The sequence below is a fragment of the Paramacrobiotus metropolitanus genome, unplaced genomic scaffold (assembly GCF_019649055.1).
Source record: "Paramacrobiotus metropolitanus isolate TYO unplaced genomic scaffold, Prichtersi_v1.0 Parri_scaffold0000123, whole genome shotgun sequence".
NCBI lineage: Eukaryota > Metazoa > Tardigrada > Eutardigrada > Parachela > Macrobiotidae > Paramacrobiotus > Paramacrobiotus metropolitanus.
The window spans coordinates 241264-383945 of NW_026570343.1; the positions used below are offsets into that span (position 1 = coordinate 241264).

At 44.1% G+C, this 142682-nt stretch overlaps 10 protein-coding genes and 1 long non-coding RNA gene across 16 annotated transcripts; 4 read left to right on the top strand and 7 right to left on the bottom strand.

The window, feature by feature from the left end:
* Positions 1-17141: 17141 nt before the first annotated feature.
* LOC129598486 (uncharacterized) lies at positions 17142-18081 on the bottom strand. Its single transcript, XM_055496408.1, has 2 exons — positions 17588-18081; positions 17142-17433 (listed from the first exon to the last, which is right to left on the bottom strand). Exons 1-2 carry the CDS (start codon positions 18060-18062, stop codon positions 17351-17353), a joined length of 558 nt encoding a protein of 185 aa, XP_055352383.1. The 5' UTR covers positions 18063-18081; the 3' UTR covers positions 17142-17350.
* An 11472-nt stretch (positions 18082-29553) lies between these two features.
* Positions 29554-32870, top strand: LOC129598464 (uncharacterized). The gene is made up of 10 exons (XM_055496379.1): positions 29554-29851; positions 30138-30229; positions 30327-30391; positions 30500-30767; positions 30827-30919; positions 31243-31533; positions 31909-31974; positions 32062-32115; positions 32209-32415; positions 32481-32870. The coding sequence occupies exons 1-10, from the start codon at positions 29745-29747 to the stop codon at positions 32696-32698; spliced, it is 1461 nt and encodes a 486-aa protein (XP_055352354.1). The 5' UTR covers positions 29554-29744; the 3' UTR covers positions 32699-32870.
* Positions 32871-41804: 8934 nt separating this feature from the next.
* On the bottom strand, positions 41805-43056 carry LOC129598483 (uncharacterized). The gene is made up of 2 exons (XM_055496405.1): positions 42491-43056; positions 41805-42144 (listed from the first exon to the last, which is right to left on the bottom strand). Exons 1-2 carry the CDS (start codon positions 42969-42971, stop codon positions 42035-42037), a joined length of 591 nt encoding a protein of 196 aa, XP_055352380.1. The 5' UTR covers positions 42972-43056; the 3' UTR covers positions 41805-42034.
* A 9733-nt stretch (positions 43057-52789) lies between these two features.
* On the bottom strand, positions 52790-53879 carry LOC129598471 (uncharacterized). The gene is made up of 3 exons (XM_055496388.1): positions 53712-53879; positions 53259-53539; positions 52790-53137 (listed from the first exon to the last, which is right to left on the bottom strand). The coding sequence occupies exons 1-3, from the start codon at positions 53779-53781 to the stop codon at positions 53048-53050; spliced, it is 441 nt and encodes a 146-aa protein (XP_055352363.1). The 5' UTR covers positions 53782-53879; the 3' UTR covers positions 52790-53047.
* A 5185-nt stretch (positions 53880-59064) lies between these two features.
* Positions 59065-65917, bottom strand: LOC129598462 (uncharacterized). The gene is made up of 4 exons (XM_055496377.1): positions 64150-65917; positions 62398-62597; positions 62098-62325; positions 59065-60442 (listed from the first exon to the last, which is right to left on the bottom strand). Exons 1-4 carry the CDS (start codon positions 65315-65317, stop codon positions 59927-59929), a joined length of 2112 nt encoding a protein of 703 aa, XP_055352352.1. The 5' UTR covers positions 65318-65917; the 3' UTR covers positions 59065-59926.
* Positions 65918-70814: 4897 nt separating this feature from the next.
* On the top strand, positions 70815-72134 carry LOC129598484 (uncharacterized). Its single transcript, XM_055496406.1, has 2 exons — positions 70815-71413; positions 71808-72134. The coding sequence occupies exons 1-2, from the start codon at positions 70924-70926 to the stop codon at positions 71915-71917; spliced, it is 600 nt and encodes a 199-aa protein (XP_055352381.1). The 5' UTR covers positions 70815-70923; the 3' UTR covers positions 71918-72134.
* Positions 72135-80311: 8177 nt separating this feature from the next.
* LOC129598481 (uncharacterized) lies at positions 80312-81576 on the bottom strand. Its single transcript, XM_055496403.1, has 2 exons — positions 81118-81576; positions 80312-80628 (listed from the first exon to the last, which is right to left on the bottom strand). Exons 1-2 carry the CDS (start codon positions 81574-81576, stop codon positions 80386-80388), a joined length of 702 nt encoding a protein of 233 aa, XP_055352378.1. The 3' UTR covers positions 80312-80385.
* Positions 81577-90000: 8424 nt separating this feature from the next.
* On the bottom strand, positions 90001-92176 carry LOC129598457 (uncharacterized). 2 transcript variants are annotated; one of them, XM_055496374.1, is made up of 3 exons: positions 91975-92176; positions 90562-90984; positions 90001-90267 (listed from the first exon to the last, which is right to left on the bottom strand). In XM_055496374.1, exons 2-3 carry the CDS (start codon positions 90833-90835, stop codon positions 90158-90160), a joined length of 384 nt encoding a protein of 127 aa, XP_055352349.1. In that variant the 5' UTR covers positions 90836-90984; positions 91975-92176; the 3' UTR covers positions 90001-90157. The 2 variants fall into 2 exon arrangements, with proteins under 2 accessions (XP_055352349.1, XP_055352348.1); XM_055496373.1 differs by lacking the exon at positions 91975-92176 and having other exon boundaries at positions 90562-91258.
* Positions 92177-92364: 188 nt separating this feature from the next.
* LOC129598456 (uncharacterized) lies at positions 92365-105960 on the top strand. 5 transcript variants are annotated; one of them, XR_008691702.1, is made up of 4 exons: positions 92365-92894; positions 93154-93228; positions 96249-98458; positions 98529-99145. XR_008691702.1 is itself a non-coding variant. In XM_055496369.1 (4 exons), the coding sequence occupies exons 1-4, from the start codon at positions 92694-92696 to the stop codon at positions 99012-99014; spliced, it is 909 nt and encodes a 302-aa protein (XP_055352344.1). In that variant the 5' UTR covers positions 92373-92693; the 3' UTR covers positions 99015-99142. The 5 variants fall into 5 exon arrangements, 4 of the variants coding, with proteins under 4 accessions (XP_055352344.1, XP_055352347.1, XP_055352345.1 ...); XM_055496369.1 differs by having other exon boundaries at positions 92373-92890; positions 96249-96399; positions 98529-99142; XM_055496372.1 differs by having other exon boundaries at positions 92378-92894; positions 96249-96399; positions 98529-99140.
* A 2301-nt stretch (positions 105961-108261) lies between these two features.
* LOC129598458 (uncharacterized) lies at positions 108262-109033 on the bottom strand. Its single transcript, XR_008691703.1, has 4 exons — positions 108998-109033; positions 108753-108844; positions 108515-108683; positions 108262-108332 (listed from the first exon to the last, which is right to left on the bottom strand). It is a non-coding gene; the product is annotated as an uncharacterized LOC129598458 (long non-coding RNA).
* Positions 109034-138932: 29899 nt separating this feature from the next.
* On the top strand, positions 138933-142463 carry LOC129598482 (metal cation symporter ZIP14-like). Its single transcript, XM_055496404.1, has 4 exons — positions 138933-139291; positions 139813-140130; positions 140196-140346; positions 140552-142463. Exons 1-4 carry the CDS (start codon positions 139072-139074, stop codon positions 140994-140996), a joined length of 1134 nt encoding a protein of 377 aa, XP_055352379.1. The 5' UTR covers positions 138933-139071; the 3' UTR covers positions 140997-142463.
* Positions 142464-142682: the final 219 nt, after the last annotated feature.

Consider the following 142682-nt stretch of genomic DNA (forward strand, 5'->3'; position numbering starts at 1 on the left):
TCTTTCCTCTTTCCCACGGGACCAACGTCACTCCCTCGGGACGCATACCATTGGTTAGGCAGATACCGGGTGGTTCCAGTTCCGTTTCAATACCTGCTGAAGCGAAGGCGCGCTTTAAGGTGGCATTAAGGCAGCTGTGTCTGGACATCCGGCCCCGGCTTTTTTTGCAACTTAGGCCATCATATCCTCGTGAGTCTACCCATTCACCGCAGATGCAACGGTGTGGTGTGGTGATCGGTACTCCGAGGCGCAGGCCGACTGCGATTCTGAGTGTGGTATCGTTCAGGAAATTTCCCAGTGATGCTGCTGGGAGCGCTTCCAGCCATGCCCCGTTTTCTTTGCTGCTCACGCCTCGGAGACGGGCTTCACTGGACATGTCTGACTGTGCGGCCGCCAACAAAGCTTCCGTTGAACCCTGGATGACTGGTTCGTCCCATGTTTTCTGGTGCTTTCGGGTTTCGAGAGTCGGGAGATCAGCCCCGCTCATTCGCTGCCACTCTTCTACGGCGCCACGACAGTACCTTTCCGGGTCGAAATCAACTATCTCGCAGGTAAGTTGAGCCACTGAGTAAGCCGAGGCCAAAAAGGCCGGCAGAGCTAGCTTCTCAATGCTCCGAATTCCGAGACCACCCTGTGCGACCGGCAAGGACGCTTGCATCCATATGGCGTCGGTAATTTCCACATTGGTAACTGCGCACAGGCAGCCGATTATCATTCTGTCGAACTGTCGCAACAAATCTGGTTGAAGATAACAACGTGCAGTGCGTAATCTGTAAATCATTCTTACAGGTCCCATACTACATTTCAGAAGGTACAAAGCATGGTGAGCAGGCAAGAGAGTCAAACGCTGAGTCATCCTCGCGATCTTTTCAGTTTCGGCGACGAGAGTGCCCGCAACTGCGTCGCTGTGTAATGGTGCACCAAGGTAGGTCAACTCATCCAGGTGTGGGAACTGCAAATCAGGAAAGGACTGGACAAAGGCGTCAGTTACTCGTTGGCGTTCTGTTTCTGACCCTCCGATCACCACTAGTTCGCATTTCGCAATGTTTAAATGCAAACCAGACTTTTTCAGCTCTTCTTGTAGTGTGTACAGGTCATCGTACACGTCTTCAGGGTCACCTCCCAGTGCATCGTCATCCAAAAAGCTCTCACTGAATTTGGATTTCAGGTGACGGTGTGGTTTTATGGTCGCTAGGCAATACAGCAGTGGACCAAGGGGATCACCCTGTTGTATCCCAGCTTGTGAAGAGACGCGGTAGGTACCGTGTAGTAGAACTGATGGTGAACCATAACACTGCCACACGTACCGGTAGTACTGTGGCAAAAATTCTTCAGCTGCTTCCAAGATCTTATTCCGATCGAGAGAATTGAAGGCATTTCGGACATCCAATTTCAGGAATGCTTGAACTTTGTCGCTTTCAGCAGCGTTCTCGATAAAGCAGCGTGCACCATGAACTGCTGCTTCCACGCCGCCTTTTGTGGCAAAACCTAGTTGGAGAGGCTGCAGTTCACTTTTCAAATGACGCAATCTGTAGGATACAATACGGGATACAAGCCGGCGTATAGTTAAACCAACTGCAATGGGCCGTACTCCATTGTCCTTCTTCTTGAAGGCAAATAAATTGGCACCGTATAATATGGCGGTGATTTCGGGGTGCACTTCCCCCCGTAGCATAATGTTTGCTACGTCTGCCAAGGCGATGCACAGATTCTTCGCCACTTCACGATTTTTCCAAAATGCTGACTGGTCGTATAAACTCGAGCGGCGTGTAAGATGTGGTGTACCCTGTTCACCATCTCTCTCTCTAAAGTGTCCAGAGGCGTGGTAGCCGTATGAAAACCCTGTGGTGCCTATTTGCGTTACGGGTACGCTCAGCGACAGCATTTTGGATACCGATGAGCTGCAGAACACTTCGAGCTCTCAGCTGCACAAATTTTTTCTAAAGCGAATTACAGAGAGACTCGGTTAATTAAGCACATTCCACAGATGCGTTCATCTAATTATCAGGCAAGCATTACTTTGTTGCCGTGCATTTTGCCCGGTTAGAGTGGGTATACAGAATACACGTTTTTTCCTTACACCAACTCTGTTGCTCAAGATGTGCCAGGCAATACAGTAACCGATACGACGATGCCCTTCTACCGTTGCACTATTTGTTGCTAAAATCAATATTTTTAAATACTGTAACCCGCTCCATGAAACTGGAACACAAAGCCTGGAAGTCCGGAAATAGTCATACCTTCTTGGTATGACCAGCGCGCTCCCGGCATGCCAGAGCTGCGTCCTGATCTGACCGTAGGTAGTGCAGTTTCGTGGAGGGCAACAGTAGTTAACGTGAAAATATTCGCAAACCGCATTTAACAGTCAGCTCATGTGGAATATATTTTGGTATTTCGCTGGGAAAGTTACCGCCATTTACTCGAATCGCGATTGAGTAAAACAAACAAGACTTGACGTTACCTGATTCTTCCAAAAAAATTGGGAACTGCAATACTGTCGAAAAACACGTCTATAGACGGTAAAACCATGCATCCGGCAGCCAGGCAGGTCATCCACCGTAACTGAGACCGTAAATACATGTCCCTCCGAGAAGACTTTAGTTTTACACAATGTTTTTCAATATGACCGGCAAAAATGTCCGATTCAAAACTTTTGCTATACGTATTCCGAGAACAGCGGAATATTGATCTACCTGGGAGGGGATCTGCTCCACTATCCAGTAGCTCAAAGCACTGGCCTCCACCCCCTTACGCGTCACCGGTTACATGGCTGTACTCTACAGACACTGTACATACTTCAACATAGTCACAATAATTCTACAAATTTTTGCTAATAAGTTGATGAAAAATATTTAGGAATTTACTGCTACGCTTCGGTCATACAGTGCCCGCCAGAAGCGAGTGCACTTTCCTAGTTATACAATATCTCAACTTCGTGTGGTCGCTTTATGTTGGTTGTGGAATCGGTTCAGAACGACGCAGTGTCGAAACCACTGTATCATACTGTTCTACTGTTTTATCATACTGTACTAGCAATCACGAAACAACATATCGAAGAAAAATCGAGGTAAAATTAAAACTAGATAGAACACGACTGATTATTAAGAACGTCCAGTGGATATCACAGTGCCCTTACAGTTTTTGCACTTTTGAAAGTTAGCGCATGGAATTAATCCTGCTAGAGAAGAAGATGCGAAAATAACACGCTTTCAACAGAATACGGCACAACGTTTGTTTTTATTTGGTTTTTTGTTCCAGGCTTAAAGTGATATACGAACCAATAGTAATGGACATGACGGATATTAGTCCGTCGCTGGCTCCCCGTACATGGATTCGCTAAGAAATGCAAAGTCCAGTTAACAACAGTACACCGACTAACGCTTATGCTACTTGGTAAACGGATATTTATTTGAACGGGCAAAGGTTTTCAAGCAAAACGGCCATTTATAAAATAATTGGTTGGCCTAGGTACTATGCCATACGCCACCGGGCCCGCCGTTCCAGCTGTAATTCGGCTGTGTACTGGGTCAACGGCCACGGGGTCTAAATGGAAACGGTAAGGGAGGATATCGCGAAGGGTGCGGTTATTCTTCCAGGCCCAGTGATGTGAAAAGCAGCACTGCGTCATCACTAAATAGTCGTCCGGCTTCCCCGGGCTGCAGTCGCGGCAATGTGGATTACCATCCTTGGGGCACAGCGGCAGTTCGTAATTGACCCGCACGTTGTACTCAGTGACTTGTTGCATTTGCTATACCAGCGCAAACGCCAAGAATATGTGTGAAGGTGAATGCACGTTGTGTGAAGGTGGATGCACGGAAGACAACCATTTAAAGAAGCGGACAGTAGCAAATCAAAATTAACTAACCCGGACCTGGAAGGTAGGATAAGTAAGGTAACATTAGTAAGGTAGGTGCATTTCTTCACAGTAGTCTACGTATTCCTACGTATTCCCCCTGTACTCTTGCTGTATTCGCCCCGTATTCCTCCCTATGCCGACCGTATGATTTCTGTATTCGCTAAGTGGGCTACCGTATTCCTACGTATTCCGCCTGTATTCTGCCCAAATTCAAGGCGTATTCTAAATTTTCTAATTCGGAAACCAAAGAATACATGGGGAATACAGGCAAAATACGGTAGAATACGGGGACACACTAAAGAAGACAGCAGTCATGTTAAATTAAAGATATATAATGGAAAATCCCTCGCGAATACAGTAGGAATACAGGCAGAATACGGATGGAATATGTGGGAATACAGCTAAAGAGTAAAGGTAAGAGTATCTTGATCATAGTGGCAAGATTAATATATCTGTGGAGTGTGTCCGTATTCCGACGTATTCTACCTGTATTCTGCTGTATACCGTAATTATCGAATTAGAGCCCCAGGGTTACAAATATTTCAAACGCCTCACGGGGTGGGCTCCAATTACGGGCATGGGCTTGTATTTCGGTGGGGGCTTCAATTTTTCTAACTAAGTTTTTTGACATTCGCTAACATGGGCTATATAGCATTTAATTAAGCCCATGGGCTTATATTTCGGGGGGAGCTTATAATTTTCAAATGACCTTGAGGGTGGGCTCTAATTACGGGGGGAGCTTCTGTTTCGGGGGGAGCTTTTAATTCGATAATTACGGTACCTAAAGTATTCCCTAACTGGCTTATCTAACCTCTGTGGCTACTGTCTACTTGCAGCATAGCAGCGCATTCCCACGTATTCAGTCCGTATTCACCACGTATTCCCTGCTGTTCTAGTTAAAAACCTAAGAAACCTAAGAAACCGAAGAATACATTGTCAACACGGACAGCATACGGGTAGAATACGTGGGAATACGGTAGTATCCAGCAGAGGAAACGTAGTCAGACGTACTTGCATAAGCTAAATAATAGAGAACATAACGTGAATACAGACAGAATACGTGTGGGATACATAGGAATACGTGGAATACAATCAACAAAAAAAGGGGCCGATTTTATAGAGTGGTACGAAATGGGCCATAGGTGAGGTAGGACCCGGAATGAGGACTATCCCCAGAATATCGCAGTTGCCGACACCGCCTTCCCACGGCTCCTCGATCAGGACTTATGGAGGGCGATCGGTAGGCTGACCTTCTGGGGTGCTGACGCGGCCATAATCTCCGTTCGCAGTACAAAATACTACGAAGCCGGTCCCGAACAGCAACAGAGTATTGAACATCTTCCTTAAAAAGGCTACAGTTTCTTGCTAAACGGAATATTAAACTGTATTCGGTTGTGCCTGCTGGTGAAACGCATTTACCTAATACTGCCGAAGTAGGCTCAGCAGAAGCCCCGTCAGCACATGTCCCGAGCTAGCCGCACCATTTCCCGGCGCCAGGTAGCAAGTGTCGCGTAAAACTCCGAGAATGTTTGTATCAAACACTCACCATTCTCGGAATTTGCTGGCGTTGTTTGCCACGAGAACCAAGTACATATCACGACTGGAATTTGGTAACTGTCTGAGGTTTTAGGGGAAATCATGCGACCGATTTCAAGTGGACGAATGGGAAAAGTGAAATTTTCTAACCGATAAAGCTTTTCCGCTAACGAAGAAGAACTCAAGTGCTCCGTGACAATCGGCATGGAAATTTGCTGTATGCAGTTCCTGCAGACGGGGATTCAGTACAGAGAAAAAGCGCTGTGCGTAAAGTTAACTCAAAACAGGCCAATCAAGGGGGTGGTGGAATGTCATGACTCGTGGATCAACGAACTCTCTTTCTTAGTAAATCAAACGTGTCGGAACCTTCCTGTTCTCTAATTTGTCTACTCGATCAAGTTTTTAAGCGTGAATTTACCGAAGACAAAATAAAACCTCCGAGTACAATAATTATAAAAGCTGGGGTTATGCGTCCATTTAGTCCTAGACTGAACATTTATCTATAATAGTATTGTAAAACGTATCACAGAAAATGACTAGTAGTTTTCAAAATCCGATTCAGTATATAGTCGCCGGTCTTCTTGGATTTTCACCCTAGCAAAAATATGTTCGCGACAATGTTGATTTTTGTCAACGACAACACATCTTTACGTACAGATACATAAACCCAGCGACATACAAGCCCGTTTTCAAACCTGTAGACCGCTGTAAGTGGGATATTTGAAAAACGTGGGCTTGAGCCATTCAAGGCAAGGTGCTTCGGCACGTCACGGCGTATTGGTCATTAACGCCACTGCGGTGTGAGGGGTGTGTGAGAGAGACAAGTATGAGATAGACTGAGTGCTCTACGCCAATGCATCCAGTGTAGAGTAGATAAAATCTAGCCTTTAACTGTGCGCTTATTCACTGCGTCGCGCTTACAGCGGTCTACAGGTTTGAAAACGGGCTTGTACATACAATGTCATACAGGTACAGATACATACTGTAGCGGCTCGATCAAGTGGCACCACAGAGTCTGTGTACGGGAAATCAGCACTTGCAAAGTGTGCATTACTCGTGCTTGCAAAGCGCATGAGCATGCACACGCTGCGTGTGTGCGGTTTCCCCGTACACCAACTCTGTGGTGCCACTTGATCGAACCGCTACAGTACATGATACATGTACCCAGAAAACCAAAAAAAGTGATTAAAACACCGGCATAGCATTTACAACTTGATACATTTCGTGCTAAAATTTGAGAAGCCTTACAAAAGTTCCTAAATAGATGAAAAATTTTAGAACGACCTTAACAACCTGACTTCGTTTTCGTTAAACCTCATTCCGTGTAGACGTCTGAAGTTGCGGCGTCGGTTCGAAACGGCCCAAATCGGAATGCGAATTTTATTATTTTGTGGTCACGCTGATAAACTCGTACGAAATCACTCAGCCACAAGGTGAAAAAAAACTGAGATATTACAAAACGTCAAAAATTACACAAGACAAGGGTGAATTTCAAGAACAGCCATTGGACATAGCAGTGCCCTTGCAGTACTGCGATTTTTAAAGTGATTATGACGGATAAACCCCATGACGGTAGAAAATGGGGAAGAGCACTCTGAGAGTGTTGACAGAATATGCCACCTCCATGTTCGTATTTACTGGGTGTTCTGTCGCAGGCTTAAGGGAGTATATGCACCATTGGTAATGTCGGCCGCTGGCTCACCCGTACACGGATCCGCTAAAAACAGACCACACTCCCGTTAACAACAGTAAACCAAGTGACGCTTATGCTGCATGAAAAACGGATGTCTATTTAAACTGGCAAATTTTCAAACAGAACTATTTTTTACATTTAATTGATTTGCTTACTTAGCCATGTGCCAACTGCCCCGCTTCTTTCCTTGTCGTACTTTGCTGAGTTCTCTCTGCTGATGTCATCGGTAACAGGGTCCAGATGGAAACGGTACGGGAGCACATCGCGGAGGGAGCGGTTATTCTTCCAGGCCCAGTGATGCGAGAAGCAGCACTGCGTCATCACTAAATAGTCGCTATACTCTCCCGGTTCGCAGTCGCGACAATGGGGATTACCATCCTTGGGACACAACGGCAGACCGTAACGGAAACGCATATTATAGTCATCGATTATTTTCCACTGGTCCGCAGTCGGAGTGTGATCCGAATAGCCCTGCAGCCAGAGGATTTCCCAGTTGCTGATACCACCTGGCCACGGCTCTTCGATCTGGACATAGGAAGGCCGATCGGTAGGCTGGCCTTCTGGGGTGCTGAAACAGACGTAATCGCCGCCAGCGGTCCACAACGCTACAATGCCGCTCCCAAATAGCAGTAGAGTTTTAAACATCTTCCTTAAAGATGCTACAGTCTCTTTTTTCCGGTTATGAGATTGTATTCGGTTGTTTATGCCGGTGAAGCGTATCTTATGCCGCCCGTGGTCGGCCGAAAAAATGCCTCGTCAGAACTTGTCCAGAACTGGCCGCACCATTTCCGGGTCTTGAGTACCACTGCCGCGCATGATCTAGGGAATACTTGGAGAAAACACTTAACATTCTGGTGAATTTGCTGGCGGTGTTTTTCACGAGAACTGAGTACGTATCACGATGGAATGTGGTAAGTGTCTGCATGTATTTATGTGAAACAACGCGGCCGGTCTCAAGTGGACGGTTCGAAAAAACTAAAGCTTTCTAAGTAATTAAGCTGTTCCGCTAGCGAAGAAGAACTCAAGTGCTTGGTAATTATGGACATGGAAATGCACAATGTACAGCTTTAGCAAACGGGAATTCATTACAACAAAGAATACTTCGCTTTGACCATTACTTCGAACGGTTGCACTGTGCGAGTCAATATTTCTAACACCCAACACACATTTTGTTTTTACATTCTGTAGCCACCACCGCCGTGTGAGCAGGAACGCTCCGCGGAAATCCGCATCCACATTCCTGCAGACGGTATATTCCAATCCCATCACCGATCGCCGGTTCCGGCTGGATAAGGACCAACTGGATAAACTATGGGAATGTTTGGCCGTGTAATTGAAGTTAATTGATGAGTTGTCGTTGTGGCTCGGACAGGTAATTATCTTGATTAATTTAGAGTTTCAGTAACCGTTAGAACATCGAGCTAATGAAATAGGTAATTTTGAAAACTGGAAAACAATTGTGGACTTACTGCTTATGCAGCGAACTAATCGCATTAATTAAATTATTCAAATGAAAAATGAATGTGCGTTTGTTCTTAACAAAACACACATTTATTTTTCATGTGAATCAATTATAGTAAGTAATACTAGTGTAGTAATACTTTAATGATAATTTAGTTTTTGAAATAATGATATTTTAGTTTCATCTTGCTTTTTTGCGATAATAAATTTAACGTTTTATTTTATTTTTCAAGGTGAAATCTTTTAGTTTTGACTGATTTTTTCGCGTTATGTGGTATGTACTGATTTCGGCTGGACATTCTGCTATAATATAGTTAATATTTTAAAATTTTCTGTGCAACAAACATAATATTGTGCTGAAACGTTTAAATTTTTATTTCCAGAATTGTGGGCTAATGAATTGTGGGCAGATTGCCGAGAGGTCTGCTGTGCGCCGATGGGGGAATCGATAATATGTACATTACTCTGAACAAGGAAGAAGAGTTGTTTCGGCGCAGCAGGGAGTATTCAAGGGGCGGCGTGGATAAACTGGAAACCGATGGGGCGGCCTACTCCACGATTATCCGCAGTATTACGCTGATGCGCAAACAGATTGAAAGCTACCGGCAGCGCTATGGATTTCATTTGAAATTGTGGAATTGCGTGGGTAACACGGTGCTAAGGTAAGCCTTCTGCACGATGTTGTAGTGCGATGGCAGTGCTGAAAGGCCGATTTCATTGGTGTACCGATGTTGCTCTTGTAAACTGACCTTTAATGGGTATCACATGTAAGTACAAAATGAGTACTAAAACAAACGAATTTTAAAGCAAAAACACTTCTTCAATGCTATCCTGCTCGGGGATTGTACCCATAACACATATCGCGTTTCCCCGTTGCATTTGGATAGATAACCGCTGTCTAAAAAACTCTTTCGCCCGTTTCTGGCCTGTAGCAGTGGCGATACCGTTTCCGACCTTTTGCACTAGAAGTTTGGTCCCGTCACTCCATGGGCCATAAATTTCGAACGCAGTGGTGAAATTATATCTCGATTGCATCCAGGCATGTTTTGCCAGTTTCCTTCGTTCCGCTTGCTCGCCCAACGCCAAAACCAAATTTGAAAAACGATGGTGATGACCATCGTAAGACAGTATTCCACGGTATTACGATAGTGGTTTTACACTTTTCCCTGCGACTGTGGTCGAAATACAACCGTAAACCGACTGATAGGAAATTCCCGACGGTAGAACGATCGTTCGGGCATTCATCGGCTTTAACTACCGTAGTGAATTACGGCACCGGGACCACAGCTGAGTCAGCAACCGTAGTATTAATCGAGGGTAAAACGACCGTTGCCGGAGGATAGGGTGCACAGTTTGTCTGTGCCGAGCCGGCAGCTACCTGGGCAATCTTGTTGGCGGTAAAGACGTAGTTATCACCTAGTGGAGGTAGACGGGTACATCTTTCTTCTCTCGGTCACTTTACCGATGATATGGCACATACATCGCCGATCGGCCTGGCCGATCGGCGATGTAGCTAATGACAGTCGAGCTGCACGGGCTGTACTGCTGATGTACAAACCTAAATCCACTTTTTTTCGAAACATATTACCTTCAATTCTAATACAACTGTAACTTTTCTATTTCACGTGTTTCCTAAAAAAGGCTTGAAATGACTCGTAATGCCAGAATATCCATACAACGCGTCCCAGCGGAAGTGGTGGCCAAGAATATTCTTGCGGACTGCAGTCTGCGGAGAAGGTAAGCTCTAAGAACTACTCGTATAAGTGTAAAATACTAAAATTACCTATTTGAACTTGCTAGTGCTCCTACATTATATTATTAAAAACATCTTAAATAGTTTAGATTACAGGAGAATATAATACACGTTTCTAACTTTCTACTGTACTGTATGAATGAATGTTATCGCGCTACTGTAATAACTGTAGAACATAATAAAAATTTCAAAGCTTTCTAGGAACTACATGGACTGCAGCAACCGGGCGCAAGGTTTTCGAAGTGATTTGCAGTTTAAAGGGAAACTGGAAAGTTTTGTATCTTCGACAATCCGCGGCCTGAAACAGGGGAGATTAAGCCAAGTAAGATTCATTTTAGTAATCTCTTATGGTTATGAATAAATAACGGTGCCGGCGGAACATGTTACGCTTAATATTTTCAACATCAAGTGAAGAACTCTAACCTTTTCTTTAAACTTAAGGGTGCATGTATTACTAAGGGGGATCCAATATTTTCGTCTAGGCAAAAAATTATTGTTGCTAGCACTTTCCCGGCATTCTACGGCCAGAGGTGCCGTGCTTAAAACCACGGTTGGAGTCAATATCCTGAATGCATCCCAGCTACTGTGAGCCAGGGGCCGCCACCATACATTGCCACCGTTTGTTGGTAGCCACGTCCTGCATCGCACTAGGCTGTGGCTTATCTGCTCATGTTTTCGATGCAGTTTTAACTTCGAATTAGATTTTTTTATGATTTTATCTGTACTAACTTTAAGTTTCTCTGTTGCTGCAGTCACTCTTCCATCTTGCTGGCGGTTTAAAGTTGTTTAGTACATCGACAGTGAGGGGTCCTATATCTAATTATTTGCAGTATGTGAATTGCTGTCAATTTGGAAAGGGTAATCAGTTGCAAGAGAATTTTTTGGGCAGAGCACAAAAAATATGCGCTGCGCATCGGCTTTTCTTAAAGCAACACGCCCAATACTTGCTTTTCTATATATAACGAGGGAGATACCCGAACACGTCCGCGTCAGATCAGCATACACTTGGTACCATCAGAATCCTTAGAATTTCAGCTATTTTCTTCGAGAATCAAAACACCCCCAGATAAAGAACTCGAGTTTAGGGATCTCTGAGAAGCTAACACAGATATGATGGCTGACTTCCATCGAAACGTCAGCAGACGCCATACGCAGTGTCCAGCCTAGATACGCCATGCGCTACGGATAGTCTGGCTGCAATCTGTAGTTTCTGTACTGGTATCTTTGACAGTTGTCTCACCTATTTTACCCTGTCGCGCGCACCAGCATCCGCGGTTGCATTGATCTCTACGGAGCCAGTCGATGCTGATGCGCTTACAGAGTCAAAAAACTGCGATAGCTATCGATAAAGCGCTGTTGAACTTCTCGCTGAAAGACGGTTGCGCAATCTCGCATCCGTACCAAGGCGCCGTGTAGCTCTGTATGGCGTCTGCTGACGTTTCGATGGAAATCAGCCATCTTATCTGTGTTGGCTTCTCAGGGATCCCTGAACTCGAGTTCTTTATCTGGGGGTATTTTGATTATCAAAGAAAATAGCTGAAATTCTAAGGATTCTAATGGTACCAAGTGTATGCTGATCTGACGCGGACGTGTTCGGGTATCTCCCTCGTAAATAGGAGAACAAGCATTGACATTACCGCTGGCACTACGTTATTTCGGTCATTACAGTAATCGGATACTGGCATCCGGTAAATTACTTTACCCTCATTGTATTACCCAGTGTAATTTTCACGTGTGCAGTGTGAATGGTTATTAAATTTTTTTAATTGTTTTACAGAAATGCGCAACGCTGAAATCTCGGATCAAGCGTGGGAACCTGTTAATCTATTTTCTCGGAAAAACATTCCGCTGCTCCGGAGCAGTGAACTAGTTTAAGCAGCCTATAGAACATTATTCCTGTTTTTGTTTGCTTCGCAGAGCTCGTGTTTGTTTTTTTTACTTACGTAATGTTTTACAGAGCTAAGCCGAAAGCTAGTGTATGGAATTTTATTTAATTTGAATCAATAATTATCACTGTTGATTCACCAATAATTTTCTGAAAGAGGTTAATAAATTAAAAGTTCCAGTTCGAATGGAGATCCTACCGTGTTACGACGGTTTTACCCGCCGAAATGCAGAAATAAATATGTACGACTGTTTTCCCACCGTAGAATGTCTGATTCTCCACCGTATTTCTACGGTAGTTGCGTAGCACAGTGCGCTGCGCTACCGTTTTTAATTACGACGGTCTTACTACGGTTCCCTTTAACTATGTTACTAGGGTATTAACGAAGAGTCCCCGAGTGTCCCTACAATGAAGCAAACCATGGTCGTATTTTCATCGTATTACCATCGTCTGCCAACACTCGTAACACCGTGGTAACATAGTTCAGTTTTGGCGTTGGGCGGCTGCGGCCCCAACTTTAGCGAAGGTTGCTCTTGTTAGAAATTTGCCGAATAGAGTGTATATGGAAGAACGATAGAATTTTTGAATGAAAGCAGTTACACGTTTTGTGCTTGAAGTTGTTAGATAATACAGATGCGAGATTTTTTATAAATCTATAAATTTATGAAGTTATTTTGCAAAGGAAGGGCTTTTCCAGTCACAACGCGCAGTCGCTGCCGATGAATGGTCCACCGAATCGTCCATACTTTTTCTTCCACGCCACGATCCATCTGCCCGATGAGCGTCTGTAGCCGGCAGAAAGGTTTACGGGTTAATGGTTTACGGTCAAAGGCACCGCGTAAACCTTTCCGCCGAAATCCGGCAGAAAGGTTTACGCTCCGTAAACCTTCCTGCCGAACTGCATTAACCTTTCTGCCGGATCCGTAAACCTTTCTGCCGGCGGCTTCCATTGATCAGACAATGCCCACACAATGGCCCACAGGCTTATTGTGCTGCAAGCACAGATTACAGTCGACACTAGACAGCTCTTGGTCTTTGACGTTTTTTCGTATTCCGGGCACGTTCACAATAAGTGTTCGCGCAATGGACTTCAAATCTACTCGAGTAAGATATTTTCTGAATTGTTCCACACAGGTTTTTATCGAATGAACGAATTTCTGTACCTTTGGTAAAATTTGCGAGTCCGTTATAATAAACTTAGGTATAACTGAAGGTTTATTAGTGCAATTCATTGAACTTAAACGGCAGTTGCTCCATAGCAGGAGAATGACAAAAACTTTTTTCAAAGAATGGATTACGTGATAATTCTTGTTTTCATGCAAATTCGTGCACGTATGAATAAAAACTATAAGGTTTGGGGTGATATAACGGGGAGCATACCGTGGCTTTGAAGTCCAACACGCGAATTCTGATAGTGAAGGTGTCCAGAATGCGAATAAACCTCAAGAATAAGAACTATTTACTGTAGCCTGCAGCACAATGAGAATGTAGGACATCGCATGGGCATTGTCTGATCAATGGATGCCGCCGGCAGAAAGGTTAACAGATCCGGCAGAAAGGTTTAAGCTTCAAAGGTGCCGCCGGCAGAAAGGTTTACGCAGTCCGGCAGGATGGTTTACGCATCGTAAACCATTGGGTTTTTAAAGCAAAGTCTTAAACTCATGATCAGTGTCAGCACAATGCTTTAGACCGTGACGACCGGCATGACATAAATTTCTGGAATTTGTCTAGAGAGAGTATTCCGCTTACTGTACTGCGTGTACTCTGTAAATTCTGTTAAATATTTTTGAACGTACTCAAGCTTTCCCGCTTGAGCTTGTGAATCAACCAGCTCACAACGGCCTATAATGGCAATTCCCAGCAGACGCCAAACTTGAATCTTCATTGTACGCCTCAGGCCGAGTCGTATGTGCTGCCGGCAGAAAGGTTTACGAACCTCGCAGGAAGGTTTAAGCTTCAAAGGTACCGCCGGCAGAAAGGTTTACGGATCCGGCAGAAAGATTAATGCAGTTCGGCAGAAAGGTTTACGGAGCGTAAACCTTTCTGCCGGATTTCAGCAAAAAGGTTTACGCGACGCCTTTGATCGTAAACCATTAACCTGTAAACCTTTCTGCCGGCTACAAGCGTCCGCACGAAACCACGTTGACTATGTTTTCGGGGTACTCTCTCGTTGAGTTGCGAGCGGAACTGGTGTACTATGTGTGGCGGCATTATGACAAGAATCCATCGGTGGAGAGGGATATCGAGGTTTTTTCTGGCTGATATTTATACCTTCCTACGAAGTACGAACGAAAGATGAGGCAGCGGCAGATGCTAGAATTTATTGATGATCTGATTATTCTGATATGATATATTGCGATATCAAGTGCAGTACCATTAGTCTGTTACTTCGGCATGACGTGTAGTGTCGTGGCTGTCATGAAAGCGTTTCTTGCAACCAAATGGATAGAGCGTGTTAATAATCGTTGTATGTAAATCGTTGTTACATATGTAATGTTTTTGTGAGTTAATTTTTATAAATCGTTACAAACTTTACCAGTAAGTTGCAGAAATGTCTTCTGTTTTTTATAGGACCCTTCAGTATTTATTTCCGGAACGAAGAACTGATCCCGGAGAAGGACGACCAGACTTGTGCCCAGTTGTGCGATCTCAGTTTCCGGCGGGAGAACGCCAACCGTGTGGAGATCGGTCAAAACCAAAGGAAAGTGCCGAAATTCAAGGTCAAACACCCCAACGAGTACCCACCCGCGCCGTGCCGCGACACCGTCCCCATGCTGCTGGTCTCTTTGCCGGCCAACTTCGAGATCCTTTTCCAACTGCAGGACATGCTAAATCTACTGGCCCATGCCACCCAGGGCGATCAGGAACGCGAGACACTGGGGAAACAAGTAACGAAGAATCTTTGGGATTCCTTCATGCTGATTCCTACCTCGTTGACCGTGTCCGATCAGATCAGCATGGAACCGCCGCATCATCAGTCCACCCCGGAGAGTTAGAGGAGAATCTTGCCCAGTGATGATGCGCATCGCTTGCTGTATTCCCTGCATGGCGCTGGATAACTTTTACCGCGATCCCAACGCGCACCGCTCTCCGGTGGTGCGGGCGGATATTACGCACGTGTGGGCGGATAAGTTCATCCGGATGGGCGGGTTCGCTCGGCTGTATGAGTTGCTGTTGTCACCGGAAGTGCACGAGAGCGGCGGGAGTAGTGATAATGTGGATCAGCACCGCGAGTGCCTGAGAAATCTCATCCGGGTACTGCCTACGCGGATCTAACGACGTAGCCGGAGTTCGATTCCCCCTTCGGTGCATTTTTCGGCCGTTTCTCGGTTTCCCACGGATGTCGCCCTGCTGAGAGTGACTTGCTAAATGGCAGGGTATCGTAGTGCAGTGACAACATTTGAAGATGAAGGATCGGGCTTTCGTTAGTAATTGCTGCTGATAGATTAAGGGATTTGGCCCGGTACATAGCACCAAATTCGTGTACATACACGGGAATATTCGCTTTCGCGCACTTCCAATCACTTTTTTGGGTTGCTTTTTGACAATGTGTAGACAAATGATTTGTATACATAGGCGTGAAATCCGTATTCGCACGCAACATCCGGTTGCGGAGTTATGAGGGTAACAAAATTCCAAAAAGTTTAAATGCATTCAGGTGTACCAAAAGTCTCATTATGGACCTCCAAAAGTCTCAATTTGGTGCTTTGTACCGGGCCAAATCCCTTAATGCGCATTAATTGAAGTTTATGACCCTTTTTCCGCCTATTTTGTCACCTTTTTTATTGAGATTTTTTTTTCTTGTCCTAGATACCGCCCTAAGATTTGCATCGTAGAATTTAAATGGCTTTTCATTTGGTCAATATTGTTTTATATTATTTAAAAAAGGTAAATTTGTGAAGACAAAGCAGCAACGTTCGGCAGTTTCATTTTCAGCTGATTTAGATATTTACAAATTTCTCGCTGATAAATATGATGATCGCGTTGCAGTTTTCCTGGGCGCAGCTAAACGCTCCCGACAGGAAGGGGTGCACGAAAGACTGCGTTTCAAACAGAGCATCCTGGAAATTCTGGACATCGAAAAAGTCCTGGACGCCCTCCTACGCATCCAGTACAACACCGTCCTTCCCAAATAGCAGGCGGAGCCGTTGCCGGTGCGCGTGGCCCGCCACGCCCGGCAGCCGGTGGTCCGGCTGGCGTTCTACCCCTCACCGGCTAGGCGTCCGGTAATCCGGATGTCTTGGAGCACTGGGACGTCGACCGTTTCTAACGAATTGGTTACTGGCGCTGGAGGCGGCGGATTCCGCGGTCACCGTGGAGACGGCCGTGTTCATCGATAAAATGTGCCGGCACGAGCCGGAGTATCAGTTAAGAACAGTGGATCGGTGTGAAAACGTTCTTCGTGGTTATGCGCATTTCCGTGCAAAATCTGAAAAAGATCAGTCAAGATCACTTTCGGAAAAGATCACTTTTGTAACACCTAAATGCTTTTAAACTGTTTTAAATTTTCTAACAGCCATAGCTCCCAAACCGGATGTTGCGCGCACAAACGGTTTTCACGCCCGTGTATACAAATTATCTGTCTACAGAATATCATACAACAAGAGAAAGAAGGGTTTGGGAGTGCGCGAAAGTGAAAGATTTCTTGCACGTTTCTTCTCGACTTTGGTACCATGCGTTCACATCAACAATTTATATTTCATTACTTTATAGCAAACTGATGTTTGTCACATCTATCTGTAGATATGTTTTGCAGCAGCAAAACGTCCGCCTCGATCCTACTTTTTGTGAGGTTAGTTCTTAATCCGATAGGAAATTTTAGAAAACCTCATGAATTTGGCTTCTGTTTATTGAATTTGCAAGTTGCGTGGTCCCCTTATGATATGGCACCGGATCAGAAAGACACAAAACCAGAACTGATTTTTTTATATTTTGTACTATATTTTAATTAATTTTGAATACTGTACTCGCAATCATGCAACAGCATAGCGAGAAAATATCGCGATGATAATAAAACCACACAGAGCACAAACGAATCTTAAGAAGGACTGGTAGACATAATGCGCGATGCCCTTGCAGTCCTGCGACTTTTCAAAGTTTCAGGAAAGAACCGCATTACGGCAGAAAACACGGCACTTTTAACACGCTATGCCGCCATATTTGTGTTTACTTGCTTTTCTGCCGCAGGCTTAAGGGAATATATGAACCATTGGTGATGTCCGTCGCTGGCTCGCCCGTACATGGATCCGCTAAAAAAATATCAAACCCCAATTAACAACAGTAAACCGACTATCGCTTGTACGGCATAACAAAACGGATTTGTATTTGAATGGGCAAAGTTTTTCCAGCATAATGGCTACAATATTTATTAATAATAATTAAATAATTAACTGATTCGCTTACTATGCCATACGCCACCGGGCCCGCCGTTCCAGCTGTAATACGGCTCTTTAGTGGGGTCATCGGCCACGGGGTCCAAATGGAAACGGTAAGGGAGGATATCGCGAAGGGTGCGGTTATTCTTCCAGGCCCAGTGGTGCGAGAAGCAGCACTGCGTCATCACTAAATAGTCGTCCGGCTTCCCAGGCCTGCAGTCGCGGCAATGAGGATTACCATCCTTGGGGCAGAGCGGCAGGTCGTAATTGACCCGCGCGTTGTAGTCAGTAACTTGTTTCATTTCCTGTAAGGTCAGACCTGGAATGAGGACCATCCCCAAGATGTTCCAGTTGCCAACACCGCCTTCCCACGGCTCCTCGATCAGGACATATGGAGGGCGATCGGAAGGCTGACCTTCTGGAGTGCTGACACGAACATAATCGCCGTAAGCGGTCCACAAGGCTACAAAGCCGGTCGCAAACAATAGCAGAGTATTGAACATCTTCCTTAAAGAAGCTACGGTAACTCGATAAACGGGATATAAGACTGTATGCAGACTATACGCATTTTATACTGCCGTCTGCCGAAGTAGGCCAATTAGAAGCCTCGTCAGCACGTGTCCCGAACTAGCCGCACCCTTTCCAAGCGTCAAGTACCATGTGGCGCCAATAATCCAGAGCATGTTTGGAGAAAGCACTCAATAAACTAGTGATTTTGCTTTTGTAGTTTTCGAGAACTTTGTATCACGACCACAATTTATGCAACTGCATGCAAATTTTTTGGTGGAGTCATACGACTGTTTTCAAGTGGTCGATTCGGAAAAATTAAAGCTTTCTAACCGATAAAGCTATTCTGCTAACGGAAAGGAACTCAAGTGCTCCGTGACGACCAACGTGCAAATCTCCGAAGTGCGTTTCCAGCAATTAGCAATATACATTGGAGAATTGCTGAGTTTGAAACGTTCTTGCAAACAGGCAGTCAAATGGGTGGTGGAATAGCGCGAATCCAGGAATTAATTTATCACCTCCTTAGTAACTACTGTATGCGGCTTTACGTGTCCGAACTTTCCTGGCCCCCATTTTGTACATTCTGCACATTCTGAACAGGTGTTGAATGCAGATTTCTCGTCGAGAATATAAAGCTGCTTAATGGCAATTGCACTGCACACCGGTTGCGCTAAAATACTGACCGCGAAGCATCAGTACAGACATAGATTACATAGGTACTTCTAAATCAGATTCCAGACCAGAGTGCTTTTAAAACACTGACACACATTTAGTGGCGGCCCATGCTGACAGCCTATGTGTGTGTAAAATTGTTGTGAACAGTAAAAGTATAATGTTAATTTTTTTCTTATGCGCTGCAGTTCCGAAATGTAAGATTAAAATTTTCAGTTGCATATTGGCATATTAAGCAAAGATGCATGGTGCGGTATTGATACCCATGTCCGGTATGATTAAGGTGGAAATTACTACTCAGAGTATTTGTTATTATGTAGTCAAAAATAAAGATTCACTGAAAGCGTCCTTATTTTTGAGCAAGAAAGCTCAAAAATTATTATACAGTTAAACAATAAACTTCTCTAGTGTCAACCCATGCGAGGCCTGCTTTGCGCGACAGAGAGAGCGTACACCGAGTTTCGTGATTCCATGGATATACAACAGACGGCAACAATTTTCTCAAAAACCACAACATCGTGATGTAAACACAAAATCTGCCAACAGAACAGCTTCGTTTTATTTGACGGGTTTTACATGCCCAAGGAAAACAAGGAAAAAACGAAAGGAAACCAAAGCGGCGGGAGGGATAGGGGAAGCCGAACAGGCAAACGTTTTGAACTGAGTGGAAACAGTTTGGTACGTGTTCGCTGCTATATATAGGGTTGAGTGCAGGCAGGTTTGGTTCCGCTTCAGGTCCGGAATCCTCTTTCGATCCATTCATAACGGCAAAGAGTCAACCGTTTTGACCTCGTGTAGTGGTTTGCCCCGGGACTACACTTATCCCATACGAAGGGGGCTTATAATTATGATCATAATTATGTTTCTATTTAGAATCTTACAAAAATAATCGAGAACTGAGTCACCTTTTCCACTTTTATCATCAAAATAACATCAAAATCAGAATTAATAAAAGTAGTCCAAATCATCACAAGGCAACTGATTAGTGAGCATTCCTTCTAATATAGAATTCTATGAAGAAGTACAGAAATACCATCAGCAGCGCTACACGACCCCTTTTTCCGGGATAAAAACAGTAGAATAGTGGTTAATAAAATGCATAAAAATATGAGCAACAATTTCAGAGATTAATATTCCATCACAATGTTAGTAAGATCAACAAAAATAATACCATTCCATCGGTAAATCGCCCATCCATCGGCACTCTCATTCCGCATCCTTTTCCATAGGATCATACAGATGCTCCGTTCCAAAGTCGTCTTCTTCCTCTTCTTCCCCTTCGAGACCAGGAACTGGCAGGTCCGCAAGTGGATCGGGCGCGTTATCCTGTACAGGAGCATTAGCAGCCGCTTCTTCCTGAATAGGATTTTCCTGTTCACGAGGATCGACACGTGCCGCTTCGCGAGCGTCCATCTCGTCCAGCATGGCTTCAGCATCGCGAACGATATCACGAGGAACTTTGTACATGTACTCCAGCTGATAGATATGTCGGCGGAAGTACTCAATGCTGACAGGTTAGCCTGCCCAGGCGCGGCGGAGTTTCTCGCGGATCTTTAGCTGCCCGGGTTTCTTTTCCTTTGGCTGGCGCAGAAACGCAGTAGGATGGCGCGGTCCAGCAGGGGGTTGAGGGAAACGGCAAACAGAAGCCGCATTCAACGAAACACTGACAGGTGGTGCTGGCGGTCCACTAATAGGCAGCTGATGAGCAAACTGGTGAATCCAGTTACCTGAGACAGGAGCCGCAGCCCGATATCCTGAATTAGGAGCAACCGCAGACGATCCTGGAATAGGAGGCAGGGGAAATCCTGGTGGTGTAGGATCGTTAACCACTCCAGGTGGTGGAGCGCTGACACGAATTTGCCCACCACGATTGGCACCCGGTCGAGTCTGCGCAGGTACGACGGTGTAGCGGACTCCTGGCGGTGGACGCTCGGTTTCAATATGGTAACCGGGAATGTAGTCACCGTCAGAATCCGGCTCATTCTCGACAACATATTCCACCAGAGGTTCCTGAGTAGGAGGAGGCAAACGCTGCGGAGTGCCAGACGCAGAAGTCCATCCAGGCTGATCCACAGCAACAGGTCCACGCGAAGTACTCGCGCCAACATTCACAGTCAATCCTAAAGAGGAAACACCAACAGCTGAGACCGATCCTAAAGAGGAATTACTATTTCCTGAATAGGAAGATCGGCCATAATGGCGGTAACGAGCCGGCAGACGGGGTATAACCGATCGCATGCCTGGAGACATGGCGTCGAAGTGACGATCATCCATCAGCTGCACATACGCATCAGCAAACCCGAAGCAGGCATTGCGAAACACACGGCGTGTTTCCACATTAACCCGTGCAATATCCTCCGCAGGAAATTGAAAATGATCGGGATCATAACAGCCGAGATCCTCCGCCATTTTTAATGGATGAAATAACCAAAATAAAAAAAAATATTCAAAGTTCTCGACTTGTAGAATTTTGAAATATGGCGTACTCAATTTAGCGAAGTCACGCCGGCATGTTATACCATGCAACAAGTGGCGCCTCCTATTACAGGAAAACTGGCCAATCATCACTGACTGGCAAATTCCACTCACGGGACTGTGATAATGGGCGGCTGACGATCAAAATGCCATTTTGATATCTGACTCATCACAGTAAGAAATTTTCACGTTTCTGTTCAAGAACAAACAAATGCAAAACGCAAAACATTTACCCCTTTTTCCGTAATAATAATAATAATAAAAGATGAATAATTATTTTCTGAATAGAACAACCTTCTGAAATTAGAAATACGAACCACTTGACGGATGACAGAAATATCGCTGTACCTGGCTATTCAGATACGGAATTCCATACGTGGAAAAATTCTGCCAATAAATATGCCACTCTTCCATATTAATCTGATTGAGCGACATTCCTACTTGTAGGATATAACGAAACATGTATGAATCGAAAAAATTCAACTGTTCTACAGTAAGATTTTGAGGAAACCGTAATCCCTGTAAACCATAACAGAGATAAAATTCAATAATTTCATTTCTAGAACTTAGAAAATATTCAACTGGCGCATCTCGAAAAGGGCGCACATTACCAGTACGTTCTGCATAGAAGAAAATCACCGAGCGAATAAATCGTATTGCTTCTAAAAACAGAAATCGACGGTCATTATCCCACAAATATCGGGAAATTAAATCAATTAAGCGATAACCAGCAATAATCCACGTATTCAAGTAAACATTAGGCAGCATAATGTACGAGATAAATCCTCAATAGGAATGTACGACGAATTTTCATAAATTAATTTTAACAACACACTGATACCGCTTTGGCGCTTTGGTGATGCGGCCTGAACGACTGGTAAATGGCACAATGTCGACAGTCTTTTTCCGGTACAGACGCTTCGCCGCTGGCTTCGCTGGCAAGGCGAGATTATCTGACGGCAGATCTAAGGCTGGAATGTCAAGGGCAGTGACTTCTACCGGCTCCGTATCTTTTGGCACATCAGCAATCGGCGGCACATTTTCTAATTCAGAATTATCATTCCTAATAATTTCAGGAACTTCACCAGATGGTCTGGGATAAAAAGGCTCAATTCTACTGATGTTATAATTATCCACTTTCTGACGGAAAGAATGCAACAATTGTAATTTATAGACATTTTCATTAATACGTTCTAAGACCTTATAAGGTCCAGAATACTTCTGTCGCAATTTGTCGGCCTTCTTGACAAGATGTGCAAATTCTCGCACCTTCACAAGGTCGCCTATAGAAAACTCAAGTTTTCGGCGATTTACATCGGTCGCGGCGGCATTCCTATCCTGCCGAATGCCAATACGCGCGCGCGCAACTTCATACGCTTCTTGAAAGAAATCCGTTAGTTTCTGAGAATAATCAGATAAATTCAGATACGTACTGTCTTCCACCGATTTAATAATCGTATCTACTGGAAGTTCATTCTCACGACCAAACATCAACTTAAACGGCGACATCTTCGTGACGTCGTGTTCCGTAGAATTATGCGCTGAGGCGATAAATGGGAGATATTGATCCCAATCACGCTGGTCATCTGACACATACATGGCCATTCCTTCTGCTAAAGGAGACATCTGTCTTTCTACTTGAGAATTACCTTGCGGATGATACGCTGTTGTACGAAGCTGACTAACACCGATTAACTTATTAACTTCGTACAGCAAATTATTTCTAAAATGCTTTCCTCGGTCAGTAAGCAACCGCTTAGGAGTACCAAACATTAAAATAACATTCTGCACGTAGAATCTGGCTACTTCTGCAGCCGACTGGTCTTTTAACGGTCCAGCCCATATATACTTCGTCAGAGCGTCGGTCACAACACAGGCGTATTTATTACCTAATCCTGATACAGGAAAAGGACCTAATAAATCCATATACACAGTACTCATCGGTCCTTCAACAGGAAGATGCTGCAAATAACCTGACATAGGTTTACGAGTAACTTTCCTCATCTGACATTGCGGACACGTCTTTATGTACCGTTTAACGTAATTCACCATATCGTTAAACCAGAAACGACGCTTAATCAGACTTACGGTCTTATCCACGGCCTGATGTCCTGCTAGAGGAATATCATGTACAGTCCGCATTACATCATCCCGTAAATGTTTGGGAACCATGAGACACTTTACGTCAACACCGTTCTCTCTCCTTTTGTAATATAGGACCGAATTACGTAGTTTATACTGACGGTGATACGAGGCAAACTGAGGATCGGCAGGATTTTCCATCGCATCCACGATTTTCTTAATAGAAGGATCCAATAGCTGTTCTATCTCTAGAAGCGCTCTGTGATCGGTTTTAACGATGAAATGATTAAATTCCAAGTAATGACGGAATTTCTCGTAAGAAAATATTATCGCTAATAATTCGAGATGCGTAGCCGGATAATTACGCTCAGCTGTGGTCAGCGACCGGTTACAAGTTGCCACAATTTTACCTTCCTGGCTCAGGATACCGGCAACACCAATACCACACGCATCACATTCCACTACAATTTCTTTCGTAGAATCAAAACGAGTTAAAACAGGCGCATTACTCAACGTTTCTTTCAGATCATTAAACGCCTGTAAATGTACTTCACTCCACTCCTTTTTAAAATTCACATTTTTTCTTACTAAAGGAGAAAGTACATACGTCATATGACTCATATTCACTCAAAATTTCCTATAAAAATTCGCAAGTCCTAGGAAACTCTGTAACGCAGTAACACTATCAGGAACGGGAAATTTCCTAATCGCATCCAAATACTGCGGATCAGCCTTAATTCCTGACTTATTAATAATATGTCCTAGGAACTTAACCTCATGTACAGCAAGTACACACTTCTTCGGCTGAATTTTTAAACCAGCGTTTTCTATTAAAGAAAGAACAATATCCATCCGATCACACCACTGATCGAAATTTTCAGCAAAAATAATAATATCGTCTAAATAGACTAACGCCATTGTCCACTTTACTTCTGATAGAATACCGTCCATTACACGCTGGAAGGTAGCGGGACCGTTGCAAACGCCAAACGGCATCCGCTTAAACTCAAACAACCCATCTTGGGTACAGAATGCGGTTTTAGACTGATCCTCAGGTGCAATAGGAATCGCCCAATAACCGGACTTACAATCTAGCGTTGTATACCAGTCACAATCTCCTATCGCATGAAGGATATCCTCAATAATCGGCATAGGATAAGAGTCTCTAACAGTTAATTTATTTAACTGCCGAAAATCTAAGCAAAAGCGGACTCCAGCGTCTTTCTTTTCTACTAACAGAATTCTATTAGACCAATCAGATTTAGAACGCTGGATGACTCCTGCGCTAACATCTTATCAACTTCATCCATAATTAACTTTCTACCGGTCCAGTCATACCGGCGAGGCGTCTGCTTAAACGGCTTCGCATCACCCGTCCTAATATAATGAAATTCATTAGGAACATTACCAAACGGTTCCTTCTCTGTAGGAAATAATCGTACATGCTTCCGCATTAATTCTTTAACTCGCTGATGCTGCTCCTCATTTAAATTAGGATTTAATTTGCACTCAGCGAAACTTGTCTCAAATTCTTCATCTGTCATGTACACATTCTCCTGACCTACACTGCCAACCGACGCAGGAACATCAGGATTTCCCTTAAAATTCTCTAAACTACCGATCATAACACCTTTCTTAATAATAATATTATTAGTAGTACGATTTTCTAACCAGAATAAAATCGTATCATTTTCACAATTAACCACCGCATTAGCCAGCTGTAGTCCTATGCCTACATTCTTGGCCCGGTTTGGCAAAAACATATATTCACCATCTCTTATTTTCTTACGCCCGGGGCTTAATTCAATGACTACCTGAGTCCTAGGAGGAACCTGAACATGTCGGGCAGAATAGACTGTTACCGGCCGGGCCAATCCACTCTCCGCAACACGTCCCACTCGGCGTTTCGGCGGCACTACCTTAGCTGTCTGCGGTTGCGGTGACTTCTCCAATCCAGAACGAGGCTGCGCATTCCCCACTCCGGAAACTGGTTTTGCCACGCCCGCAGGCACCGGTCGCACAACAGGAACATCCGAGGTCCTCTGCTTCACACTGGAACTTACACTCACACACGAATCATCACACTTCAGCCTTTCCAGGCGTTCACGCATTTCTACTGAGAAGTCATCAAGTACTCGTGCATCAAGATTGGCGTTCAAACCATCATCATTAATAAATGAATTACCCAAACTCAACAATTCACGGGTCAACCTTTCACATTGCACTTTCTCCTCTTCTTCAAAAGAATTAATCAAAGAAGGCACTTGTACTTTAATTGTCGGAAAATAATCTCGATAATCAAAAGTTATCGTTTTAATTTTCTTAAAGAAATCCGTTCCTAAAATTAAAGGATAAGGCGTACTTTCTTCTCTCACAAAGAGACTGTGCTGAAACACAATATCGCACATCTCTAAATTGGCTTGCAAACAGAAACGAAACTTCGGTAATGATACACCATTAATACCAATCACATTCCAATGCTGGTAATTTGGATCAATTTCCTGATAAAGGATTTTATGATTATCACAAAATTCTTTCGAAATCATAGAAATTGCAGCACCAGTATCAAATAAACAGCTGATTTCACGATTATTTAATTTAATTCCCATTAGCGTATCTGGACCATAAACTGGGCATTCTGCCTTAGAAAGCTGCTTCTTGTACAAAGAATTAACGTAAACCGTACTCATATACAATTTATCCGGAGGCTTTCTCACACGCGGCACAGACTCACCTCCCTGAGCTGCGCCTAGGCGTTTTTTGCTGGATTAAACGGCGGACGATTACCCGCCGCCGACGCTGCACGCCTTTCGTCCAAGAACTTGCGCCGGCGCTCTGCCATCATCTGATTCCCGGTACGGATGTTGTCCGGCCATTCAGACTGCGGCACCGACGGCCAACGGCATTCACTGCTGATATGGCCATGTTCTGCACAGAAATAGCACTGCGGGACAAAACGACGCGGTGGCGGAGTTTGCATGGGCGGTCGCGGGCGAAATTCCATCGGCATTCCAGGCTGGAAATTCATGCCACCATCGGGCACCGGCGCGACTGCCGCATCCGCATAGGACTGCTTCGGTGGCGTTTCCAAGGCACTGCTGGACGGCGCCACATCCGCTGACGACTGCATCCGTGGTCCGGAATTCCGATATCCGCCCCAGCGGCCGCTACCATAACCACTGTAACGACCAAAACCACGACCACGTCCTGTATAAGGAGTCTGATAATACGGTACTTTCGGAACCGCCGGCACGCCATTCTGACCTTGCATAGGTTTCAAGGCATGCACAACCGACGTTAAATCTCCTATTGACTTAGGATTCCGTGCAATGATAAAATTCTGCATTACCGGAAAATTTCTAAAAGAATTCACCAGATACTGTACTTGTCTGGACGGAGACATTTCCGGGTCAACATCATCCATCGGGTCCGCCATCTGCTGAATGAACACATCAGCATCCATCAATCCGTCATACACGGCGGAAAATAACTGCTGTTCTGCGGAGAATTCCCGTCCTTCCGTCCCGAAACGCTGGAGAAGTCTGTCTCTCCAATCCTTAAATGTCCAGGATGCCGTGTCATACCGAGCCATCAGTTGGCCGTGAAACTTCTCGGCAGCGCCTTGTAAGGCATAACTAAGCTGCACTGTCTTCATCTGGTCGTCCCACTGATTCAGTTTGGACACAGCGTCAAATTTCCCAAGGAAACTTTCGATGCGTTCATCCTTACGTCCTGCAAAATGAGGAGTTTTCATCCGCATAGCTGGGCCACGTTCTTCAATAAACTCCACAGATGAGTCAGACATGACAGATTCCTTTGAAGGAGTGTGCATCACCGAAAGGCCACGAATATCCTCTGTACGCGCACGCGGCATAATTTGATGCGACTTTTCCATTGGAGCCGAAGATTTCTGCCGCTTCATCTTGTCAAAATCCTGTGCTAAGGAATCCACTTTCGCTGCCATCGTGGCTTTCCATTCATCCATTTCTTGCATCTTAGAAGTGAACGACGATTCGTGCTTCAACAGCTGCTGTGTCACCAGGCCAAAAGCCGAGTTAACGTCCTGCTGATGATGCTTCCACCGATCATCATTCTTTTTCTCCATCGACAAAATATCCTGTTTCAAGAAGTTATTCATCGTATTCATCGTACCAAGTATAATCCTCTCAAAGGATGTCAGCACATCTTTCAACGCGTCAGCAACACTATCCGACATGTCAGCAGGCTGAACTGGTGCACTGACATTCTGTACAGAAATGGGAACGGTACTGGAAATGGGATGCATCTGTGCACTCACTGTATACGTCGAGGAAAGTGATCCTGATGAAGGAACTGATGTACTGTACGTTGTAGTGACAGTAGGCAAAGAAACTGCAGAGACCGTCACTGGGTTGCCGAAACTGGAAGTCACAATCGTCCGTAATGGAGATGATGGCACCGCTGGGGAAGTTCCAATTCCACTCGAACTGACTGGGGCCTGAAGAGAGGCTGGCAATGTCAAGCTATTGAGCACAAACTGATTCATCACCGGAAGTGTTCGGAGTGGAGATCCCATTCCAAATGGAATGGAACTCGGAAATGAAAAATTTCCAATCCGGTTCTTCGACGCCGAAAATAGCTGATACGGGTTCTCTCCAAATCCTACGTCCGACTCCAAGAATCCCGTATTCTGTAATTCATTGCCATCGACTTCATCTTCTGCATCAGAAAGTCCATCGGAAATAATACTGGGATCCGCTGCTCGTTTCTTCTGAAAGAGAGAATCCACTTCTGAATCGATACGAGTATTTCGTTCCTCTGCTGTCTCAGCAGGAGCGGCAGGGGCAAGAGGTTCGTCGGGCAACGTTTCAATTTCTTCCTGAACAGGAGTCACAGCTTTCTTTGGCGGACTGCGGAACATCTTACTGCTTCTGGAGAAGATATTTACAGATGGCTGAATAGAGTTTGCAGGTGAAAACACAGGCACAGGAGCTGAGACTGCACTCGTAGTCACAGTCGCAGGGATACTGAGCTTCTTCACGTTTCCTGTCTTAGGAACTCTGGGTTTCCGGACTTTTTTCACAGGAGTTACTCTGAGAAGTCCACTACGAGTACGAGGACGATCGCTCGCTTCCATCCAGGAAATACCACAAAACTAACTACTGTTCTATCCGAAAGGCGATAAATTCGTACTTGCCAGGAGCGCCAAGTGTAGTGGTTTGCCCCGGGACTACACTTATCCCATACGAAGGGGGCTTATAATTATGATCATAATTATGTTTCTATTTAGAATCTTACAAAAATAATCGAGAACTGAGTCACCTTTTCCACTTTTATCATCAAAATAACATCAAAATCAGAATTAATAAAAGTAGTCCAAATCATCACAAGGCAACTGATTAGTGAGCATTCCTTCTAATATAGAATTCTATGAAGAAGTACAGAAATACCATCAGCAGCGCTACACTCGTTATATTCAGATTCTCCAGTGAGAATCTTTCTCATAAAATGTTTGGTGCGCTCATAAAATGCTTGGATCGGTTTGGCGCGTTCGACCAAAAATAGCGGACGCCATGTTCATCGGCACGATGTGGGAGACGTGAAAACAAACAAACAGCACCCGGACACTCTACGCCCCGCCGTTGCTGCTGATCGCGGGATGGGCAGCGGTAAAAGCGTTTCTTTGGGCTTTCCATCGCCGCTCCACCAGGACACTGAAGATCACAGTGAACACGATCGTCAGCACGCACTGATAGACCCCTCAGTCTCATTTAAATCTTTTTTCATTTATTTGTATTTGAGCAAAATTACCAGTAAGTGCTATGATCATATACTTGCTCAAAACGGCACCCTGGCAAACGCCAACTTGTTTGTGGTTTTAGATGTTTGTATGAAATTTTCCATTATCATCGGCAATCTGTAGCACGAGCGTCCTTCGAGTCCTAACTAACTATGCATTTTACATGCCGCCATATTAAATAAAGAGTGCCCTGAAGGTCAAAACCGAATAGCAATATGTCACTATGTGAATAAGAGGTTTGTAAGTCTTTTGTTACTGTCCATAGAAGAAAGACGTTTCCCAGCCGCCAGAACATCACTGGATCAAGCTAAGCAACCGGTTCCTGTGAAAGGAAAAGTTGTTCAAGGAAAGCATTGGATACATGCTTATTAAACGGTTCAATCTTTCACTTTCAAGAAAGACCGCTGGAAGCATTGTATTCTCGGTAAAGCGTGACAAGAAACCGATGCTTTGCCTATGTTAAGTCGATATGGTTGACGCGCTTTCCCATAGTCGTCGCCGATTACCTGGAATTCTGCTCATAACTAGGGGCCTTTCATGCAGCTACAGATAGATACTTACGTTTCCGCTGGACTTTGACTGCAGTTTTTATGCAAAATCAGTTTATGGTAGTCGCAAAATATATGTGTTTCTTTATGCTGTCTGCATAGTTACCCTGCAACTTGCAAGTATGGATCGAAAATTCCAGATTGAAAAACTATCCGTAAGGATATCAGGTTTACGGCTGCTCGGACTATTGATGGTATTGGTTGTCTCGGAAGTGGCATCTCACATCAGGTACATGGCAGTACATCTCTTGCAGAGTTGCTTAAAAAATTATAACAATGGACATACGTATCTGATGATGCGTACTTGAATTTTAACGTCTACTTAATTAAATTTCTTATTTTCGTGCACCTGTAAGTCTGTGCAACAGAGCAAATTAATACTTTCCAGAATGCTATCAAATTTTTGTAAATAAATTGATTTTTTCTGCTGTTCTGTATAAACGTTGCTCAAAGACTGGTCAGGACACAAAACTGGTTATCTGAATTTTAACTGTTTGCTTTTTTTTCTTTTCCAGTTTAGTTTATCCCCGAGCTAGGCAGTATCCCATAAACGCCTTGAATAATAGGGTTGCTCCGGTTGGACAGTGCGGAATGCCAAAGGGAAATGGTAAAAGCGTTTTTCGGTTGATTTTCGACATGCTCCGGGGATAGACGTAATTTTACGTATTTCAAAATAAAGACGCCTAGATACCTGATAATTTCAGACATAACGGAGCTACTGATGGGAAGCTCGTTTAATGTTACCTGGACAGTCGGCGAGATGCATAACGTACGGTTGTAGCAACTGTAAAATTCGGTGTATTGTCTTTTTATAATATTGTGCAGTCAGATTAATTACATGGTTAGGTTTTCGTTTTCGTTAGTTTCTGTTTTTTAGGGTGGATTTAGAATTGAGCTACTGGATAAGGAATACAATCTGATTTCCACACTGGCTCCACCTAATGGAAAATCCAACGAATTCGTGGGAGATAACTGGGCAGCAAACATTGGCTACGTCAGCCTACCGACTGAAGTAACCTGTGGTCGTTGTGTTATTCGAGTCATACATCAGGGCGTCGGCCCGGCTTGGGCCAACCCACCCGGTGTGACGGTTCCGCCGGGATTCCGGACATGTGCCGATGTTAGCATCGTGGAGCAAGCGACAAGTAAACTTTGATAATTATTATGCTTGCCAAATCAATTGTTTTATAGATTTGATTTTTAGACGATAGATCTCGTTGTACGAATCATGGAACGTGGAAAGACGGAGTCTGCCAGTGCGACAGACCGTTTGTCGGCACCTTCTGCGAATTTGAAGGTGCGCTTCTGATGCTGCTTTAATACAGTATTTACTGATTTAAGTAAGAATACGCGTATTACTATTATCAAGAAATTAAGTAATAGAAACATTTATGGGCTAATTAATTATTTCGAAGATCACAAAAGCGTCCAAAAATGCCGAATGTACAGGGTACTCGTAGTAACGATTCTGATTTTTTTGTTTAAATTATTTTAAGTAATGTAATTGTATTAATTATATTTGTTATTGCGCGCTAACAGGTGAATGGACTAATGGTCATTTAGGTGTCTAATTTTGTAAACATTTTCTTTGTCTTCATCGTTTCCGTTTCGGAATCACAGAAGAGTGCTGGGACGACACAGACTGTGAAAACGGCGGACAGTGCATCAACACCCATGCCCAGTTTTATCCCAAACGCCAGTGTTATTGTCCGGTTGGGTCGTTTGGTCCGAAGTGCGCCAGCCAGTCAGCAGTCAAGGACTTCAGTTTCCAAAAAGAACTGTATAGAAAACGCTCATCACCATATGGTAACTTCACGTTCTACTGGAGAATTCTATCGGAAATTAAGGAAATCGAAGTGATCCTTGAAGCCGGTACAACCAATTGGGTTGGTTTCGGATGGCGACCAGAAGGTAATCCTAATTGATAAATCCAATCAATAAGAGGTTAGATCCCTTTTAAATTCTGAACTCCGAAAACATATCAAATAAAAAACCAAACAAATACAAATTTAAATGACTCAGCTTCAAGAATTTACGCTGTTGGGGAAAATAATAAATAATGAACAATAATAACCTTTAAGCAGTGGTATTTGGTTGTAACATTTTCCTTTTAGTGTCAGCAAAAATGTTCTGTATAAACAGAAATCGTATTTAGTGCAACTATAAAATTATGCCATAAAAATTGCATTGTATTGCAAAAAGTGTCAGGCATATTTAGATTCGTCTCATCCATCAAGGAAGTGGAATCCTGTTTAAAAGTATTCACTAAGCGTTTCTGCGTTTTAGGACTCAACACCTCCTGCAAAACATTTCCGGTCATTCCGAAAGAAACGGTCTCATCCGTCTCAAAAGGTAGAGAGATCGTTCGCTGTCGTTATTTTGGCTACAGCATAAAAATTCTCACTGTGTGCATTAACCTGGTTGTCTTTTTTTTTACAGACGGGGAAGTTATCCAAACAGTTGTGGACTTTCAGGATCAAAGATTTTTAGCTGGTACCCGGTGCAAATCGCTCTTTGCAATATTTACAATTTCTTTGCACAACATTTTCGAAGATTCGTAACGGTTGGTGTACGATGGAATTGCAGGGCCGTTGCACCCGATGTCGTGCAATGATATTACCTACGCCGCTGCCCACGGACAGTACTGCCGCGTTCGTGACCTTTATACTCGGGATATCTCTACACCGCTGCCGGATGAAATCTTTGGTGGGGAACAAAGTCTTACAGCTGGCAGTTGTTATGAGGATCCCGTCACCGGAATTCTGCATGTTATATTTCGAAAAAAGCTTCAGGGTACGTTGCAGTACAATGCCTTAATTTTTCTAGACGTACTCAACTGTTTGTTATTATATATACAGCATCCCATCCCACCGACCACTCGATTAACAACGGCGTCATGCATGTGATTTGGGCAGTGGGAGAAGTGCCGTTCATTCCAACAACTGATAACAACGAGGTGTACCAAGAAGCCGTCAAACCAAGCTTCCATCGAAAGGGCGAACTGAACAATCATCCGCATTCACTCCAAACCAGGGGCTTTTTCAAAATTAATTTAATAACTGGCGGGTCGTACTAGCGTTTCTCTTAAATGAAACTTCAATACGTTTGCTCTGAATACGAAATATCTGCGAAACAGATCTGAAAAATCAAGCTTTGTTCTGCTAATAATTATTCGGTTGCCAAACATCCTGAACGAATCAGCGATTCTGTACTGTATTTACACGCCTACGATATCAAGAATCAGTAAAACAAACCATTGGACAATGTGTGGAGAAACTAGACAGTTGCATTTTCGAGTAAAGCGCTTTCGTGCATTTTGTAGCCTTATTATTGACATACATTGGTGCAATTAATAAAAAACGTAGTTTAATTTGAGTTCTGCGTGGTCGGCACGGTGGCATCGGCAATCGTCCCCTTGCCGGATATGGCCGGAAAGTTACCGGTGACTTCCGGCTGAATCCTGGCACGTTTCAGCGCAGGGATGATTTTGCTGGATAGTTGCTGCAGACGTCGCCGGTAATCTTTATTCAGCATTAAGCAAATAGCCTATAAAACGGCATTCTTATACAAAATGCAAAAAGAGCGGCATGGATTACATACCGGCACGGAAGCGTAACCCAGTAGGGCCACGGCCCGCAACGTCAACTGCAACACCGGATCGGTTTGATACGCTCGACCGAAGATGGTGGACGCCATGTTCATCGGCACGATACAGGACGTGTAACAAATATAGCATACAAGCAGCATTCGGACACTCCGCGCCCGTCGCCGCTGCAGCTGATCCCCGGGGCGGATGGCGGCCTCCGCGTTTCCGCGGGCTTTCCACCAGCGCACCGACAGGACACTGAAGATCACGGTGAACACGACGGTCAGCACGCCTATCGGGAGGAAAACCGCGAAAAATACGGAGAAGAAGGAAGATGCGGAGTCTGTGTACTGCACAACGCATGCTCCCCAAGGCGGCCCGCTCTGAAAATTAGTTTAAGAATCATTGCGAGAAATAGTTAAACTGATCAAGAAACGAAGAATTTTGATGTAGTCAAGGCTACAATTTGATAGAGCGTGACTGCAGCCGCATAAAGCTAACAATACCACCTACAGATACATATCTTCCATCTATATCGATCCTATGATTAGGGAACGTAATCTCGACGAGCATCAAATGAATACATGGAATTTCCCGAAAGCGAAATAACTTCCGTCGTTCATAAATTGAACGTAATAAGACTTCAGACAGATCGTGATAAAAGACGCTGTTCCCGAGTTTGATTGATCAAATGAAGTTATAAAATGCTGCAGATATTATTGAATCATTCGAATGTCTGCTTCGGCACTGCATGCATTAGATATCCGCTGCATGCATTAGATATACACCGGGGCTTCCAAGTTTTTCTATCAAGATTTTTTGAAGAACGTTTACGTTGTAAACTAGGTACATTGTTATGGTGACAAATCTAACATAAACAACGCCGCGTCATCAAACAATTATTAAGCTAAATGACCTACTCACTTAAATTATAACTATTTACGTTAGGCAAAGCAAGTCTAATGCAAACGCCTGCATAAACGATGATGCTTGAGGTCTCAACGCGAATTATTTATTTAGCGTTGTAAGGGATCTATTATGGGCATTGGGCACCAAGGCATCTATCACTGCAATACGCCAAAATAAAGAAAAAACTGGATCTCGCCCAATTTATTAAGCGTAGATTTTATAAGTAGAAGTATAAAAACAGATAACTGAAGTCGTGTTCATAACCGCATGTCTAGCTTCCGCTTAACCTGCACATTCTTGTTGTGGCCATGGCAAGCTGGTCAGATCAGGTATCAACACATGTTCGATACCCAACTCACCACAAACTTCCCCGATGACAGCTGCTCATAATCCCGCTCTACATAAGTAATTACGTGGTTTGTTTGCGTTAGCCATTTAGTGAAAATGCGGTCCCACTGTCGTTCCACAAGAGGAAGGGCCTGCGCCCTCATGTATAATTCACATCGGCCTACATGGGGCCCGGCCTTATATGGCAGCCGTAATTACACCTGGCTCTCTTGCATCATATTCAGCAACCATCGACATACTGATTGTCATAAACAACCATCTGCGGGGCGCAGGATGAACTAGCAATATAAGAATATAAGTTTCAAGCACCCAGAACACGGGTATTAGTACTAGGCCAGTAGGCCTACAACAGGGACACACAAACTCGTTTTCTGTTGAACCTTCTTGCGTTTTTCCTACTAAAATTTTATCAGGTTATACTGTTTGCCATGTCGTTGCCAAACCTTGACCGGCGCCGATGACAGGCTGCGTAGTGGCTCTGCAGTCAGTCAGCCCAGCTGCAGTACGGGACAAAAATATTTATTGCACATCGGTTAAACAGCATCGCTAACGCTAACGGTCTGGCTTGTAATTGTTGAATTGGTCATCGACCAAACAACAATGAAAAGGCCAGACCGTTGCCATTTGCTTATTTATTCCATAATAATACATACATAGCTGATCACCGTACAGTTATCTAGGAATACTACCCTATGGGACCGCGCAAAAGTTAATCATCATTTTTGTGATTGCCAGGAATGGTTAGGTTGTCCATCACAAAGTTGCGAATATTACCTTCGGTTTTAGGACCCCTGTTTTGACCATTTTCTTAGCCCAAATAATCAGCGCCGCTGTCATTGCTACGCTGAAATTATTTTGGCGAAACCACTGTGTGGAGCGGAACTCTATGCGGAATCTGTGATGAATTTTTTGATTAGATTAGGGATGCACCCATAAAACGAATGAAGCCACCCGGATTAAATAATGTTTTTCATTTAATCGAGTACTCTCTGTCTTTGATCTTTGTGAATGGATATTATTCTGGCCATATTATGGATTCATCTGGTTATCTCACTTGATTAAACAGTGTTTGCTGCTCGCAGATCCACAAAATATCGCAGTGAGTACTCTATGTATGGTTACACTAACAGGCAGCTTAGACGATCGCTATAATACTTTCAAAATATCCAAACCATTAACATTTTACTAACAACCATGGGCGTATTGCATCTGTCAAAGCATTCATTTGCGATTATTTGCGAAACAGCAGTATAGCGCACTGTTTCAAAGGATTTGTACCGTTCACTGCGTGTCGCTTTATGGGATTCATGCACTTGGTGCCGTGGAGTTTATGCTGCGGTTGTACATACGGTCGCCGTGTAAAATCTAAGCCGATTACGACGACAACGGACAGGAAACTTTCTTGGCAATCAAAAGCAGCTCTGGGCGTACACAATTACTGTTCAAAATAGTCGATGCGTCCAGAACTTGCTTTTGATTGAATTGGTTAGTGTCCCGTAAATACCGAAACGATTGCAGACGCACGGTGGCAACGCCCATGACGACTGCGATATCATTAATTTTCTAAGCTAACACTAGCCAGCTGTTAGTTTCCTCACGGCACAACCTCTACGAGATGATTAAGATGCATTTCTGATTTTGTCTTTTATAGGTAAATTGGTCAAAACTATTAAACCACGAGCAAACAAAACTTTGAATGTACCTAGCGCTCAACAAAGAAGATGCTACGTTTGAACGCATATTGAGCAAACAAACATTGATTTATGTTTAGACGCAATAAGTTTGTGAGGCACACTGTGTGATGGTTTCATAATTTTCCTTTCCGAACTGTTGAACCGTGGACCGACTGCTCGATTTTTAGTTTCCTGAGTTCATCAAAGCATTGGAAATAAATAAGGAGGTTGCACCTATACTTGCTTAACTGTACGTAAGTTTTGCCTTTGCTTTTCGATCTTGCACACTTATGAACATAATTTTGTATCCGCGCGTCTCAACTTGACCGCTATAATTTGGGCGGTCGTTTTTCCGGCCCCGGACATTTTAGACGGTTTAAGCGCCAAAACGTCGGTCGGGCGTCTCCGACATTCGGATGTTCTGGATGGTTACACGTGTCCGTTCAGTACAGTGTATGACCGGCATTAACAACGCTCGTAGACATTTACTTTGGTTAAACACCCGACAAACCAACAGCACGTTTTCGCATAAATCGTGGGAAGTCAGTGCTGTAAATCGCGTGCGCCAACTCTTCCATACGGCTTTAATTACTGTATGCTGTATGCGATTCTGTGTATCGGATAACCGAGCCATCACTCCATTTGATGCCTTTTAATTACGATTGAAAAGGTGGCGGAAGCGAACACCAACTTACCTTAAATTCCCCGCCAACTTGAGACACTATTAACGCTGTCAGGATAACCGGCAGCAGCCACGGGATACCGACCATCACCGTTAACGGCACCGGTCGAATCCAGTGGAAGTAATGATGAGGGAAACAGATGGCCACGAACCGGTTAACACCGATCATCATGTCGGCTAGTGTGACGCTTTTGGTCAGCACGAGGAAAATAAACATTGCCGCACGGCAATACGGCGTATTAGAGTTGCTGCCGCCGAGCGGGATGCCCTGAACGGACGCCGTCACCAGCGGCATCCCCACGCCACATTGTAAAAGAATGCTGATGAGAAAGTTGAGCAGCAAAACGCCAGAGCCGGTGCGGTAGCGCGCCGATGATAAAATAACCCCGATAATTGCCAGGGAAAATATCGTCCCAATTAGGCTGAGAAAAACGACCAGATAGAACCATAAGTGAAGTGCCGCGTGGTGGACAATCCATGCCGGTTGTGTTTTGTTGATGGCGACGAAATTGGTAAGATTGGTGAGCATCGCGGCACAGCAACAGTCTGCCGGAGCAATGGCAGTTGTTCCGGATATTGACTACGCTCGTTGATATTTGAAGATGCACTGTAAAAGCGGGAATGAGATTGTGGCCGGCGCGTGACACACACTTTAACAGATCAACTGGGTTGCCTGATGTGCTCTATGGTTTATTGTCACGTATGTATTGGATTGACTGATGAAATCCGCGTCGATAACCTGGCAGACCATTGATGCGGTTAATTAAGGGAATGCAGCAAGGGTTACAGAGGTGGGGAATAGTGCCGTTATACCATGGCGGATAACTGGAGCAATCACTTGACAAAATTAAAAAATCCACTTGAAAATAATTCACGTGCTCGGGCAGCGTATGTTACTCGGTGAAGGGTAGTTTATTTACCGCGAAGTCTAAGTCATGCCGTCAATATCAAATTATTGATATTTCCATTAGCTGATGGACGTATGGCATAAATGTCACTTCAACCGCGTTACTTACATTTTTTTTATTCTTTTTATATGCGGATCTACGTAGGTTTTGCCGGGAAAAAAAACAGCAAGCCGCAATTTAATTGTCAAGCGGGCTTAAATCGATTTTCTTGGTGTGACGACTGAGGTTATGCAGGATACAGCTAATAAACTGCACCTATTCCAGCTGTCGGTACCCAGACAGACATGAACGCATACTGTATGCGTAAAAATCAAGCGTTAGTTACTGTATATTGAACATCGATGACTCGATGGAGTGCAGAAAGTGCTATTATGCAAAGCGGCATCAGCCACGCTCTACGACAACGCAACCCGGAAGCATTGACTTTATTGGCGATACTGTATGAAACATCCATTTTACTAACCACTGAATTTACACCCGAAAAAGGTATGGCAAAGGAGATTGAATAGCTAGCCAGTAAGATGGGCGCGGTCATGTGAAAACACACCCCGCCAACTTTACAGGTTAAGTACGAAACAGCTAGAATAAATCCAGCTGCAGAAATATGCGTATGAAATTGTTCCTGAATGTTGTTTTGCATCGATTGCTCTGTAAGTCCCTCGTCTTCCGCAAAGTAATCGTAGATCGATGGATGTACAAGTAATGTGCACTGGAATGCAAAATGTCCGAACGGCTACTGATGGCAATGCTAAAGGCGAACTTCGTATTTCGACCCAAATAAGCTTCTGAGAAACACATACAGATACACGACGAATCTAGGCTTGTAATCAGACTTCGCTGAATAATTTTACGCATTGCACACTTTCAGAAACATTGTTTTTCAGATGTTTCAGTCTGGCGCCGATCGTCTTAGATTTCATAATAACAGTGCCGTACAGTATGTAGGTTTAATTTAAACGCCCTTGATTGCGCTTCATAATAATAAATGATATGTATTACTACTGTATTTGCTGCAAAAACCAGCTATCAATTTTACCTTAAGACTTCGTCGCTAAAACAACTGCGAAAGCTCAAAAAGAAGGCCTGCGTGTAAACCGAGTTCGTGATGAACAGAAATGTCCGTTTTGTCAATCATTTCTGTCAGAAGGCTTCCTTTCCTGTGAGGAGCTCACTACTGTCTTTTGCATCAATATCGTAAGAATTTATCCGCTATGACAATCCGGTACATTGCGTGAAAGGTTTTTGTAAGACACGACAGCAAGAAGACGCGTGGTAGAGGTCATACTAAAATTTTTTTTACCCCGAGCCACAGCCATAGCAACGTTGTTGTTAAGCCTTCACATCTGGTAACGGAGTTATCGGATGCCAACGCACGGACGTTTACATACAGTCATTTGAGAAAGCAGTTAAGTACAGTTTGGTTGTTATGTAGAGGATCCGTGTACGAAGAAGGCGGTTGCGACTATACCTAATGGAGCCTACATCCCGTGCCGCCAGCGGAACGCTTGTCCGGACGTTAGAAAAGACGGAACCATATATTTCGTCCGTGCGTTGGCCCTTGGCATCCCATAACCCCGTTACGAGATAGGAAGGCTTTGCAGAGAACTATTATGGCTTGACTTGTTATAATAATTTTCATTTCGACATAAGCCTTGCTACTTCTTTCTTTCTAATCTTACTAAATGATATGTGGACGATTTCGTACCACTCCAAAAATTCGACCCATTATTTTTCGATACGTATGCTTAGTATTTTGGCGTATTCCATCGGCATTGTCGCGTGCTCTGAATGTATTCTTCCGTATTCCTTCAGGTCTTCTTATGCTTTCCCAGTCCAAATACCGGTAAAATTCAGGCAGAACACGCGAGAATAACGGTGGAATACGGGGAATTCAGGGCCCGCTGCAGAGAGACAAGAAACCTAAGATTGCCTAAAAATGCCTCAAATTGCAGGGAGAATACGCACGAACACCGGTGGAACCGCTCCGTATCATTAAGTGTCTCTCTGCAGTGGGTCCTGTATTCCCCGTATTCCACCGTTATTCTCGCGTGTTCTGCCTGTATTCCGCCGGCATTCGGACTTAAAACATAAGAAGACGTGAAGGAAAACGAAGAATACAGGCAGAACACGCAAGAGTACCAGTGGAACACGGGGTAGGACCCACTGCAGAGGAACACTTAATGGATACGGAGAGAATAAAGGCTAAATAAAGGCAGAACACGAACGAATACCGGTGGAATACGCGAGAATACTAGGAATACGTAGCGGAAAATAATAGGTCGCATTTTTGGAGTGGTACGAAACGAGCTATAGGTGTACTAAACTAACCTTGTCATGCAATGTACTGCGTTGTTACCGCGAAGAAATTCTTATCGATATTGATGCGTTTGTCAGAAATTCGACCCACAAAAACGTTCTCATATGACAATTACAGAGGAGCATACAAAACTAATTCATTTATCGCCCCACCCTCATCGGTATCCCATTGTTACTGGCGTCTGAACGGCCATGTCCTGCATTGTTACAACTTACCACGAATAAATCCTTATGGATATTAATGTGTGGGTCAGCACTCCGTCCCCTTAAAGGACGTCCTACGGCGTTTACAGAGAAGTCTAAAAAATGTCCGAGAAAATTGGTCACTTCGGACAAAATTAGGCTTTTAGTCTTATGCTAGAAAATTAAGCTTCTAGCCTTACGCCAAAGATTAGTAATCCAGCAACCCGAAGACCTGAAACGGTAGCAGCAAGATCGGCCAGCCGTAACCCGCTGCAAACAGACTATTTGCCGACAACATTCTCATACCCAATTGGTATCCCGAAATGTACTAACGCACTCGATAAAACCCCTCGAAAGAATAAGAAACCGAAAAATTTTCGACGTGGACCGGCACGTACGTTGTGCGTAAACAAAATCGTTTCCTCCTTCCTCCGCACCCGGACAATGGGGAGTGTGACAAGTCGCCGCAGTTTAATTCGACGCGCGACTTTTCGCCGGGAAGGCATTCGCCGCGGAATGTACGGACGCTGGGACATTTCGGTTTGGTACATATCACTTCGAGACATCTTGCCTTTGCGATATTTTGACGCGAGACCTTTGGCCGCGAATAATTCACCACAAACAAAAATTTCACGCTTAGTTTTCACAAGTTTTTCAAATTTTCTTCTTAGGTTTTCCCGTTCCCCTTACGTTTTCTTGGGCTTCTTATGTTTTCTTATGTTTTACTAGGTTTCTTTCTTGTGTTTTTCTTGTTTTTCTTTTGCTATGTCTTATATTTTCTTGTTTTCTTGGGTGCCTTTATGTTTTGTTAAGTTTATTTTTTTTATATTATGTTTTCTTTGATTTAACGTATTTGTGGAATTGGTGGAATGTTTGTTCGAAGGATCAGCCTCGCGTCAAATTTTCTCGGCGTCGTACGGCATCGCGGCGAAGTGTCTCACGTCAAGATGTCCTGTCGACTAATCGTTCCGTGATGGATTGTCGCGAGGCGAGTAGACCTTGCGGCGGGAAGTCTGCGAACAAATGTCCTGCGACGAATCGTCCTCCATGAAATGTCGCGGTGCCTCCGACAATCCGTCACCCGGTTGTCGAATCTACATGTTTACGCCTTTATGGTAAAATGAACTTTCCAGAACAGCAAAGTGTCGGTGAGCACCCGGACATAGATTTAAAAAAAAATATTTCACGCAGGCAGTGTGAGGAGAATGTCCTTGGATTATTCACGAAAAGCCTTTCCGTGTAAACGTATGGAAGCGGCTGTTGGCTAGTTCCCGGAAAACTTTGATGATGGTGCACCACGGGCCATGCAACCCGGCAAACAAAGGGCGCGCTGCATTTGCATAGCCAGAGCACTTCAGAATTGACGGCCGGGTATGTGACTGCTGTGGGTAACCGGCTTCGCATCGTTGTAAACAGCCAACGGAAACAAGATTCCGTACACCCTCCCACAAGGTCAACCGGGCGGCCCCTAGCATTCGGATAAATTAGTTTTGTATCCCAGGGATACCAATGGGCGCGATAAATAAAAACTTTTTGTTGGCTTTACTGGCTACTTTGTAATTGCCATAAGGCGACATTTTTGTTGGTCGAGCGGACTGCCACCAAATGCATCAAAATCGATAAGTATTTCGTTGCGGTAACAATGCAGTACATTGCATGACAAGGTTATACTAGTATAAGGTTAAAAAGAAAGAAGCAGCAACACAAATGTCGAATTGAAAATTATTATAAAGAGCCAAGCCATAGCAGATTCGCTGCCAAGTCTTCCATTTTGATAACGGCGTTATCGGGTGCCGATGTACGGACGTCACCATATGGTTCCATTTTCTCTAACATCCGGACAAGCGTTGCGCTGGCGGCACGGGATGTAGGTTCCATTAGGGATAGTCGCAACTGGCTCTTTCGTGCACGGATCCTCTATAACCACCCAAACAGTGTTTGATTGCTCTTTCAATAAAAATTATAGTATAACTATACGGCACAACATATATTCTGCTTTAAAATCGAATCTTAATAGAAGACTTACGTGGTAGTCAACTAAGCACAACTGCAGTCTGTTGTCTTAATATTAATTATAAGCGTTATCAATCAAAACGTCCCCAAAGTCTTTGAATTCCGACGAATAAAAAGCATTAGCTTTCGAAGAATGCAATTGTAATTATGAAAGTATCTGTAACTCAGACTTAGGAAACAATTGGCAGGAAAACAGGTGCTACGTAATATCGCTTCACAGAGACAGGGGATATAGGAGAGACGTGCGTACCTTGCCATATCTCGCCAGCCGTATGGTAACGATCCTTGGGGAGTTCCGTTTGGTTCACAGGTGACAGATGGAAGCGGTACGGCAGGACGTCGCGGATGGTGCGATTGTTCATCCAGGCCCAGTGGTGGGCGAAGCAGCACTGCGACTGCACAAAGTCACTGTCCTTGTATCCCGCCCGGCAGTTACGGCAGTGAGGATCGCCGTCCACGGGGCACCTCTTCTCCCCCGGCTTGAGTGTGTCATCATAATCTTCGTCAAATATGATTATTTGGCCAATACCTGGGTCGGACAAGCCTGCAGAGGCGACTGCGGCGTACTGGTAATCATGATTAATTTTCCCATCAGGATGCGGTTCTTCGATGCGGACAAATTGCGGGATGCCGGCCGGTTGGCCTCCAGGGATGGTAAACTTAACATCGTCGCCGTGGGCTGTTGAAAACGAGACCAGTCCAGTTAAACACAGTAACAAAACACCAAACATTTGTCTTAGAACACGAATCTATTTATAAATGAAATGCTTCCTTCTCGGCGCGCGATGGAGTTCCATTTGCAGTTAAGGCTTTTTATATCGGTGGCTTTGGCTGGTGTTGTACATTCGTCAGCGTTTCCACGAACTAGGCACCTTCCATCCCAGGTACCGCATACCACACGTAATCCAAGAAATTCACTGGTAACACTGAAAGTTTGGAGTGTTTTTCCTACTTTCATGTCAGTGTCTGCACCGAAATTTTGCTAACTTCATAAGTGCTTACGTGAACACTTGAGCGCAAGCCCGTAAAATTGTTCAATGGCTGGTAGGAAAATTGTTCAGTGGCTGGTATGTTGTCGGGCTTTGGCCACTGATCATAATTTATAATTATATGGGTTTTAATAAATAAACTTCAGCACCAGTGTGAAATATTGGCACAGTCACGCAGAATCCATTTCCTACTAGGAAACCTCGCGCAAACTGCGCTGTCTGCGTAGAATAAATCAGCGATGGATTCCCGTATACCGAAAATACAATTATACAAACTCATAAAAAATATCTGCAAATGTAGAGAGGGTTCACAGCGTGGTTTTGATGAACTAAATACTCCGCTAATAGTAGAAAACAAAAATAAAAGACGATCACGATTCGATCAGTTTTGTTTACTGATATCGCTCTGCACTGTTCAGTCTGTTCTACACCTTGCTCATGCTTTACTGGCAGTTAAGTTCGTGCTCATAGCAGTCATTAGCAGACTACAGTTTTTTCGATATTCGAACATTCTGCGTAAACATGGTTACGCTCAGCTGACTACAAAGACTGATCTCACGCTTGGATGTTTTAAAAACAGCTGAACTCAGTTTTCCGGCAACATGCCGTTCACATGTGCAGTTTTCAAACTTGGATTTGTTTCCAGATCAATCATCAAGCAAACATTGCTTGCGGATTGTTCAAGTACAGCTCGATAATTATTTGAACTATATTATTGCCTTTAATCGTAATGGTCTTTTTTTAAATAGCAGTCTGTCCGACTAACAATCTCCTAATTCGGCGACCGGTCAACCGCTATTGCCCTGCCGGGTCTGCCCAGTTAAACAATATACGACTGATTTTATTCGGCTTCGGCCAGCATACATAACAAACCGCCTGCGCAGGTTTACACTAATTAAAAGCATCAAACTTTTAAACATTAAAAAAAACATCCGAAATCGTTAGTGTCACGCATGATCTTGGGACGTGCCTTAAGTGAGCCCAAAACAGCCGCTGCATTTCCACGGACTACCGTTAAAAAGGCGGTAGACCGAGGTTCCCCGGTAACTTCACGAATCTTTCTGCCGACGAAACGGATCAGCTCGGCGAAAGGCGTTCCGAAAGTCCCGAACGTCTCGACTGCCAGCGGGTAAAACAGATATCCGATGTCTTCGATAAAATCGTAACAATATTCAAATTACCGTTAAACGTTAAACAATATTCAGGACGTTAAACCATATTCAAATTATCTTTCAATATTCAGGTTTTTTTTAGCTTTACGCACACCAGCGAAATAGCTCTGAAATCACCTAAGCGCTACAAAATCGTGTTGCATTCTTTCTTGCACCGTTTACCGTTTGACGTCAGAAACTGTTTTCCTGAGTGTCTCGTCTGCTGCTCCGCGAGCTCCGTTCGCGCCGCAGCTCGGCGTCGCCTTCGGGTCCGCCTTCTGTCAACTGTTCTAGCACTAGCGGGGTCTTTCTGGCCGGAATTTTTTTCCAAAATTCCTAAATTTGTGGTTGGTGTTGTCCAAATAAGATTATTATATCCGTTTAATTTGCGTATTTAGAATGTATGTTACTTGTGTTCCAGGCAAAATTTTTCCAAGTTTCAAGGTCAAAGTCGCCTTGACATAGGGTCGGAGCGTTTGCGGCATCCGGCCGGCACGATTCTGGTTAGACGTATTCAAAACAAAAGTCATGTGACCCAGTTCAGGACCACGGCAACTAACTAACTAACTGACCGATCTAACTATGGCATCAGTTGTTTTCAAAATTTCTTGATTTGAGAGATCTCCAGACTGTGGGAGGCAGCGCGCAGTACTCCCTTTCAAAACGTATTCCCGCACCGTTTTTATGGAGCCGTCAACGCGTGGTCAGTTTCAGTCAGGCTTACAGATACTCTTAAAAATTTCATGTTTTCTATAGGTGGTCATTCTGAATTTTGATTTTTTCTAGAAAGCATCGTTCGAAAAATTGTTTTAGTGTATAGGAAACTGTATGCACCGTAGTAAATAAGTGCCGAGTGCGGGGTCTTTGTATGAATTACACCACCGAACGACGGGTAGAAAAACAGTGACGTTGCCTTGAAGTTTAAACTTTAACCCACCCCCACGCCCAACCACCCCCACGGGATACGGGTGAAATTTTTGGCGAAAGTTCTATCTTGAAATTTATGGATGATCCCAATATTAGCTAATGCGTTAAAATAATGATAATACATATTAAGAAAAAGATCCGAAACGGTATATCGCCATGTTGTAGCTGTTGAATCAGAATGTTTTGCCAACTGCCCGCCACCATTGCCATGCACATTGTACCGCAAATTATTCAAAAATGTTGAAATAACAGTAAAATTTAAGTGTATTTCCCATTACCCTGTTTGTTGATTGTACCAACCTGATAAACGCATCACACTTCACTTTATTCGAAATATATCAACAACACAACTTGGGGTACAAAAGGGCACAGTAGTGCCGACAAACAACACGGTGCGCACCGCCCTAACGACGCCAAAATCCCTCCAAGTCGGCCGCGACAGTTTTGGCAAAACGGGAGCGGAGGTCAGGAGCGCGACCAGCGTATCGTTCAGAACAGTTGCTGGCCCAGGTTCCCTGCGCTTTTAGCTCTTCGGCGGTTACTCCGGCGGCGAGGGGCAAAGGTGGTACCTCCCCTGCGGAAACTGTGTGGGGTTGTACCCGGCGGCTTTGAGCGTCCGCTTCAGGAAGTACTGAAACTTTCCTGCTGCGAGTGGTTGTACCTTCCCGTTTGCGGCAACATGCGAGAAAGCGCAAGGATGCTGAAAACGGCTTATTTTACTGTAATAAGCTAAAACCGTATGGACTGGGCACAGCGGTGAGTCCCGAATCGTCGGTATTGGTAGTGTAACCAAAGCGGCGGCATGAACGCGGGTTTTAATGGCTGGGACGGTTACACTAAGGCCACCCGGTGTAAAATGTATCCCATTAACGCGTAGGAATTTGGTGTTCTTGAAATAAGGAAGCAGGTTGCTTTTCTGAAGCAGAGAAAAGAAAGCAATCAGAGCGGCTGCCCAGAAGGGCTTACGGAAACGCCTTGGCAAGATCGTTAAGTGTCCTTTGATTTTGCACAGCATTTCGGGCGTGATCGAAAGTCTGGCGATGGGGGTTAATGCTTTGTTGCGCTGGATACCGCGTAGTGTTTGCTGTATGCGGAAACGGGAAAGGTCTGTAGCCTGCAGCCCTTTGCGATGGTGCAGAGAAATAACGCTAGCGAGGTAGTTCCGAATCGAGAAATATTGCATTTTTTGCGAAGGATGGGCGATAAAGCGGCATAGCGTTTTAGTGCTTGCGGGACATGGGCGGGCTGAAATGTTTTTGCAGAAGTACTGGTATATCACTGGAGGTACTGGTACTGGTATACTGGTACTGGTATATGTACTGGAGTCTTCCACTGGCTCTTTCTGGTACGCAGAGATGAGGGTGCTAGTGAGGTTTTCCACAATTTTCGCAGCCGTTTATCCAGCTTGCGCGTTTGGATACCTGTAGATCAACTGCACGCAGTATAGCACATGGAAAGTCAGGAAAGGCGGGGTGGTTTCCGGCAAAAACTTTGTCTAAAAGGTGCGGTTCGGTTGTGGCGCGGCTCATGGCGCCAGCTATAACGTTCTCTTTCCCAGGAAGGTAAGAAGCGCATACGCGGAAATTATAAGCAACCGAGGCGTAAAATATGTTTTAGCCACCATAAGGCAGGTGGATTTTTCGGGGAAGCGCGAATAAAAAACGACACCGTTTGAGTATTGTCAGACTCCTTGACTACACGGAAGTTAAGGCGGCCCACCAGTTGTTGCAACTCTTTTTTGGTGACCTTGTTGCGGCTGAGCAGTAAATCTGTCTCCTTTTGGATGGTCTGCAGCTTGTCCTGTGGCAGTTCTATTGTCAACTGTACGCAGTATGATGCCTATGAAGCGGATGCGGGTAGTGGGGGAAATCACTTTCTCCCAGTTTATAGCAAATCTCAGGTCCGTTAAAGTGCTTATGAAACATTCCAAGGCGGTGTTACATTGGTCGGCTGTTTCTCCATTCACCAGAAAGTCATCAAGATAGCAAACTATTTTGTGACCTTTGCGGCGAACAAAGCGCGCGATTGCGGAGGATAACCGGAAGAAAATAAATGGCGCTAAAGAGAGTCCAAAACACAGAAAAACACAGAAAGGAAAATTTGTCAGGAAAATATGCGAGTTTAGGTTGTCGGCTATCGGTTGACTGTAATCGGTAACTGGGCGAAACTTGTCTGAGCCGAATTTCTGGACTGCGCCGATTGCATGCACGCGCGTGGGTTTCGAGGGGGAAAAGGAAATTTTGCCTTCAGATATTTCATTACGGAACAAGGCGTCAAGATATAGTTTAGCTTTTGCGGATAGTGCGCTGTCGTAGTAATGGCATTATGCTGCGGCTATCTGGCTGGCATCTTCTACAAGTTTACAACCGAAGGCCAGGCCGTTCAGGATAAAATCTCTGTCGTTATCAGACGCAAAATTGTGCTCCAGTTATTCATTTTTCTAGTCAAGGAACAACGTTGAAACGGGTCGTCATTAACTTCAAAATCTCCCTCATGCAACATTTTGTTTCATAATATAAGGTTACGAACATACATGCTGTCGTGTATGAAGCTCATTCTTATACGCGAAAATAAGAAAACCATTTGAAATGAAAAGGCACAAGCTGCGATGAGAGAAAAACCACGTTATTAATGAGAAGTATGTCAGCTAACAATGGTGCTCATTTCTACTATTCAAAGGTAACACCGTAACCCTCAAAAATCAACAAGCATGAAACAATCATCCGCGGCAGATACACCCCAATCACAACAAGAAAAACTCTTCTATACTGTCCTGCTCGGGAATCGTGCCCATAACGCATATCGCATTCCCGCGCTGTATCTGTATAGACAAACGCTGCCGAAAAAACTCTTTGGCGCGTTTCTGGCCAGTGGCAGATATTAGGCAGCTTCCAACCTTGTCCACAAGTTTCTTAGTGCCACCGCTCCACGGTCCGTGAATCTCAAACGCCGCCGCAACAAAATCGTATCGTGGCATCAGCCAGCTGTGCTTCGATAACTTTCCCCTTTCGGCTTGCTCCGCTGCGGCTCCAGCATTCACGGAGGTGCGATCAATATAGGAGGCCGCGAGTGTGTCAACGCAGGTAACATCTACAGCCAGTGGTTTACCTCGTGCCCATGGTACTAGAGTGATGACGTCCGGCCTTTTGTTATCTTTACCCGACAGGCCCTTTGGCTCCATTCTGGCAGGAAAGCCCGCTGTCTTAAGGCCCCGGGCGATCTCACCGCTAATACCGTCGTGCCTTGGCAGTCTTCCTGCTGAGCGCTTGCAGCGAAGTCCATGCCGGCCCAACTCATCAACTTGCATGCCGCATACGCAAACGTGAGGAGTAACAATAGGCGCTCCTAACCGTAAAGCGACGCTGATCCGGAAGGCCGTGTTGTCCAGTAGGTTTCCGAGACATGCAGCGGGAAGCGCGTGAATCCATATACCAGATTCGGGTACTGATACAGCTTTGAGATGCGCGACCTGGTCCAGTGATCCACGCAGTTGGGTTAATTCGGAGAAAGTCGCAAGTGTAGCGGGCGTGTCCCATGCTTTCTGCACGTGACGAAGGCTTTCTGTTGGAAGTTCATCGGTCTTCGCTTGCAGTTTGTTTTCAGCATTTTACTGTAGCAGTATGGTGCTCATGCTTTCAGCATACTGCTACAGTAAAATGAAAGGGCAGGCCAACGCGGATGCAGGATGTCTTCTCGGAGCGGATAATAGGCAGCCTGGCGATTGGGGTTTTAAGCAGTTCCGTTATTGCGACGCAGCTGTGGGCAGTTATTGCGACCATGACCCATTTGGTTGCATTTGTAGCACAGATGGCGGTAATTGCAACTAGCACACTCTCCCTTGTGGAAGCGACCGCAGATTGGGAGCAAATTGCCGGTACTGCACTGGCTACCGCTGGAGGTCGTGGCGGCGGGCTTAGCTGCAGCGTAAGGCATACCGTTATGGCAGGCGGTTTGGGAGTTAAAATGGCTTGAGGCAATGGTTTTGCGTTCAATGGCGTTGTCCAAATTCCACTTATGAGCCTTCGCTCGCTCGCGGAAGTCGTGGTCGAAGGCAAGGATGGCTTTGGCATAGTAATGGCGTCGCTTCTGTGCCAAGTACTCCAGGTAGCTGCATTACTCTTTGGCAACTTTGGCATGTATGGGTTTAGGCGAGTGCATGAGAGCTTTCAGGGTCTCCATACTTCCGGCCCAGAACTCGTCCAAGTTAATGTCAAAAGCACCAATTTTGCTCTTTGACTTGCCGTTGGCTCCAAGGCGGGCTTGGGCGAAAAGATGCGTATGCAGGCGGCGGGCTTTCGATTTTAAAATCTTATAGGACTTACCACTTGAGCCGCTGGAGGTGCTGGAAGAAGAGCTGGCCGAGGAGGAGGACGAACTACGCGACGATCCCGAGGAACTGGAGTGCGATGCTGAGCGAGAGCGGCGTTGTTTCTTTGCCTTGATCTCTCTTGCGCCGGAATCCGGTAGCACTTTGCGTTTTTGGCAAGCATGGCTGGTGACCTTTGAGATCACGGTGGAGTCTTTCTCAGACGCTTGCAACTGCTTGATACGGGAGCGGTCGCCAATCTTCTGCACAGTTTGGTCCACTTCGGCTTGGGTAAGGAGAGCCAGGTGCTGTCTTTCCGTGATGTTATCCTCCTCGAGGGCATCGATGGTTTCCTTGCTTAGGCCGAGGTCAGACAGCGTCGGTACGGCTGGCTAGGCGCAGGCGGGGCGGTCTGATGGGGATACAGCTGAAAATGGGCTGTCAGGCGGTCGGCAAGGTTGTTCTTGCTGTTCCTGCTATGACATCAGCAATACAAAATGTTATTAGAATTCCAGGTTGCAGTTTATTTAACTGCGTTTCTGCTTACGGAATCTTTGCAGTATCCCCACTATGGTAGTTACCGTAATTATCGAATTTGAAGCCCCCCCCCAAAATACAAGCCCCCCCCCCGTAATTAGAGCCCACCCTAAGGTCGTTTGAAAGTTATAAGCCCCCCCCCCCGAAATAGAAGCCCATGGGCTTAATTAAATACCGTAAAGCCCATATTAAAAAATGCCAAAAAGCTGGTTTGAAAAATTGAAGCCCCCCCCCTAAATACAAGCCCATGCCCGTAATCGGAGCCCACCCCGTGGGTCATTTGAAATATTTGTAACCCTGGGCTTCTAATTCGATAAATACGGTATTATTCCAAGCAAAGAATCACTTTAGCAGAATGACAAAACATCCGAATTTTTATTATGACAATACTGTTAGGGTGCATGTGCAATAAAGGTGCAGCGTGCTTCTTTTTCAGGTTCACCGCTTAGCTTAAACGGACGGCGAACAAACTAGCGGATTTGTCAGCAGCTATTCGTCTGCCGAACACTATATAACGTCCACCAACAATGCTGTCCGCTTCAAGTACAAGCCACAAGGAAAATTTTCTAAGTGAGGATATTACAACTTAATTTTAAGTCGCAAATGGAACTGTAAATAAACAATTACATTATTATGCGAAGAAACGCGAAACACTTGGCATTTGCTCCCCTTAATCACGTCGTAACTTGGCTATACATTTGCAGTAATTTGCAAGCTTAGTTCGTTCCATGGTACACCCTTATAGAATTTGTAATTAGCACTACGTTTAGTAAATGAACTTCCGGTTGAAAAGGCTGCAGTGCGCTGCAGATAGTTCGAACCGAATCAGTTTTTACTGGTAACACTGGTTACTTGTTAATGCAGCTTGGCAGCGACATTTCTATGGCTGTGATTCTGTATAACAACATACAATTTAAGCTTAGTTATGTTCCTTCTTTCGTATCTAGCATTACAAGGGAACGGTGGAACACGTTTACTTTTTCCCCCTACATAGTTGTACCCAACAGATTATACAAAGTGGCATTGCGTATCTGAATTGAAGTAAAGTATCATTAAGACTCATTAATACTATCGCCATATTTTGAGGGTAAGCCTTTATAAAAGAGCGCTTACAAGTTCGCTGAGCAAGCCCCCGCCCAACCCTCAGACTTTTCAGGAGTCCATTAAATCTCATTTGTTGACGTTTATAGTCGAAAAGGCCCAGTGTTTTCCGTCTCACCCGGTTCAGAGTGTCTGTTATTTGTTCTGTTTTTCATAAAAATTTGTTGATGTTTAGTACGTTCAAATTTGATGAGAGAAGTCGTTTTTATGAGAACTAACCATTTCTGTAAATTTTTTTTTTAGGACATTTTGCTACCTGGTGACCGGAATATGAAACTGTATAGTTAAAGTGACCGGAATATGAGAAAAAGCGAAGTACTCTAGTCATCTGTTCCAGATTCTGTATTGTTTTAACATCCTGTTATCGGGCTATACTGATTGTGCTCTTATGTGCTCTCGAGACAACATGACAACACAATCTGTCTGCCTTTTGATTCTTAAAGACTCTCAGTCACCAGTGTGACAGTGTCATACACGGTTGTTATCGCGACTGGTTTAAAACGAGTGTTTAGTGTTTACCACACGACACCGATAGCTGCAACAATGGCTACCATAAAGGTTTATTGACATGCTGTAGCCGCTGAATCAGAATGATTCGCGAACTAACCGCCACCAGTGCCAGGCGCAGTTTACCGCAAATTAGCCGAACATTTGGAGGAATTTCCCGGTTGCTACTTATTGACGTTGCTCAATTGCTGTGGCAGATTACGAGACCTTACGGGGACGTTGTAAAGGTTAAGGTTTCTTATTTTTCTTGTCTTTGTTATCGTACGTCCTGAATGGCATCAATGAGCGCAGTTTATAATTTATTTGCTCAATTTTCTGCCGCACCCTTCACTGAAAGCGACACAAATAAAATTAATACGTTACCGGCAAAACCGAAGGTTGAACCGTCCACCTCCAAAAATTCATTCAGGCAAAATGTCCGCCCCCGAATATACATTACGGTAAAACCCTCCGCCCACGAATATACACTCCAGGTCACTCACAAGATCGAGCAGGAGCACAAAAGCTGCGTGAGAAAAATTTACGGCGGACGTTTTTTTGGTCCGCCGAAAGGTTTTGCCGGCTTAAAGGCAAAAGCGTCCGGCGGACGGTTTATTCGTCCGGACGGTTTTGCCAGTTACATATGTAGCTCATAGAACAGGGGTCTCTGAAAAAACAAATTTACCTTGCAAAATGCGTTTTTCTGTCGATGCGGCTAAATTACGCATACCGGAATAATACAGTAAAAACGTAGACTTTTTGTGGTTGCTTGAGATATTCATGCCGTGACACTGTCGCAGTGTGAAAGCAGCACAGAAACGGCTTGGAAAATATATTAACCATCTTTGAAGAATAAGGAATATTAAATAAGACATCGGCTGAGGGTTCGTGATAACAAAACATAAAATTAACTGCAGTTCTGTTCTTGCTGCACAGCTTTTTCCTGTCATTATACGAGTACTTTATGTAGTCACTCTGATTGTATTTCTTCACTTTCTCTATATGGTACTCTGAAGCGCTATGTACTGCCCAGTAGAGAAATAATTTTGGAATTTTGCAGTGCAACTGTTTATTTCCTTCATTTGTAAACCAACTGAAAGCTATTCGAAGTTTAAGCAGCTAAGCGGAATTACAGTAGAAAATCTATGCTTTATCTACGCTTGCACAGGCCGCGATGCTTATGCACTTTGAAAGATACTTTAGTTTTTGAAAACAAACTACCATAAGGCTTAAGCAGTTTTGGTTAATTTCGTCATCCGGAGACCGTTTTCAACACACCGTCCCTTCTTCACCAGCAACGGCAGCAGTGATTATTCTTGAATCAACTTGGAGGTTCCCCAGATCTGGTATCTCATACCGTTGCAGTTGGCCATATACCGAGTTCCACTACTGTATGAAGCCTGTAAAAATGTGCTACCCTTCAATTTTCCCATTGCACAACTGCGAGAGCTGTGATTATTTATATTATTATTTGTAACATATTGGCAAAGGCTCGCCCATCTGTTAACCATTTTGACATACCGCGACGGATGCATGAGAAAGGTTAAAGACGGCCACATTCCACTTGTAATCAGGGTAATATGCCAATAGTTTTTCATTGATTGGACCAGCGATTTGTGCCGGGAAGCGAGGGTCGTTCTTGTTGCAGTAGTAAGTGACCCAGATGTCCGTTTGTACATGCATAGACCAGGGCATATCGAGCCAACCATATTGCCAGGCCGGCATATTGCTGATAAATTTAACTTCTGTGGTGGCAGTGGAGTTCTTTTCACTGCTGCTATGGCCAGTCTCGACCGCGGTCCCTATCACATCCCCCACAAAGTGTTCAAAAAAATTTCTCATAACAGAAATAATTATTTGCTGGTTTACTGAATCAGTTCACATGGAACTGTAAACAAAACTAGAGTAGCACTGCAAAAGCCGTTATTCAGCAGTTAGCGCCGGAAAGACTATACAGACGCCTTTTGCAATTACCTGCATCTTGTCCAAGGATAACGACAACCGCTGCAAACATACAGGTGCTTAGAATAACGAGTGTATGCATCTTTTCAGCTATTACGAAATACGAGGTATTAGAATGGATCTAATTTAAAACCAAGGAACAGCGGAATACGGCTTTTGTTTGAAACTTATGAAAATCATTTGGTTGGAGAAAGCATTTTATAAAGCAAGAACGAGACCCATATTTTTCTGACATATGGCTGGCATTGGCGAAGATAAGCAGGACAAGAGAACACTACGTCATAAGCGTCCACACCAACTGTGAGCGTTATCAGCGGATACGTCCCCCGGTCACGTTAAACAATGTGGCGCCAATTTCAGAGGTTCGATGCATCGGCCTTCATTATACAGCAGCATTATTGATAGGATGTCGAAGAAGAACCTCATGCGGAAGAGATAATACGAATGACGGAATATTACGGATCTTATCGCGTCTGCAATAAAAGATTATTCATGATGAAATGACAACTACAGGATGTGTGTCATTTGACATAAATGTTGAGCGGAAATGCTAAACTCAGCTGTTATCAGTGCAGAGAACAGTGCGAACAGAACTGTCATGCTATGACGTCAGCAATGCAAAATGTTATAAGAATTCCAGGGTGCAGTTTATTTAACTGCGTTTCTGCTTACGGAATCCTTGCAGGCAGTATCCAGAGCATGGTGGTTATTATTCCAAGCACTTTAGCAGAATGATAAAACTTCCGAATTTTTATTATCACAAAACTGTTAGAGTGCATGTGCAATAAAGGTTCAGCGTGCTTCTTTTTTATCAGGTTCACCGCTTCACGTACGGCGAACAAGCGAGCGGATCTGAATTTGTCAGCAGCTATTCGTCTGCCGAACACCACACAACGTCCACCAACACTGCTGTCCGCTTCAAGTACAAGCCAAAAGGAAAATTTACTGAATGAGGATATTGTAACTTAATTTTAAGTCGCAAATGGAATTGTAAATAAACAGTTACATTATTATGCGAAGAAACGCGAAACAGTTGGCATTTGCTCCCCTTAATCACGTCGTAACTTGGCTATACATAAGCAGTAATTTGCAAGCCTAATTGGTTCCCTGGCACACCCTTATAGAATTTGTTATTAGCACTACGTTTAGTAAATGGACTTCCGGTTGTAAAAGCTGCAGTGCGCTGCAGATAATTCGAACCGAATCAGTTTTCACTAGTTGCACTGGTTACTTATTAAGACAGCTTGGCAGCGACATTTCTATGGCTGTAATTCTGTGTAACAGCATACAATTTAAGCTTTGTTATTCTTCCTACTTTCGTATCCATCTTATCATGCAAGTTAGTGTACTGTAACAGCGCATAAATTCTGCAGTATACAAAGTACTACGCAGGTATAAACGCTGAATGTTTTGGAAATAGGTAGTATTTATTAAACCGTCCCGAAACAAGAGCCGAAAACTTATTGTAAGCGGGGAAACGAGTCTTTTAATTAATGGCACCGTTAAATAAGATAGGTAATACGATAGGTAACATGTATGGTATAGTAATATGTATAGAGCAGAGGTACTGTTTACGTACATAAGAATATAAGACGGTCAGAATACAAACATACAAATATTCAGTTGCGGTCAGCTTGTTTCGCACAGCAATAGTAGCATCCGCTCGATGAATCAGTTCACCATAACTCGGCCGTTTCCAGCGGCATGTCCGAACATCGTACTAACATTATGGGAAATAATCCGAGCGATATCCAAACGAGAATACGGGACGAACGGAAGGAGTGTTTTAAAAACACAATACTGTATCCTAACCCTGCACTTGAAGGAAATTTGTACAGTGCAGCCACACGTACTTGTACGACCGCATTCACCATTCACATACACGGCTTGCAGCTAGTGCATGTTTAGAACGTGAATTGGCTGAACGTTTATCCGGCTATACAGCACCGTGCCGCTCATAGCGTACAGATTTCCTTCAAGTGCAGGGTTAGGATACAGTATGCCAATCAAATAAGTGAACTGGTTTTAAATAGCAGCCAAATAGCCATTAGTACGAGCACCATTGCTGTAATTACACAACACCACGTGCAACATTTCTGGGTCGTCGTCTTGCCGATTTTGCTTGTTTCGGCATCCGAGGCATGTCCCGGTACGGCAATGCTAACAACGTCAAGCAGCTTGTCGGTTTCCATCGTCGCCGCCGATCGTTCCGGTTCAGCCTGAAAATACATAAGCACGCTGAAATGACTACTATAAAAATTGCAGTGTTTCAGAAAAATTCCTTCAAAAATGCATTAATGGGAACTAGTAAAAAACTAAGTTCAGTAATAGGCTGTGTATACAGCCTATTACTGGACTTAATGGACTGCGCAATTTATTGCAACATGATAAACGGTAACGTGATAAACAGCGGTAAATCGCTTATCTTACCGATAAAGAACAGTTAGCAAGCTAAGTGCAGTTAAATTCGTGGCAAATTCCCTGTACTGCTTTGTTAAACGTCGGCTCGGCCCACTTTCTTTGTTGCGCATGAGAGCGTTTTATGTCGCCGCCGGCCGTGCACACGGCCCGGTTTTTCTTTGCTGCTCGCCTTCGGTTCAGTCGTGCTGACAATCTGATACGTTTCAGTTTGCCGATTTAATCCTCTGCTGTTTTCGTTTAAGCGTCGGAAGCGAGCAAAGCCGTTTCCGTCGGTTAGCGCCACAGGCGGAGCAACTGCCGGTGGACTGTCCCGATATCTTCCCGGACCTCAAGGCAGCCTTCTGCAATCCCCAGAGCTGAACGAATTGCTGCAGGCTCATATCGCTGAGTCTACTCGGACAACGTACAATACTGCCTTCAACCAGTTCCAACAATACTGCGCGGCTAAATCGCAGCCATCCCTGCCGGCTACGCCGGCAACTGTTGCGGAATTTGTAGCGAAATTATATGCAGATGGTAAATGCTATCGGACGGCCACGGTTTACCTCGCCGGCATCCGGAATCATCACCGTGAAGTGAACGCAGTTAATCCCACAGACAACGACATCGTTTACCGTGCTCTTGAAGGCTACCGCCGGTTAGCAGCGCCAAAGAAAGATCGGCGACTTCCGGTTACACTGTCGCACATGCGATATTTGAAAGACGCCTTAAGAGCGGCCGGCATATCAGAGTACGAACAGCTGCTGTACTGGACGACGTTCACATTCCTGTTCTTCGGCTTCTTCCGTATTGGAGAAATAACAGCAGCCGCCGCCAACCGTTTTGACCCACAGCGGATTTTGTTATGGGGGGACGTAGTGGATGCTGGAAACCGCCTAACGGTGCAGCTGAAGGTCACAAAGACGGACCAGACGGGGCAAGGTAGTTCTGTAGCGCTGACGGCGACTGGGCGTTCAGTCTGTCCCGTGCAGGCATACCGGAATTACCGTGCTCGCGTTTCCGAGCCTGCGAACGAGCAGCCGCTGTTGCAGCGCGAAGATGGCAAGTTCGTCACGAGGGCAGATGTGGAGAAATGCCTCCGCCTCCTCCTCAAGAATCACCCCGAGAGAGAACGGATCAACACGCACAGTTTTTCGTATCGGCGCGGCAACGACGGCCGCCGCCAATAACGTGCCTGACCACGCCATTCAACTGGCCGGACGCTGGCGGAGCAACTGTTACACCCGCTACATTCGCCACTCCGGGCCACCTGTGACACTGAATCCCTATCGGACAGGATAGATTGTTTGGGGGCAGTCGGGCGGAAGTGGGGATATCGGAGACTCGAACCGGTGAGGTCATCACCTGCACCTTCGATCTCGTATATGCCGCCGCGCCGTCGACCTGTTCTTCCCGCAAACGCCCAACTCTGTCTGCCGTTCGAGTGTACGGAATTTCCACAAGAATTTAAAGAACAGTTAGCAAGCTAAGTGCAGTTAAATTCGTGGCAAATTCCCTGTACTGCTTTGTTAAACGTCGGCTCGGCCCACTTTCTTTGTTGCGCATGAGAGCGTTTTATGTCGCCGCCGGCCGTGCACACGGCCCGGTTTTTCTTTGCTGCTCGCCTTCTGTTCAGTCGTGCTGACAATCTGATACGTTTCAGTTTGCCGATTTAATCCTCTGCTGTTTTCGTTTACCACCCGCCCACCCTGCATGGTGGACTTTGTTGTTATTGCTTTCGCAACTGTTCTGTTACTCAATGCAATAAACGGGGGCAGTCGGGCGGAAGTGGGGATATCGGAGACTCGAACCGGTGAGGTCATCACCTGCACCTTCGATCTCGTATATGCCGCCGCGCCGTCGACCTGTTCTTCCCGCAAACGCCCAGCTCTGTCTGCCGTTCGAGTGTACGGAATTTCCACAAGAATTTAATGAGGCCAGTAGAACACCGGCTGCTGGCAATGCAGCCCTTTCATCATGCGCTGCTGCTCCAGCGGGAGGACTCAATCCTGCTTCTTCTTGCTGTAGTTTTGCGCAGACAGCGTTATAAGCCACTAGCCAACGCTGCCAAAATATCGGACCCAGTCAATATAAAAGTGTTTGGTAATTAATAATCTTGTATAATATTCTTGTATGCTTTTGCTTGATCGCTTACGTATTTTGTCATTAGGCGCTGATACTGCTGACGCGACGCTTCCTCCCCATCAGCCTTCGACAGTGTATCATGAGTAGGATTAGCTGCGCCGTGGGAGTCACGGGTACTTTCCTCAATTATGTTTTGGTCCTCCATATTAGTGTCGACAATGCAAGAATCCGTAAGAAGCAAACAAATTCACCAATAATGGGCTACAGCATTGGAAAGGCTATGAATAAGGATGTTCCGTTGCAAAAATATTCAACATGCAATCACACTTACAGGGAGCGACATACTACATGTCGGTATGGTACATGGAAGAAGGACGGGGAACATATTATTATGTACGTATAATTGTACAGCATGTATAACGTTTGAAAGCGAGCAGTTGGTGCACATACAATACGTATGCGAGAAGCTGAACTGGTCCAACCTCTATCACACAGCGGCAGATGATACGGGAAGCATGTGGATTTATTGATCCGGGCATTTTGTCGTTGTGGTCCATTTCAACAGGAAGGCTGTACATATGCACGGGAAGCAGTCGCAGTATCAGTGCGTGTGCGCCCGGTAGCAGTCTAGCAACAGCTAAGCGCCCCACCACCCCATATTAGTAACTTTTAGGAGGTTAAGTTTAGGGTGTGTCGTCCCGGGACGGGAAGAAGCTTAAATCCTATGGCATTGGGACTGGTTACGTAACACATTTGAAAACATTCAGAGTAATCCTAGATAACTCTGGATACCAGATCCATTTTACCTGCGCCTGCCGTTGAATTATCTGTCTGGCCACTCTTGTGAAGCTTGTCAAACAAAGTTTAACTGTTTGTCAATCACGCACTATGCAATAGTAAGCATGAAGCGTCTAATCGCTTGAAGTCGCTTCATATATGTAGTCAGCAAATTTAGATTACTTTCTGTATGCCAGTCGAGCATTAATGCGGTTAGGGGCTGCGTGCTGGACGATTCAATAATGCTAGATGGACGATTCTCCTTAGATTCGTATACTATCTCAGCGGAGTATGCGTTTCTGATCTAATTCCGTTTTCTTGGCTTGGTATATCATAAGGGCCAAAGGCTTTCGTGTAATACGGTAAAGTGCATCACTTGTACGCAGTAAGGCTCATAAAAATATTTATCGCAATAAATTAGCAATGTAAAGAGGGCAACTATTGTGTTCAGGAAATAAAAAATCTTGTTTATCCTTTAGGAAAAGCATTTAATTGAAAGGCCTCCAGCGCCTATCTTAATCAAGGTCTTTCGTTATTTTCATTGCCCTTTACGTTGCTATAGTTTTCCAAAGAGATGCAAGCAAACAGGAATGCAAGTTTCACAAGTAACCAGCCTACTCAGCATAGACTACCACGTAGTTATCGTCAGACCGCGCCGGACAACTTAGTGTGCGTGACCGACAAAAAAAGTCCTGTTTTCCTGAATACAGACCACTTTAGCTTCGTTGCGGTCGATTAATCCTCTTTTGATTACTTCCTTATTACCAAGTATATCTACAGCACAAGTAGTAAAACCCAGCTACAAATCTGAGCGTACTTCTATTAATTAAGCCTCCTGATTACAGAAATGTGCTGGTATGTCGCTGATCGTAAAAGCGACAAAAACATAACAAAAAAACGCAAAAAAACGCTGGCAGGCAAATTTCGCGGAGAAAATTTGTGAAAAATACACGTCAAACTGAATTTTATGAAAAGACGTCTTTCAAAAACGTGCTTTTTCCAGCAATAAGAACCTTAAGCATCAACAGCGCCATTTCGACATTTTCCCGTCGTATGAAAACCCATTCTTTCCTTAACTGAAATATGTGGCTAGCCACCTGGAACACTGCGTCAAGCCATCCCAACAGAATCCGAAGGTTGGCTTCGCTTTGCTCCGATTGCAGCTTTTCCACAGCATCGTGGACAAATGTGTTAACGGCTGAGAGGGTGTTCCGCAGTTCTATGGCATCTTTCCGGTACGGCTCGGCTTCCGTAGCTTCGTAAACTTTCAGACTAAGCTTTCGCATGATTAGCGGTAGCTTGGAACAGATTTCCCAGTCAGCTGTCAGGCGAGACTGTTGCGACGATTGATAATAATTATTGTCTATCGTTCCGAGCTGTATCACTTTCAGCACAATTTCCATTGGATGAGCCGGCTGTTTCATGAGCAACGTTATGATATCCCGCTGCGATTTATGGTAATCCCGTAGGGCAACATGTACCTAGAAAACGGAAGCACTTTGTGCAGCCATCATCTGTATCACGCATTACGTATCGGCAGCCTAATTAAACTGTAGGTTTTAGAAATTAGAAAAGATTACTTGATCACTGCTTCGCAATTGTTTAGTGCCTTAACACTCGGTACCCAGTTTTATTGCTTTTACCTTTACACTTTCTCCCAGAAACAAAAATAAGACGAAATTTTATAAAAAAATCAAGCTTTGCATTATAATTCGCAACGGAAACCAAGATTCTTATTTTCCACACTCCCTTACAGTTTCATATCAAATAAAATAATTTGGCGAAAAATTAGAAATTATGTGATACAGATACATGTGCGGCGCCGCATCCGCTTTTCATCTCATGTGAGAAATCCATCTTGTATTTTGTGGAATAAAATATAATCCAACAGTCAGTATTTTGCAGAAAGAAGGAATGTCTTTGTATGGAAGAGTACTAATATTTCAAAAAATAGTTTAGGTGCCATGGTCAACAGGGTGTGCCCTAACAGAAGTTTAATGCGTACGTCTATACCGTAGTCTCAAAATACGGGCTTTTCCATGATTTTAAGTTAGTCAGAACTTGCGGAAACTATAAATCAGCCGATGACATTTCTAGTTATTTGACGCCTGTAGCCGGCAGAAAGGTGGACGGGTGGATGTTCAATGAAATCGCATCCACCAATCTGCCGACCTTCGGCAGAAAGGTGGATGCAATCCGGCAGAAAGGTGGACGGCTCATCCGCCAATCTGCCGAAGGTCGGCAGATTGGTGGATGCGATTTCATTGAACATCTGCCATCCACTTGTCCACCTTTCTGCCGGCTACAGACGCCTATGAAATTGGTTACTAATGTATCTGTACACGGTGAGGTCACCACAGGCAAACTTTAAATTTTCAAATAGTCGGTATTATTTTATTTATTCGAAAACAGAGATGTTATGTACCATACACACGAATGTTTTTACAAATTATGGAATTTTTGGGGATTTGCAGCTTGGCAGTGGCAAAATCGGTGGTTGCACTCGACAATTGCGAAGGCCTTCAACTCAACAAGTTTAGACCCCGCAAAATCCCCAGAACTGAAGACTGCAGAAAAGACGTTGCTTACTCGTAATAATACTATGGTATACGCGTACGCATTTTTGTTTTGTTTAGCCACGCCCTATGAACCTTGGCACTTGAAGCTATTTTTTTAAATGTACTTCAGAAGTATATTAATTTTATGCAGAGAATTTTTTGAATGTACAGTATACCCGTAAAACGTGCTATAGTAAAGTTTAAAGACGTAGACGTACTAAAGACGTAGTACGTACGTACGTACTACGTACGTTTATAGACGTACTAAAGTTTTCTATAATTACAAAACTCCTGCGCATAGCTTTGACCGTAAAACGTGCTGTAGTGCTCACGTACGTTATTTTGTGCTCACTTTAACGTACTTGCATTCTGTCGTGCACTTAGCTAATAATAATTCATTAATTACCTACGAGTACGAACAGCGTATTGTATGAACTAATTTACCGGAATGAATGAGATGCATTTCCATTCAAAAGAAACTTTGTGGTTATCGCTATGGCGTCGATTGCACGTGAATTATAATATGTTTTGAACCGCGATTCTACGGATTTTTGTGTGCTCTTGCTAAGAATACTAACCAAGCTGCGAATGATGAGTGCATGGGGATTGTCTGCCTCATGACGCAGTACTGCATTTGCCGACTCCTCGGCCGCCTGTACATCTCTGCGTTGCAAGTAAGACAGTGCCAAATTGCAGCCGACAGTCTTCAGCAACGAAATGCGTCCGTCTCCACTTTTGGTAGATGGTCGATCCAGAAGGCTCTTTGCATACTCATATTTGGTAATCGCCTTATCAACGAAGCCCGTCTGTAATCGACCTAGTTGTTTTTCATAAATTTCTCTTTATATAAAAACTTTTATTTTCCGCGACGGACTCACAGACAAATATTTGTTGCCGCTGTCGATGGATTCTTCGGCAGCCTTGAGTAGGCCTTCCGCGTCAGTATTCGGCAAAGGCTGCTTCCTTACCGCTATTGTTTTTATCTGGGGTAAACGACAGCCCGCTCCGCGTCTGAGGAATTCTTCTGCCAGTCGCAATTCCGAAACTTCTCGCATACGGTTTATGGCACATTGAGTGACTACAAATTGCATATTTGTGCAACAAATATAGTTTTTCATATTATGAACTGTAACGGGACACAGCAGGACGGAGACAGCCGGAGAGATAAACCGGACTTTTTTATGAAGTAGGCTGTGCTGTGTTACATAATATAGTGTTACAGCGATTACGAAAAATTAGAAATTAATTGGAGAACCTTAATCGGATATACCTATGTCACACTAATGTAACAACGAAGGATAGCGCGATACACGCTTCGTGTTTACGCAGCGTGAGCAGTCCACTTTAATCTATGTTGAAGCTCGTTTCAAAACCGGTGATTTTTATATCAACGAAATCAAAAACGTATTGGTTTCGATAATTGCTGGAGCCAATTCCAACACTGATGCGCGCTACGCCAACAGTATAAAAGTAGTAACGATAGCACGAGGTATTTTTGGTATTTTAACAGTATGTCGCGAAGTCGGTTCCCATTGATTGCATGATCTGCATCCACCAAAACACAGCGTTGTAGCACTAAGCATACGCCATACCGTAATAATCGAATTATAAGCCATGGGTCATAAATATTGGAACGCCTCATGGGGGGGAGGGGGGCTCCAATTACGGGAGGAGCTTACAAAATCCAAAAGTATAATATTATTATTACTGACGCGGTCGGTGTATATAGATATAATCCACGTTTATGTAAAATGTTCACATGTGCTTTGAATCGGGCCTTGCATAATTATTGCATCAGCTTAAGGCTTATCTAGTTTTGTAGAGAGAGTAACCCTGCACTTGGATATTTTTCCAAGGTTAGACATAGAGCCCTGCGCGAGCGTCAAATGTTTGGCTCACGCTCGCTCGTGTCATTTTAACTATTGTAAAATTTTTCTCAGCTCGCTCGTGCTGAATCGTTTGCTCGCTCGCTCGGCTCGCGTCCAAATTTCTTATTGCTCGGATCGCTCGGCTCGTAGACAATTTCAAATTCTTCTGCTCAGACCGCTCGCGAGCAAAGTTGTATGCGGATTAATTGTAAACACGTACTTTGGTTTTTTATATGGCAGCACCGCTGCATGAATTTAAACCAGTTTATTTCGCGCGAAGCGCGAAGCCAACGCCCATTTTTCCAGGAAAATCGCCAGAAATTATATAAAAATTGATACGGGACAGCTTATTTCGCGCGAAGCGCGAAGCCAACGCACATTTTTGGAAGAAAATTGCTAGAAATTCTATAAAAAATAGTACGAGACAGAAAGCAGTGCTCAGCTCGCTCGTGACCTCTGATTGCCGCTCGCTCGGCTCGCTCGCCCATCGATAAACGACCGCTCGGCTCGACTCGGCTCGCGCCAGTAGTGGTAAAAGCTCGCTCATTCGGCTCGCGAGCCGCGAGCGCTCACGAGCCGAGCCGAGCCGAGGCTCGGCGCTCGCGCAGGGCTCTAGAACTTAGACATACGTGCGCTGTACGAGTCAGTAAGTATTATTGTATTAAATACTACCGTACAGTGTAGTACGTACAACTCATACCGTACGAAAAATGTCTGAAGAGCAGGGATACTCTACAGTCTACAGTGCTGTTTAAACCGTACCATTGGTTATCCATAAAACAAGATGACCGCTATCATTCTGTACGTGATATGGCCACGACGGGCTGACATCGTGATTGGAGAGGTACATCCCGGTAATACATGCATCCCTTGATTTTCGCAGGCCTAGGTAAGCAACGTACTGGTATCCGTTCCTGTACAGCGCGTCTTCGATAAAACGGTGCTGTTCCGTTCGATGCTTACTTCGCTCCTTAATCTTGTTAACATTGAAATCCTTTGCCAGTTTTTTAATATCCAGCTTGCGTAGGCCGCTGTCATCATCAGCCATCAAATTTACGTCCATAATGTCATCGTGGCGTATCCAGAATATGGTGATCCGCCTCTGATGGACAAGTTTCCCGGCAACACGAAATTTGCGCTTGCACGTGAAGAGACCATAACGCTGCCCGGATGATTTGGTTGTATGCAGCGGACCCGAGCTCAGAATTTCATTTAAAAGTGGCAAAGTTTGCTCGTGATCGGACGTTTGGAATAATAAATGCTCTTTAAAATCAGTCGAGTAAAATATAAAATTACGCCAATCATGATTATCTTCCGCAATCACCACCGCCCAGGTCAGCCAAGGATATCTGTCTGTTAACTGTTTACCAATCTCGCCCGCCAGCTGCTGATTGGCCCTGCTTGGTGCGTCATTGCAGCTGACCATGAAACCGTCAACGAGTCGTATGAAATCTGATGTAGGTTTCTCGCCGTTTGCTTGGTTCTCGGGTTGCCTAACAATAAACGGTTTTCTATGGTACCGGTTTTGCGCGGACTTTACCGTTTTCACGATGTTCCCCAGCAGTGATTCCAATTCTTCTTCCTGAACATGCAGCGTGGGAGCCCCAATTTCACCGCATTCACTTTCGAGACGGCGCTGGAAGATGGCACACCAATACGCCCGTAAGCTGTTTGTCAATAGCACATCGCACCACTCGGAAAACTCTTCGTACTCATACGCGTCAACAAGATCATCGAGAAACCGACTGCTCGCATCGTTGGTCGTGATGAGGTTGTGGTATTTCACTAGTGCGCCTCTAGCATTTTTCGCAAGAAAAACTCCTTTAAAATTTTGCTGCGATCGAGGATCACGTGCAGTAATGAAATTGTCGAAACGGTCGAAAATTTCGCACAGTTTCATACTGATAACGTCATGCTTGTTCGAAGCCATAACTTTCTGAGCTTGCCTTTCGACGGTCTCCCTTCCGGTGTTGTCTTGGCTAGCTGGATGTTGTCCTTTTCATCTGATTGGTCGTGCCAGGGTTTAAGTTGACAAACGTGTACGACGTCCTTTTTCCGTTGTCCATTTACATTCTCAATTTCATAATTGACGTTGTTTCTTTGTCGGATAACACGATATGGTCCATGCCAGTGTTTCAGTAGCTTGGTGGTCAAGCGAGTATCGGCTGTGCAGTTTCCTGCTGGCTTCTTTGATGGATTGATGCGCTTTTATTAGTTCATCGCGGGTGTCGAATAAAAAATAATAGTCCACAAATTTTCGACGTCTTTCAACTGAACCCGGATGGGTTTTATCTAATAGAGCGCTGAAAGCCACAACTATGAGCTTGCTACCTTGCGATGTCAGTAAGCTCATCAGCTCTTTTATGACTCCCCGGGCAGCAATCTCAACTAAGTCATGCAAGCCAGAGCGCTGTAATTCTCCCATTTTCTTAGTCACAGGAAACTAGATCGAAACCTAAGAAACTTAACGCACTGTTGACAGTTGCTGTGCCGGTTCTTCGGCAGTGCGATAATTACTAGTTTAACGGTTAGTGCAGGCAGCCGTCATGGTATCGTTACGCCAGTCCACACGACAGTAAAGAGGTGATAACTTTATTCGCTAATAATCAGTGAATAGCCGCTGCGAGTTGCATAATTCTGTTGCAGAGCATTTTTATCAAACTCCCATTGATAGATAACTGACAAAACCCGAAGACAACAAGATAAAAATAATAATACTATCAGATTAAGACAAAAACCCGGGATTATGTATAAACAGATTGTGTCGCAAATATAACAGGAACGACAGAAAAAGCAGGACACAGGTAAAATTGAAAATTATTATAACGAGCCACATTCACAAACGAGCTTGTAAGATACTAGTTTTATGGAGATGCTTATTCCGTTGCAAATTTCTGCGTAATCGTACGTGCAGCGTGCAATGGCCAGAAATAACCTTAAACCAGCTTATTTCTCGATTTTTTTACAGATAAATCCGAGAAAGTGAGACGAACTGAACATACAGAATAATGGCAACCTTTGTATGCTACCGTAGCACTTGGGTATATACTCGTACATTAACTCCACTGAATACTACGACTGAGTTTTCTAGTGATTGAATTAAGGGCTGCATGATGCACCGTGCATGTCTTGGCGTAAAACATAAACGCGACTGCCGGAGCAATCCATAATTTGAACCTGACCTTTCCAATACACATGTGCCGAGTACGAATGCGCGAGGTTTACTCTGTAAGTATCTGTGTATACGTACTTACACATGCGGCTCGCACTGTAATTAAACTGCCGAAAGCACAAACTGACCAAAAACAAGCGGAGTGGAGTCCGGACGTAGGAAGCGCGATAGGTGGATGGATTCAAATTTATTATGTATTATTATTTAGCTCTCCTAAAAAATAACCTTCTGTCACGACCTCGTACCACACACTGATTGACACTAGTACAGCGCCTGGACATAGTACAGCTGGCGTTGCTACGCCACACCTCCCCCAAGTGGGGAACCCACTAACACAAACAAAAACAGAAAATAGATAGCACAAAAAAAATAAAATTAATCACGAATTCCCATATTAATCAGTCATTAAGTTTATATCGGCTAGGCCGTGCTAGGATATCTTCTACAGCTAGCACATCAAATTCCTGCTCAACCATCATCGTCCGGTGTCGTCCACGGTCGGACTTCCGGTCCTCCTTTGCGGTCCGGCACACCCGTTCGATGTGACCACGCTTGCCACAGTATCGGCATTTTACCTCTTTTGCCCAGCACTCCGCTTTCATATGACCTTTCTGGCCACAGGCAAAGCACCCGTCGTGTTCGTCGTCTCGCTCGACACCGCTGCTCTCCTTGCTCTCGCCTCGTCTATGCCGACGTTCACCACCACGCTCACGGTTTCCATGCGCCACTCCGCCACCGTTTCTCCGACCACGCCCACCGTCACTCGGACCACGCCCACCGTCACTCGAACCACGCCCACCGTCACTCGGACCACGCCCACCGTCACTCCGACCGCTCCTCCGTCCTCCCCGTATCTGCGCCACGTCCCCATCATCGTCTCGGATTTTCAGCGACTTCTGATGCGACAATTCAAACTGTTCAGCCAGTTCCAGCGCCTTCTCCAGAGTATTGAAGTCCTTCGACATTAGTAGCCGCCTCGTCAGGTCACTTTCTACTCCGTTGAGAAAAGTGGCTTTCATATTGTCTTCTAACACGTCGGAAGGAAATCTGCAGTGGATGGCCTTTCTTCGAAGTTTGTTTAAGAAGTCAAGCAACGTTTCACTGGTTTCCTGTTTCAGTCGGAAATAATTCGCCCACTCGATGACCTTGAAGGTTTTCTTCACGTATGCATGCTCCAACTTCTCCAGCACTTCGGCCAAGGTCAATTCCGCCGGATCTTTTGGTAAACACATTGAGTGGACCATTTCGTAAGCCTCGACGCCCAAGGAGTCAAGCAGCACCCGCTTCTGCTCATCCGCGTCGTCTACTTTCTGTAGCTTGAGGAAATTCTCAAAGCGGGACTTCCATGATCCCCACACCATCTTCCCTGGCTCGAACTTGAGCAGAATAGGCAGTATTTCGTCCGCGGCCATCGTTCACACTCGCCCACACACCACACAACACTAATTCGCACGTTCACCACTCACACCACCACTAAACGCTCTAAGTGTTTACTGAGTACCACAAATCCTTTCACGCCAAGTTGTCACGACCTCGTACCACACACTGATTGACACTAGTACAGCGCCTGGAGATAGTACAGCTGGCGTTGCTACGCCACACCTTCTATAGGTAAGCAAAAGCTTTTGAAAATTGAAGGACAGTTAGCTAGCTAAGCGAAGTTAAATTCGTGGCAAATTCCCTGTATTGTTTTGTTTCGCGCTGGCTCAGCCTACTTCCTTTGTCATGCCTTGGGGACACGTGTGACTTGCCGCCGGCCGTGCACACGGCCCGACTACTTTTCGCATTCTGGTCTGATCAGTCGTGCTGACTAGCTCTTATTTTATCAGTCCGCCGATTTAGCCCTCTTGTGGTCTTCTTTTACCACCCGCCCACCGTACATGGTAACCTTTGATGTTATTGCTTTCGCAACTGTTCTGTTACTCAATGCAATAAATGGGGGCAGTCGGGTGGAAGTGGGGATATCGGAAGCTCGAACCGGTGAGGTCATCACCTGCACCTTCGAGTTCGCATATGCCGCCGCGCCGCCGACCTGTTCTACCCGCAAACGCCCAATTACTTCCGCTGTGTCTCGTACGGAATTTCCACAAGAATTTAACAAATATATTAGTAACGTATTTCCCTAACGACTGCGTAGTGCTTATCTCAGATATTGTTTATTTCCTTAATCAAGAGTTGATTTGATTCGGTAACCGCTGCTATAAAATAGCAGCTGCTTCGTCAAAGCACTGACAATCTTGAAAGACAATCACGCCACATAATTTGGTGCAATGGTGAGAAACCAGCGGTTTATTAGCATAAGGGGCACTCAGAGAGGACGAGAGCTGTTTTGGCTAAATATACAGATTCGTAGTTTTTCGTTTTTAAAGCAGATTTGCAACGGTAGTACAGCAAGTACATGCGTGACCGGCAAAAAAGGCGTGCTGACAACCGTGTCCTTGAGCATAACTGCTTCAGTGAGTTTCACAAACTTGTAAATCGTGGCGCTGTTGTTTGAAAATATCGTTGAGTAGGCATTTACAAACTGTTTATTTCGTTTTACCAATTGTCGTATTTTGTGTGGCCAAATGGTGTGAAACCTTCACATTCCATGGCAAGCACCGCGCGGCTGTCAATGCCTGTCATTATTGTGTTACTGCTTTCTTTTTAGACATTCCGAGTTTCTAGTGATTGCTCTGACCTGCCCAGTTCAAGACATGGTGATTTCATCCGATTCTTAGTGGCCAAGATAATTTTTGCACCTTTTCTGTGCGAGTTTCGGTTAATAATAATTAACAATATTTTGTATTGATTTCGTTGACTTGGAAGCCCTCTTAATTTCATTATTTAACTTTTGCGGTGATTCGGCATTTTCATTAATCGTTCTTTAATCTTAATGCTGATAAATCTGCATCAGTTGTGGTTCCGGTGAATGTCACACAACATTTGCAGTTCTCATTGCTGTTCTCATTATTATTCGAAATCTTAACATTTTTCCGTCGCTGGTTGCATTACAAATGCTGCAAATTGCCAACTTCGGAATCATTACGATGATTTGATCAGCACTTACGCAGAGAGGAAATTCCAGCATTTAAAGTTGGAAGCGGTTTTTATCACTGACAGTGTCCGACATTCCACCACCCACTTGACGAATCAACAGGCTTAGAAACAAGAATTTGAGGTATGTAGACATTTTTAAAGTAAGCAAAGTTTGGTGCAGACACGGGCATGGTATTAAGAAAAACACTTCAGATTTGCATGATTAGTAGAATATTCCATGAATTATTTGCGGCAGGCTAACCTGCCAAGTGGCAAGTCTAGGAAACGGCGCGGTTTTAGATACTTGTAGCTCATGGTAAATGGCTGACGAATCCCTCCCGGAAAAAGTGAGATCGTAGCGTGTTGCGTTGATATGACTCCACATATCAACGGAGCACGTTAGTATGTCCGCTCTCGCATTGGCCTGTCGAGCCTCTATCCGTTCTGTGAGTGGCCGGTTTACCCAACCAGATTTGTGCGAAGCCACTAGGCGTAACGATAACAAATGCGCCGATTGGTGCAAGGCTACCAATCATGAAATTAATAGTCAAATAGCATAGCATTTGAAAAGCAGTAAAAGCCGAACATTCCCTACGAAATGGCCGCTAATATGCAATCAAAAATTTGTTTTGATTTTGAGGGCAGTCTAGATCATTAGTGCTGCTTTTTCATTTCGTTTCTGATTTTTTTATTCTCTGATCCGGAGGGCGCCACGTTGGAAATAGAGGAAGGCTATGCGGAGCTCCGCAGATGGAATAGCACCTAAAAACGAGACTAGACTCAGCAACATGCGTTATGGTTCCAGTAATCTTCCCATTCAAACGTGTAGACTACACTTATACCTACGACCACAAAAAAACTTGAAAACTCACCTTGCACAATTATAAAATTCAATAATGTCCGTAAAAGGAGGTCCTGCGTCGAAAGTGGGGATGATCTCAGTGCATTCCATCTCAGAAACATCACTTGTGCAGACGTTGGAACTTCCACGCTTGTTAGAATGAGTGTGTGGCTGTGTGCTCAACGCTCAATGTGTGAGCTCAATGAGTGTGTACTAATGCTGCACTGCATGGCCGTTGTAATGTGAGTGCAACAGCCCGAGCTTGTACGAGCAGGCGCTGTACGCAATATTCCCCTAGTGCGTCCCTAATTACCTATGTAGAAAGATGTTCACGGAGTTCTCTCGCAGAACTTCTTCGTTTTAGCGGCAGATTTTTTTTCCGGCAGGGAATGCACAACAAGCGTCAAGAATTTCGATATAAAAAACGCTCGCTGTAATTACATTCTCCACAGCACGTTAGAACTTAGAAGAGAAGCTTTCCAATACACTTATATCATTCCTCGTTATGATCAAAATGCTTGGTGTTTTGTGGCTGTGCGTAATCAGCTTGGCATGGCTTGCAGTAGCCAACGGCGACGACATCCCGTACACCATTCCGGCAGGTCAACCAGACGGCTTCGCGCAGTACGTCCGCATCGAAAAACCCTATCCGAATGGTGGAAGCAACAAACAGCACCAGTTCGACCATCTTCCCGGGCTCGGCATAGGGTTAGGACAAGGATCGCGAATAGTCGCCTCAGTGTATGATGACACTCTCAAGCCGGGAGAGAAGAGGTGCCCCGTGGACGGCGATCCTCACTGCCGTGACTGCGTGGCGGGATACAAGGCCAGCGACTTTGTGCAGTCGCAGTGCTGCTTCGCCCACCACTGGGCCTGGATGAATAACCGTCCAATCCGCGACGTTCTGCCGTACCGCTTCCATCTGTCACCCGTGAACCAAACAGAACCCCCCGAATATCGTGATAAATACGCGATAACTGGCGACATATGGCACGGTACGTACCCACTTCCGAATTCCGATATTCCGCTTTCTAAGGGGGCAGTATCATGTCGCTTGAGTTTCCTGCAAATGTAACCACAATAATTATTATTTTTCCGCTTCTGTAATAATTATCTATCAGTCGGAACGCAAGGGACTCTGCTGCGCTTTGGTCTATAATGTTTAATTATGACACAAAATATTCATACAATTACGAACATCAATCGTGCCCTAATTTATTCCGAGATTAGTATTATTTTTAACTTTGATTCTGTATGCGGTAATACATGGGTTGAGTAAGCGGAGTTTGCTAATGTATTTTTGATCTGCATATCATCCTGCAGAAACATCCGTTGCGCGTGTAATTTTTTACTACGAAATCAATCAAGTAAAGTTTGGGTGCAATGTAGAGGATCCGTGCACTACGGAGCCAATTGCCACCATTCCAGAAGGAGGCTACATCCCTTGCCGCCAGCGCAACGCTTGTCCGAAAGTTAGAGGAGATGGGACCATATACTGACTTCTGTACGTTGGTACGGGGAACCCTCAGTTACTACCCTAGTTCGAGAAAAAAAGACACTGTTTTGGATCGGGACATTTTATAGCAATTTTTATCACCAATTAACCTTTGTCATGCTTCTTTTCTTATGGCCTTTGTTTCTTCCGTATGCTTTTTTCTTTCTGTGTTCTGTATTTCGTAGCTTGTCTGATTTTTTTCACACAGTGTACCGTGTCGTTACAGCGTATACATTCTCATTGTAATTGGTGTGTGGTAGCAGTAAAAACACTACCGGAAAAGACGTCGACTAAGGGATTTGACCCGGTATATGGTACCACATTTGTATAAAGCACATGCACGAAAACTTTCAATATCGGACCAGTATCGCTGCACCGTAAACACTTCCTTGCTTTGTTTGAGTTTCATCATCTAACAGGGGATGAAGTCCGATGAACGGCTAGTTCACCCCTGTGCGCGAACAGAAACGGAAACTGAACGCCAACACACTGCACACTTTATCTCTCTCTCATACAACACATCAAAGGCCACACCTTGCTGCGGGGCAAAAAGGAAAAAGCATCCAGCTCAGACGACGAATTCTGGCAACTAAAGAATCTACCAGATTTAGAATCTGGTAGATGGAGAAAAACATGGCAAAAACAGCAAAACAACCTAGCAGCCGCCTGTGCGCGGGTGAACGGAGAGGCCACTCCTCCTCACAATCACATTCTTCAGCCATATGATTTGTATACATAGGCGTGAAAACCTTTTGTGCGCTTAACAACCGATTCGGGAGTTACGGAATCAAATTCATGCAATCCGTGCGTGCCATAGCTTCTAAAATTCAGAAAAAATGTTTGAAACCGAAAAGATCATAAGTAAAAACGTTTGAAAGAAACGATTATTTCACGATTTTAAGGAATTTCGTTTAGCATAGAGGTCTATGGACAACCGCCTCATGGGTCCGGGGTTTTTAGTCTTCTACGGTTACTGTACTTCTACTACTAGAGTCTAGCGCCTGGCACTACTTGTAGAATTTTGACTTTCGAGTCGACTAAATAAGTCTAAATCGTAATGACTTTCTAATGTTTCACTTTGGGATCAGCATGCGCCATACAAATTTCCGAAATTGCGGATACCTGATTAGCAGTACATGATAATTTTCCTCAGTTTCTTTGAAGTCTTTTGTGAATTTGGTTAGACTCTGTTGGACAGGTGCGAGTGCGACCAACGAAGATCTCAGCCTAGGACGATCTGGTGTAGAACGTGTAGCGCAGAAAACATGGCAGCATCATGCAGCCTCTCCCAAAGAAATGGCACGATTGACCTGCTGCTCGAAATCAAAACCCAGGTTGCAGTTCTGTGCGACTGCATGAGATCAGGCTCGCGTGAGTTAACTGACAATTGGTGCATGCCTTCCTAATCACTTTGGTCGTGCATAGAGCGTTTTAATATCACCAGTTTAGCCACTTTATCATTAGACTGTCATTATTTATGCACGATGATTGCTTGGTGACTGCTCTGCAGAGTACGTGCGCAATACCCGTGCCAGAATAATTACGGAACGATCCTACCAGGCAGAGATGAAAGCATATTGTAACGAAACTCGAACTGCCGTTCGGACAGGCACCACCGCCACACTTCACGTTCGTCCCGACGTGCAGGAGCTGGTCCAGCAGTCCGCAGCCGACCAAGGCCGCCACTTCGCTGATATGCGCCAGCTGGCTCAGAACGGTAGGTGCTAGGATCAGGATGTGTGCAGTGCACTGGGTGCAGCGGCTTGGAAGACCTGCACAAGCGGGGCTTCCTAGAAAGCCCGGGTTCCCATGGTGGTATATCGTGTGCTGGTAACTTTTGGCAATTTTCAATCAATTTCTGCATCGGCGTCACAGGTGAAAATGATATCACCCTGTCCCGGGCACTGTGCTTTGTAATGTTTCAAGTACTGTACTCTATATATTCGGTTACCTACAGTATTTGGCTTTTTCTGTGTATAATCGATTTGTCACATTGTGAAGCACCAGATATTATTGGGCTGATTGCCGGCTAGGTGCTAGCTAACTAAAAAAACTGGTGAGAAAACAAAGAAAAAGTGCTATTTAAAAATCACCGTTTTTTTCGAGATCGGTCACACAATCATGGCGCATGGCCACTGCACTACAATTTGCAGAATCATCAGCCTTGTCCCGAGATAACTTATGCGGCTAACAGTTCAACTGTCTGTGATAACGTTCAAAGATATTATTTCGCCCGCTTTTCCATGCTCCTAATTGCACTATGGATTGTTGTATTGTCCACTGCTGTAAAAGGGCATCTCCCCGTCGCACGAAGATATATTTAATTCGTTATTATGCCGTACTGGTACCCTGCACTTGACCAGACTTTTGTAAGGGGTGAGCAGTACGTACTGTGGCCATGTGCGAGTTAAGCGACTTAAGCCAGTTGACGATTCTCGTCGGGGTGGCTCCCTGTGTTGGGAGCCGTGCGCGGGGAAGTCACCAACGCGATTCAGGTTGGTCAGTACTGTGCAGTGTGCAGTCGGCACGCAATTGCAGGCCGTGTATGTGAATCCTGAACTGATTCGTACAACGTACGTGCACCTGCACTGCGAACAAATGGACAAGTGCAGGATGTACTTGTACAGTACCACATAACAGTATGTACTTGTACAGTACCAAACTGCTAAATGACAATTTGCCTTTCTCAGAGTTTGATCGCGCGGCAGCACAGCGCTCCGTGTGGGTGAGTACGGCGACAGCAGCGTTCCATGGGGCCATCGGAGCCGCTGCTTCACTGAGTGCCGTGCAAATCCCGGAAGCTGACGAGACGCACTCCGACCTTCTGAGGATGTACCAGAAATTCGTTGCATGTGCAGGTGAAAATTGAACTGGACGTGATTAGTTAATATTTGTTTTTTAATGCGCATTTCGCTGGCAACGGTGGTGGACATGGGCGAGGAAATCGCAAACAGTGGATAGATAAGGTTGCATTCGTGATATGGCTTTCTTTTACATTGCTCTTGTGTAATACACAGACGCTGGCAAACTCCTGGAAGAGAACCTGCTGCACTGTTGTTTGGACACAGTGCTACGAAAACAGAATTACGTAGAGTTGGTAAGCACAAGTAAATATTGCTTACTTTCCTCGATTTATCCGTGAGTAAATGGATGAGGTCAGTGTGCTTCGTCGGGCTACCGATCACTTCGGCCGTTATCATTTCGGCCGTGTTCATTTCGGTCAAACTTTTTCGGCCGCCGTTCATTTCGGCCGAGGCTCACTTCGGCCGCAGCTCATTTCGGCCGACGCTTATTTTGGTCTAATCTGGGCAAGAAAACGTTACTTTTGATGTTACTATGATTAAATGGTACCATAGATTTTCGAATAACCTAAAAATAACCTAACAATAACTTAAGAAATAACCGAAGAATAACCTAAGAAAACCTAAGAAACCTAAGAATAACCTAAGAATACATAACAAAACTAAAAAAACCATAAGAAACCTAAGAAAACCTAAGAACCCTAAGAAATCTAAGAAACCCTAAGAACTTGAGAAACCTAAGAAACCTAAAATAATAATCTGGAAAACTTAAAAAACCTGAGAAAACCGAAGCAAGATAGCGAGAATTAGGAAAACTTGGGAAACTGAAGATGGCCAAATGTCCTGTTGCCGAAATGAGCGGCGGCCGAAATGAGTGCTGGCCGAAGTGAGCCTCGGCCGAAATGAACGTTGGCCGAAATGAACGCATGCGGCCGAAATGTAACGCGGCCGAAGTGATCGGACGCGGCTTCGGCTACGGCTACGTCGAATGGATCGGTAAATTAGTTACTAGGTGCCAGTGCTGCCAGCTTCCATCATCGGTCGTATGTACCGATTGAGTTAGTATTTTCGAATCTTCTGGAACCAAAATTTCTTGATTTATTTAATTTTTCTCGTACTATTTTTTATATAAGTATTAAATTTTCCCTTGTTCGGCAAATTAGCACTTTAATAGTTGTGGTTGCTTTCCAGGTGGTGCTTATTCAGGCAGCCAATAAGCGTGAAACGCAGCCGTAGATCTGCCTGGAACCGAAACTTAACCGCCCATTCAGTATGCGGCTGTATGCCTGACATGACTGGATAGTGGTCTGCAGATTTTTCTTTAAACATCAACATTGTTGACCCTTTGCATATTTAATCACTTTTGTACCGCGGTGTTTCTTACGTTTTCACAAAAGCATTGGGGCGTGTGTTTTCCATTTTATCTACTCCTGACCCTACGTAATGTGTCATGAACTGCGGAAATTGTTGTGCAGGATGTACAAGCCCATCTGGAAACAAGAGCGTAAGTGTACCCGCGAAATAAATGGACTGCGTAAATAATAATTACCGTAGTGGGAGGGCAACAGATAACTTTACTAACCGTTACAAAATCCACCACCAATCCAAGGTAATTTAAAACGTTAAGTTATGTTATCACAGCTTATAAAAGCCAACTATTAGTATCTAAGTTTGTTTACTAAGTTTAATTTTTGGCACCCGTGCTGTCATCTTGATGCACGCGCTTGATGCTAGCGCAACGTGCGGTAGTTTGTACAATAGTTCAGGCCCTAAAATTTTATTTTTCCCGTTTACACTTATGCTCCTGTATCCGGATGACCTTGCAGCGTGCCCGCATAATCACTTTTAATATCTGCTGCAGTAACGTAGTCACCGGGGGATCACCATATAGTGGGCCAGCACAACAAAATTTTTAGGACGTTTACAGACGCCAATACCGAAAGTCGTATTTTGCAAAATTACAACAGACAATGCAATGCATGATTACATTGAGTTCTGTTGCCTGACACACCGGTGGGCAGGTAGAAATCAGCTTTTTCTTCAATTTGCAACGTTAGCGCTCACCAGATGCACAAGCGTTCTACGCCCATCGAGGTCGAGCCTTTTTTGTGTTCAAATAAAGCGTTTGGTGTTGCCGTCTGTGAGCACATACGGAGGTGCACACGTTGCGCGCATGTCGTTCTGTACTTCGGTCACCGGGTTCGGTTGGGGGCCCACCAAAGGACTATATACTTCTAGAGCATACATTTCCGTTATTTTCATATTGGTCGGGCTGTTTACCCATACATCAATATCGACAAGAATTTGTTCGCGGTAATACGAAATACAGGACATTGCACGAAAAGATTAGATAACATACTTGTACGAAAGAAGGAAGAAGCAAAAAAAGATCAAATCAAAAATTCATTTCACGAGCTACAGCCATAACAGTGTCATTTCCAAGTCTTTCTATCCAGTAACGGCGAATCCGAATGCCACTGTACAGACGTCACTCTATGACCCCTGTTTCGTTATTAACTCGCGGACAAGCGTTTCGCTGGCGGCAAGGGATGTAGCCTTCCTTCGGAAGAGTCGCAACTGGCTCCATCGTGCACGGATCCACTACGTAAAACCAAAACTACTGACGCAATGTAAATTTTGCGGCAAAGTAAATGCTCTGCCTGTCATGCATGTTGAACAAGCAAGCGATAGAAAGTAGCACTTCTTAGTTCTTACCATAATTAGCAATTAGCACTACTAGTATCGACCAAAAAACACTGAAGGTCCTTGAATTCCCAAAATCAAAATGTTTGGCTGTTGCAGGTGCGGAAAATATCTCGTGTGATTATAGAAAGCAGTTCAGATTCAGCAGGATAAGAGCAATTCAGCATGAAAACTCGTGCAACATTATCGCCTTGTCAAGAGAGTGGAATATCGACAAGGTTTGCTTACCTTGCCATAATATTATGTCGTCAGCTTTCGCGTATTTACCATGATCCTCGGGGGGTTCGGTTTGATTTACCGGTGCCAGATGGAAGCGGTACGGCAGAGCGTTGCGAAGGTGGCCTTCATTCATCCAGGCCCAGGGCACCGCGACATCTCGCCGCGGACAACTAGTCGCAGGACTATTGGTCGCAGACATTTCACCGCACGGCCATCTCGCCGCGCGACGTTTCGTCGTAGGACATTTCGTCGGTAGGACTTTACGACGCTAGACTTTCCGTCGCATGGACGCTTCGACGAACAGAAATTTCGCCGCAAGGATATCTTGACGAACGGCATTTCGCCTATCAAATAAATGATTTACTAAGCCACTAAAAGAGTAAGAAAAGGGAAAACTACAAAACAAAACCAAACGAACAACCTAAGAAACCTAAAAAACTAAAGAAACCTTAGAAACCTAAGAAACCTAAGAAACCTAACAAAACCTACGAAACCTAAGAAACCAAAGAAAGCATAAGAAGACCTAAAAAGGCCTGAGAAAGACTAAGAAAACCTAGGAAAAACTAAGACTAAGCCTAAAAAAACTTAAAAACTAGTGAGAATTAAGCGCGGTGAATTATTTGTCGCATCGTTCGAAAAGTCCCAAGACGAATTGTCCGCGACCAGACGTCTTGCGTCGAAATGTCGCAAAGTTAAAATGTCTCGAAGCATATTGTCACAAACCGAAGTGTCCCAACGTCCGAATGTCCGGCGGCGAAATGTCTTCGCGGCGAAAAGTCGCACGTCGAGTTTAAGTGCGGCGAAATGTCACACTACCAATTGTCCGGGTGCGAGGCCCCAGTGGTGGGCGAAGCAGCACTGCGTCTGCACAAAGTCGCTGGCCTTGTATCCTGGCACGCAATCCCGGCAGTGAGGGTCGCCGTCTACGGGGCATCTCTTCTCTCCCGGCCTGAGGGTGTCATCATATATTGAGCGTTCATTGCCAAGGTTGCCCCAATTAAGGGCTAAGGTCTGCTGGTCAGCGTTGCTTTCTCCATGTGGATGGGGCTCTTCGATACGGACGTATGGCACGGTGCCGTCCGGCTGCCCATCCGGGACGGTGTACTTAATGTAGTCGCCGTTGACTGCCGCAAACAATAGCAGTCCAGTCAAACACAAGTACATCCAAATACCAAACATATTTCTTATGGTTAGAATACGGAATTTTTTTATAACCGAATGCTTCTTTTAGCGCTTTCTAAAGCACGCAAGTGCAGTGAATATTTTTTATACCGCAATTCGCGGCCGAGTGGCATTTGTTGTGCTTTCTTGGGCACTTTTTACGACACTGCCGCCACCAGTTCCAAGTACCGTGTACCAGTGTACCGCACGGAATCTCTTCACAAAACTGCAACTGAATTTGTTTTCCCTACTGCCACAACCGTGTCTGCACCGAAACTTTGCTGACTCAGGAAGTGCCTACGTTGAGAATTCGTTGGTAAAGCCGGAAAATTTTGGAGTGGGTGGTGGATTGCCTGACAGTCTCAGCGCTAAAGTATTAGCCTAAGTATACTGCCTATCATCTATTCCTTGAAAGTTGGCTGAACATACGTCCGGTTGAATGTTTAAAGCGCAACGACACCCACACCTACCTCCCGGAATTTTCCAAAAGTAGGGACTCCATACAAGGATAGGTGGAGATTTGCCTAAAACGTGTACCGGCATTCCAAAGCAGGAACCGATTGCTATTTTAGCCGAATTTCTAGCACTTACCGCGCTAAAACTGTTCGAAGGCTTCGCACCCCACGCAAAAGAATGTCTTTGGGGCTCTATAAAATAAAATTTAAATGGCTTTGTATTTATGTTTGTACTGGTACAACACAGTGGGTACACAGTATACACTAACCCGGTTTTGAAGGAAATTTATACGTGTGGGTGGTACGGCACTGTAGGCCATGTATACAAATTGTGAATGCACCCGTATAACGTACGCGTGGTTACCTGTTACACTGTACAGATTTCCGGTAACATGGACAAAGCGTAATCAGCCGGCGGTAGTTTATCGTGCACTATCTCACGCGCCAAACGACTTTTCCGCGGTCAAATCCCCGTTGGCAAATGTATCTGGACATCACAACCAAAATCTTCCTAGCTACTTTCAAACTAAGGGACGGCAACATTACGGAGATGGAGTTTGTTTCCCAGTTGACCACACTTCAGCTAATTTCGAATAGTTTTTGATCAGTTTGAATCATAACTTTGGTAGCACTAAGTCATAAAAACCCTAGACATAAGTAAACTGTCGATAATTGTTGATAAATGAACGTTCATCGCGTAGCGACATTAACGTTGATTCTTGTAATAAGTGAAACATATATAACAATGGTGTACGAGAAAGGTTCGTGAATCGCCCATGTTCCACGGTTAGTAAATCGACCGGTTATTTGCGTAAACTGAATAGCGAAAAATACAATGCGTCATTCTCATTTTAAAGCCATTGCGCGCTTTTGTTCGTGAATCGCCCTCTGAACCGTGCTGTACATTATGCACCAAAGATTAGGGGATCATTAAAAACAGCGTATGCACAATAAAGAACACTGCATGAAAAGAATAGTTAAGCCACCAAAGAAGGAAGAAATATAACAAAGCTTACATTTAAACTAGTACTACAAGTATAACAAGGCTGTCAGGGCACAATCATACAGTAGCAGTGTGGTTGCCAAATCTCCTGTATAGTAGCGCTATAAGCACAGCACAGTGCATGTCAAGGTTAAATAGGATCAGATGAAAGAAGTAGCCAGATCAATGCCGAATTGAAAATTACCCTACCGAGCCAAGCCATAACAGTTTCGTTGTCCCTCCCTACGTAGTAGGTGCGGCTATCGGGTGGCAGCGTACAAACGTTAATATATGGTTCCATCTCGTCTAACTTTCGGGCAAGCGTTGCGCTGACGGCACGGGATGTAGGGTCCATCAGGGATAGTCGCAACTGGCTCCATCGTGCACACATCGGCTACACAACACCCAAAGCTGTACTTGGTTGCTTTCGCACTATACATTACCGTATACGACACAACAGATGTTCTGCTTTAAAATCGAATTTAGAGAGAGAATGGTTCACAATTGTTAGGGACTTGGCCCGGTACATGGTACAAAAATCCTGTTTATGCAACATGCACGAAAACTTTCATATGCGCGAAAGTGGGAGTTTTCGTGCATGTACACGAATGTGTTACCATCATTACCATGTTCCAGGCCAAATCCAAACTGAAGTGAAGTGAATGAGACACAACTGAAATTTGTTAAGCTAATTTTAAATCATGATTAGCATTATCGAGCAAAACACCGCGAAAGTGAATTCCGATAAATAAAACGTGTCAGCTTGCTACAGAAACTTGTGATAATGGAAAGAATTTCGACTTAAGAGACTGACAGGAAAAACTCGTGCTACATAATAATTATCGCCTCGCAGAGAAATGGGTTGTCGGAAAGATTAGTTTACCTTGCCATATGTCGTCAGCCTTTGCGTATTTATCACGGTACTCGGGGGTTCCGTTTGTTTCACCGGTGCCAGATGGAAGCGGTACGGCAGAACGTCGCGAATGCTGCGCTGATTCTTCCACGCCCAGTGGTGGGCAAAGCAGCACTGCGACTGCACAAGGTCGCTGCTCTTGTAACCTGCCACGCAATCTCGGCAGTGAGGGTCGCCATCCACGGGGCACCTCTTCTCCCCCGGCTGGAGAGTGTCGTCATTCATTTCCTTCGGAGAGCCAAAAGTAAGGAGGTGAGAATCCATCCACTGCTCAAAGTTGCTTACACCAGCCAGCCAGGGCTTTTCGATGAGGACGTACTGCACGGTGCCGGCTGGCTGACCTGCCGGGATGCTGTACGGGATGTCGTCACTGTTGACAGCTGAAAACAATACCAAGCCGATTGCACACAGCAGTAAATTACCGAACATTTTAAAACGGGTAAGTGGTCACGCGTAATGTATGCTTCGCTTCCAGTGAGCTGTGGAGCATGCGGAGCGCTTTTTATGCCGTATGGCTGTGCGTGTGTAGCCGGCAAGAATGTTAACATGTTCATGGTTCACGGTGTGAGCATATTTGCCGGGCAAAAATGCTCACGAATGAAATCATGCATGTCACGTGTTGATTTTCTCTGCATCCGGTTTGAAATTAAATGTTTTATGTTCCTGTATTCTCAGTACGCAAAGGATGGCATTAATAATATACGAGGAAATAAAACGTTGATCTCATAAAAACCAGTCTTTCCTAAACTTCAGCGACTTTTATCATGAAGTTTTAAGCGATTCTGTATGGTTGGAGCAGGACTACACAGATATGATGAAGATGGCATTGTATTTGGCAGAAGATTCCCTGTCCGGCAGTCCGTCTTGTACAATACCCACACTGTTTATTTCTGAATAATATTAAATTGATTCTTTACTGCGGTAGGTTGCTTGGCGAGCAGAACAAAATAGACGTTAATTTAGTGAATGGTGCCGGGCAGTGATGAACACGTTAGCTATTGGGCGGTAATCGGATACCGCTGATGCAAGCCACACTTGCAATCAGATCAGAGGAATAAATCGGCCGTCTCTGAGTGGCAGTCTGCTTTATGGTCGTGAACATCGGCGCCGGGCGGGGATATCAACATTTTTTAGCCATGTAAATAAATCTAGAAAATTTCATAACACTTAACAAAACTTAGCAATAGTGGTAACAAGCCCGTTTTAATTTAGAACTTCGATGCTCTATACCGGTTCAATCATAATTCAGAATTATATTCATAATTCAGATGCCCTCATACCTTAACTAAATAGCCCCTGCGTGATCTTTGGTGTTTAGTACATACATATGAAACAGCGAAATCAGTCTGTGAGGTGTACTGTAACTAGCTGACTTATCGGCTTACAGTTGCCTAATTTCATAATCAAATACACCAGCAACAGGTCAGTTTCACAATTCATTTCAAACAACTGGTCACTCTCCTCATTCTGTGTCTGTTGCTCCCTATAATTCTGTTAAAAAACCTGATATACTGTAACCACAAAAGTGGTTTAGCTTTAGGTGCAAAATCGAAATTTACTCCCCCTGCAAATATTCCAGCAAAGTCAGGCCGCGAATTTCTGTTGTGGGCTGCAATGAACGTGCAGTTGGGAAGGGGCTTTAATTACCTTTACAGAGAACCTATGGCTGTAAAACTTTGGAGCAAGTGTGAAGCGTGCACTTCAAGTATAAGTACTTATTATACTTGAATACTTATTGCGATTGCCCACACTCTACAGCATATTAAAATGCTTACAAACATTAGTATAATTATATTTTTTAAAATTGTATTTCCAAGAACTGCCGGTGTGGTTTTTTGCAATTCGACGGATGCCAGTATGCGAACGAACAATAATACTCCACTGCGATCGTGAACATGGGAGCCGGGCAGGGATGTTAACGTTTGTGAGCACGCGTGCCGGGCGGGAATGCTCACGATTATAACGGTATGGTAATCGGACACTGCTGACATGAGCATGAGCTGCTCTCGTTATCAGATATTTGAAGATGCGTTAATTTATGTCATTAACCTCTGCCGCTGAATGCTTTATATTTTGCGGCATTTCTACCTACGCTGAATTCGTGAACACGTGTGCCGGACGAGTATGTTTGCGTTTGTAAAGACGAATAGTTTACTTCGTTGAGTATTAAGCTTTAAGAAATTATGAAACATAATTGGCTGTAAATACTATGCCATGATGACTTTGGCTAGCATCGAAGAAAACTTTTTACTAAAGATGGGATGTGTGCTAATACACAACTGCAGTTAAGGGAAGTGTGCCGGCACAAGGTACATGATACATGTGCTAAAACGTTCGATTTTCCGCACTCCCAAACACGGTAATTGTGCATTGTTTTATAAACTATCAAGCTAAATGATTTGTATACGTACATTGGCGTAAACACCGAGCCCCCGCATGCCTTAATTTAATTAAATTTGGTCGTGGGCTTCTGATTCGAGATTTTACGGTATGTTAGCGTGAAAATTCCCGGGGTTCACGGTGCCCATTGCATACTGGTGTCGCATCTAAAATGAACCGAGATAATAAAGGATTAACCAAATATAGTGCAACAAACTGAACAAAGTTTGCATAGCAACGATAATTCACTACGATGGTCCAATAACTTTTTAAGGTTTGTACACAGTATATTCTATTCCTAAATCTTACACATATCAGGCCAAGGCGGCACTGTTGCCATTTCTTTTCCGCACAAGCTCTTTGACCTTTTTTAATTAACTGTTTTATTTAGAGCAAGCCCTTCTTAAATTTAAAGAAAATTGTCGACTTGGTGCTAGCTCCGGATGCGCTATACCGTTAGCGCATTTCGTTACTTTTCGAAAAAAAATGGACTTGTATAACCTGATTTTTTTAGGCATTTTTGCTACAATTTTTTTGCTGCCTGACGGAGTGCAACAGGCAAGTCGGCTTTTGTGAAATATGTAGCTAAGGCCTTGCCCTAGCAGAAACTAGTTGGGTGCAGTTCAGTACTTCTTGCATTAGAACGGAATTAATTTTTAAGCTCTCTACTTGCCAGTTTTACGAGAATTTCTTGTGCGTGGCCTCAGTTCAGCCGTCTCTTTGTCGAACGCAATCACCAGAAAGTCAAAACTGTTAACAGCAATAAAACAGGAAAGAATTTCGCTAACAAAAACTGTAATGCAAAATACTGCCATCAACTTAACTGATTAACAGCAATTTTTTATTAAGAAATAGGGAAATTTGAAAATTTGTTTCCGAACATCCCCAAACTCCACCTACTTTTCCAAAATAATTTACGGTAAAGTTTGACCTTTATGTAAGGCTAGTTTAATTTAGCTTTTGTGTGTGGCAAAGACTAATCTTTCGAATAAAATCAACATGTTGCCAATCAGACATTAGATTACACATTAGACTCATCACACCTTGAAAAATTAAACGGCCATTTCGTTCAGCCACCCGGTATAAGCCGAAAAATCCCGTTTCGCTATTTATTCATCTTAATCCTTTGATAAATAAAAATCTGGAAATACATTTTGCAGCTCGAAAAGTTAACATAAATAAACATGTGCATCGCCGCCCGGCGCACAAGTTTATAAACTTAATGCAGATTTGTACGTGCTATGTACGTATTACACAGATAACGAAATACGAGGATCGGCCCCAACAAAGAAAAAACGCTTTTTATCAGTTTTTGATGAGAGCGGTTTATATTACCGTTCTTTTACCGATTGCCGTGCAACTACAAGCGTGAACATCCTCGCCCGGCACGCGTGCTCACAAACGTGAACATCCCTGCCCGGCTCCCATGTTCACGAGTGTAACATGAACCGCCTGCCTGCCTCCATGCGGAGTAAGAGCGCGTCTGATCGGCATACGAGAGCGGCAAATGCTAGCGGTATCCGATTACTGCAGAGATCTTCCATCGTGAGCATCCCTGCCGGGCGTTTGTACTCACAAATACGATGTACAAGGAAAAAAAGTGGGCAATGCTTAAACATATCTGAAAATCTGTGCGTTATTTATCGGTTATTCTAAGTAAAAACTACAACATCTGTTTTATGTGTTGTAAGTACAATACAGTGGTGAAGACTACAGAGATCAAACTGCAGTGGGTTCCATATATATACTCCGCTTTGCGCTGTGCTGCATATTAGGTATGGATTCATATGAGAATGAAAGAAACTAGTACTTCGTATAAACGTGGCCAGGTGTACAAGCCCGTCCGAAGTTAGAGCACGATAGAGAACAGCTAATGCATAATAAGCGCAGTGTTAGCGCTTAGCACGATGGCCACTACACTACGTCTACCACAATGCGTAAATGCACTCTGCAGTTAGATTGTCCCTTACTGCACCGACTATTTTTTAGCCATCTTCCGCCTGGCAATTACGATTATGCTCATTAAAATATATGGCGTGCACCAATGCCACCAGCCAGCCAAAAGCATGTTACGTGTTTAAAGAGTGTGGCGTGTCGTGGCGTAGTATGCTGTTTGGCGTAACCCATGAATTTACACTGTTCGCTGTTCTCTATCGTGCTCTAACTCCGGACGGGCTTGTACAATGTAAATTCCCATGGAGCGTATATAAATCATGACCGGTATACGTATACGGGTTACCTGCACCGTAATAAAACTATTCTACAACCAAATGATGTACATAGGGGTCTCAAAACCCTCTGTGCGCGCGATATCCGCTTGCTCAGATACAGAAAATGTAAGTTACTGTATAAGTACTGTATTTTCACAAGTTTAAGGGACACGAAATTGCCCTAGGTCTGCTTGCAAGCACCCGGGGCGCGCAGCTACGTTCAGATCGGTTCACGAACAGCTGACTGGCGGTTAATTCAATTAAAATTTTAAAATCATTAAAATCAGCAATATCACCATTTAACAATAACTAATTTTCAAGTTACTCCGTTATGATTTACTGAAATCCAGTGTTTATGCGTGTGTCATGGAAAAATCGCACCGCAGATCTTATCTTGACTGGGAGATCAAGTATTTTTTGAGAAGCTATCGCACTAGCAAAGTGTCCCTTCGAGAGTTCTGTCGGAAAAAAAATATTCCAAAAACGTGCATGAGCAGATGGATATCCAACGAGTAAGTGATGAATTACCTAAAATTGGTATTATTTACTGGACAATTTCTGAAATATTCAGTTTAAATTTATCATTGATATAAGTCCGTCGATTAGAGAAACCGATGCGAAACCACGTAAGAGGGGACCAGAAAAGCAGGCCAAATATCCCAAGCTGGAGGAAGATTTACGAGAATGGGTAGACGACGAACGCCAGAAAGGGTATCCTGTAACTCGCAACGATCTTCGAAATCAAGCGTTAGAAATTGCAAAGGAGTCTGGGATTTTGGATTTCAACGCATCTACAGGCTGGATATCCAAATTTATGTCTAGGAATAACCTGTCTTCACGCGCAGTAACGCACACGTCGCGGAAAGAAGAATTTTCTGAAAAAGATCTTGTACGTTGCCGTCTAATTAAAATCTATCTCAATTTAACACAAAAGCAAACACACAATAAAAATTGTGAATTAAGAACTGATTTTTAAATTAAACTGCAGGAAGATCAAGAGCGGTTTTTCGAAGAGCTCGTTGAAATTGTGGATATCCAGCAAACGCCCGCAAAAGACATTTTGAATTTTGACCAAACTAACGTCAAGTACGTCCCCTCAAAAATAAGAACTATCAACCAAGCAGGAGCGAAGCAAGTTTCTGTAGTGACGGCGGCTGGAGAGAAAGACGGGTTTACGATCAGTTTGACGGTGGCTGGAAACGGAGAAAAACTGCCTGCAATAATTGTCTTTAAAGGCAATCCAAAAACCGGGGTTCTTTCCGAACGGATAATGCAACAGTTGGTCATCCCGAAAAATGTGCAGGTTATGAGCTCAAAATCATCTTGGTGGAATGAGCAGCTGGACCATAAATGGATTACTGAAACGTTTGAAATTGCTGGATATCCAAAAGTGTTGGTGCGCGATCAGTTTTCTGTGCATAAAATGCAATCATCGGCGGCTCTTCTCGAAGAGAGAAATATTCGCCAAGTGTTTATTCCTGTGGCTATGACAGGGTACCATCAGCCTCTAGACGTCGGTGTTAACAAGCCATTTAAGCAATATTATCAGGACGAATACCGATATTGGCGAAAGCAGCACCACGAAACTACGAAGTCGGGGTATCTGAAAAATCCTACCCGTCAGGATATCCTAAATTTCGTATCCGTGGCATGGGAAAAGGTGAAACCAGAAACTATTATTAATTCCTTTGCTGCAGCAAAAATAATCGAAAAGCCTGAGAACAAACCGAACGATGAAAACATGGACCCAACCGAGACAGCTGGCCCTAACGATGAAAGTTCTCTCGATATGAGTTGTCAGTTAAATTTAGACGAATCTGGTGATTTGGAGTTCAGTGATGGGAATAATTTGTAAAATAATTTTGTGGATATCCAATAAAAAAACATTTGATTTAAATTTTACAGTAAGGTTTGCGAGATGGTCGAAAGTTAATGGGGCCAACCTGGCATGCGCATTTTCGATGCTTAGCAAACGCAGGTGAACGAATTTGAACGTAGCTGCGCGCCCCGGGTGCTTGCAAGCAGACCTAGGGCAATTTCGTGTCCCTTAAACTTGTGAAAATACAGTAAAATTAAGCTGGTGGTTGTGTGCCGAAAACAGAATTTTACTTTGTCTTCTTGCGATTTTACCGCTGGGGATAAATATGTACAGAGATGATTCTGAATAAAAACTTGTTTCGTCGTACTTCCTTAATGATATGTATTTTTTAAATTCATTTTTAAATGGGAAAAAGTGTTACGGGTCTAGTTGTTTAACCCAGTGTAGGAATACAAGTCAGTTGGGTACTGCCTGACTGAATACATTGCAAATCAGTGTTGAGTCGTGCGCGAAAGGGATCGAATGTCAATAGATTACTAGATATAGAAGTATATATACATGTACTTACGAGTAGTACCACTGCCGGGACACTTACCTTAATTGTCTTTCGGCGAAATTGTAGTTTCAGCACCGGATACTTATCTTTACAATCCTTTTTTTAAATGTGGTGTCTCAGTCGTTTTTCAGGAAAATCTACATGTAGCCCGCATGATTTCATTCGTGAGCAATTTCGCCCGTCAAAAATGCTCACAAGCACTTTCGCCCGTCAAATATGCTCACACCGTGAACCGTGAACATGTTAACATTCTTGCCGGCTACATGCGTGTTATTGCCTTCGTCAGTATTTCCGCCAACTTAGCTTATTCTTTTTGCTGATCAGGGCTCGTATGCCGCACATAATCCTGGGAATTCTCTGATAACTCTGCTAATTTGAAGTGTTTTTCCAGATGTCTTGTCCGTGTCCGCACCGAAAATTTGCTGACTGTGAAATTGCATACTTCGAACACTTGTCCATGTGCCTGTAACTGTAAGTACGCTGAACGGGTGATGGAATTTTGGTCCCTGTCAGCGATAAAAACAGTGGCAGTCCTGTAATTCCTACCATTCCTTTATCTGCTCACAGTGATTCTCCCGAATGTTCGGCTCCCAACAAGCAGTAACCGCCTGACGGTGGGCGCGTGGTCTACTATAAGATTCCAGAAATCGAATTATTTTATTGCTGATAGTTTCCAGCAATCCATCACACATTTGCCGAATCTTCTGTTTAGGGTAGAGTGTTTAACTTGAGAACTATCCTACTCAGCAAAGTCTTAGTGCGGACTCGGATACAGCTTTAGGAAAAACATTTCAAGTTGGCGGGGTTAGCAGAAAGTCCCTAGATTATCTACGGCAAGCGTTTCCTATTAAGCGTTTCCTACTCTAGTAAACGAGGCGTTTACTGGCTAGTTCGCTGAAAGTGTTGAGGATGGCACAACACGGGTCTGGCAACACGGCAAACAAAGCGCGCTGCATTCGATAGACATTGTAGAACCAAGCATTTTACTTGGCTTAAGGCCATGGCTAGTTCGGCTTTATTCATAACAGGCCATTTTGCAGAAGTAAGGCGCTTTACAGATTGAAGACTGCTCTATCCGATGGTAAAAACATTGAAGTGATAAAATTCCAGGGTTATGAAATATAATTTTTTTAAGTTAGCTGCCTAAACTGAGTAACGATGCTAGCAGTGACTGGCCCGGCTCACCATTACGAACGCATATGCAAGTTAGCGCACCTGCGATGAAATCAATGGAGAGCACAGAATCGGGATACGCATCTTTTGTTATACTGCCAGCCATAAACTAGAGCACTGGTCAGCGGAATCAAAGCAAACACCGAAAGACAATAGATTCTGATCACACTCAAGTGTGGTAAGAAGCGGGCAATGGCTGTCTGGATAGTCACTATGGTTTGATATATGTGGTGGGCTGAAACAGTCAACATGCCAATGAGTGATATAAACTTGCATGAACTTTCGAAGGCTACCGTTCAAATTGCACCAGATAAAGTTTGAAAACTAACTCCTAATTCAGGCGATCTAACATAATTTTTAAACTTGATGCATTGGGTGTGGAAATACCTTAGAAGTATTATTAGAAGTATTATTAGAACGGTCGTTATTACGTATAAGCAAAATGTTGTGTTTGACTGCTATGTCAGCCTATGTGTAACCAGTTTATTTATCATCGGTGTTAACAACGAACGGCCACGAGATTCCGTACACTCCCCCGGAAGTTCAACCGGCCGACACCGAGCCTTCGGAAAAATCAATTTCGTTTCTCTGGGATGCCAATGGGCGCAAATAAATGAAATAACTGTGTAGGCCATTCTGTAATTGCCATAAGACTACCTTTTCGGGGTCGAACCGCTAACAAACGCATCAACATCGATAAGTATTTTTTTGCGGTAACAATAGAGTGCATTGCATGGCAACGAAAACGATTAGAAAGAAAGACGTAGAAAGGCCAATGGCGAATTGAGAATTATTACAAGAATCAGGCCATGACAGTTTCGATGCCAATCTTCTTATCTGGTAACGCGGCTATCGGGTGACAATCTACGGGCGTCACCATATGGTTCCATCTTGTCTAACTTGCGGACAAGCGTTGCGCTGGCGGCACGGGATGTAGGGTCCATCAGGGATAGTCGCCACTGGTTCCATCGTGCACGGATCAACTACAAAACACCCAAACTGTGCTTGATCACTTTCGCAAAATTACCGTATAAGGCACAACGGGCGTTGTGTTTCAAAACTGAATTTAAAAAAGTGACTTAAGTGGTACGTAGTCAATTAAGCACAATTGTAGTTTTTTGTAATAAATTTAATTACAAACGTTATCAACCTAAACGCCGGAAAAGGTCGACAAATAAAAAGCGTTAGCTTGCGACGAAATCAATTGTCATTATGGAAAACACGTGCTAAATAAAATCGCCTCTGAGAGAAAGGAAGTATCGGAGAGATGTGCGTACCTTGCCATATCGCGCCACAGGTATGGTAGCGATCCTTGGGGAGTTCCGTTTGGTTCACAGGTGATAGATGGAAGCGGTACGGCAGGACGTCGCGGATGGTACGTTTATTCATCCAGGCCCAGTGATGGGCGAAACAGCATTGCGACTGCACAAAGTCACTGTCCGCGTATCCTGCCACGCAGTTACGGCAGTGAGGATCGCCGTCCACGGGACACCTCTTCTCCCCCGGCTTGAGTCTGTCATGTGGCAGATCATTAACTTTGAATAGGTCCATTATGTCCGGGTTGGCCAGGCCTATAGAGTCGTACTGTTTATCAGCGTTGCTTTTTCCGTCAGGAAAGGGTTCTTCGATGCGAATGAACTGCGGGATGCCGGCCGGCTGACCTGCAGGAATGGTGAACTTTACGTCGTCTCCGTTGGCCGCTGGAAACGAGAGCAGCGCAGTTAAACACAGTAACAAAACACCGAACATTTTTCTTAGAACACAAAACTATTAGTTAACGAAGTGCTTCCTCCACAGCACGCTATTGAGAAAGAACATGCAGTGAGTGCTTTTTATAGCGCTGTCCTTGGCCGGTGTTGTACATTCGTCAGCATTTTCCACGAACTAGCCGCCATCCGAGCCAGGCACCGTGACGGCACGTAATCCAGGAATTCTCTGGTAACACTGGGACCTGAAGTGTTTTTCCTACTGTCATGTCCGTGTCTGCACCGAAACTTTGCTGACTTCGGAAGTGCTTACGTGAACACTTGAGCGTAAGCCCGTAAAATTGTTCAGTAGCTGGTGGGTTGTTTTGCCATAGGCAATGTATGGGCTTTAATAAATAAATTTCAGTTGCTGCGCGAAATATAGGCACAGTTAGGCAGACATAGCAGAATCAATACTTACTTGCCAAGAAAATAAAAGTCCTTTTGCTTTTTTTATTGATAAATCGTGCGCCAAATCGCGCCTTAAACCAAAGAAATTAGCTATTTTTTAAAGAATGTCTAGCAATTTCCGCAGCAAAGACGCGTGTCATTTTGGCACAAAAATGCACTTTTTTTGTAAAATCTTCGCATGATAATATGGAATTGTTTCTGGCCCTTTAATCCCTCGCTGAAATTTGTCATATTTCGATTATTATTAATGAAAGTCTTAGCAAGTCAGAGTAAATACGGTTGCTGGCTTAAAGTCCCGAGCAAAATTTGACGTTTGATGCAGGTTTTGGCCCGGCAGCATGCTTAATAAATCTAGCTGAAGCAGTTATAACCTTACTACATTTTCTTGTAAAACATTTTTAATAGTTTTTACCGCAATCTGTTAACCCTTTTTTGGCTTCTTGGTTCTTAGTGGCCCTTCAACTCCGGCGAGTTCACTGAATTCGCCAGTGTTTACGTATACGTACAATAAAAATTCCATGATTTTATATGTACTCTCTGACAATGTCCAATATTCCACACCAAGGTGAAGCGCCGAGGAATATATGGAGATTTGTTCCTATTGACGTAACCCCGGTGCGACCACAATCTGGTCGATGCCGCAATTAGTATCCGGAAGTAAAGAAATAGTAGCCGAAATATGAGGATCGTAATTTAGCGGAGGCGTAATTTAGCGGAGGCTAGTTCAGCACGTATCTCTGGTCGTCGCTAGTCGATGATTCGATATCGCAGCTATATATCAACCTCGATTCTTCTGTATAATCGTTTATCTTTTCTACAGTAGTACGGTATTTACTACTGTATCTGTACTGATCACGAACGTTCCCTGGTATTTTGATATGCATACAATAACGCTTTTGTTTTGATAGCTGTAAAGTGTAGTAAATAATACACCATATGAAAATGCTACAGCTGTCAAGAAATTCAGTTAGCGAATTTTAACTGCACAAAGACAAGGAGAAACCACACGATTATAAGAAGGAAGTTGCTGCCATTTTTGCTTGTCAAGAACGCTGTCTTCGATTGTTCGGCTTCTTATCCGTAGGACGCCTTTACGCATTCCGACATGGTTATTTATCACTATCTGGTCACTTTTTAACGCCTTTCCGTATTTCCTCTCACAGCAGGTGTATATCAGTGCGCTTTTATATACCCGGATTTTCAAAGAAACTACTTTAAAAGATATTCAGTGCTGTTTACCGTGGTGGAGCAAGATGATATCGTTCCAACAAGCGTGGGGAAAGCGCAAGGAAGTGGCGAAGTCAAAAACAGCAATTTCTTACATGGAACTCCAGCGTTATTTGGATGTTTTACGCTGTTCTGCAAACTTGAATACAGCATATATGGCAATTCACTGTTTGCAATTTACGGACTGGACCTGCTTGCAATTTGTGGATTTATTGCTGCGATTGTGGGTAATGAAGAAGCATTTCTTTTTGCGTACTTGGTGAATTATTTTAACGTGATGGTGATGGCTGGGTACATCGGCTGCCTGGGACTGATGGCTGGAGTGCACAAAGCCATACAGTGCTACGAAACCTTCTGTAGAAGTATATCTATGTATATGTACAAATCAACAGACATATAACTTAAAGGCTAAGGCTTTCGAGTTAAAAAGAAAGCTGTAGTAGAACATTAGCGAAAACCGCTTTATGGCTGTAATCGCGATTATAGTCCGAAGCGCTCGGTTTGGCGTTACATGAAGCTTTGGACCAGAAACAAACTGGCTCTGAGATGGCTGTCTTTCAGGTAAGCCACACTGTAATCTTTTTGGCTACTTAACTTTAGAATTTAAATTAGTATTGAAATTAAAATAACGGGTAAAAAACCTGGAAACATTTACGGCTCCATTTCTCGGTTTGGGATAGGTAGAATCCTATGTGGGCAACTTTGCAGCACTGGTTCGGGATCATCCTGTAGTATTCAAGGGTGTTGACCTTTTTCATGTTTGCCGCAATTTTCTTGCAGGGGTAAGCACGGTATTAACCACAAAAGAATCAAATATCTGTAGAAGTGCAAGTAGTCAAGTCAAACTAGTGATTACTGATGCCTAAACTACGGTGTTCTGTTAAAGACCGTTACCTTTATGATCTCGTCCACAATTGTGCTTAGCGAAATCTTAGATCGGACAGGAACCAACTCTAATTTGTCAATGAAGAACTGTAGTTGTGGCGGCCGCCATGTCAGTGCAATACCTGCTCCTCAATTTTTACAGGAAATTCATCCGGTTTTTAACTGACAGTTTGGACAGACAGCATCAGTATCTTTAGCTGAATTCGCGGCAGTAAGTTCTGAAGTCAGCGGCTATGGCCAATACTACGGGCAGGCATTGAATGAGCGCTTTTACAACTGCTATGCTTGTACCTTTTAAGCCGTTCATTGTAATTTTCTCCCTAAAATTGTTAATTAATTAGATTTACATTGACCACAAAAACCATGTGACAGAATTTTTTAAGATGCTGATTCTGATCGCCCTGATTTCTTTAATTTAGTTTTGTTTCTTCTGTTCAGCGGTTGCGTCGTTACGGTTTTCGTAGTGGGAACTTCATCGATCAAAGTCCCTGATGCGTTAAGAGATTAATGAATTTTAATTAATAAAAGCCAAGTTTCGCCCACTGCTCTACGTGCCACACGGTTTACAAGTTACGGTAGAGCATTCGCACGCAATATATGGTTAGTCGAGCGCCCACTGCGACCACAAGTGTTTACTTGAGCGTTAATGGGTTTTATCCGACGTCACAGTTCACAAACACAGCACAAGTTTCAGGCTCACAAAATTTCGTTTTAAGGGCGTAAGATTATGACTGTACAATTAATCACTACACAAGGTCTCATACGCTCTTTGGGCAAGCGAAGGCGGGATAAAAACGCTAAATTTCGATTTGAATGTAGCAAATAGCAATTAATAGTATCACAGCATGTTGGTATGCGATTCCGGAGGCTTCACGTGTCCAGTTTGCTAGCCCGAAAATCATCGTTATTAATTTATGTCCTTGACAGCTGCAAGGTGTTCAAGTAATTTCATGTCTGTCTCTCTTTTTTTTTTAAACAAATTCAAACTGAGACTTCATTAAGAAAAGTTGAGTGTGTACGAATTAAGTGTCTCTTTGTCGTTTCTACGTCCTAGCTGCCCAGATATTATGGGCTACTTTCTATAGTTAACTTCTAATTCGAAGAGAAAGTTTTTTGCTGATTAAGAGCAAAGCATCCAAGATTAGCATCAACAAGATTAGGTCTTATTAGCAACAAAACATGCTTTTTTGATTTTAAATTTTAAAATAATAAAATAGAGCAGGAAATATATCATTACATAGATAAATGCAGATACTTCCAGTACCCTATTCAGAATACAGCAACATACAAGCCAGAAAAAATAAAAATTTCGAAAAAGAAAAAAAGTGAATCAAAAAAGTATCGTCATAGTTATATAATTTTTGATCAAGCACCAACCACGAGCTTTTTAATCCACATCAGTAGAGAGAGAAATGAATTCTCTATCGATTCCTGTATAATTTAAAATAGTGTAATGTGAGTGGAAATTCACCTTAAGAATTGTTGTACACAGTACTATAATTGTAGCATAGGATTATGGACATTGTTATATTATTGGAATGCTAACGTAAGCGCCACTATTTTGAACGTTCCGGATTTCACAAATTAGCCTCAAAAATTCCCTTTTTTTACCATTAAAATTTTTTTCATCCTTTTGACAAATATACAGGTTCAGTTAATGTGTATGAAAATACTGTTAAGCACTCACTCAGAGAGCAAAAGGATGCGCCCGAGCTGTTTGCCAAATAAGACTGCTATTGAAAACACCTGGCACCATTCAGTTTCACTGGGCCCTGCGTGACCATTGTACGAGTATTCTTCCGTGGGTATTTATAACCTACGAGCCTATGGCAGATGACCCTTCTTTCGAGTGAAGGCCATGATCGCGCAAAACGCTTTTGGTATCCCGTAACGAACATCTGTTATGCAACAGTCTCCAGAAACGCCCCGTTAAAATTGGAATTTAGAGGAGTCGGTTGGTGAAGCTTTAGAACGGCAGAGTTAGCTTTTTAAAATGGCGACTTCTCCATACAGATTCTTAATAACTGCTTGGCTTGTCACTCAAACTGGAAAAAATACCGGTTTCCTTATGCCCGGGTTCGCAATAAGACGTTACAATATGTGTACACGCAGAACGATTGCAAACATCAATTTATAATATTACTCGTATTAACGCAACTGCGCCAATTTTTGCCAGGACTGTATCTGTACACTGGTTACGCGTATTTAACTACTTGAGTAATAAGTTGGTAAGAGTGGTGTACAGTATTTGGCCGCTTTGCACTGTGGCACCGAAAGTGCGCGATGAAATTCAAAAGCGGTTGGTCTGTTTACATTGAACGTGTGAGAGAATTATAGACCAAATACTGCTGGTTGTATGCATGATTAAATTAGCAAACAGATGCGCACTTGCACATCTACCTGCATTTTATCGTTCAGTGAAAGCAAATCACTTGTAGTATGAATAAGAATTCGTTAAAACCCGACATTCCTTGCCTGACTTAAACTAATCAGTTGATAAATTTAGCAGCTGACTCACGGACTGAGTGTTATAGTTGTAATACTACTACCATACAGGTAATAAAAACACATTTTCTGCTAATTTTTTAAGTGAAATTAACGTCAACCAGTGGCCTCAGTTAATGCTTCGTAATTAGTATGGAAGTAACTGTTTTTGTGTTTTTTGCGGCTAACTAAAAGCTTCCTTTTGTGGACAGCAACAAGATGGGCAACAGCGGCAGCGTTCCTGCTGAACACGATAGTGATATCTATGGCGAGAAGTACTGCTCCAGTGGGAAGGATTACGAATTCGGGCATACATATATTTACTCAATCGACTATTTTTCCGGATATACCGGATCCAGGAAAGTATGCCACCATTTTATAGCTGTGGAGCTTCCGAGTAACGAATTTGTCATTTACCAATGGAGAGTGGCGGGCAGAGATTACAGTTATTTCGTCACTAATCGGTTGAATGCTACCAAATGCAAATATGTTGGCTACTTTTCTGTACGAGAAGTGTGTAACGCTGTTGCTCATGTGGACGAAGAACACAAACACGAGAACGATCGTACAACGTTCGACTGCAATGATTTTGCAAATGAAGTGGCACAAATGCTTAGCGGTAATGAATATGGTGTTTCATTTTGGTGCAGCGGCTGCACAAGAGCTTGATCATTTCGGATGCCGAACGACTTGGGCACAAAGCTAAGAAAGATCGAATAAATGAATTTGAACAAAAAAAATGTAATTTCAGACGACAGAATGCTTAAAGGAAGTGACACGGTACAGGGTACCATTCGCATAGATGCACGAAAACTGCCCCTTTTGCGTGCTCTCAAACAATTTGTGCTTTGTTTATGACATTGGCCGTAGCCAGATGATTTGTATATCTGTACATAGACGTGAAAGTCGCTTGTGCGCGCACCATCCGGTCCGGGAATTACTGCTGTGAGAAAATTTCAAGATGTTTGAATGCCTTCCGGTGTAACAAAAGTCTCATTGTGGACCGATCCGTTTTAAATATTGCATAATAATGCATTAATGCACATATGCATGAGGATAGTTTTACATCGAATCAAGGTTATAACATTTCTCTTAATTTTAAAAAAAGGACATTAAAATTTTAATATTCATTTTAAAACTGAAAAAAATGATGCAGCTCTGCTTCGGTGTAAAAACAGTCTTCATACCTGTGTGCCCTAAAGTGAAAAATTTAAATACAGATCGGAACCAAATGTTGGGCGTACAAACGGTATTTATGTCTATGAAAACAAGTCACCTGTCTACAGAATCATAAAACAAAACAAAAAAGTGTTCTGGAGTGCGCAAAGGTGAAATATTTCGTGCATGTATACGAATGTTGGACCATGTACCGCGTCACTTCCCTTAAATTTCTCCCATTTCACGAGCATGAAAACCGCTTTATGAACGCAACAGCCTAAGTTTTTAACGATAAAATATAGTGATCAAAGCAGATAAAAGCGCAATAACATGTTTAAGCTGTTTAGAAAGTAATCAACCAATGCAAATACTTAATTAATTATAGAAATACAGAGTATGTACTGTAACTTTATTTAATAACAATATTTCAAACTTTACGGAGTTCCTCTTGCTGTAATGTGGCGAAAACAATGCTTTTTACAGTTAAATTCAAAACTGATCAAATACAAATCTGACTTATACCAAAAGGAAACAAACAGGGTTTCCATCCATAAGTAGGTTGGCTAAGTTTAGATTGACTGCATTCCCCATCTATTCCCTTTGTCTTTTCGACCTTTGCTTTGTATTTGCCTTTACCTGTAAAACCGCGGAAACCATCACCGCTCGAATTTACCTTTTGAAAAAGCCATGATAACAGCTCCTACCTTTGGTAAAAATCGTTTTTCGCTGGCAATAAGTCAAAGGCATAGTGAACCTGAAGAAATGCAGCCGGAAAAGCAAAGTAAAATAAATTTCACCGTCACGATTCTATAATGAACACAGGTCGTGACAGCCTGTGTTTTTGCCGTTTCACACAAACTCTCCGCAGTGAAATTAACCATCTGTTTATTTTTTCAGTGTTTACACTTATTGTGTGCTAGATAAAAGTTCTGCAGATTGTTTGCATTGATAAAACTGGCAAACAAACCGACCCACCAGTTATTTGAACACTCTCTGAGAGCGAATCGCTTGTTCTAGGAACCAAAAGCGCATTTAAAACCGCTTTTCTTTGCTGTGTGAAGTCTAACATAGATTAATCATTCTTCGAATTTAGTAGCTCGTCGAGTGGTAGATTTGGTAATAGCTTTAACACCTAGTTATACAGGAGCTTCGAAATTTTTTTTAATGATTTGCTTATTTTCTAACAATTTACACAATACACGTTTTTTCTAATAATTCAACGAAAATCAGCTCAGCCAGTCGACCTCAGTTATTCCTCCACACAGTAAGTACTGGAGCGATAGCCATTTTGATGTTTTTTTATTGCGGTGGTTGAAAAGTTTACAATTGTGCAGATAAATTGTGGCAAGATGGGCAACAGCAGCAGCGATGAAAACGGCACTGTCACGTTAGATATAAAGGGAGCACAAAGCAGGCCCGATAGTGCTATCTACGGCGAGAAATACACCGGTGGGAAGGACTACGAATCCGGGCACACATATATTTATTCGATCGACTATTTGTCTGGATATACTGGATCTCAAAAAGTGCGCCACCATTTTATAGTCGTGGAGGTTCCAAATAACGAATTTGTCATTTACCAATGGAGAGTGGCGGGCAAAGATTACAGTTATTTCGTCACTAATCGGTTGAATGCCACTAAATGCAAATATATTGGCTACTTTTCTGTTCGAGAGGTTTGTAATACTGTTGCTCGGGTGGATGGTAAACACAAATACGAGCGCACAACGTTCGATTGCAATGATTTTGCAAACGAAGTGGCTCGCTTGCTTAACGGTAACGAATATGGTGTTTCATTGTGGTGCGGCGACTGCAGATAGCTTGATCAATTTTGGATGCCAATAAACCGCAACGGTGACTGGGCGCTACTCTCCGTTAAACGAGTTCTATAAAGATAGTTGACTAAGTAGTAAGTGTTTCCAAAATTTGATTCTAGGCTATATTTTGTGAGTTCTGGGCACCGAAGAAGAATGTCTTACCAATAAACGTGAAAAAAAGGACAGCAAAACAGTAATATAACACAGTAAATCAGATACAAGGGTGACGGCCCACGTTGGGGCAGTTGCGTAAAATTAATTTTTAACAATTACAATACGCAAGTCTGTGTTCAATATTGTAGTATTCAAATAACACTTTTTTTGCGGATCCAACAGTGTCAAAGTTGATTTCGTTCACCATGATAGTAAGGGGCCACGCGAGGATTTGTGGGAAAGCGTTCGGTCATTTTTTGGATGCTTGGTACTGCACGTCTTTAAATACGTCTCGTATACCAACGCACATTTCTGCGTGGATATTTTTGAAAACTGTTGAGTAATCCAGACGGTTTCCAACGTCCGTTGGGCGTCAGCAGAGGGAACTTACGTCATCATTGCCCGAGGAAATCACGAAAAAAGTGCATCACCGGACATGTTAAAAATTACCTTCAGAGAATTGCGGTTGTCTACTGCTGCGGCTCGACCAAGTCATACCACGGAGTTTGTCTAAACGCTGCACCCGGGCATCGTGTGCATGTTTATGTAGGTTATAAACCGGCAGGTATATACAATAGGCGTTTCAGTTCACTAATACTACGCTTTGTCGCTGGTCACAAATTCACGTGTTTGCACTTCCCGCCGTCGTGCGGAGTTCCATTATCAGCCATCTTCAAAGATAAATTAAAAGCAAACTTTTTAAACTTTTATGGAGAAATGGCTTATCAAGTCTGTTGGCACTGGAGTTTACACAAGTCCACTGCGGATCATAGTCATCCATAGAGCTTATTTGCGCATTAGTTTACTTGCTCTTAAGTACACAGCTACAATCGTGACACGTTTCCCAGCCGGCCTTTGCAAAATGCTACCCAAAATTTTTCTAGCCATTGCAGTACTATGTTGTAAGCTATTATATTTCCTTTAAGTGAACAAAATAAATACCGTATTTGCCTTATCTTCGATATAATCATATGGTCATGCAACTCAAACCTCTCAATCACCACTAGAGTGCGGGTTCGTTTTAGCAATACGGCTAATTCGTCCAGTTTTCCACGAAGGACATTCGAAAGGTAAGTTTGCTGTCACCTCTCTGTGTAGTGTGTATATGGGCAAACCTTTCTTGAAATAATTATAGTTACTGATGGTCCTAGAGTCTAGACCATTACAACCATTATTACAACTTTTATCACCCGCTTGTACCACTAAAAGCGTCCACATCACCAACACGACCGGCACTCGTATATAGTCGTCGCACTCGTACGACTACAGGCGCCTCCGAAACTTCCAGCTGTAATCTTTAGTGATACTTCGCTATTTCTCATATTCCGGTCACTTTGAGTGAATGGTTTCATATTCCGGTTACCGGTCACTGGTACGACCGCACATGTGGCGCACTACATGAATAGCTGCAGATCGCACTGCCATTAGCCACCCATCAATGTGTAGTTCGCTTAGCAAGTCCAACTAACCCAACCCTCACGGTGTCAGGGGTTCATTAAAATTATTCTCTGAAATTTTTAGACGTAAAAAAGCGGTTTTTTGCGTCTCACCCGGTTCAGAGTTTCCGTTATTTGTTTTGTTTTGTTAACAAATTTATTGATGTTTACGCTTCAAATTTAATGAGAGTGGTCGCTTCTATGAAGACTAACCATTTCTGTGAATTTGTTTTGTTGGAACATTTTGCTACCTGGTGGCAGGAATATGAAACTGTATAGTTAACGTGACCGGAATATGAGAAAAAGCGAAGTACCGGTATAGCATTGATAACACCTGCACGAGTTGCTAATGGGACTAGCGAACTGAGCACTTGCGTGTACCTATTCAAGCAGACAAACTGGCAGTCAACCGAAGAAGTAAAACGAGAAAGTTAGCATATCAGTATCAATCGTACAATACGCGTATGGAAGTACACTGCTTTAGGCTAGAACTAAAACGCCTAAACGTAGCGAGAATTCGATGTTCGAGGATGTGGTCAGAAACCCACGCACGATGGCAACCAAAGGCATCATGGGGTCCAAATGCAAATTTGGAGGGTACCCCTTCCGGCACGTGCCCTCCTTGCTTTCTTCGATTTGGTAATTTTGCTAACTAACCGCTCGTTTTTTGCTAAAAACGTTCTGCCTGTTATCTAGTGCCTACCTACCGTTACTTAAAACTGAAAATAATTTGTAGTGGTTGTTTTTCACTGTTGAAATCCTCGAAATCGTTCGCATGTTTCCAGCTTATTTAAAGACTAACTAATACTGCATACCGCTCTAATCAAGAAAAAAATTGCCTCATTTCAAACTTTCCATCTGTCTAAAACATTTGACAGAGAATGCATAAAATTATTGCGAAAGCAGATGTCACTACGTTGCACTACAAAACATTATTGCCGCTACAAAAAATGCGGCTAATCGCAGTCATGGCACAGCAAATTAGTCATTCGGCTCCTTTTGTAAAACAAATGACATTTCTGATGCACTTCAATTAGGCGATTGACTATTGTGCACATCACGTACAAAATGCTAATTACACTACATTACCTTAAACTTAGGCTTGAAATAAGAAAACTTAGTACATGACACTCAATGCAGGCCAAAAAGAACTGTTAAAAAATCGCTTTATTTGTGAACAACGGCAGAGTACAAATCAATAACCATTTACAAGTTAACCAAACAATGAAAGAAGCTTAATTATCACTACAGAAAGAGTTCAAATAACTTTTCAACTCCATCCATTGTTCCTAAAACTGAAGCCACGTTTCCCCGCCGAATCTCCAAGGACAGTTGATGCCGGAGAAATTCACGGGAGTGAGCCTCTCCGATTTGACTACATAAACGTTTCCCGATTTCCTTGATAATGGCGGTAGCTGACGGTCTCCATGGGCCCAGAACTGTTTATTCATTTGACGAGTTCAGAAAAACGCTTCTCGCAATGAAGCAATGCCCAGACTCCAGGAAAAAACGCATCGGAAAGATTGATTGCAAGAAAAACACATTTCGCATTTTTTTTTGTTGCAGACAAAGGTTAAGTTGTTCCCGAAATAATGGATTCTTCTCTCTATGGCGACGAAATCGAAGCATTTGGAGCCAGTCTTAGTCTTTCCTTTAACTTCACGGACTTCATTGGTCGTGGGGGCTATGGTATTGTCTATAAAGCCACAGTTATCGAGAGTCATCTGCATCAGTACACAGGACAAGAAGTGGCTGTTAAAATAATTCACTCGAATTCCCAGCCTTTTGATAACAGCGATAACGGAAGAAAGCAGCGCGAGAAGTGGCAGAAGTTACTTACGCTGAAACATGAAAACTTGCTCGGATATTATAAAATTGCCATTTTGCGCGGAAATAATTCAGTGTGGCAGATGCAATTTGTTATGGAATACTGCACCGGTACGTAGAATCTGTAAGCAGCATTATGTACCTGTATCTCGTGCAGTACTACGATTTAGTCCATCAGTGATCATCACTGTGATTATATACTGTCCAGCTATTGGATCATTCAACAACGGTTGTCACCAGCAGAAATGTAAACGGGTTGATGGCTCAAGGTCAAATGGGGTGCATTATATTTCTCCCAAAATCCAGCAGAAAGGTTGATGCTACGTACTAATTATTAACCTATCAGCCTTGTACTTCTCTGGGAGGCCTTTAATAAGTATAACATGAGAGTACAAACTATGAACTAAAAATGGACAGGTTTGATGAAGCGTACGAGACAGCGGCAACTACTACTCCTTAGGGGTGAATTGCCATTCACGCACCCCAGTGTTAAGGGGCCAGTTATCTGCCGTTAACATTTTCTCAGACTTACTGGCGTAAGAACCAAGACGTGCGAACAAACTAATTCTCTTTGCACAACGCAAACGTTACAATTAAACTATTTTATTTTGGTTCCCGGACAAAGTTCGAATAAGAAGCCATTATCCGACCCTATCCCAGTTCTACGGAAAATTATCCTTATTCGAATCCGTAGCTGGACGTTTCGGATAATGACCCTCTATCCAGCCCGAAATTCGGATTCGGATAGGATGAAATCGGATATTCCCGAACTTCCTATCCGATTCCAATCTCAACTTTCTGCCGGATCAGTTGGTTCGGCAGAAAGGTTTATGTGACTTGCATTGGTTCACAGTGGGCACAATAATCCTTTCTGTACCAATGAATCGTTTCTGTACCAAGGCACCTTAAGGGCTTAGACCTGCAAGTATCGACCCGTATACTGTACCTTACTGCCGGTGACATATGGTGTCAGATCAGGAGGTACGTAGCGCGCCACATGGGCGGTTGGTGCTCGGTTAGCTTATCTGTGTACTGTGCCGTTCAGCTAACCGACGTTGCCCCCCCCCCTGCGGCGCGTTCAGTTCCTGTTGACTTACCATCTGTAGTATAATAACTGAACCTGTATCCTCAGAGTTATCAAATCTGATTCAACCGAAGCTTAGTATTGTCTGCCATAAAGAATCTTTGCTTCGCAGAAGGAACTTTGGATTTCATGCTACAGAAGATGATCCCGGGAAAAGTATCCTCTATGTCAGCGATCGTGTGTTACGGTATGCAAATTGCCAGTGGATTACAGTTTCTCCATGATAACCATCACATTCATCGTGACCTTAAGCCAAAAAACATCTTGGGAAAGGCACAACTTAATCGCCATTTTGTTGTGGTGATAGCCGATTTAGACGACCTCGCTCCGATGCGCCATAGTGTTACCATCTCGAACGAAATTTCTCATCTAGGTGGAACTTTTCGTTATATGTCTCCAGAAATGATGCAGAGGTTTATGGGATTAGAAACACCGTCTGTAGGGCGGGCAACCGATATCTGGAGTCTTGGCTGCGTAATCCACGAAATGGCAGACTGGTATTATGGAATCACTCGCAAAAAACTCGGCATGCCAGGCATCGATACTGTAACATATGATTCCAATAACGATGCACAGTACTACATGCATTACGCAAAAGGTTGCGTTCCGTTAATCAGCTCAGTAATTGACCCAGCCTTGGCCGAATTGATCGCAATGTGCATGGTAGACGCACACCGTAGACCGACGCCGAGAAAACTGCAGAACAGTTTACTCAAAGCAGCTGTGGAAATGTTTTCAAAATGGAACAGAGACCGCGTAAGCAGGCAACTCCGATCGTGTATTTGTTATGCACTCACACCAATTCCGTTGCACGAAATTAAAGCCAATGACGTTCTGTGCGTCCACCAGTTTCATGGCTCAGGTACAATGCCGGTGTCCGTTAGGGCGCATGTATTCCGCCCCAGCAACAATACCTTGAGGAATCTACAGGTTCCCGCATTACCTTGCAACTGTTATTATGTGCCGGATTCCTTTATTCTTGCACGCAGATACATCATCTGTCAGGTTGAAACAAAGCCAGAGGACTCGACTTCTCCGCTATTTACCATCTTTTCGTTTAGCCTTGACTGCCAGAGCTGGGATCAAGTGGAAACCAATTTTCCAGTTCATCGGTGGTTCGTCACACCAGTTATAAATGATGAGTCTATTTATTTTTGGGATAAAGGATGCTTAAAAGAAGGAAAAATCAAGTTTGGTGGCAGTCGTCTTGTGCTTTCATGCCAAGAGGCACCGTTAAGTCAAAGTGCTTCGGATCTTGCTGAGTAAGTTCTGTTTTAGCAATTGGCAATAACATCGGTTTCAGGAGGTCACTAGGTGTTTTTTACCCAATAGCATCAGTTGTAAATGAAACGCTCTTTGTTTTTACAAAATTGTGCTAATTTCAGGAAGGTTTGGTTAATGGCCATTCATGGAAATAGCGGGGCGCTTATATTCCTCGAAAGACTTTATGATGTCGGGTTTTTGCGTGCTGAAAGACTAAACACAATGGCAGGCTGCATTGAGTATGCTGGAAAATGTAAAAATCCCATTGAACCAAGACAATATTCCTCGTTGTGCGTATTAGGCAATCATGTCTACATATTTGGCGGTACAAAAATCCCATTGATAGGAAATAAGAAGCCGATTAGCGCAGTTCGGGAGTGGGAGCTGGCGGTGCATAACAGTATTCGCTCTGACTTCATGAAATCATGCGTTCGAATGGATATTAACACTTTTATCTCTCAGCGATTATGCGATATGAAACAGCCCAGAATCGGACAAGGGAGTTTCTCAGTAGGTGGGCGTATTTATGTATTTGGCGGTTGTATCCCCTCGGGACGCGATTGTGACCGCTTCTCTGAACTTATGGAAGAGTATGATCCGGAAAATAATTCTTGGTCTTCTGTTAATTACACGAATTTGGATCGAAGGGTTTTTGAGAGAGCATCCTTGGTCAGCACAACATGTTTGGTAGTCAAAAATGAAATGGAATATTACGTAACCGAATCAAACATTCCCAGGGAAAAGTAATTTTTACCTCCTGAAATGGCAGAAATGATAAGACTCTACAAGGACTGTAGCCACCACATCGCAACCTCGTCTAACCGCCCACTGCCCAGATCATTCCGTGAATCGGAAATGGCAATCACGCTCCTAGCTCGAGTTGGAAGTTTTTGGTTAAATTTTTTTAGTCGTAAGGAAAGTGAGTGCATCGTGACAGTGCACATGCAACGGCAAGGCGTTGTGAATGGCTAAGGGGAATGAACGGTAAAGTCTGGCTTAAAATTGTGCATGTTGAAGTCAACGGCATTAACTTTTTTAGTCTGTTTTTATTTTCAAGGGGAGTTTCACATTGTGTCCTTGCTCCGGTCTGTTTGTACGTGCAAACAATCATTACCAATTATCACATTGCTAACGCTTTTGCTACAAGCCTATAATTATTTCAAAGAACACAGACTTGTGTAATGAGTTTCCGTGCGAATGTAACTCATCAATTAAAAATTTCGCTACACTGCAAAAGCAGCGAGTCCCATCACCACCGCTGCACCAACGCCGCCTGTCTTGGATGCCGCGTTGCATTAATCCGTATCACAGTAGCAGGCTTGTGCGGTTGTGCCGCTATTACAAAGAAGGGATTATGCCACTTATAATTCGCAGAGCAAAAGTAAGTGCGCCAATGGGTAAGCGACAATGCCGTTGTAAGAACTTGACAGCTGCAGCTTGTTACTGTATAAGCATGCGTTCACATTTCACAGTGCTTAGCTTTCTTACCTAAACAACTCAAGATAGATAACGTTCAAAAATTAATGGTACAGTTAAAAGTCAAAACTCTGGACAAAACGAAATTGATTAGATGTGGGACGGACTTGTGTTTGTCGCAAGGATGAAAATATTCATATTAACGAAACAATGGCTACGTTGTTACAGCGCAATAGCCGTGTTCGTCAATGAGACCATAAAGTCTATGGATCAGCGAAATATGGTAAGCCATTTGTACATTCAAATTTCAAAGCACCAAAATCACTAATGACGCAAACGCCTTTAAGATATCATCGGACCATTGCGTGGTACCATCGGATCGTCGGACCCTCTGAAGACAAATGTACTTGCAAAACGGATAAAACGTCAACTAGAAATCGAAAAAAGCAAGAGTAACAGCTGAGAAGAGCGACATATACATGATAAATTAAACCAATATCGATCCCGGGATTTCGACTGACTCTCAGCCAGCAGCGAGCCAGTCGAAATCCAGTGCCGGCAAAACTGGCTTGCGCGTTACAGAAAGAAAACGGTTCACAGATCGAATCCCTTTTGGCCAGTTCAAAGCCAGTTTTGAGACACATGAGCTTGTGAATTTTTTAATGGTTTTTCTTCCCGAGATTGCCTTCAAAACCGCATCCGCTTTAATGCAACTATCGTATACAGCAGTTTCTGCTACCTTATCAGTACATTTAATTTTAATCGGATCGTACTAATTACGTCTTTGTGTTCTCTTGCGCTACCGAGCTGACCATCTCCGAGGCAGTATAATAATAATACGTATGTTCTGAATGTGGTATCGCTATTTCTAAGCGACACGCCGCTGGCGGTGTACACGTTAATGATGTTGTTTTGCACTACCGTTAAAGCTGAGAAAAACGGAGGATATTGGGAGAGCAGAAGGAGCTGACAAAACGACAAGACGCGGCCATAAGGGCCATCACCGGCGGCAGTTGTCGGGTAACACCGCAACTGTATAAACAGCTGGGTATCACACCAGCGACCGACCGTTGGCGCCAAAAGGAAGCGGTTTGGCTGTTTAAGATTCGTAACCGGAGCAGTTTCAACGTGCCGTCATATATGTGCACCCTGCTGACATTCAGGGAAACGAATGCGAGATACCAACTTTGCCGGACAGAGCGGATCGATGCCACCGCGCGGCTGTGCATCGGGAAGACAACCCTAAAGATGAGGCTGAAGAAACTGTTTGATAAAAGAACGGGAAGAGTATTCACTAAAACTACTAATGGTGTTGTTGAAAAACTACGTGGGGAAGAAGTGTTCAGCTGTGGTTCTATGGATCTGTACTTGGCTATGTTGCACTCAAATAATCTTCTTTAGGTGTTCAGTATCTCGACCCTTCCGTCAACGGTGTGTTTTGTTTTGTGTTGTGTTTCTACTTATTGTTTAACTACCTGACCAGACTAGCGAGTGCCTCAGGGTTTGTCTGCTCTTGAATAAACTAAACTAAACTAAACTAACCTATTTGTAACTTTCCAAATCGCTACATGGTACTAGTGAACAGCCGTCTGTGGCCGTCTCCACTTTGTATATATCGTCCAGGTTGAATAAATCATTAAATAAGATATGTCGACCGTTGAGCAGTGACACGGCGACCGATCCTTCCCACCGGCTGCAAAAGTGCGTTTTTATTAGCGCTTCGTGCTGGGAAATGTATTACAAGAGTATCAGTTAACAAGAAAAAAGCCATAACATCATTTCCGTTCCGCCAAATGAAAGGCAAAGTAAACATCTTCCTTCTCTACCATGTCGCTAAATGTACCGAGAACAGAAACTGCATTTCCTCTCTGAATCTCGATACCAATTCTTTGGCGTCAAAACTCTCCTGAGCGGGGGTTGCCTGTGCTGTCGATGATCTTTCTTGACAGCTCTTTGAAGAACTTCTTCGTCAGGGGTCCAAATGTACCTGTAGTTTCGATCGCCAGCGGCTGAACGATGTAACGGTCTGCCAGCCCGCTATATTTTTCTAACTTCCGATTTTCCCGTATTTCCGCTGCACTACCAGGCACTCTGGACGTCTGTGCGATGTACGTCTGTGCGATGTGCGATGTACGATGTACGCTGCAAAAGGTACCGAAGCCCGAAAATTAGTATTAGCTGGTGTGCCATGTGAGATCACAATAAATGCCGGACGCAAGAAAAACAACGGCTGACAATTGTTAGCACAGCAAGCTCACTTTTTACATTCTTGACAGGCTACGAAAACAGACATCGTGCACAAAGGGCAATACTGCTCAGCATACCTTTGGCGTCGCGGTAGAAACTTGCTTGGAATCGGCGATGGATTTTAATGCATTGGTGGCGCTGCTAGCTGCGTCCATCGTGTAACCGATATGATGAGAAAAGCAACGCCACGAAAAACATGTACAGCTGTTCTTTATCCAACCAGAATGTCTCCATTTGACCTTTGCCCTGCCAACCAGTTTCCGTCATGACACTGTGTGGATAAATAATCTTTACTATCAAGACGGTGTCGGTTACCTTGATGTTGATTACGCCGCGAGAGCGACAGTGGAATCCTGGGAAATGCTGTAATATGCTTTTCGACGTTTCGCTGAGATGAATTTTCATAGCTGCAACAATTTCATTGGTCTGTCAGCGCTGCAGTAATTCCTTTATCATTTTGTTCAAACCATCTTCAGTAATCTTCCAACAGAACAATTTATTTTACAACGATTAGCTAATTCCGGTGTTTTTATTATTATACGAAGTTCATCAGCACTTACAGTGTCCATTGCTTTCCATGCGGCTGGCCGTGTTCATTGTATCACCAAAACTGGAACAGCATATTGTCGTGTACAAGTACTGCCTTTTACACTGTAATTCTAGAACTACCAATAAGAAACGGCATCCAAGTTACTTACAGACAATAACGCGGCAGCTTCTGTCCAACAACAGCAGCCACACATGATCCTAAAATACAGAGAGGTAAAAGACTAATGTGTTAACGCTAAGGCCAACGTACGCTAATGCCATCGTATGCCAACATTAAAAATTCACAGAGTCATCAACTCTAACCGGTATGGAATCCGATACGAATTGGTAACAAACGATTTTTTGCATTTTCTTCGGCTACCGTGCTGACCATTCTCCGGGACAGTACGGCAACGTTCCGCACGTGAGCGGGGCCATTCCGAAGCGGTAGTCCACTGGCAACCTACATTTTCCCTCTTCAAAAACTGGTGTAGCGGTGTGTGGACCCTTCCACTTACCACATAGCCGTCTTTGATCGTCTCTACTTTATACACATCTTCCCAGTTGAGCAGTCCGTCTAATAAGACGTACAGATCATTGAGCAGCGTGACGATGGCCAGCGGTTCGCACTGGCTGCAGAAGGTGTCGAAGCCTGTCAAACTGCTGAACAGCACCGTCACCGCGTCGAAGAATTCCGGCGGTGTCGGTTGACGATTCCGCAACCGTTGTACAAGCATTCTGTTACAAGACAATGGAAATTAGAAAAACACTTTTCGATGGTATGAAGGCAACATACGGAGGAATAATTTCGGCAAGCAGGGCATCGCTCTTCTTCGTCTCCACGAGAAGCTCATGGGTACGGTGCGCCACGGCATCTTCTAGCGCTTCCGCATGCCGTGCCAAGCGTTTTAGAATTTTCTCCACAATCGAACGGCTAGAGCGACTGAAACGCGACAATTTAGATGCCACCTCTTTAAGGTGTGGACGTTTGCTGGATTCGGATGCGGTACAATCGCGGCTGATTTCCTCGCAAAACAGATGAAAATTCTTTGTAATAACCTTGCTAACACTCTTCCGCGGACCTGTCAGCGCAGTAAGTTTTTTATTCGCAGCGGTTTATATAGTATTAGAAATGTTTTCTACCGAGAGCAATATGTCGCAGCTGTTCGATATCTTTTATTGTCACGGTGCGCTGCAGGTGGATCTCCTGCAAAAGAACGCCCAGAGCGAAGACATCATCGGTCCGAGAACCCAACGGGTTTTCTTTGGAGTCGTTGGTCAAAACAACGCTGGCATCCAGTAGAAAATTGGAGGGTCCGAAATAGCGGCAGATACGCTGCGGTGCGATATCGCAAATTTTTGCTGTAAAGCGTGAGTCCAGGAGCACAGACAAACTGGATAGGTTGCCGTGAAATTTCAGACTGCATTTGTGGATAGCCGTTAGCCCCTGTTCGAAAGACATAAAACGATAAATAATATATTTAAAAAAAAAATCGGAAAACTGATGCACGAAAGTTTAATGCATTGAATCAGTTTTTGAAGCCGGCACTTACGTTAAGAATATCGCGCATCAGAGATATCTGCAGGTCCTCGTCAGCGCTGAGCTTCTCATTGGCGAAAAGGCTCCGCAGCGTTTGTCGCCCCAGTTCCCACACTATTAGACTCATTTCTTCCCAACGGCCCATACCCAACAGACCGGCAACGTTCTTATGCTGAATATTGCTGATCTAAATGGAATTAAATTAATACCATTAGCTGGGCGCTAGAACCTGCGCTGACATGCTACTCACGGTACTGAATGCTTCACAAACTCTCCGTGGAAGAGGCTGGTGCATGGCTTTGTAGCCGGTTACCACGCGGCACCAGATCGGCTGGTTTTTATACGACAAATGCAAAAAGATATTCGCCGGCACAGCGACAACCGATTCCCGTCTCTGATGCAGTAGCGTTGTTGCTGTTAGGTGCAGCTCATCGGATGTTAACAGCCATCGGTCAGGATCCTCATTCTTTGCGCTATTCAGCTTTCTACGCATTTATCTTACATAATTACGAAGCCAGTGGCCGTTTTGATATTAATTTTATATCTATTTACTGATCAAATTATCCCTCACAGAAATGCCGGAATTTATTTACACACTGGAAAAAAAATAGATAATATCGACGGAATCGATTCCCACGCTTACCGAAACGTCACGACCGTGCCGATCAGAATGACAACTGCGGCCACAGCAATCCCGACATACAATGGTAAATCTGTAATTTTTGACCTTTGCAGCCATGTCACGCTACCGGCAATTTCGATTGATTGTACTTGATTGGCGATCGAAGCAGCGGTCGTTAAGATATCCGCATGCCGGCCGATTAGGCACAGGCAGGTAATTCCCAGCGGCATCGGATATCAACAGGATCTTTTGCTTAGCAAAGGCAAAACGCCAGACGACCTACGGATGGTAAACCTAGTAAATGTATATTCGATGGAATTATATTAGCGAGACATTAATCGAAGGGCAAAGCTGACCGTTTTGTATGCGATAAAATCAGCAGTTTACGTTGGCTGCAAATTACTGACTTCAGCCGTCCGTTTAAGCAATAAAGTACCAGCAAGTTTTCGGAAATACTAGTACCTGCCAGTCATTAACGCTGTAATTAAAGCGTGAGAACACCGTATCGACGATACGCATTCCATTGCGCCCAATCGTCAACTGACGCGAAGGCAGCTCGAAACTGCGATTGATGAATTCCTCCTTGAACTGCCGGGCGCCGGTATGCGGTAACACGGTGAGCGATTCGTTTAAAACCTGCACATGCCATGACCTTTATAAATGCTTAATAACTGAATGGTTTTTCAGTTTTAAGCTCACATAAGTCAACACGTAAAGGCTTTCGTAAATTGCCATCGCGATATCGTTGCGCTGCAAAAAATGCCGTGATTAGTGTTTTCTTTGCGTGTTCTCTGTACAGTTCTTATGATACTGAATAATGCAGGTTGGAATGTACCTTTTCATCGGGCGCAAATGTATAATTGTATGTATCGACCGAGCGCTGAGCTTGCGCGTCAATGATATCACGAATAGCTGACCAATCGGGATTGATAAAGTTTAGGGCAATCACAGACTGCAAAGCTTCGTAAGCAACCTGAACAATAACCAGGCAAAAGGTCAAGCAAATCGTTTATAAATCCGTCTAGCGTAAAATTAACCGATACAAACCGCATCACTAATCCGTTTTTTTCGGGTATTTTTATTTTTAACTTGATGGTATATTCACCTGATCCAGGCCGTCCTTCATTTCCCAGGTGAAATCCAGTGATGACGGGCCGAGGATGGGTCGCACGTACAGGAAGACCTAATCAGCTTTCATTTCACAGCTGACAAGCTGCCAATTACAGCAAAATTTATATGACCGACGTACGTATTGAGATGCATCCATGTGTAGCATTTTCGAGGTAATCTGCAATTACATGAGAGCTTAATAAGACAAGGCTCGTGGTAATTAAAGGATGAGTGCTGTACCAGGAACTGGCGCAAGATGTTTTCCCTTGTGTCGTGTATAAGCGTTCACGCCGGTTAAGGCTCCATGAACAATCTTTACTCTTCCACGCCTGTAATGCTCAATCGGTAGGCACTCGTACTCTCAAACTGTAACAGAAGAACTAAGGTGGAAATAGACGAACGATTCAGGAACACGAGAAGATCAGGAATCCCTCAGGAACGAGCTAACCACAACTTCCGGTCGTAAGTCCTGTGAGGATCGGTAAGAGCTAGGACGATTGTGTCACGAGCAAACCTGTATTCTATGCAATAATCCGGGAGCGATCATGTACATCAGAAGGAACAAGTATTGCTGTCTCTTTATCCAATTCACATCACAGTTCACAACGCTAGGAAATCGTAATTAGAAGCAGTCTCAGAAGTAAATCTCAGACTACTGATCCCGATATTAGGCATCACCAGAACTTATATAGACTTTGCGTTATGACATCATATACATCGCTAGTAAAAGAGAACAGCAAATCACAGCATTGATTGACTAGATTATCCGTTATGTTGCAGGTGGAAGGCGGACAGTCATCATCCAGTACGTACACCCGGCGTATGATCCTACTCCCATACGTCACCCCCACGAACGATGCTTGGCCGTGCCAAAATAAACAATCCATCCCGCAACATCCCAGTGCGATTGTGCACTTCCATCCATCCTGATCCCGATCCACCGCACAATCCACGCGTCCATCCGATGCCCAATGTGACTGTACGCCGCGATTCCAGAGAGTTAGTGTGTGGAATCCTTGGCGAAGAGGCATCCGGAAGTCCACGGGTTTGGCAGGGCGGAGGTCCAAGGATCCAGGAAGGCAAACTATGAATTACTGACATGGTGCCGCTTGAGTTTGGATGGTGTTTTATGTACAGTTTACGGCACAAAGCTTTATTAACTGTGAAACTAAAATCTTAAAATGTGATTATGTGTAATTCTGTAGAACTATGCATTAAACGAACGAGACCGCGATAACCAACAACCAGTAGTATTCTTACGAATTCTCGAGTACTACATCATCCAGTAACAACGGTCAACAACAACAAACAAGCAAAAATATCTGCATAAAAATCATGAGGACAAATTACTGGTAGATGAGAGCAAATTTAAACCAGCAAAAGAATATCAGTAGCAATAAGATCAACACGGCTTTGGTAAAGCAAAGTCATTAGACAACACAAGGCCAGTAAAAAGGCGAGATCAAAGAAAGCAAAAGATCAAGGACAAAGGTGAGTCAAGGTTACTTGCCAGCACTGGGAGCCAATGAAAACAAACCAGTAATGCCAGAGCCAGACGCTGCAGCGGCATCCAAACGGCGAGAAACTTCCGCAGCCATGTGACGTCGACGATCAGCATCCAATTCCCGCTGCTGCTGTTGGGCCAAATAGCCAGGCACAAAATTATGTTCAGCAGAACCAACAGGACCGGAAGGCGCAGACGGCGCACGTGGGCGATCAGCCGGAGAACGGTCGCGGGCATCGCGGACAATCGGCACTTCAGGAAGTGGCAACACATTCGGAGGCAAACCGGGAAAGTCAGCATTCTGCGGGGCTTGCTGCTGCACAGGCGGAATGACAGCCAGAGGGACAACAACAGCATTCAAGGCTGGTGGGCCATGTAGATTGACAGCAGGGTTGACACCATTGGGCTCACCTGCAGCCACATTTCCGTTGCCTTGGATCGGATTCGGTGCATTCGCTGCTTGGTTGCCCAGGTCGTCAACCTCCATGTTTGCGGCGGCAGCTTCCACTGGAGCAACTGGGTGAGCGTCTCCATCAAGTACTTCAATAACTTCCGGTGCGCCCAGAGGTCGGCCATTACGACGCCAATGATCGTTTCCACGACGCAAGTTATTGTCTCCAAAATTCCGATGATTTCCTCGGCCGTACGGACGAAAGTTGCCACGGTAAGCACCACGGGCTCCACCCCTTCCTCGGTGATTATAACCGGCATTATACTGTTGCTGCTGGCTGGAGGATGAATGAAAAATAGCGTCAACCAGCTTATCAAAAGCTCGGTTAGGATCAATAGGCGGCATGCCCAACTAATGAAAACTAGTGACCTTTTACGCTAAAAGTAAAGAGAAAAAGGCGTTAAAATCACAGTCTACACACAGCGAAAATCAAGCATGCCAGAAGGCCGAAACGAAAAATCCACAATGCCGATTTCTGCACACTACGCGCAAGCGATTTTATACCTGTCTGCTGGAACGAAATTTAAAAGTGTGGCAGATTCCATACAGGTAAGAAAAACAACCAATCAGCGCTTCGCGCCATATCCTTTTAATGCAACGTAATCGAAGATCAGATCTATCCAGGTACAATGAGAGATTTAACACTGATAGCCACAGCAAAGCGGCAAAAATATTAAACGACCAGTTCAATGACTCAATCCAGCGCGTAAAATTAGAAAGATAAAAGTTTGATACAGTAAAGCACAATATTCCTGTGACACTCTATAATACAGAATGTAGTAGAGACACAACGGTGACGATCATTGAGACAATATCGAAGCAATCAAACCAAAAGTATCTGGAAATTAGGACGAAGAAGCACAGCCAGGAACGATCGTGTTACAGTTCATCCGAATGCGGCTGTTGCTGAGCATAAACCGTCGGTTCCGCAATTTCAGGTGAATCCTCGCGAGCGACTGCAGCAACAGGTGGCACAGCTGGAACAACCGGCTGCATAAAAGGCAGCGGATCAACATCCATTTTGTCCAGATCGGATCCATCGTCGTTCTCACAATCAACTTCCATATCAACATTCTCGTCAGCTTCGACATCAGCATTCTGTTCCGGGGATAACACAGCCGAGGGATCCTCACGATCTTCCCCATCATCCGAGACAGATACTTCGCTTGGCGCCGAAGACGAGGACGGTGAAACCTCCTTGTACTTGCGCTTTTCCCCACGAGTGCGAAAATTATATGGCCCAGCAGAAGTGGATGGCTGCGGTTCATCATCATTGGCAACTCCGCCAGCAACACCTTGACGCACAACTGCATCCTTTTCCTGTCGTTTCTCCAATTCTTCAAACAAACGGACAAAGACCGGATTGAGATACATGTACTGGCCACGCAATTCAAGTGCAATAGGAGTAGGCAGTGACCGTGTAATGGTACACAAATCAAATCGATTAATTAAAACTCCGTTGATGAACAAAAAGCGTGATAAATATAAACGCGGATAATAGCGGTGAAATCTGTTTAATCCGGTAAAATAGGCTTCAGTAACGACGAGCTCACCACGTTTATCCGCGACGACCATTCTTGGAAATACTCCGGAATGCGCTCGTTTACGAGCCGTCTGCTTGGTTTTGAAGACCGGCCGCGGTGCATCCGGGTTATAAGGCACATAAAGAATTCCGCCTTTGCGCAGATGTTCCTCGTCTAAACACAGTTGAAACGACAATGAGCGCAAGCAAAACTTAACCATGATCAACTGCAAAACTGGCAGAAGAAGCAACGAAACAAAATAAAGCAACATGACAACGATTGTCGTATCTCATGAGGGTAGTAACGCGGAACGTCTACACTAGAAGCGAAAAATACTACAGGTAAATTTCAGACTTGTGAAAAACCACAACATTACAATAAAACCACGACAAACACGGCAATACCTCGCTTTGCTTTTACAGATGGAGTCTCGGAAGACGATGGCTCTTCTTCTGTCAAGTCTGGAGTTCCCAGCTGTCTCTCCGCCTGCGTCTGCGGTTTCTTCGGTGATGGCTGACGGATCTCAACGTCAGGGCTAGCAGGGAATAATCCTCTTCGAGCCTGGCGGCGAACCACAGCAGCATTGCGTCGCAAAATTGTTCGTCGCCGCTGTGCATCATATCGGCGCTGCAAAGCATGAACTATCGCATCTGCCCAACTCGTTGGAGGTTGCTGAGCCTCTGCTGCACTCACCGATCCCGATGACCCAGAAGATTGCGCAGAAAACACTGGTTGGGCGGCGGTACGGCGAGAGACTCGAGATCGAGTGACACGCGATGAAGAACGGGCTTCATCGCTGTCCGGAGAATAACCAAAACTTAATCCCGCTGTTGCTCGACTCGGGCGCGGTGTACGCGAAGCAGTCTTCCGCGCAGTCGCTTTCGTTGCGGGAGGCGACATTCTCAAAACATAAAAGTGACAAATCAATCGTAAAACGAAGGGAAAAGGAGAATAACGGAAATGGCAGCAGGTTCAGAAAATTGAGAAACTGAAGTGCAGAGAAAAGCACAACAGAGAATCTACACTGGCACCGACGCCGAGAACTCAAAATTCACCGAGTATACCACCAGGCGGTTGACAGGCGACAGACTGAATTTTACGAATTTTTATTCCCACTTTTCCCATTTGCCATAGCTCACACAGAATACCACTTGTTTCGTTGAGGATTTGCAAATTGCAACCACAAAAACCAAATTTTAACACAAAAAACGAATCATAATGATAAAAAGAACTCGAAGAGGGAAAGTCAAAACCAAAACACGCGGCTGGGAAATATTCAGAACACAGACCAGAAACTGTGCAGTTTCTGATAGCATTGCCATATCAGGGCGGCTGACAAGTGACAAAATGCCGCATCGCAAGCACAGAAAATATCAGCTGTTCATCCATAAAAAGCGAGGAACCCAACAATATCTATCCTTTTACGGTGACGGATTTTCTGTTTCATTTTATTACTAGCTTGTTTCTCTTCGCCGAATTTTATTTTAATCAGTTCTAATCATCCGATCATCATGTCCGCGCAGCCTGTAGGACCAACTGAAGAGCCTCTCCCTTCGCCGGAGGCAGACGCGATTGCCCACTATGAATACTGGAAGGGACGAACTCGTGAATCAGTGCAGTTTGCCATGGCGGAGCCTCTACAGCCAAACGAAACCATCCGAGACCGTCGACAATTGGCGATGCATACGGCAGCCCACGCGTGCATTCTTGAGGCTGACATTACAGGATACTATGTGGACATGTCATCTATCAAGAAATTCGTTGTGGAAATGCACGATGATTTTACAGAAGAACGAGTGGATTTCTTCCTTGGCGACGCTATCAACGCTGGTATCTTGCTCAAGAAGATGAGCCGCGACGGGCGCTTTGTCCTAGAAGTCGCCGAAGAAGTCAAGAATAACCGCGATCCAGAGACGAAGGTAATCGACACAACTAGCAAGTTTCGTCGGATGATTCGCGTAATCCTCTACCACGGTCGATACGCCATGTCACGCACCGAAATCCAACACTGGATCTGTACGTTCGACGTACAGTTGCAGGACGTGGACTACTGGCTGGAGCGCGGGCTGCGCCAACTGGTTAACCAGAAACATGTCGTCGTCGTCTACGGGAATCTTTTCGTGGATAGCTGCATCGACCTGTGGCTACGAAGCATTCGCGGCTGCTGTCTCTGCACCACTCTAGCCCAAACTATCAGTAAGTGTTTGTGTTTTTCAAAACGGCATTTTCGATATTACGTTTTAAAATAGCCTTAACAACGCTGTATACTGCAGATCATCTTGCCTTGCGGAATTTAATAAAATGATTTATTGTGCAGATATCAAAATGGGCACTATGAAGGTGACAATCAACGGAAGAGACACAGAGCAACACTTTGCCGATTGTAGCTTCGGTTACGTGGGACAGGACGGGGATTTGGTTGTCGATGGCGTCATGGAGCGGCTGGACGCAATCGAGCCCGAGAAGAACAACACCACGAACGTAAATCTGATAATCCGGGCTAACAAAGACGGGCGTATTGAGCGAGAACCAATTATCACGCTCACTCAGCTGAAAGCTATGGGCGGCCGTCCGAAATATGTTCCCCGATCGAAAAGTACGGATACCGAGAAGAAAGGCCAGAAGACCAAGGAGAAGGCCGAAAAGCCTGACAATGAAGTAAGCACTGCAAAGCCGGATGCTATGAAAAAGCCCGACGCAATCGACAAATTATTAGAACAAGTCGAACGCGAAAAGGATATTATGGATAACTGCAAGGCGCTGGTAAACACGCTGAAGGCTCGAGCGACGATGGATGCTAAACATATCGCGTATATCCGTGAGGCTCTAGAACAGCGTCTTGCCAACTTGAAAACTGCAAAGGAGAATTTGGATCTGGATTAAACAGCAGTTTAAGGATATCTGATAATTTTGTTCTGAAATTCGGCCGATTTTGTTTCTTCCGTTTAACGTTTTGATCTCGTTGAATTAATCTCATCAGTGTTTTAGCAGGCAACTGTCATAATTCCGTACAAATTCTCATATAGTCGTTAATCTTGCTGGTCGGACAGATCTTAATTCGAGTTTTAATTTAGATTTTATGCAGCATTTGAATAACCGCAATAAAGTCAGTGTAACAGAATACGCAATCATAACAACAGTGAATTCCAGTACAGAGTGAGAAATTAACAGCTTAAAATCAATTATCACACCTGGAACCGTGAATCAAATGCTAAAAACAATTTTAATATTCCATCTTGGGAATAAAGTTACAGAAACCACCATGGAAAAGTAAAAAGAATAGAAAAGAACTTTTAAAACTTGCAAAATGTGTATTCACGCAGGATTGAACCTTGCATCTAGGTGGACAACTAAATCCTGCTCTTGCCCATACGCTAGCATGGCTATACCCCATTTTACTTTTAATTTGGCAATCACTGGAGGCGCTGTACTACGAAAATTCACAATATAGTGAAAATTCACCGCTGCAGCAGCTGATAAATTTAAGATTTCACCACCATCATGATCGCAGAATTCATGCCGACAATGGAAATATTTCCACAAGAGTGACAGTAAAAATATAAAGACAAAAAAAGTAGGATGTTAGAAAATGCAGTTTTAATTTCAAGGGGTTTCGAACCCGCAACCTTCATTGCACCTGTTGTTGTGGTTCAACAGTTCAGTGCACTACGCCACTACAATCTACGAAGTTAAATTTAAAATTCGCTCGTCGGGGATGACCATAAAATTACCAATCTCGAAGCCAACATAATACTGCATATAAATTTAAAAATATAAAACCGAAAAAGAAGGTTTTTAAATTAAAGGGATTAACTTTTAGGGATTCGAACTCTAGACTTGCAAGAAGCGGGTCGGTATGGATTCTCAGTCAAGCCACTACGCCACAAGGTGCTCTACGCTAAAGCCGAATTAGAATTAACACCGGAAGCGCCATGTCGTGTATATTTAATCGTGTATATTTAATCAGACTGCACGAGGGATTAAACCTTGACACTTCTTCCCACAAAAGGTACAAAAATATAGGGCAGGAAAAATGTAGTTTTCAACATGCAGCATGCAACCCTGAGATTAAGACTAGCCGTTCAGGAGGTAGAACATGAGGCGAATGGCCATCATTCAAAGCCACTGAACTACAAAGTCACACGAATACAGACGAAGAGATGGCCAAGTGCAATGTTAACCATTGAGTGTATATACAATTTTACACCCAGCTCTCTGAGTTTAATTCCGATATTCTGGGAGCTATTTGTCAATACTTTTCCCACGACGATAACAAAAATATGAGACGAAAAAAGTAAGGTTATGAAAATTGCAAATTAGCTGTAAGGGACTTGAACCCGCAACCGTTTCATTTCCCCCTTGCTGCAGTTCAACGGTGCAAAGCACTATACTACGCTGTTCTACGACAGTTATTTTTGAATTCGCTCACCGGAGAGGAACACAAAATTACAGCGGTCAACCGTAATACGTATCTGATGGTACTGTGACATTATAAAACGCAAAAAAAAAAGAAGGTTTTAGAAAATGTGCATTACTTGCAAGGGTTTCGAACCCAAGGCCCTAAATTGACCGAGTCGTAGCGGAGACAAGGCGGACAACCACTACACTACGAAGACTCACAGCAAAACACGAAAATCCGCACGGGAAAGGCTGTACAACTATGTGCCGCTCGCTGAAAACTGATAAGGAATTAGCGGTATCACAACGAATGTGTAAGTACAACCAAACGCAAAAGTTTAGACACGAAAAAGAAGGTTTTAAGAAAATGCTTTTAAATTTTTGCGGATTTGAACCCAGGGCCAGCAGTAGGTAAACGGATTCGCCTGGTATTGTCCTCACAGCTTAACCGGTCGACTACTAGAGTCATCGGCAGAAATAGTGTGAATAACACTGCTTACAGTGTCAGTACTCGTATTGACGCCTCTCAACGGTGGTCCAGCCAATATTCCTCATATTAAATCCCATGAATAAGAATATAACGATCCATGAAATAAAAACAAAAAATGAGGATATTTAGAAAATCGCGTTTTTATATAGACTGGAACCTCCGACCTCCAATGACGAAGCAACGGAAGCCTCTACTATACTAGCGGGGTCGCTCTACGCAAAATGTTTGAAAATATCGGCGCCAAAAACGTACACCTAGTCAATGGTAGGTGTGCTAGAAGCCTACCCACCCAAGCAACCAACTGCGTGAAAACCAATACAATGTCCCAACGGAAGTGGAGTCTCATGCGGTTATGCGTTACATTGTCCAAAAATTACCGACAACAGCAGCGACAGCGGCTACTTAAACTTTATTAAATTCGCAACTCTCCTAATAAATGACTAAGAGGACCCGCAACAGGATACAACGGAACATCCATAATGTGCAGACCGTACGCAACTAACCAAACAGGAAACTAAACGATAAAATGCTCGGACTAGCCCAACGAAGATAAAGAGTGGAAAACTAAAAGATCCACAATATGAGATCAGCCGCGAGTAAGTACAATCATAAGGGTAAAAGAGTAGAAGCGCGTAAAATCCATACGCTTAAAGTAACGCGCCACACACACTCCATTCACAACAGAAGGTACTCTGGGTCACCGTGCGAAATCCACCTCCGAAAAGTCCATCCAAGGATAACACATCACGGGGTCTTTGGAGGAAGCTTAGAGACAGCCTCCTTGACGGCAATTCTGCCACGCTCGAAACGTTGTTGGGCTTCCGTGCGTTCAGCCATCTTTTGCGCCACGATCTCCGTCCATGCCGAAACACGGTTCTCCAGCGCCTGCTTGGCCGCTTTCTTCCTCTCGCTTGCCGGAGGAGTCATGATAAAGCGAACGATTGGGAGCAAGTCACGAATTCCGCAAATAAAACTTAAAACAGCAGAGTTAACAGGATTAGATCACGGTAATAGTAAATAATTAAATTTAAGTAAAAACTCATACTGAGATACATTCAGGATAGGAGTTTGACAGCCGCCCCCGCTGGCGACCGCATACTTAAGCAGCACTTTAAACGTTATCAGCCACTTCACTAGAGTGTGTATATTAAACGAATATACGCTCGACAATTTACCGCTTTAACACACCTCGTAAGGAGAGCCAAAATCAACATCATTTAAACACTCAAAACGGCAGCTAGAAAATTATACATACGCAATCAACCGCGCCACGCTGAGACATCATTGAAAACGCACAAAAAGAGCAGAAAACAGCAAGAGATTTAAACAAAAGGCCCATATGGTTCAAATCATCGAGCTGTAATTTAAACACACAACGGCCGATCAACCAAAGTCCTCACTTCCAGTAGGTGTGGGGAATGCCACGGAGAACATGGCGCTGCACTACGATGTGCTTGCGCTTCTTCTTGGGTTTCTGGTCAGGCCGAAATCTTCATCCACCCACAGCATATCCGCAGGCAAGAATTCCGTCGGATCCTTAAAATCCAGCTTGTTCTCTGCCCACCAGTCATCCACGTCTAAGTCTGGCTCCTTCCAGTCCTCGAGATTGCCAGATCCCCAGATATTTGGAACAGGCTCATCATCATCCGGTGTACAGAATACGACCACATGAGCCTGGGCCATTATTCTCGCAGTCGACACAACAGCTCTCTCTTCCATCACTCGCTTGTTGTGTTCTAGCATGCGCTGATGACGCTCACGCAAAGTTTCCGGCGGGTTAAATAGGGATGGCAAGCCAAATTCCTTCCGCAGGCGTTCAGATGCTTCACGTCGGACTGGAGTGTCGGGATACAGAATAAACCCGATCTTCAAGTAATACATCTGCGACTCCGACTGGCGGATGTTCTCAATCTCCAAAGCCACCTGAGCCTCGAAATCCAATGGCTCGGGTTCTACAAAATTCAAAGCCATGATTTCGGAATTAGAAAGCTTGCAAAGCTCCGAAATAGAAATATACGGTCCAACCAAGGAACGCCAAAAGTACACAAACTCCGCAATGTGTTCCTGGTTCGCAGAAACATACGCAACAGATTCAGAGAACTTGACAAACTTACGGCGTTTCTTATCATCCTGTTCCGCGCAAATCATACGCCCGCGCTCTGATTTATAAAATTCCATCTCCATAGTATGAAAGAGCAGAGATTTAAACCAGAAGAAATGACGACAAAGTCTGTAAAATTTAAAAGCTGCAGCTAAAAATGTAAAAGGCAAGAGTGAACAGGAAAACCGCTGACACACCGCAGCTGTGCAGACCGGAAGCAGCTGCGCACTATGTGACTGCCACTGCCCTAACATTTAACGACACACGGGCGGTTGCTACAGTGACAAAATTGTTTACATGTTCAAACGTGAAGACTTGCATTTTAAACTGTCATTTTGTATGTTAAATCGTTTTTCGACGGATTATCTGCCAAATTCTGATTTGAATAACCGAGAACAGTTTAACTGATTTATTGCTGAACAGCCAAATCTGCGCTCCAGAGAATGAATGGTAAGCCACTTCATAGAATAACTGCACGTTGCACAGGCTGTAAAAATAACGTTAAAAAGCTAATTGTAAACGGAAAACAGATTCTGTTACAGGATTCTATAAACTTAGAATAACATGCCCAACACTGAAGGTAATGTTCTTCCGTAAAACGAAAAATACAGAGGCTAAGTAAGAGAGCACTACAACAGGGCTGTGATTGCAGGGGAAATCCTCATTACACCGCAGCGCCCATATCATCGTCATCATCGCGACGTGGGCGATGGCGTTTGGCGATCGAAGCATCCAGTTTACCAGGACCGCGCTTCTCCTGTCCTTCATGCAACAGCCAACGAGTCTGTAGCAATTGCTGCTGATGTTGAGCTGCCGACCGCGGATCCGCTGCATTCAAACGCTCGAAATAGCGCTGCTCCGCTTCCAAGCGGTGATCCTCATCAATATTGGAAACCAATTCCTCTATATGTTGATTATACGCGTCCACGAGCGTAACGACGGCACCATGGTCTCCCGTTTCCCCCGGGACATAATCCAATGCAGTGAGAAACTCGACAGGATTGCGCACCACATTGATGCCGTAATTACGACGGAGTTCGCAAACAATTTGCCCGATGAGCCATCCTTGTCGGAAATCCACACGCAGGTAACGTAACAACGCATAGTGTGCATCCTTTGACAGATCTAGAGTGTGGACAAAACGGTTATATTTATCGACCGTCATTTCCGATCCATTATGGTAGATCTTGCCGCGAAAACGCAATCGAGTTTCTGGATGCAACTCCACATAATCTCTGTCCGGATTGTAGGGACGATTGATGATCAAACCAGACGGGGGAGTATAACTCTTTCCTCCACGAGCATAGTCGTACGGAGACGGACGAAGGCCACAATCCACCATGAGATGGGACCACTCAAACGTTGGTTCAGGCCATCCAACATGAGGATCGGGATACATTGGCGGCTGAACATCGGCCAAAACATCTGCCAAAACCTGCACCGAATCTTCCGAGGAACTCGTAGTATCCTCATGCTGAAAGGAAGGATGCGACGGTACTTTGGGGCGATGCATTGCAACAACGTACAGTGATTTCAGTTACAACTTGGGCGTATAAAAGGAGGAAATTCGGACGATGCTGAACGCGAATTGACAACTAATATTAATCTTGCAGGTAGGAATATCATTTGCGGCCAGCTATCAGCGGTTTTCCGCTGTCGATATGCCGAAAGAGCAACGAACGCTACTACGTCATCGCGGACTGTCCAGTGGCGAATGCGGCTACTCAATCCGTACGTACATACAGATTTAATGGGCATTTTCCAGACAATTTTAATGCGTTAAGGAATAAAATTTCAACTCTTTAGAATTTAAAAATAAAAGAAATATACATATTTACACGGCCGATCAGCTTTTTAATCATTACTGCATAGTGTACACACGCTGTTAAATTTTTGTAAATCCCGCTTCATTTCCGGCCAATAAAATCGCAGATTCTTGTACAAATATTCATACGGTGAAATGGCGCTATTATATTTATGTACTAGACGACGATGTACCGATTCCGTTAAAATTTTACGCCACTGATAGGGAATTAGAATTTTAGGAATTCTTTTGGCGATGTCTTCCTTCTCACCATAATGGCAAATAATGCCTTTAATTTTCAGCACTAAAGGAAGATGCCAGGCCGCGTATGCAGATTCTTCCAGAGTGCAGTCTCCATCGACAACGGCGTCCCACAACATCATGTCACTACACTCCATTTGTCGATACTTCCAGAATTCCTGTTTATCAAGGGCGTCATCGGATATTACGCCTTGTGGCCAGAACTGCTCAATTGGACGCCCAAGCGGGACTGGGAGAGTTCTGTCTTCTACAATGGGCAAGGCCAAGTTTTTGCTGGCTGTGACGGTCCAATCTCCATTGCGTTACAGGTAATTGATAGAGTATCACTGGCCACCGGCGCAACTGGTTCAGATAATCTCTCCCGGCTGGGATACATTCAGAATAGCCGGTTCTCTATTATTTGTGACCATACGCTTTTAGCATCAGCCGACGGGTCTCTTTACGCTTTTGTCGTTGTTCTGATTAATAAATCTCTCCACAGGTTTCACCACACGCCCGGAGCGGGTTTTAAGCAATGGAACCGCTTCCATCTGGTTATCCAGATATTCAGCGTACTCAGCATCAAGGCGTGACGATGCTGAGTCAGCAGATGGAATCACCGGCGGCGGCGCGGGCGCCTCAACTAATTCATCGGGGCATTCCTTTTCCACACAATCGAGCAACTTCGGTAAGTGCTCGTCTTGTAGTATAGTATCAACGTCGCGGAAATTATACGGCTTTAAACGGCTGACATGTACCGTGTCAGTTTTGACATTTCCGCGCCGGTTACTTTTTACTACATAGTGCACGGGTCCTGACTGACGCACAATTTCCCATCCAGCGGTCCAACGGGGCATAAGGGATGGATTTTTCCCGACTTTCCGATGAAGTACGTATACCAAAACTTGATCTCCCGGTTTATACGATACATGTGAAATATTTGCATCATATCTAATTTTATCTTTTAGCTTATGGCGAAACTCTTCTGCATTCACCAAGTCCAGGGCCTCACCAAGGCCGCGCTGCATCTGCTGTACATATACGTGAGCGGGAATCACGAAATCCTCTTCAAATGGCAGGAAGTTATTTATCGGTAAGCGCATCTCGGTGCCGTGCATCATGAAGAATGGTGAGCGGCCCGTTCGCTCCACAACTTTACTGTTAAATGCAGCACAAAGTGCTGGGAGGAATATATCCCAGTCACTTTGCTGCTCATTCACATACTTCGCTAGCGCCTTCTTGATTTCCCCTACGCGTTTTTCAACCAGACCGTTACCCTGCTGGTGGCCTGATGCCGTCGGGGCGTGAGCAACACCAGCGAGAGCGAGAAGCTCTCGAAACATCTCAGACATGAAATTACTGCCGCGATCTGAGGTAATATGCACAGGCATACCGAAGACTGTGAGAATGCGGCGATAAAAGAACAATGCCAATGTGGCGGCATCATTTCTCTCGACTGCCTCAGCCACAATATATTTGCTCCCGTAATCAACAGCGATTATTATGTTTTTATTTCCAGATTCCGTCGTTGGGAGGGCTGGAGCAACGTCGATTGCCCAAACTAACCGAGGAGGAACCGTGGGATTGGACTGAAGAGCGCCGGCTGGTGCCGTAGCAAGAGGATTTTGTGCAAGGCACGCCGGACACGAGGCACAGTAACTTTTAACAGACTCAAACATACGAGGCCAATAAAAATACTTGTACATCCTTTTATAGGTGGCCAGGACGCCCAAGTGTGCTGCTAACGGGGAATCATGGTTATCCTGAAGGAACTGAAGCCGCCAGTGAACAGGTGCATACATGCAGTAATAGATCTTCCGGTTTAATTCGAACTTGTAGTATACGACGCCCTGTTTCACTACAAATTTGTTTAAATGTAATTTCTCGTGGTCTGACATCTTTTCCTTTTTATTCTCCAGGAGTAACCGCCATCGGACGATGCGCGCATCGCGAGACTGCTCTTCAGCCCAGTATGAGGCCTTGTCATCCGTAATCAACTTTTGGACTTTATCTGCGTCAAATGCCTTCATGTCTGCCTCGGACACTGCCTTCACTTCCGCCGACATCATTTCAAAGCGAATGTCCACATAATCTCGCTCCAGAACCGCGAAGCAACATTCAATCATCGCCATATCACCGGCGAAAGGGTAAGTTTGCCGATAATCAAATTCAATGTCCGAGTCGTCGGAATCAGGTTCTGGCTGTTCACCTGGATTTCTGCTTAAGGCATCAGCAATAACGTTCTCTTTTCCAGGGATATGTACCGGTTTGGTGTTAAATTGCTGGATGTACAAAGCCCAGCGGCCGAGACGACCAGCAGCATCACGCATATTGTTGAGAAAGACCAAAGCTTGATGGTCCGTCTGCACTTCAAACTGATAGTCCGAAAGGTAATGTTTCCATTTCTTCAAAGCACAAATGACAGCGTAAGCTTCGAGTTCTGTAGGGAAATAAAGTCTCTTCTGCGTTTCTGTCAACTTGCGGCTTAGATATGCAATAGGACGCCAGTTTGTTGGCACGTCCGTCGGTTTATCCTTGGGACATTGCATGAGAACTGCACCCACAGCAATAGTACTGGCATCGACAATAACTCGCGACAGAGCCTCCGGGTCATAACGGGCCAAGACCGGCGCCGTCACCAAGGCCTCCTTCAATTGTTCCACAGACCTACACTGATCCGTTCCCCATTCAAAGGTAACTTTTTTAGGAATCAACTTTTGAAGCGGCTCCGCAATCTCTTGAAAATTCTTAATAAATTGGCGATAATATCCCACCATACCTAGGAACCGTAATGTATCTTTTTTGTCTTTTATAGGGCCAAATTCCTTAACCGCCTGTATCTTCTCTGGATCAGTACTGATACCGAACTGGTCAACCGTGTGACCCAGGAACGTTATTGAATTTACAAATAATTCTGTCTTTTCAGGATTAATGGTCCAGCCGCATTCCTGGAGCCGCAAAAAGAGCTCCTGTAAGTCTCGCATATGATCAGCCAGGTTTTTACTGAAGACAATAATGTCATCAATAAAAACTAATACGTTCCTCCACTTCATGTTCGCAAGCGTCAAATCCATGGCGCGCTGGAAAGCCGAAGGCGCGTCCTTCATCCCGAAAGGTAAGACTTTGTATTGGAACGTGAACTCTTCACCCACCATCGTTGTTTTACACCGGTCTTCCGGTTTTATTTTTATTTGCCAAAAGCCACTCTTTAAATCGATTTTACTGAAAACCGTAGCTTTATCGAGGGCATTTAATATATCGTCAACTCTGGGAAGCGGGTAACTGCTGCCCATTAATCTTTCGTTAAGCTTACGGAAATCCACGGTTAAACGCCGGGATTTATCCTTCTTCTTCACTATACAGATGGGACTGCCCCATGCCGAATTTGTTGGCTCAATTATACCGTCTTTAATCATTTCCTGTGTTTTAGCCTGGAGCCATTTGCGGTCTTCAAACGATGTGCGATACGGAGGAGTTCTGACCGGCAAACTCGTGCCTGTATCCACAGAGTGCTCATATATGGTACAACAACCCACAGGACGCGCCTTAGTCGGTAAAACTGATTTCGCTTGATAAAAGATTGCTTTTAATTCATCCTTGCTGGGACAGATATCACCAACTTTGATTTTAGCGAACGTTTCTTCGGTTTCAGGATCAACGACACTAACGGCGGGTGGCGGCAACTGCATCGCCACACATTCAGTAATTTTCTCCAGGACCGGAACACCTCCCTCCTTACTGAGAATACCACCAATTGCCTCTTGACAGTTCTCCAGGAACTCCGGAGAGTCCATTTGATAAACTGCGTCCACGAGCGCGACTTCGCCAAGGTTGGTTTCTTCATTCAAAACGAGCGGTTTGTCAGAAACGTTAACGACGCAGACTCTACAATTACCATACTCATTTAATGTTAAAACGCCGTCCAATAATACCGCATTCTTATTCGAGTCTGGAATTTTTCCTTCGTAGAGAAACGGCTGGGTGTATAGATACTCATCCTGAAATTCCATAAACTGTTCGTCAGACATCGACGTCGTTGCACGAATAATTCCCTGTGAATGGGGCTGAATTATAACCGGCGAGGCTGGGAAGAGCTCCATTTTAAAGCAGTCAATAGGACCGGGTTCTGGCTCAAAGCGGTAAATATCATGTTCTACCGAATTAAGCTCAACCTGTGCTTGTGCCTGTTTCAGATGGGCGTCCCTGTACGCCAGCTCGATGACATCCTTCGAATACACGCATGCCGGGATATCAGTGGACTCACGAACGTCCTGAGATCGTTTGGGCAAATTTTTAGCCGCCGGTTGTTGTGGTACCGGTGCTGGCTCCACCGTCTCAGCTGACATTTGGCTCGCCGCCTCTCTTTCTGCATATTCCCGCCGAATTCTGCGGCTGTAACTGGACTTTTTGCGCCGCGGAGGACTCCTTGGACCTTCCGTTGGCAGTTCGCAGTTTCCCACGGTAGGTTGTACTGCACTAGACGCCACAGTCTCCCTCAATACTTTTTGCTCATGAATTTCGTTCCAAATCTTCCACTGTTCATTGATATCAACATCTACTGGGGAGTCGTAAGAGGCCCTGACTGCCGAAGGAAGAAACTCCGAAACTTGCTCACTAATCAACTTATGGTTTTGCGGTGAGTTAGACACGATTTGAGAGTTTATTTCTCTTTGCTTCTCCGCCTGTTTATCTTCGTAGGAGACTGGACACGGGCCGATGTTAATGGGTTTCATACCATCTGCAGGGACAAAGCTACCGTTTTCGAATTCTCCTGCTGGTGCCGGGTTATCCACGGAAAAGGTAACCTTACGTTTTCCTGTAGCTTTCTGTGCATTTAATTGCTCTGTGCGTTTCAAGGTTTCAAAATGTCGGCGATCATTAATCGAGTTTCGACACACGTCGCAGTTCTTCTCGTACCGTTCAATTTCTATTATACAGTCCGGCCAGTAAAATAATTTCACCAAGTACGGATATAGCTTTTCATGCCGGCCATACGCTTGCTTATGAATTAAAATTTCGTGGAAGCAGGCAATTAATTTCTGTCGCCACTGATACGGCACGTAAATTCTCGGACATGCACCAGAATGATCAGATACCCTGCACAATATCCCCTCACAAATCACAAACCTGTTGATTTCGTATTTGGTAAAATTCGTATTAGCGTGCGACGGTTTCTTGTACATTTTGTACCACATCCGGCTATCAACACATTGCTGTTGAGTTTCGCGCCAGAACTGCGGATCACGGAATCTTTTCTCTGAAGGGAATAAGCCCTTATCCTGCGGCCTATCCATCGGCGTCATCCATTTCTTCAACTCTGGATTGCGTGCCATGTAAGAGGGACAATCATGGACTTCATCAACGTCTCTGCGATCTCGTTCGACAGGTATGATATTTAATAATTTATTGTCTATGCTAAAGCATTCAACCGATTTAGAAGATTTCCGCAGAACACCCATGTATAGGTATTGAGCTGCAGGATGCTGCTGAAGTACTGCGTCAATCGAAGAAATTTGGATCGGAAGCTGCAAGGGATCTTCACCCCCACGAACTTGACTGGATCCAGAAGGAGGCACAGGGCTGACTGATGCCGAAGACGAGTTACTTGAACTACTCGAGCTGCTTGCCGGTGGCGGCGGGGAAATTCTTTCACGTTTAAACTGCGGCTGAGAAGACGCCTGTTCGCACCCCCACGAACTTGACTGCATACTATTTACAATTGTTTCACCGCCTCCCCCACGAACTTGACTTTGTTCTGGGTTTTTCTCCACCTTAATTTCCTTTTTAATTGTAGGTTTAACCGGTTCATCGGCAACGGAAGCTGCCATGGGCAAATATTGCCGGATCATTTCCTGTACCACGCTCCGTACAAACTCCTCATCACGTTGATCAGATCCAACTTTAACCAGTGCAGCCTTCACAGGCACAACTTCTTTAACTTCGGTTTTTACTGGGACGTCGACAACATTTGTTTTAATAGATTGTGTCGACTGAGTCAAGCGAGGCCACGACTGCTTCGCCTTCTGCAAGTGTAAGATACAAATTTCCGGATCAGCTTTTGCCAAAATTAGATGGGCCGATTCGTAGGGAACGAATTTTGCCTCTTTAGCAACACCGATTCGCTCGGTCAGCATCAACGCTGGGATCGCGGGCGACGGCTTAACTCCCGGGGGAATTAATGGATCAAAATCGTGAGCACGAATAACGTCAGACATCAGGTGAGTTTCACGGCGTAAAAATGCCGGAGCATTAGACGGTCTGCGCGACAGGCGCCATGTCATCGTATTCATGTCTAAAATAAAAGGCTTCATAGCTAAAAAGTCTAAACCTAAAACAACGTGGTCTCTATCAAAGGTAGAACTGACTAGTATAGCGTGCTCAAACGCCATGCCAAATTCGTGAATCGTGACCACTACGGAAAGCGGCTCAATCAACTGTCTTCCTTGATACGCTGTATGTACAACCCTGCCTTTAATGTGATCCGGACAGCGGTGAATATTTAATTTTAAATCTTTAGCCATCTTCAATGACATAACGGAAATACTAGAGCCCGTATCCAGCATAGTCTTCACTTTCTGATAATTTATATCGATTACAGAATACCAAGCCTGGGCATCCAGCGTCGGCAACAAGCAAACGTGATCTGCCAACGGATATTGCGAAAAATCCTGAACTTCCATTTTATTGCATTGTGGCGGCGACGTGGACAAACCGGCCGGTAAGTCCAACTCCATCATGTTAATCTGCTGCTGCGGGTTATTGTAGCGTGCCAATAATTCTGCGGATGGCTCATACTGGCGGGGAAGTACAAATTGATTCGTACAACCAGCTGCAGGATGGAGACCATGACAGCGGAAGCAAATCTCGACTCCGCGAACTGTTCGCCATTTATCTTTCAGGATATTCCGTTCATCAAAGGGAGGCTGACTACCGGCCTGCTGATTCTGCCGGTAATTCTGGTTATTTTGCTGTCGATTATTATTGTTGTTGTAACCACCTCGTCCGCGGTAATTATTATTATTATTTCGGTAATTTCCACGATTATTACCGCCATCGTAATTATTGTTATTATTCGCAGGGCCATTCTGTTGGTACTGCTGATCGAAATTCTGCACCGGTTGTTGGAATTGAGGCTGCATAACCGGCATCATTGGGTTCATCATCTGCATAGGAACAGGCATCGCAGCCTGCATGGGAATTGGTTGCGGGAAGGTCTGCGCAAATTGTACCGGGTGTTGTTGCTCAACATATTGCGGCTGTTGAAACACCGGGACAGGGACAAACTGCGGCTGGGGCACATTCAGGACAGGCTGCACAGGAGCCACCGAATTCTGCGACTGAGGAATCACTGTCTCCGTGTACGAACGTGAATATCCTCCACGATTATTCCCATAATTTCCGCGGCCTCCCGGTTCGAATAATAATTTCCTCTCTGAGACGAGCCACCGCGGCCGCCTCGATACTCATAATTCGAATTATTATTATTATTTCCAGCGCTTCTCGGTTCTGAAGGAGCACTTTTCTGAGTTGATTCAGGTGCCTTCTTATCTTTATTCATGCGCTTCCACAGTTTTTCGCATTCCTGTAACTTCTTCTCAAATTCCGCATAATTTTTAGGTGCCGCATTATAAATTTCACGGAACCATGCCGGCCGATGTTCCTGTACGCCATCAAGGAGTGCCTCCACCTGCTCTTCATCCGATGTTTTTAGTTCCTCAAACCATGGGAGGAAACTATCCAGGTAAGCACGGACTGGTTCATAAAATTCCAATTTACGATTATTCATTTTTCGGCGAATATCAGCTTTAGACAGCGAGCCGTTAAAGTGCTCAACGATAGCTGGCTTAAAGAAATCAGGCCACGATTTGCCTTTATTGTCCTTCCAGAATTTTTCAAACCATTGAAAGGACGGACCGGTGAATGCACCGATTACTCTGCGACACGTCGTTTCATCGTTCCAGTTATTTGTGGCTCTACATTGTTCAACGTTCATAAGCCATCTTTGAATTTTTTCCGGGTGAGCATCATCAAAGGCAAGTAGCTTCATGCCTCCTACTGTTTTATCACTGTCTTTTTCCACAATTTTCGCTAAAAGCTCAACAACGCTTTCTTGTGTAAGCGTCGTTCTATCCGAAATTTGGGTCTGTTTATTTAGCCATTCCTCCAGCTGAGGATTTCTAGACATAGACTCATTACTGGTCGTGCTACTGGGGCGACGGTGTTCATCGTCCATTAGGGCATCATCCATCAGTTCATTTTCTGTATCAGAACTGTCTCTATTTTCTGTTCCTCGCATCTGGCGACTAGATTCGTCAGCTGTTCTTTTCAGAATTTGTTGGCGTAAATCTGTTGAGCCATTCTTCTTCTGTTTCGCAGATGCCGTTTCCCTTGGAATTTGACTTTCTGACGATGAACGCGGTATGGCCTGAGCCTCCGAGAATTCGACTCGTGATTCCTGTCTAGGTCTCCGCAAGATGCCAGCTGGATTACTACCAGTAGCTAAGGGCTGATCCACGTACGGCGAGAAATTTTGAGGATTAAATGGTGTAAAGGGGGAAAGACGTAATACATCTCCTGTCGCTACCGGCGCTTCCCTTTGAAAGTATCCTTCACCGCCGCCAAGAACGGCATCTGTATTTCGAAGCCGACGAAGTTCGTCAAACGCTTGCTTTAGATCCACTTCCATCTTGGTAAGTTGATCTTGTTTTTCATGCCATTCCCTTCGGCATTGCGCATTTTCCTCATACAATCGATTACACCTTTCAGACTTTTCATATGCGTCAGCCTGTGCTGTATTTTTCGCTTGAATCGCGTTCTCACAATTATCACATCTTTTATCCTTTTTCGAATCTTTTAATTCCTTTTGGGCCTTTTGAACATTCTCTCGCTCTGTAGTCAACAGACCCTGCAGTCTCTCAATTTCCTTTGGGACGCATCATCCTTTTCCTTGGGGATATGCATCGGACCGACTGAAGACTTAATGTTCAGCTGCACTCTCGCTTGTGTGAGTTCACGCTGTAGGGAATCTTCCGCATCTTTAGCCCGTTTCTTTTCATCTTCCAAATCTTTGGTAAGTTTTGTGACCAGGTTCTGCGCATCCGTCAAATTTTTATTAGTTAATTTATGTGCATCTTTCTCAGAATTACAATCTTTCTGAGCTTTCGAGAGCTTTTGGTTTAAATCAGTTATTTGTTTCGTTAAATCCGGTGCTGGTTGCGCACTGAGACCATCAATCGTAGCTTTCGCGTTTGAAAGATCTCTCTGGGCATCTTCCAACTGTTTTTCAAAATTACGATTCGTGTCTTTTAAAGTATCGCGCTCATCTTGCATTGCATTAAATGCAGCCTCCGCATTTCTGTTGGCTTGTCTTAAACCGTGTAGATTATCATTCGCAATGCGTATTTCGTTGGCCAATCTATCATTTTCTATTTGTTCATTTTCAAATTTAACACGCATCTCATTGAAATCGTTTTGGAATTTCAATTTTTCGTTTCGTTCCGCGTCTACACGAGCGTCTAAAGACATTGTATTACCCATTTCATCTACTTTTGTTTTTGTAGATGCAATGAGCGTGCGGAGACTTTGGATCAATACGGGCATAGTTTGCCGAACTATCAAGCCCACGTCCTGGTCAGTTTCTGCCGCAGCTAACTGCTCATCAACTTCCCTAGCTTGAGTAAGGAAGTCTTCATCAGGTTGTTCGAAGTCTTTTTCTGACACAAAACTATGTAATTTTAGCTGTGCCGGGTGGAATGTCATCGTTCCACCGCGAATACTTTTACTTGCTCTTGTTTCAGATCCTTCGGAGATATCCGCTTTGTCCGCAGCCGCCAACGCTATTAAATTATTGTCCGACTGGGACGACTGGGGTTCTGTCTGACTCTCGGCCACGCTTGGGGTTTCCGATATGGGCTCATCCAGTATCGCACCGGATGCCTGAGCTGGAACTCTCTCCTTGGCGCCGCGCGTGACGCGCTCATTTGCTGCCTGTTTTTTGGGAGTTTTTCCCGTCGCTTTAGACGCTGTAAGTGCAGCTTGGGCCGCTTCTCTGCGTCTATTCAGATCTTCCGTATATTCTGGCAGCCACCTGTTTGCATCTTGCAAAGCAGCTTTAAACTGCTCATCAGTAATGTCTAGGTAAGCTTCAGGGATACATCCCTCGTACTCAATCCAAGGTTTAAAATGTGCTGGTAATCTCGTTTTGGAATTTAAGTACCGCCTGATTTCCTGGTAATCAATCCATGACTTTCCACAGAATGCATCTTGTGCTTCTGGTGGTTCGACATTAAGAGCGATGTACATTAAATTCAACGGGATTTCTTTTGCGTTAAATTTGAACCTTGTCTGAGCTCTCGATCCATCGTACGCCCCAATAATTACTTTGTTATCTGGAATCTTACGCGGTGGTGGGCGATTTCTAGGAATCGAACCGCCCGACATTTCTGCTTTTTATCTTAAATAACCTTTGCGGTTATTTAAAATAATACTTACAGTAGCGATTGTGCTACTGATTCCGACAAATACCGTTATTGCTATTGTGCAATAATCAATCACTTCCCAATCCTCCTTTAAGGTTTGAATTGTTCCGTGATAATTAAATAACAGCCGACCTTTGCGGTTTCGACTGTAACAACTTCCTAAAATTACACTGCTGCACTTTGCGTGCTACAGTATTTTTAGAATTCACAGGTCAATCACCGTTTGCCGGTGTTTGCCTTTTCACGGTCAACTCTCTCTAGCTGCTGATTTTGGCTACCGCTTGCGGCTTGCCTTTATCAGTCTGCTGGAGATCGTTATCTCACCTGGCCACTGACAGTGGCTCGGTGCTTACTATCTGCTCTATCTGCAGGCCAGGTACACTGACACTGCAGACTACGCTTTATTCGCCGCGGTTACTGCTTTGCGCAGACAACCCGGAAATTACCCACACAGACACCAATGAATTACACAGCCGACCTTTGAGGTTTCGACTATTTATTCCTACGGTCCAATTTAATTAAATTTAATTTAATTGGCGAGGAAGCTCACCAGTGAGGAAGCTCACAACTGCGAGGAAGCTCGCTGAAAATAATTTAACTAGGCCAGATCGGGAACGCTGACCTCCTTCGGCGTACCTTTGCGGTTCGACGCCTTTCAAAAACGGACCATTTATTACCGAAAATTACTATCAAACTTTCCACCAATAATTTTCTGTTACATCGGGAAAATTAAAAGACACCGGTGGGCGCCATGTCGTGTATAAGCGTTCACGCCGGTTAAGGCTCCATGAACAATCTTTACTCTTCCACGCCTGTAATGCTCAATCGGTAGGCACTCGTACTCTCAAACTGTAACAGAAGAACTAAGGTGGAAATAGACGAACGATTCAGGAACACGAGAAGATCAGGAATCCCTCAGGAACGAGCTAACCACAACTTCCGGTCGTAAGTCCTGTGAGGATCGGTAAGAGCTAGGACGATTGTGTCACGAGCAAACCTGTATTCTATGCAATAAGCCGGGAGCGATCATGTACATCAGAAGGAACAAGTATTGCTGTCTCTTTATCCAATTCACATCACAGTTCACAACGCTAGAAATCGTAATTAGAAGCAGTCTCAGAAGTAAATCTCAGACTACTGATCCCGATATTAGGCATCACCAGAACTTATATAGACTTTGCGTTATGACATCATATACATCGCTAGTAAAAGAGAACAGCAAATCACAGCATTGATTGACTAGATTATCCGTTATGTTGCAGGTGGAAGGCGGACAGTCATCATCCAGTACGTACACCCGGCGTATGATCCTACTCCCATACGTCACTTGTAACTAATACGATCACTGTAAGAACAAAATGCGGTACTGAAACAGCGTATAAAAATGCTAAACATGCAGAAACTACAAAAGTATTATTTTTGATAACTGGAATTTTTATTCAGTTTTACCTCTGGATCGGCTTTTCGCCTTGTTGAGCATTAGTCCGTAATCACTGCGCTGAAACCCCTTCGAATCGAATTCTTGCTGCATTAAGTCGAACTGCCAATTTACAGCGGTCAGCTGTGCCTTAATAGAGCGACAAGCAATAGAGCAGAAGGCTGATAACGCCGGAGCTTCCGAGAGTAAGTCACAATAAACCGTGACGGTTGTCCAGCCGAAATTTTGGAGGAAAGCCCGCAGAGCCGGACCTTGGTTACCTTCACCGGCCGGTCCGAATGTCACCGTCGTGGGGAAGCGTTTCGTGTTGGCCAGTGTTGGATCAGCTGCGGCACTATATTCCTTCTTTAGTTGAGAGATATAATGCGCTTGTATTTTTGTAAATCAGCTCCTTACGTCAAAACTGCCGGAACATTCATTTCTGATAAAACAAGAGAAAATAGTGTTTTAAATTAATTTTGGTACAGATTGTTTTAACGAGATTTTAATTAAGTTATGTAAGCCAGTGCGCTGACGACAAGATGGCGTAAATATTGTACCTCTTGCGAATTCCGCCAACGTGATTCCCTCGAGACTGCAACCTTCATGAAAATGTAAAGGTTAAACACAGAAAAACATGTTGAACGAAATATTACGCTGACGCCGTCATAAGCTGACCGGATGTAAAGAGCACCGTAAATCCATCGTTTCCCTCTACGAGATTATACACTTCACCGAGAACCGAGTACATGAGATCACCCGACTGCGGACACGACGGTGAATCCGGTTTAGTCGGTTTATAATAAGGAATCCAGGTGAAATTCTCAAAAACCGCCGGAAAAGAGCGATTAAGAAGAGGAAAGGCGATGTCGTACAGCGGAGCGGCTGTCCGGTACCCATACGTCGGGTTGTTACCGATCGTGATCGTGACCAACGTAATGTGGACGCTTTGCACGAATATGATCAGCCAGCATTTAGCAACGAACAAAAGCGTTATTTGTTTGAGTGTCGACGACATATTCCGTAAAAGCACACATTGGACTAAAAAATGCTATCATAGTTTGCATTAGAAAATAAGATCGGTCGGTATTTGAAGGTAAATTGCAGCCGGTATCATGTTCACTGGGAAGAGAAACTGTGGTGCACTCTGCTGGATTGCTGAACTGACAGTAACAACTATCGATTTTCCACCACCCCATTCTGATCCTGACGTGCCGGTACATATTCTAGGACGTTTATGACAGCGACAGCATAGCAGCGTAACCGGATCTGACCTTCTAGCCCCGCCTCCCGATTTTGGCGGGGATTGTGGAGGCGGTAGTCGGCGTAAGAGTTCAAGAGCGTTTTCCTGTTGACGTAACCCGCAATTTGGCCGATGCCGCGATTAGTATCCGGAAGTGAAGAAATAGTAGCCAAAATATGATGACCTTGTATATTAGCGTAATTTAGCGGAGGCTAGTTCAGCACGTATCTGTGGTCGATGACTCGGTACCACAGCCGTAAACTCGACCGCGATTCAACTGTGTCTTCGTTCATTTCTAGTATGTACTATTTAGTACTGTAGTGATCAGAAACGTTTCACTGATATTTCGATGTACAATAATGTTGGTTTATTTTGACAAGAGTGAACAATATACTGCATCTGCATGTATTTGGTATTTTAGGAAAAAGTGTATAAATGGAATAGTGACATTATTATCAACTGAAAATGTTGACCTAAGGCGATAACTTCCATCACCTGCCTTTATTCTGGCAGTTCAGCTGAATGCTTCACATGCAAAATCTTGTGGCGCAACCGCAAAAAACGTCGAAGTGCTTTATTACTATTTTACCAAACTACGTGTCGCATTATTCACCACAGCTAGTGAATGGGTTTGTTACAGTACTTATTAAGTTTGTGCAGGATCGTAGAAGGGCAACGTCAAGAAACACAAGTACAGTACATGTACAACCCTGACAACAATAACATCAATGTTCTTCGAAATTAATATAATCTTGTCTACATTGTAGAATGACCGGTAGGAGAAACAGCAATATGATTTTCCAAGCGCTTAATCTTTAACATATTTTGCATGTAACGGGGTGAACGATTTTGTAGCTATTATCAGTTGTAGGGAATACTCAGTATTTCCAATTATGTGATCGGTCGGCTGATGCCGTGAAGCGGCACGCTGCACGTTGATCAGCCGGCTTTGTTATACTTATCAGCTGCCAAGTTTTATTACCAATAAAACTTCAGCCCATGCATAGTGCAGGTTATCGTGTCATTGTCTGCAGTTTGTGGCTTTCCACTGTCAGTCTACAAGCAACAGCGCCGCGTTGTAAAATTACTGTCTGTCAGTCCGCATACAAACTGTAAACTCAAGGATCGCGGTGTTTACAAACACTCAAACGACATACTTCCTTAAGTGGATAGCTGCAGCCGACAATGGATCCGATCAGCGGCTGCAACGCCAGCCATTTACTGTCCGCATGGCAATCTGCCGACGCGTCCAATATCTGTCAGTTCACGTACCATAACGTTTGCATGCCGTGGTTGAATAATACATCCTCCATCGTCGATCCCGTGGTGCCGCCCCATCACCGGGTACCGACCGAAGCGGAAATATGGGGCTATGGGACACTGGCTGTTCTTCTGATATCATTAGGTACAGAGTACGTTAATTTGTTCAAGAGAAATGGCCCGTGCACATGGTACCAGGTTCGTATACATCCAAGAAAGCTTTTGCTTTTGAGCCATAATTTTTCTACTTAAAATCATTTGTATATATTATTATTGGTCTAAAAATCGTTTATACGCGTAGCATCCGGTTGCTAAATTATCGCGAATTAAAATTGCCACTGAGTTTACGCGCTATTTTGCGCGCCCTTAAGTCACGCTATCATCCGATATTCTTGAACCTTGTTGTGAAAGGCACATAATTTTAAAGGCGAGTCTGAGCCAAAACAGACTTTGTGGGACTTTGCTTCTGCAATTTTAGACTAAATGATTTTATTTCTAACCAATTTATTTTATTTAAAAACTAAGAAAACCTTCTAGTCAGTAGTTACGCACAGCAGGCGCTCGTAGGCCGATGAGTTTTAGTGTTACAGTTGCAGTGGTAACCTTCTTTTTTTGAGGCATCTAGTTAGAAAACGCATAAACCATTTCTTTGTTGCCGCTGGACAGGTTCGGTGGTGGGTGTCCTGTTCCTGCCCATCATGAAAGCTCACTTCTACCACCAGTTCCTGATGGGCATGGTCGGGCTGGGCGTGGGCTGTCTGTGCGGCAGCGCCATCTTTCACCTCATCCCGCAAGCCTTCCATTTGTCCAGCGACACCCCGGAGGAATTGGAGCGGTTTCTAGGCAAAGCCGCAGTAATCGTCGCGGCCATCTGCTTCTTCCTGCTTGCCGAACGGATATCTAAAATGGCGGTGACGTGTCGGAAACGTAGAAGGGAGAAGCAGAAGGCGGCGAAGACCATGAGCGCAGCCACGCTGAATATGAGTGAGACATCTTTAACACTGCTTGTCCAATCCTATTCGTACAGTTATTGTTTTTTTAAAAAACAGACAGCGTCACTTCATTACCGATTAGTGAGAAGGAGGAGCAGGAACACCATGACCACGCCCACCGGCATAGCCACGCCAATATCGATCCGAAGGAGCTGTCGGACAATCCCATCAAAACCGTCGCATGGATGATCATCGCCGGTGACGGATTGTAATTGGCGTTCCGTTTATCGCATTGATTTTTGTGTAAAATTTCCCATAACCTTTCTTTTGCAGACACAATTTGTAAGCACACTGTTCGGACCATGAAAGCACCACCCAAACCTCCTAGATAGTTTTTTTTCATCTGCTAATTAAAATCAAATGATAAACTGATGTACAGTACTGATCAGCTTTAACGAATGTTGTTTTATTAGTGTGGACGGCATCAGCGTCGGCGCCGCCTTCTCCATCTCCATCTGGAATGGGATCTCGCTATCCGTAGCGGTGCTATGCGAAGAAGTCCCCCACGAATTGGGCGATCTGGCTATTCTCCTTAATTCCGGCATGAGCCTGCGTAAAGCGCTAGCCTACAATTTCTTGTCGGGTTGTACATGTTTTCTGGGTCTGGTCGTGGGTATTTTATTGGGCGACCTACCCGACGCCGGGCCGTGGATCTTTGCCGTGTCCGCCGGGATGTTCTTGTACATATCGTTGGTACACATGCTACCGGAAATGACGGAAGCAGCGGAAGAGGCCACGGAGCGCAGCACGAAAGAGGGCGTGATTATGTTGATTATCCAGAGCGTGGGGTTGTTGGCCGGGTTTGTGGTGATTTTTGTACTAGTGCGCTACGGCGGCAATATCGATATCACGGTATAAAAGAGATTGTAAATTGTTCCATAGTAGTTTCAACAAACCTCAAAGAAAGCCTCATAGCTGCACATATTACAGCGCTAGTGACGGACCATGTTAAAGAGAGAGACAGAAAAGGAGATCAAAGCTTTGGGCAACTGTTCTCGTTTTTAAAGAAAATTTTAAACAGATTACGCGTCTGCGCTTGGTGTAATAAAATTACATATTAAATACTTGGCTATAGAATTACAGAAACTCTTTGTGTAATGTTTTGCTGGCGTATATATTTGTTTTCTTCTTGTGACCCTATGTTTCGTATCGTCAAATTATTTGCCCAGCATGCCATAACTGGTTACTATTGCCTTCAGTTGCAGGTTATAAATAATTTTTGTGAGCTGATGATGGAAATTTGAAGCTAACAATAAGTCATCATTTCGTTAAAATACTTAAAACAGTAAGTGCTTCGGACGAAGACGTACTTTTTTAAAATTATGTGGAGCATGTTTCCTAAAAACTTCTGTGGTATGCGGTGGCTAATAGTCACAGACAGTCACAGATACACACAGTGACTCTCTACACACATATAGAGCAACTTTGTTTTCTGGAAAAACTTACCTGGTACGAGTATTATGTAGTGTATCGGTAAGCAGATGTGCTTTTGGTAGACAGCCTAAAGTTACTTTAATTTATCCAACTGTACGTCTTTCTGATCCGCGCTTATTGGCAGATTTTACAAGAGTTTAATACACCTACACCTAATCAATCATATGAAACAACTTAAATAATAGAACATGAACATGAAATGAGGAATATTTATCATTGCTTTACAGTGATACTAATCTTTCATTAGTGGTTACAAGCCCAGTCATATAACTCATATTTATTTGTTGCTTGACACAAGCAAAGACAGTAAGCACAGATACGTAATATTAGCTTGATTTCTATCGAAAGTGATAACCAGTGTGTGACTGTGTGTATCTGCACTGTATACACACCTGAACCGGTGGATAAAATGTTTTTCGGAATTCTAATTTTCAAAAAAAGAGAAAATTTTAAATTTTTGGTTGACAGTATGACGACAGTAGTCTGCAAACTGCAGCAAAGGGCCTTAAATGAAACATGACGAATCTCCCAGAAACTCCATAACGTTCAGCCGAAACCGTCCGTAACGCCTTCCTGAATGCCTAGTACAAATATCATAAGTTGGCACCCATTGTGACCGGTATTACATTGTATCTGACGATAAGAAAGGCCAGTGTTGGCTGTTATATTACGTACTGTAGCCGCGAGACGAAATTGCACCACTTTCAGGTCCGGCCGCTGTCAGCACTTTGCCAGGAATCTCTTTACTTAGAACGTCACGCAGCGTGTGCGTCGTTTTCCATATACTAGACTCGTCAGTTGATCAACTGGTGCCTGTCTCGTGCTGCAATTTCGTCCAGCGACTACAGTAACGCAAGCGACCGTCTTAGCAGATTCGTGGCATTCTCGGTGAAGGTACTGAACATAGCAATACCATTTTACCGAGACAACCGTACAATAAATCGCCGCAGTAGAGAATCGGTTATTTGTCGCAGGCTTACTAGCATTACTGTACATAGCATAAGCGCTATCATATTAACTTAACAGACGTCGTGTATGAAACCCACGCCAGCGAGCAAGGTGAAACACTGCGGCTTTAATCTATCACTTGTTTTCTTTAACTTACTGTTC

What these genes read in the sequence shown, in the direction of transcription:
- LOC129598486 (XM_055496408.1), bottom strand. Translation starts at nt 18,062, where the DNA reads ATGTTCAATACTCTGCTATTGTTTGCGACCGGCTTTGTAGCCTTGTGG. An exon ending in GCCCGGTGGCGTATGGCATA is followed by an intron (nt 17,434 to 17,587) that starts GTAAGCGAATCA and finishes ATATTTTTTTAG; the next exon opens with CGGATCCATGTACGGGCGAG.
- LOC129598464 (XM_055496379.1), top strand. Translation starts at nt 29,745, where the DNA reads ATGGATCGAAAATTCCAGATTGAAAAACTATCCGTAAGGATATCAGGT. An exon ending in GAAGTGGCATCTCACATCAG is followed by an intron (nt 29,852 to 30,137) that starts GTACATGGCAGT and finishes TTTCTTTTCCAG; the next exon opens with TTTAGTTTATCCCCGAGCTA. An exon ending in TTTCGGATGGCGACCAGAAG is followed by an intron (nt 31,534 to 31,908) that starts GTAATCCTAATT and finishes TCTGCGTTTTAG; the next exon opens with GACTCAACACCTCCTGCAAA.
- LOC129598483 (XM_055496405.1), bottom strand. Translation starts at nt 42,971, where the DNA reads ATGTTTGGTGTTTTGTTACTGTGTTTAACTGGACTGGTCTCGTTTTCA. An exon ending in GGCTGGCGAGATATGGCAAG is followed by an intron (nt 42,145 to 42,490) that starts GTACGCACGTCT and finishes GGGTGGTTATAG; the next exon opens with AGGATCCGTGCACGAAAGAG.
- LOC129598471 (XM_055496388.1), bottom strand. Translation starts at nt 53,781, where the DNA reads ATGCATACACTCGTTATTCTAAGCACCTGTATGTTTGCAGCGGTTGTC. An exon ending in TATCCTTGGACAAGATGCAG is followed by an intron (nt 53,540 to 53,711) that starts GTAATTGCAAAA and finishes GGGATGTGATAG; the next exon opens with GGACCGCGGTCGAGACTGGC. An exon ending in TTTCTCATGCATCCGTCGCG is followed by an intron (nt 53,138 to 53,258) that starts GTATGTCAAAAT and finishes ACATTTTTACAG; the next exon opens with GCTTCATACAGTAGTGGAAC.
- LOC129598462 (XM_055496377.1), bottom strand. Translation starts at nt 65,317, where the DNA reads ATGGCTTCGAACAAGCATGACGTTATCAGTATGAAACTGTGCGAAATT. An exon ending in TGTTTTATGGATAACCAATG is followed by an intron (nt 62,598 to 64,149) that starts GTACGGTTTAAA and finishes TGCAATTTGTAG; the next exon opens with TCACTCAATGTGCCATAAAC. An exon ending in CACTCATCATTCGCAGCTTG is followed by an intron (nt 60,443 to 62,097) that starts GTTAGTATTCTT and finishes TCCGTTTTCTAG; the next exon opens with GTACATGTTGCCCTACGGGA.
- LOC129598484 (XM_055496406.1), top strand. Translation starts at nt 70,924, where the DNA reads ATGATCAAAATGCTTGGTGTTTTGTGGCTGTGCGTAATCAGCTTGGCA. An exon ending in AACTGGCGACATATGGCACG is followed by an intron (nt 71,414 to 71,807) that starts GTACGTACCCAC and finishes GGTGCAATGTAG; the next exon opens with AGGATCCGTGCACTACGGAG.
- LOC129598481 (XM_055496403.1), bottom strand. Translation starts at nt 81,576, where the DNA reads ATGTTCGGTAATTTACTGCTGTGTGCAATCGGCTTGGTATTGTTTTCA. An exon ending in GGCTGACGACATATGGCAAG is followed by an intron (nt 80,629 to 81,117) that starts GTAAACTAATCT and finishes GGTGTTGTGTAG; the next exon opens with CCGATGTGTGCACGATGGAG.
- LOC129598457 (XM_055496373.1), bottom strand. Translation starts at nt 91,033, where the DNA reads ATGTTCGGTGTTTTGTTACTGTGTTTAACTGCGCTGCTCTCGTTTCCA. An exon ending in CTGTGGCGCGATATGGCAAG is followed by an intron (nt 90,268 to 90,561) that starts GTACGCACATCT and finishes GGTGTTTTGTAG; the next exon opens with TTGATCCGTGCACGATGGAA.
- LOC129598456 (XM_055496368.1), top strand. Translation starts at nt 102,193, where the DNA reads ATGGATTCTTCTCTCTATGGCGACGAAATCGAAGCATTTGGAGCCAGT. An exon ending in TGTTATGGAATACTGCACCG is followed by an intron (nt 102,539 to 103,623) that starts GTACGTAGAATC and finishes TTTGCTTCGCAG; the next exon opens with AAGGAACTTTGGATTTCATG. An exon ending in AGTGCTTCGGATCTTGCTGA is followed by an intron (nt 104,774 to 104,896) that starts GTAAGTTCTGTT and finishes TGCTAATTTCAG; the next exon opens with GAAGGTTTGGTTAATGGCCA.
- LOC129598482 (XM_055496404.1), top strand. Translation starts at nt 139,072, where the DNA reads ATGGATCCGATCAGCGGCTGCAACGCCAGCCATTTACTGTCCGCATGG. An exon ending in TGTTCTTCTGATATCATTAG is followed by an intron (nt 139,292 to 139,812) that starts GTACAGAGTACG and finishes GCCGCTGGACAG; the next exon opens with GTTCGGTGGTGGGTGTCCTG. An exon ending in CGCAGCCACGCTGAATATGA is followed by an intron (nt 140,131 to 140,195) that starts GTGAGACATCTT and finishes TTTAAAAAACAG; the next exon opens with ACAGCGTCACTTCATTACCG.